A 144179-nucleotide genomic window follows, 5' to 3' on the forward strand; every position below is an offset into this window, starting at 1 on the left:
CCCCACGACCCTGTAGGATAATCAGTTTAGAAAATGAATGGATGGATATTAAAAATAGTTGCACTGTACTGTAGCTGGCCCTATTTTAGACCTGTTGTCAAGAGCTGAGACAAAAAAAAAATGACCAGCAGGAGGAGCTGATTCACCAAGAGTGTCTAACAGACATACTCAAACCTTTCACTTCTTAAGGTCAGCTTCCCCCTGCAAACCCAAACAAAAACAACATTGTTAATACTCAATCTAATCCAGTATACATACAGGTCAAGTCACCATATTTGCCCAGGGCTTTTACTGCCTAATATACCACATCATGTATGGTTGATTGCTTGAATGTGCATTACTTTTCGTATTTAACAGCACATGTTCCAACCGTAACATGCATAATAGGTTAATATCAATGCCCTCATTGTAATACCTTGTTGTGATTGTTTCTTCACTAACAGCTCATACACAGGGACGTTCCATCTAACTTAAGACTAATAATAAACAAATTTATTATTATTATTATTATTATTATTATTGTTTAACAAAATATAATCATAAATAAACAATAAATAATGAATAACACATAACAGATTGTGCGGTTATATGAAAAAAAAAAAAAAAAACTTAACACCCCCCCCCCCCCCGACCCCCCCCCTCCAAGGGTAAGTTTTTTTGTTTGTTTTTTTCATATAATCACTCAGTCTGTTATGTGTTATTCCTTATTTATTAATTGCCCAATACGTAATAATGAAATAAAATCTTATTAAATAAAGGTGCAGTACAGCACAACTGACAACCCTGAAGAAGAAGAACCAATAGTCTAGCTCTCTTACTGTATGTGCGTGTGTGTGTGTGTGTGTGTATGTGCAAGTCAGGGCAACACTGCAGTGCTGTCCTGTGTCTCACAGCTATGTGGTTTGAAACAAAACCCAGACTTCACCGGTCTGTGGTCCTTGCTACAGCACTCAGTTGCCTGTGAACCTCTTTTGTTTTTGTGCATGTTTTGTAATCATGTGTGCAATGTTTTTGGGCCTTTGTTAGGTTAGTTAGTTAAGTTAGATCGCTCCTTTTCATTGACTTCTAGTAGTCATTTGTATATTATATTATATTGACCTGAAGCCTTTATCAATTGCTTCTTCTTCCTTTCTGCCTTTTAATAACTTGTGTACGTCAAATTTTTGTGTTGGTGAATAAAGTACTAGAATAAAGGTCTCCACACCATTTTATGCTACGACAACAACGCTAGGCTGATTGATATTAACATTTGTTGCAAATGTGCATTGTGATATAGATTTTTCTCAGATCAGAGAGAACGCCGCATGCAGACTCGTGCTGCTTTGTTTAATGGATTCCATTTGTGGAATGTGGAGGCACCGTGGCTGTTAGCCATTCGCTTTGGAAAAAGACACGCATGTCTCTAATCGCTTGAGCTCCTATCTTCTAAACTGAGGTAACTCTAAAGGCTGTAGGTTCCCACTCTTTAATCCGGCGTCAGTTGGTCACATCGTCATTGTTTTGGCTTTCAGCTGGACAGATCGTTATGTCTTCACTAGGCAAATCAATTTTGGTGCACTTTTTCATCGTTCAAATCTGAGGACTGCCAGAAAGCACTTAAGCGAAACTCTTTAACCATAAACTGCTCAGGTTTGGAAGACAATAATACACCATTCCTTGTCAATGACGTGTTTAGACGTCTCTTAGTATAAGTATCTGCTCGGTATCGTTAAGGCAACCGGCAACAATTGTTCACTTGCTTAAAAGTGTATAGAGTTATAATACTGTTTGAACTATTTTAGTTCCGACAGTCTGACCGGAAGTTTAAACCTACGGCCTTCCAAGTGGTCCTAGGGGTTCTTTTAATAATATAATAGCGGTGCAAATTTCTACAATTGAATGGCTTTGATGCCAATCTCTGTAATGTTTGCCTTATAACAAGTCATTTCTTCATTTTAAGCTCACCGTTAACTTGAGAATAGCATCATGGTGCAGGGAGTAGTGCTGCCACACCAACACTCATGGGACCCTGGTGTTATCCTGAGCTTGGGTTACTGTCTATGCGGAGTTTCCATGCATGAGCTCCCCGTGTCTATGAGGGTTTACTCTGGGTTCTCTGGCTTCCTTCCAACTCAGAAAAACATGCCAGTAGGTGTGAATGAGTGTGTGAGTGGTGCGTCCCAGCCAGGGCGCACTCTGCCAAATGCCATTCCTGCCTCCTAAGTCACTGTTCCTGGGATAAGGTCCAGCTCCAGCCCAACCCTGACCTGAATAAAGCACTTACTAAAGATGAATGAATGAACGGAATCATAAAAGGGTGGATTTTTATTTTTGTTTTGTTTTGTTTTACACCAGAAATCGACCCTGACTACAAAAAAAAAAAAAAAGTTTGAAGTTGAGAAGCCCTTCGCTTAAAACAATGCTGCAATCAAAAGTGAAAGCGAATAGAGGAAACGAAGCCGCGGCACTTAATTGTGCAAGTCTAAAATTTCATCTAGGATGTGAAAATGCTGAAGTAGTTTGTTTTTTTTTTTTCTCCTGAGAGATGGCTTTATTTGAAGGTAACAGAGATGAGGGGAAAAAATCATTCATCTTTCCACACCCAAACCTCTAGTTTAAGAACCCTGATTTAAAAATTGACAAAATTAATAAATAAAAATTAAAACTAAACGATTTCGCCGCAAAAAAAATGATCACAACATATTTTACAATGCTTCCTACTACAGCTACCTCTGTCCTAGATTTATTACTACTGTGGTCATTATGTCATCTCTGAATTAACAATAATTGAAAACATGGAATATTTGAATGTGTGTGTGTGTGTGTGTGTGTGATTGTGCCCTGCAATGGGTCGGCACCCGTCCAGGGTGTCTTCTGCCTTGTGCCTCGAGCTCCTTGGGTTAGGCTCCATTCTCCCCGCGACCCTGTGTAGGATAAGCGGTACAGAAAATGGATGGATGTTTGAAATATTTGATAAGAGTACTAATTATAACGTGATGGCCACTATTTATTATGTATGGATGGTATGATGACTAGCCCTGTGATGGATTGGCACCCTGTCCAGGGTGTACCCCGCCTTGTGCGCCATGCTCCCTGGGATAGGCTCCAGGTTTCCCCGTGACCCTGAAAAAAAAAGGATAAGTAGATGGATGGCTGGATGGATGGGTATGATGACTATGCAACTTCCATCCATCCATCCATCCATCCATCTTCAACCGCTTTATCCTTTTCAGAGTCACGGGGAACCAGGAGCCTATCCCAGGGAGCATCGGGCACAAGGCGGGGTACACCCTGGACAGGGTCCCTTTCCAGAACCTTCACACTAACTGTTCCTCAGTGGTGGAATGAACTTCCAACCTCAATCCGGACTGCAGAATCTCTCACCATCTTCAAAAAACAGCTAAAGACCCACCTCTTCTATGAACACCTAACCAACTCATAATAAAAAATAAATAAATAAATAAATTTTAAAAATGCACTTACACCTCTACTCTGCACTTTGCTTCTTCTGGAATTCAATTAATGGATCTTGTACGGTAGCACTTCTTGTATTGTTCTCTGCTTGATATCGCTTTGCTTGTATCTTTCTCATTTGTAAGTCGCTTTGGACAAAAGCGTCTGCTAAGTGAATAAATGTAACGTAATGTAATGTAGAACCGCTAAAGTTAAAAAAGCACTATATAAGTGCAGACCATTTACCATCATTAAAATTTAGATTTTTATTCCACAAACCGCAATAATAAAATAAATTTGCCCAAAAGAACCAGTTCAAAAGTTTACATACGCTTGGTTCTGGGTACGAACGCATGAGCATCGGGTTTCGCACACACACAAGCCCATTACCCCTCACACACACTGAGCACTTTCTGCACATGCCACACGGCTTTGAAATTCCAAGAGAGTCTTAATGCGAAGCAGAGGCGTCATTTTTTTGCCCTGCCTCCTCGGCTCCGGCTGCAGAGCGAAGCCATGTTTTGAGTGACAGTGTGATAACACTTCTGAGAAATGCATCGTGTGGGGATAGTGTTGGTGGGGCTTGTCTTGTCGAGCTGCAGCACAGCGTTGTCAGCACGAACAGGCAAGACCAGACAGCGCTCAAAGACAAGGGATGAACTTGTGGGCCCCCGGGAACATGCTGGAGCAGGGGAAGCTGGAGTACGAGAACCCGGAGGATCTTCGGAGACTGACTTCTTGGCCGACTTTGCAGGGAAAAAGCGTTTATGGGTGATCACCGCCCCATCATACAGTGATAACTACTTACTCATGATGGAGAAACAGATCCAGGAATCTGAAGGGCTGAAGTGTCGATTAGCAGAGAGAGACACCCTCATTGTCACCATTATTCAGAATGCAATGATGGAAGGCAAAATCCAGCACACAACCATGGAGGGACAGGCCACCGAGCAAGCACTGGATTCAGACATGGTGACAAAACTGCTTCATTACCTGGAGCTGGAACACCAGACCTTCTCCATGTTGATCCTGAAGAAGAACCTGAAGGTTGGTGAGAGGTTTCCTTACCCAGTCCGTGTGGAGGCTGTTTTGGAGGTTATCGATAACCTCCCTGCACGCAAGCTGGAGAGAGTTGCAAGGAAAGGGTCACTTCAGAGATGCAAGATCACTAAGAAGAGGTTAGTAGCGAAACAGAACGGTGGTACGAAGAGACTCAGCACTCAGAAACAGAGAAACGTTACGTCCATCTTTCCTCCACAGCGACAAACTCTGGACCGAAAGACAGCCATCAAAAGCAAGATTCAGGATATTCTCCACGGACGATCCAGATTCGTCATCCGTAAAACCCAGGTGAGTCCGGGCCGTGGCAAGACGATCTCCACTCCCAAACCTGGGGCGAATAAAGTTTTGAAGCGCAAGCTTGACAGTCGAACAGAAAGCGCTGAGGATGCAGGAGAGAAAACAGCAGCGAAAGTGGAGAACCGATATGACGATAAAGGGAACGGGCGAACGAGTTCGATCACAGAGATTAAAGGAGAGCCAACGGACGACTCGTCCAAGCAGAAAGGCAAAGGAAAGAAGGATAAGGAGAAGAATAAGAAAAAGGGGAAAAGAGGAGGGAAGAAGTCACAACGAGAGGCGGACGGTAAAAAAAAAACAGCTCTCAAAGAGTTTATGGAGAAGCTCAAGGGCCAGAGAAGACTTCTTGTAAGTTCATCGCCGTGTGCGCTTGTTTAAAAGCATAGTTATCGCATCTGTTCGTAGGCTTTCGTTCATTCTGATTTACTGCTCGAATTGTTTTCATGTTTTCTTTTTAACAACTAGTCTGAACAAGTCATACTTCTGAACTAATCCACATGGGCAACCCCCCCCCCCCCCCCCCCCCAAAAAAAAAAAAAAAAAACAAAACTAGAATATACTGTAGCTCCAGCCATGCAGTTATAAACCAACAAAACTGACGCAGTGGTAACATTTGTTAACCTACGATACTTTTTGGATGTTTGCGACATTTGAATTTGGTCGCAAAGTCATGGCCTCGGATGCTGATAAAGTTGAGCACACCGCTGTCTGAACGGCCTCTAAGCACATCTATCAGCGGTGTCCTTCATCTCTCTACAACATGAACTCCTCCCAGTGCAGAATTTTGATAAACATTTGGATTGAAGAGTACTCGAAGAGGGAAAAATCCCTTTTAATGTGTTTAAACACATGACTCAAACACATGACACTTTCACAATCAGTTTTTAGACACTTTACATGTTGTGTTTCAGATATTTTATTTTTTTTGTGAATTATGTTCAGAATGTGTTTTTTTTCACGAGTGTCGTATGATTCATATGTCGATTTGTTCACGTGTAGTGCGTTATTTTGAGACGTGATATTTTTCACCTTATTAATTTACCTTCACATTAAGTGTAAATGGTCGGGGTTGGTTTTTTTTTTTTTTTTTCTTTCATTTTCAGATGCATTATTTTCACACGAATCCTTTTTTTCCCCACACGTTAATGTTTCACATGTACTGTAGTGCATGTGTTTTTATTTTCAGATGAGTTCGTGCCCCCCCCCCCCCCCCCCCCCCAAAATATGCGGATTTTACTTTCATATATCAATGTTTGACTTGTAGGGCATGTGGTTTCATTTTTCCTTCTGACATGTGTACAGTTTCAGGGCATAACGTTTTAAAATGCACTTTCACATATAATCACATATGAAATCGATGGGATTGTTCGATAACGGATAATCCACAACGAAATCTTTACGCGGGTAGCTAGCTCATTTGGTAATATTTCATTGCTTCGCCACATGCACATGTGGCTGTCCATTAAAATGTGACTGTGGACCACTCTTACATGCGATACACTAATATTCTTATCATCTATAACTTCCACACAGGTCATTTCTTCCCCCAGTGAGGTCTCGAGTCAGTATCTCCAACAGAGAGATGATAATGAGCTGCACAGTTGTGACTTGGCTTTACGGAAAATTACAGTGCTGTCCATCCTGGGCTCGGAGCAAAGCCCCAACCTGCGACTGCAACACTATCAACAAGGTAGCAGCGGTCTAATTCATTTCTATTCTTTGTAGCCGCACGCACTGTACGTCCATGTCACAACCTAAATAATGTGACAACAGCACTAGCCTTTCTTTTTGAACTTCCTCAAGGGGCGAATGTAGCACATTGCTGTGGTTAGGTAGTTCACTAACTTAGCTAATGTTAACTTTGCTAAATTATTTTATTGTATTAATACCACAGTGTTGTTGAATAAGTGGCAGTGGTGGCTTAGTGGTTAAGCTTACAATCGGGGTTACTGATCGGAAGGTCAGGGGTTCAAGGTCCTTGAGCAAGGCCCTTAACCCTCTTTGCTCCAGGGGTGCTGTATCATGGCTGACCCTGCACTCTGACCCCAACAAAGAAAAGAATTTCACTGTAATGTATATGTGGTCAATAATGAAGATTCTGATCAGTGATAGCTCTGTCTGTAATATAGCTGCAAATCACAGGTTTATATTAATCAGTCGCTTCAGGATTTCATGATTTTGCAAGCATTGAGAAAGGGCACAGACTTGTGTGAGGCAAGGACAATGCCCATCCTTAGCACTGAATGTCAGAAATGATACATTTTCAAACACGGATGTGTAACTTTTTAACAGATGGAGATTCTCGACTCGCCTTGCTGCCAGACAACATCAAAAATCCCGACCTGATCAGTCAAATCCGCAAAGAGTACGGACTTGTATCTAAGGATTTCTGCATGACGGTGACGGACTATGACCTGAGACCTAATGTAAGGGGAATTTCTATTATTTATCTTCATCAGGACTTGTGTTTCCAGAGGTATGAGATGGTGCTTTTGTGATTTCAGCTTGGAATGGTGTTCGATTCACCAACAGACCCATCCGCTATTATAAATTACATCGACACCTTCCAGTCTCGTTGGTTGGAGAAAGCAGAGGGGAAGGACACTCCCTCAGCCTGTTCTCCATCTGAGGCTAATAATCAGGCAGAGAACTCTTTGCTCAGGTAGACAAACAGGAACTGATGGTTTAATATGAATAGCATATGTTAATAGTTATCTTCAGATCTGAGACGGTTCACGTCCTTGTGTGTGTTTTGTGTCTCACGTGCATTTCAGGTTTATGTCCAATAGAAGACTTCTGATCATCTCTGCTCCCACTGAGGACGACTATTCCTTTCATCAGCAGATTCAAGCTCTTAACGGACAGGAGTGTAACATGGGTAGGAATCAGTGTTAGAATTACAGGGGGGTAATTCTAGGACACATAGCCTTGGGCTGGAGGTTCTCATCATTTCGTTAAGCTCAATACCAGGCGTCATTCAAATTTTTACTGTTATTTTACTGTAAACCTGCTCCACTGCTCCAACTGCCAAATCACTTAAAATATGTTTACAAAGTGTAAAATCTTGTAAATTTACAGCCATTTTTACAGTGTAATCAGATTGAGATTTTGGGAAAACAAAATGGGTCGATGTGAGTTTCGCCTGGATTCTCCAATTTGAGACTATGGAAAAGGACCCAAACCCAAACTATGGAAAAGGACCCAAATCCTTCCGTATTCTTACTCTGCAGGGATCCGTCACTTTGCTTTGCTGAAACTTGTAGGAAAAGGGCAAGAGGCTTCAGGGACTGTTGAGCTATTTCCACTGAATGGTAGGTTTCATAAATACATTTACCAGTGCTATAAGTGAATGTGATTGAATGATTGGGCAAAAATAAATAAATAAAAATCACCAGCCTGTCTCCCATCCTGCAGGCAAAAGTCAGACTGAAAAAGAGCTACTGTCACCAGAAGTTGTGAGGAATCTGAGAGACCAGCTGAAGATCACCACGGACTACTTCAGCATGCTGGTGGTGGGGAAGGACGGAGAGGTCAAAGCATGGTTTCCAACAGCAATGTGGTCTTTGTCGAATGTCTATGACTTGGTCGACTCCATGGAGTTACGTCAGCAGGAACAGAAGCTTCAGCAAACCCTTGGTATTCACTGTCCCGAAGACAGGGGTGGTACTTACCATGGATATACACGAGAGACAGAGGACAGCTATGTGTAACATCAATCAGAGGACTGACGGTACAAGCACATTCAAGAACCCGCGAATCAGAGACGTTCGCTGACATCATGAGGAAATGCTAGCTAGCAAGTAGAATATTAGGAAAGTCCATTTGATTTTTGTATGTACAGTACATATCCATTGCAACATTGAAAGTTATTGCTTATTTCCAATTTATTATAGGCTGAATTATTTGAAAAAGCCAGTATAAAAATCGTTTTTTTTATGTTTTTTTATCTCTAAAACTATTCTACCTGAAAATCATGTCAAGTAGAACTGTTATATGCTGCTATCACAATATATATTGTATGTGTACCAAACAACTACTGTGTTGGAAATTTGTATTTGGTCTCATCTCAGAAAACCACTTATAACATCCAGTTTGATGGTTCATATACAGTTCCCTCCACTAACAGTATCCGCCTCCATTGGCGCCATTGGTAAATATGAGCAAAGAAGGCTGTGAAAAATGGTCTTTAATGTTTAACCTTTTGATCTTTTGTTTAAAAAAAAATTCACAAGAATACTCTGTTCTCATGGATTTTTTTTTGGTACACCTGGGTGAATAGGAACAGGAAATTGTTCAACTATGACTTCCTGTTTCATAGGGGTATAAATATGAAGATAGCACATAGGCTAAATTCCATTAGTCATTCATAACAAAGTCACAAGAATATAGCTGTGATGTGCGACAAAATGTTGTTGAGCTTCACAAAATGGGGTGTGGCTATAAGAAAATAGCACAAGCATTGAAAATGCCCATTTCCACCACCAGGGCAATAATTAAGAAGTTCCAGTCAACTGGAAATGTTAAGAATGAACCTGGAATTGAACGTGTGTCTATATCGTCTCAACGCACTGCGAACAGGATGGTTCGAGGGGCCAAAAAATCTCCAAGGACCACAGCTGGAGAATTTCTGAATTAACTTTAATACACTGAAAAAGACACTCTATTAAAATCACGTATATATATATATGTATATATATATGTATATATGTATATATATGTATAATATATATAATATGTATAATATATGTATTATATATATATATATATATATATATATATATATATATATATATATATATATATATATATATATATATTCAATTGGTTTCACTCTGCCCATGTTTTACATTATCTCTTACATTCTTTTGAATGTCCATGGAATAAAATAAAACATCCGATGCCACGAGTGTACCTTCTGCCATCATTTACACATTTGAATGGCCATGTAATACGAAGCAGTGTGATAACATGAAATAAAAAATGACCTTATATGTCCATTGGCATTATTTCGACTCAGGACAGCTGGCATTTGCTGCTATTGTCAAGCAACTGTTTGACGTCATACACGACAGCGCTTCACCTTCATGCGAGAGGCAGGAATTCAGCCAAAAGTTGCTACAAGCCTTTTATAATCTTCCCAGTCACACAGACCTTATAGAGCACCACATCAAGACTCCTCCAGCTGTGGTGGCATGCAGCCATCCCTACCGGCTACCTGAACACAAAAAAATGTGCTTTGGAATGAACTCTACTGTAGGCAATGCTCGATGCTTGATCGGTTAGGCATGGCTTGCTTTATTTGCCACAGGATTTCACAAAGGAGCACTGACAGATTCCCTTGACTCCAATATCCTGAATAAAAGGTCTTTTCCACTCTGTTTGGCTTACACCAATTTGTCACTCTTCTGTTTGGTTTGTTTGGAGCCCTGCACAGGGAATATGCTGCTGCTTATTTAGACGGCATTATCATTTATAGTAATGAATGTCAGCACCATTTACAACATCCTTGAGATGGGCGGTACTCACGGCAAATACAAATAAGTCTGCAATTGGATGGGTGGAAGTTCGGTATCTGGGCATCCACTTGGGCCATGGGTAGGTGCTTCCCCAACCCGATACGACAACAGTGATTGGAGCCTGCCCAAGATCCAAGAACAAAAATGGGGAGAGGCAGTTCTTGGGGCTGGCTGGCAGGTTTATACCAAATTTTTCGGCCGTTACCAGCCTACTGACTGACCTCACTAAAAAAGATCTTGTCCAGTGAACGGACCCAAGTGAGCGTATTTTTTTTCCAGGTAAAAGCGGTTTAGTGTGGGTGCAAGCTGTAATGTGGGGGCCTTTCTGTCCCACATGGTGGAGGGGGAAGAGATCCTGTGCTGTACATCACCCGGAAGCACTCAGTGAAGAAGAGTAAGTACAGGAGTAGTGTAAAGAAGTAGTGTCTGGAATTGAGAGCAAAATCCTACTCAATCATGTGGAAATATTTGACATTTTGTGTTCAAATATGTATAGCTAACGTTGTAAGAACCTCAGAACCTCTTCAGACTTTTATTCCTCACTCTTACAAACACTTTCACTGATGTTGCTGAATGATTCATTGTAGTTACTGAATAATATGTTTTAAAACCATGGCTCTCAAAGTTGGGTATGGGTACTGCCAGGTGTCTGTGAAACGTATCCAGGGGTTCTGGGATTTTATGTGAATTTACTTCCAGTGATGGAAACCACTACCCACCATTATCAAAGTTATTATTCCTATAAGCAATGTAAACTGGAATCTAATGACAATATTATTCAAACTGAGTTCTATGGGTGGAAAGTTCAGAAATAATAATAAGAAGAAGAACAAAACACCTTATTATATAATGTGTCTAATATTTTGAATAGTTCGTTTGTAAAATAAATCTATACTGATTTCATTTTCTACATTTAAAAGTGATCCCTTGCTATAAAAAAAAAACAACAACAACAACAACAAACGTTTGAGAACTGGCCATTTTAAAGTGAATATGGAATAATAATGATAATGAGTCTTTATTGGTCACATGTACATTACAGCACAGTGAAATTCTTTTCTTCGCATACCCCAGCCTGTCAGGAAGCTGGGGTCAGTGCACAGGGTCAGCCATGATACAGCGCCCCCTGGAGTAGAGAGGGTTAAGGGCGTTGCTCAAGGGCCCAACAGTGGCAGCTTGGCAGTGCTGGGACTTGAACCCCCGACCTTCCGATCAGTAACCCAGAGCCTTAAATTCTAAGCCACCACTGCCCTAAATAAAGGGGTTAAAGGTGAAATATGGAGGAACTAACAAGCATTATAGCAGAATGTGGTCATTTTGATGAAGTACTTCTAAAATCAAGCTCAACAGCAAGATCTTCCGAGTGTTCATTAAAGATACTTAGAGGCATACTTCTACCTAAAATTATACACGTGTAATAGCAGAGAACAAGCAGACAAATGCATGGCCTGTATTTCTGTATTTGAATATAATAACTGTATTTTATGGCACTTTATATCATTTAATCGAGAACAATTACCTGTCATGTATTTGATCTGAACTCCCATCTTACAATGAGATTTTCAGCCTATTTTTTTTTAATGAACTTGTAAAATGAAAAGTGAAAAAAAATAATAAAAACCCCTCACTTTTAAAAGAAAATGAAAGGTTTTAGCAGTAGTTGTGGGTTAGCGTAAACAATTCTTCTCACCTGGGGGTAATGTGGTGCTATCTGTTGTGGAAACTTCCCCATATTCATTGTTTCTTTTACTGAAATGTGTGTACATTCGGGGAACTGGGACTTGTGTTTTGGTTTCATTGTAGAATCAGCATTATCAGCATTGTTCAACCAACTCCCAGAGAACACTTTTCTACCTCTTTGTGTGACATCTTTCTACCAAAATGCTTTTTCGAATGAATGAACGTGCAAAGATTTTCAGGAAGTTATGAATGCAGCATAGATAATTGTGCAAATGATATTGTAGTGGCATTACAGTCACAGATATGTAGCGCAATCGAATTCCTCTTAATCCACAGCAGATTGCCAACAGTTACAATTTTAAATTTATTAAACAGCGCTTATAGTTACGTTTAATATTGTGGAACGTCCGTGAGACAAATTAGTATCTGTTATCACTTATCTTATAGCAGCTATAAACATCCATACAGTCACCAAGCTCTCTTTTTCTTCCTCTGAAGTTAGTGAGCAACTGTAAAAGCTTAAACTCCTCTGTCCTGAAGACCTTCCCATGGGAGAACACTAAAAAGTACAGCTTTACCTCAGACTGTCACAAAGCACTGACACTGGAGACTCCTTCCTATGGTAAATAAACCTAACCTCACAGAAAACGTCACCATATCAACAGGTGTCATGGAAAAAAGAAAAAAAAAAAGTGCACCCTCCTTCAATTCTACATTTTTATTGATCAGGGCATAAATGACAGTTGTGTGGTCCTCAACATCTTCTATAAGCAAACAAATAACTTCAGATGACACAACAGATTTCAATATCTAGTCCTATTTTAACACAGAAAATAAACCAACATTCAGAAATCAGGTGTGAAAATATAAGTACACCCTATAATTTAGTAACATGTAGAACCACCTTCAGCAGTAATAGCTTGAAGAAAACATTTTGACATTTTGTCCTTTCTTCTTGACGTGATGTAAAGACACTCCAGAGACACCTGACTGCTCCAGAACACCAAACTACCAAAAGGTCTGCTTTTATAGTGGTAGTCACACTTCTTAATGGTTAAGTAATCTTGTGCATTTCAAATCGCAGCATCACCAAAACTTCCATGGTTGGGTCCTTGAGCAAGACCCTTAAACCTCAACTCAGTCGTATCCTGCATAGAGCAAATGCATTGGATAATGCTTTTTTTATATATATATATATATATATATATATATATATATATATATATATATATATATATATATATAGTAGGTACAATATCACAGTACTTTACTGTAAGTGTTACAGTACTTTACAGACAGCCCGGGTTTTTACAATATTTACAGTGTAGAAATCTAGAATCCAAAATCTTGAATACGGAATATTTTCTATGTTTAAGAAGGACCTGCCCCCAAGTGGCAGAGGCTGCACTTGCACACCAAAATGCTAAGTCAAATTAATATTCTTTTATTCTCATTTGTCAATAGGTAGCTCAGTAATTCATGCAGACAAAGTGCAAGAATAGAAATAAGTCCACCGATAATAAAATACATACATACAGCAACTAACTGAATCGTCTTTCGTGCCGCTTAATAGGATTTTATTAGGAAGTCAATATGTGGAATATAATTAGGATCAGTGTTCATGGCAATCAGGTTTAAGTACAACCAACATATGGACACATTGTTTAATATTCATATAATATGAACGTTTATTACCAAGTTTATACATATATTATATATATAATATGGTCTTTTACTAAAGAGCAGCAGAGCCAAGTAGGCAGGGAGACACATCCAGATTCTATCACAACTGGTACCTGATCCAAACAAAACCAGATTTATAAACATGGGATGGAACAGAATTATTGGCACCCATTTAGAAATGGGTAATAAATAAATAAATAAATAAATAAAGGATTATTAAGAACTATATTTGAGTTTAATTAGCTTAATAATAATAATAAAAGCCCCATATCAGAATATATCATTTTAACAACACCATGTGTGCAGCAATATGTTTTCTAGGCATTCCTAGAAATTCAAACAAACAAAAAGTCTGGTATCACAGTGAGGACCTGAACGCAACACATACAACAAGATTATACTTTTCATTGATAAACTTTCGAGACTCTTGAAACAAATCAGCACCGATTGTTAAATATAATATTAGATATTGTTCTTCGCCCTATAACAGTGTTCTGATGTCCATAGTGCACCTAGTTTCATGAAAATATTTACTTCTTCCTTTCTGCTACTTATATCTTGTAGCAGATACTGTAGTGAAGTTTGTTCACATTGCACAATTCTGTACTTTCTTTAAAAGAAGTAGAACTTATTATAGACCAGCGTTTCTTTACCCTGGACCTTTTCATTACTAAAAAAAAAAAAAAAAAAAAAAAAAAACCCACTAATGTTAACCCTTATTATTTGGACATGAGCAATACTGGATTATTGGATTATTTTGATCTAAAGGGATCGCCTTGGTAGAGTTCTGTGTAAAGGCTAGATGTTTCGTTTGTTGTTTCAGATGCTTCACATTGCCGTGTGCTTCACAATGCTTGCTCATAATCTATTCTGTGTTTTGAATGATATTTTCAGTGGACAATAAAGTAACACTAGAAATATTGGACTTGTTACTCTAGAAATATTGTTACCCTATGCTTGCACTTGTTGGTAGAACCATGCTGTTTGAACCAGAGGGTAGTAAGACTAATAAGATCTTTTATATAAAAAAAAAAGTATTGAAAATGTATAAGCAATGCCTTATAGCAGGACATCCAACTCTGTGGTCACAGATCCCAAATAAAACAGAAAGATTGGCTGGTTTAGGTCACTAGCTGTGTTAAATGATCGCTCTATTCATCGTTTGGATGAATCTTGGGAATTTTGAGTTCTTTCGGAGCTCCTTCGTTTTATGTTCCCATGCTTCAGTGCTCCTGTAACAACAACTTGCGATGTAAATCGAGATGTCATTTATGTAACATCCGTGATCAACGACTCTCCTCTTGTAAAGCTGATCGCCTACAGGAAAAACAAAAAACATCTCCTGTGGTGAAGCACGAGGAGTAATTCCATCCATCCATCCATCCATCCATCCATGTTCTGTACCGCTTATCCCACACAGGGTCGCAGTGAGCCTGGAGCCTATCCCAGGGAGCTCGGGGAACAAGGTGGGGGACACAGTGGTCGGGGTGCCAACCCATCGCAGGACACAATCACACACACACCCACCCATTATGTGGAGTAAATAAGTGACAGAAAAATGATGTAAACATCTTAAACAGATGCATGCAAAAGTATCATAGTTCTGAGGGCTGGTCGTTTAATTTATTTATGACAAGAGGCCTTGGTCATTTTCCCGAGGCTCCTTATAAAGCAAACCAGTCTGTGGATCATACTGCAGGATTGGGTGTTTTATGTAGAATTGCTGCCTCTGTTTAATTGACAGGATGTAGTTTCAGGGGACTTCTCTCTGTCCTAGTGATGGTTTGTGCATCTGTACTCTCAGTAATGCTAATATGGGCCATGACATCATCTATTTACAGTTATAAAATATAATCATACAGTTCCTCAATTTTCTGGAGAAGTCATCCTTTTCAATGCAAATGCGCTTAAATTGCATTAGCTGTGAATAAGGAGTGGGATTTTTGCAGATGGGTAGTGAGAGTCTGTAGGATTAAATGGATTAAAACAAGTATTAATGTTGTCAGCTTATATACCGTAATACAATTAGGATTACATACTGGTCCGACATGTACTGTAAAAAAGTCCAGTTCCAGGAAAACTCCCCGAAATACTCAAATAAATAAACACGAAGGCACATATTTACATACTGCAGTATGCCTAAATGTTATAGTAGTTAGGCTGTATTCAATGGAATTAAATAAATCTGTAAATTTGAATCAACACACATCTGATTTGTGTGTGTGTGTGTGTGTGTGTGTGTGTGTGTGTGTGTCTGGGGTCTTTATTATGCTTTACGAAAAAAAGACCGAGAGAATATAAAGGTGTTGCAGCTGAACAACAATCCTGTCTGCTGTCTGTCTTTGCAAAGAACAGAAGCTCAGTATGTAATACGCAAATGACAGAGATGGAGCAAGTGATAGGCTTTCATGTGAGCTGCAGTTCATCAGCTGGGAGGGGAAGTAGTAAGCAGTGCCGATTTGTGAGACGACAAACAGCCTCACACACACACACACACACACACACACACAAACACGCACGCAGTGGAGCTGGTGAAATCAGACATCAGACACAGCAGGAGCCCACGACCATCATGGTAAGTGAAGCTTTCTTCATGTTCTCTGATTTGTTTAGGAGCAGGTTCTCAGTGCTGGACTTTACGGCATCTGATTGAAGCTCAGTGTAGTCGTGTTCTTCTGGTCCTACTGTCTGTCATGACCTAAATTATAGGTGAATTTCCATGATGCCACTTTGCCTAATGGAAGTGTAGTCAAGTTACTATGAACATGAGAAATATGCATATAGTATGTTTTAACATTTATTGATGTTTTAACTAAGTGTTCCCGATGTGGCAAGTCGAAACCGGTTTGGAAGTTCTGGGGAGGTGTTTTTTTTTTTTTTTTTTTTTTTGCAATATCAAACATTATTGTGTAAGCCAGTAAAGTTTTTTTTTCTGCTTGCTTCATCAACAAGTGTTCCTCTTTACTCTTAACACTTTGCTTTTTTTTTAGTCTACGCATCTCATAGTCGTCCAGCTCTGTTCTCACAGCCAGTGTATGAACTCCACTGGCTGTGTTCTCATCTACACTAGTGCACTAGTTAGTTATTACGTCCACCGGGTCGACTGTAATCGTATACGTGTATTTGGACTTCGCGCTGATCTTCCCAGAATGTTTCAGCAAATTCCTCTTGGGTAAAATGTTAACATGGAAACATGGAAATAGTCTCAGGAGACTGGAATGCCCCCTTCTTTATTTCCTTAAAATGAAATTTGTTATGGGTTCGTGTGTAGAAAGGTGTAGAAAGGGACTGAGTTTAACTTGGTAGTACGTTACCAAAGTCTGTTAATGTTTTTTTGCTTATAGAAATTCTCTATAAGTAGTTTACTTGACTGGAAATAAGTGCGTTAAGTGGGTTTTCACTTGGGTGGGCATGACGGCTTAGTCGTTGGTTGGTGGTTCGATTCCTGCGTCGGAGCTTGCATGCTCTTCGCATACTTCGGAGGTTTCCTCTGGTTTCCTCCCCCAGTCCAAAGACAGCCACTGTAGGCTGAATGGGATTTCCAAATTGTCCGTAGTGTGTAAAGCATAACATGATTGTTTATATGATTAAGGTTTTCTGTGACCTTTGTTTATGGAAGGAGTCTCCAGTGTCAGCAGTTTGTAACAGTCAGCGGTAATGATGTAACTGAGTTTTCCACCACAGCCAAGTCTTTAGGACAAAAAAGTCCTGAAAAGACACAGTAACAGGGCAAGCTGCATATGAGGGTTTATGTGAATGAATATTTATAACTGCTATAACATATCGAGAATCATTGCTGTGGTATAGGAGGAACAAACACTTAATGGATATGCGGTTATCGGAAAAATATCAACTTCAGCATGGTAACTCTGCTTCCTCATATTTCCCCATTATTGATTATTATCCTACAACCCCAATTTTGAAAAAGTTGGGACAGTATGGAAAATGCTAATGAAAACAAAGAAGAGTGATTTGTAAATATACTAATCATCGCATATAATCGTCTAATCATAGTATATAAGGAGCCTCCAAAAAAGGCCTGGTCCTTCAAGAGCAAGGATGGGTCGAGGCTCGCCGATCTGCCAACAGATGCGTCAGTGAATAATCCAACACTTTGAGAAGAACATCCCCCAAAGACAATTCGGTAGGATTTTGGGCATTTCACCTTCTACAGTGCGCAATATAATTAAAATATTCAAGGAATCCGGTCAAATCTCGGTGCGTAAAGGGCGAGGCCGAAAACCACTTCTGAATGCGCGTGATCTCCGATCCCTCAGACGGCACTGTCTTAAAAACCGTCATGAGTCTGTAATGGAGATCCTGACATGGGCTCGGGAATACTTTGGTAAACCTTTGTCAGTCGACACCATTCGCCGCTGCATCCATAGATGCAAGTTAAGGCTTTACTATACAAAGCAGAAGCTGTACATCAACACTGTCCGGAAGCTCCGCCCACTTCTCTGGGCTCGGTCTCATCTGAGATGGACAGTGGCACAGTGGAATCGTGTTTTGTGGTCCGATGAGTCGACATTTCAAAAATTTGGGCAAAACAGCCGTCGTGTTCTCCGGGACAAAGAGGAAAAGGACCATCCAAGCTGTTATCAGCATCAGGTCCAAAAGCCAGCGTCCGTCATGGTACGGGGGCGTGCCAGTGCCCATGGTATGGGTAACATGCACATCTGTAAGGGCACCATTAATACACATTTTGGAGCAACATACGCTGCCATCCAGAGCAGGACAACGCCAAACCATTCTGCCAGGATTACAAGCTCATGGTTGCGTAAGCAGAGAGTGCGGGTGCTAGCACGGCCTGCCTGCAGTCCTGACCTGTCTCCTATTGAGAACGTGTGGCGCATTATGAAGCACAAAATAAGGCAATGAAGGCCTTGTACAATTGCACAGCTGAAGAAATGCATAATGGAAGAATGGGGGAAAATTCCGCTTGGCTAAACATAACCAGCTGGTAGCTCCACTCAACGCCCGAATGCTTAATAAGCGTTATTAAAAGAAAAGGTGATGTTACACAGTGGTAAACAATCGACTGTCACAACGTTTTTGGAGTTTTGTTGCACTCCAAAAATCAGATTTGAAATGAGTATATATTTTCAAAAATAAATGAAATTCACAATGTAAAAAAAAGAAAAAAAAAGAAAATGTGTTTTCAATATAGTACAAGGGTTATCAGAATTTTCAAATGACGTTTTGTTGTTCTTTTATTTTTCGGAATTGGAGTTGTACAGCACAACATAATTAATAACCTTTTTTTAGTTAGGATTATAAGTTGTATAATGTGTATTGTATAGACACATGAAACATAAACGCTGACGGAAAAAAGGATATTACACAAGCACAAGGAATAGATAGAAATAGACTCACACAGGGGTTTTTTTCTCTCTCTATAAGGGCTTTATAAAAAAAGGACTGCTGGTTTTGTCCTGTTGCTTTGCATCTTATAAGGCCCTTATAAAGAAAGATAAAAAAAAAAAAAAAAAAAACCACCTTGCATAAGTCTATTTCTGTCTATTTCTTGTGCCTGTTAAACATATAACACAAGTCAATGTTGCATCTGAAATGTGAGAATTCACTCTGTTTATGCATGTGGCTAACCACTGATACCAGCATGGCGGGCAGACCGAGGATAACACCCCATGCAGGACAAGGTCAGGTATTTACATAGAAAAGGTTCTATCTAAGAGGGAGCGTGTTCGTTTTACTATGCTGTGACTCAAACGTGTTTCGTCCAGGCTACAGGAAGTACACAACCCACTCTCATTACAGCAACAGCGATAGTGTAATTGATGTTGACTAACGTATGTCAAACACAAAACTTCTGCTTTCTCCTCAGCTCATTTCTCTGAGCATTAACAGTCCAGCTTGTAGTCAGCAGTGTAAATTTATCTGCACTTCCTGGTGTTAGGTCTGTTCCCAGTCCTGCAGCACTCATTACTCAGGGTGTGTCAGTGCACCTGTCCAGCCGCCAGACCAGACCTGATAACTGGCTCTCAGTGCCAACAAAAGAACAAAGTGGGGCTTTATGATCTGCTGCCAGGACATGGAGGGGTGCATTACCAGCAACGCCAACGAGCTTTTCGCATATTCCAGAATGTCATTTGCATGGTAACGTTAAAATAGAAGGACCTGACAAACTGGTTTTAGCGATGAAAATGTTTAGAGAACGGTAGCAGGTGCCATTCAGACCTGGCCACTTTGTCATGCTCTACTTTTGTCCAAATGTGTCTCTTTCTCAGTCCTGGCATTTACTGCCAGCTTGATGAATTGGTCAGTAGATGACTATTGGCGACTATTTAGACCCCTATTATTACTTGCATTAATGACTGCGCTGCACTCCACACGGCTCTCCAGTTCACATCACAACTGTCGGACAAGACAGCAGGTTCACTCGATTCACCACCAGTGTGTAAATCCTGACTGAGCTGCACTCGCAAGCCATGTTCCCAGCAACCATTCACTCAGTACGTTTACATGGACGACAATAATCCGATATTAACCCGATTAAGACGATACTCTGATTAAGAAACTAGCATGTAAACAGCGATTATTGATGACCTTAATCAGATTAAGTCATACTGGAAGTAAACACAAATGGAATTAAGACGTGTGGAGTATTCCTGTTTTAGTCGCATTATCGACGTGCGTTACAGACATGTACACAACTTAATCACACCATTAACATCGTGTGAGAGTTTTCACCGCATTTTGCGACAGGACACGATCACACACGGCAGCGCTCGAGCATTTGACGGCAAACGAGAGAGCACGGCTGTGTCCCAAACCGCGTACTTACCTACTGTATAGTAGGTGAAATACACGTATCTCTGCTGCTATATAGTAGGTAAGTACGCGGTTTGGGACGCAGCCCACGGCTTCAAGCAGTCGTCTATTTGCACGTACAGCATGACAAATAATTAACCGCACTTGAAGCGTTCGTAAAATTAAAAATAAAAACACCCAAAACTGTATACGGTTCCATAACGAAGACCAACTGTATGTCGATACGTGAAATTCTGCAGGGAACGTCAGACGGCGTGGTGTAGGGACGTAATGACGTTAATCGAACTATGTTCTATAACATGTAAAACGGGAACATGAAAGGAGTACTCTAAAAGCGACTCATGTAAACACCTTAATCAGAATATTGTCATTCAGAATTAGGTCAATAATTAGATTACTGCTGTCCATGTAAACGTAGTCACTGATCAATCATCTGTTTCCCAATGACCTTGTTCCATTCTTAGCCTTCTAGGTAATTAATCATAAATATAGTCACCAACATTGGTCAAATTAATCGTGGAGATACTGACTTATCATCCATAACAAATGCAGCACTCTCCTTCTCCCTTAAAGCGCCGGTGGTTCTGTCTGGCTTCTTCACATAGCCTAATTGTTCTTTGTTTGTTTGTTGAAATGTGTCTAATACAGAGGAAATTGTACAGTGCTAATACAGAGGAAATTGTACAGGGCTTTTTAAACCACAGTCTTCTTCACTAGAGAAATAAAGATACATTTTTTTTCCTTTAGTGCTTTTTTTTATTATTATTATTTTTTTTTTTTTTTACTTGGTTTAAAATCCTAACAGAATTTAAACCATTAAAAAAAACTGACCATAAGAATAGTTCCATTATTTGATAACCTTAGGGCTCTGCAAGGAAATGTCTTTCTTCCTGTTGCAAATGCACCGAAAGTAACAAGACACAGGATGAAGAACTATGTGATACCCCCCTCAGAGCAAGGTCATCTGCGAAAACCAGAGCAGGTTTCAGTACTACACAACTGTCACTGGCTGAGTACTGCACAGCTTCCTGCTATTGTAGTTTAATGTGTTTGATTTACATAGTCCCTGTATGATCACAGTCAGACTTGTAGTCAGGTGGAGCCAACACAGAGTCATTCATACAGGAGCCCTTCATACATCAGAAGAGCAGGTAAAAAAAAATAAATAATTACTTTTCATTACATGGGTGCTTATCTAGTTGTGTTCATGAGGGTAATATTTGCTTTCATTGTTTCATTAACATTTAGACTGCAGTGAGATCTGACAAAGCAGTTTGCCGTTGGTTGTCCAAGAAACATTAGCTACAGCAAAGTAAAACTACGAGCGTGGTGTAGAATAATATGTATATAGAACAAAGGCATATAGCAGAAATAAAAAATAATAATAATAATAATAAATACATTTCTAAGGGCAGAAATGAGTAGAGGAATGAGTCGAGGAAATCTCTATTTCATCTCTAAATCAGATGGTAAATATAATCTATACGCCAAGATATTTGATGATTGATGTTTACGCTCTAGTTTTGCACTGGAGATATGACACTAACGTTTAGTCTGTTACCCGGAATATTTATATATTAGAATATATCCTCCAGGTTTTATTTATTTATTTATTTATTTATTTATTTATTTATTTATTGAACTACTGCATTCATTTAGTGTGTAAATGCGTTAATGTATTAGTATTAAACAATTAAAGAAGTAAATATGTGATAAATAGACTTGTGAATGTCATATTTCTATTTCTAATCCTCTTACTCTTGCCTTGTGGTCTCCATTTCAGGACAACAAATCAGACGTGAGAGCCATTCGGGCTCGTTTCCAGACTGCAGGTGTCTCTATGGAAGGAAGTGGTGCAGCACGTCCAAAAACCACTGTCCACCCAACCCTATCAGGTCCCATGGTGCCGTCTAAAAAACCTGCGCTGGAGGTCAGCCTCTCAGGCAGTGCTGCTGCTGCTGCTGCTGCTGCTAACTCCACCAACCCTAGACCTAGCTACTTGAAGAACATAGTCTCCAACAACAGTGCGCCAGAGCCGTGGGAGTCTTCAAAGTCTAAAGCCCTCGTCAGCAAGTTTGAAAATGCAAACGCAAATGAGGATAGCAAACCCCCTTTTGCTAAACCCTTGAAACCGAAACCACCAGATTGGAACCAGAACAGTGAACAGAAGCCAAAGATTCCATTACAGAAGCCGCTGATAACAGAGGCCAAGAACGTGTTCCCCAAACCACCTGTGACAACCAAACCTTTCAAGAGCCCCAAACCTGAGAACAATGAAAGCACTGTGAACACCATCCCTACCCCTCCAAAAACGCCTGCAGCTCCCAAACCAAAGAGTAGCATCAACCTACTTTGGCAGCAGGCAGGAGAAGAGAAAGAGGAGGATAATACGGCAAAACCATTCTCGCGCGCAAATTTAAAGAATTCCAGCTTCCACACTGCCCACAATCGCTTCAACAAACCAGAAGAACCAGCAAAGGACGAGTCCAAATCGCAAAGCTCAAAAGAATCTCAAGTGCCAGGCCCCAGTGTCGCACAAAAAAAACCTAGCTACAAGACCAAACCCTCTGGACTTGATGCACAGACGGTGAAAGATCCTTTAGCCCCCAAAAAAAACCCATTAACTAACCTTCTTGCTCTCGGCAGTGCGCCAAGCAAACCTAACAGACCCCCCAAGGTCAACCTTGAGAAGTTCAAGAAGGCTGCAGAACCACCAAGTGAGGGTGAGTGTAGAATTGAGCTTTTCCTGTCAGTTGTCAGTCTGAAGTGTTAAACTAATCGCTACCTAAAGGACTGCCTTGATTAGGTAACGTTTGACCATACACAAGCAAAGTAAGACATAGTAGTAAGGTATATCCACAATCAAATATTTCCGACTTTAAACAGTCTGAGCTATGTGTACTGGTGCATCTTTATTCACTGAGATGAAACAGCATCAGGCCAGTGGACAGAATAGTTTCTGGTGTCAACTTCCTTTTTGCCCTTCAAGACAGGAGTGTACATCACATGGTATAGCGCGACATCCTCTAACGTTCACAGCTTCTTGGTAGGCGTTGACCTAGAAGGTTTGTGGTTAAAGATCTATCTGTTAATCTATTTACAGGCTCCTATCTCCATCAGCGCGACTCTAATTTATCATGTACACTCTCAAAAGTTGGCCTTCAGTCAAGATGTCTTCAACCATGATGAATTATTACTCGCTATTTTAGATGACATAAATTGCTATGCTTGTTTTATTACATTGCATAAAACAGTTCTGTGCACACGGCATAAACATGTAACTTCCTTTTTTATCGTCAGCTGAAGTACAAAAACTGGGAAGCACAAAATGGGAACAAAGTTGAGAAAGCTTTCATTTTTAGACCTTGCTGTAAAAGTTCAGTGTGTATACGGTCCAGCTTCAGTGTAAATTGCACTGTGAGAGTGCGCAGCTGGTTTGTGGTTGCCAGTGATAGCAAATTTCAGCCACACTGTCGGGAAAAACAGTTCACACTCTAGTTCTACTGGGCTGATACGAGACAACTGACGCTTTATCATACTCATAGTATGTTATTAATGGCTAACCTTCATCAGCTAAATACTAGCATTACATTAGCATGGCATTACTGCAACTAGCAAGCTGATTTTTTGAAGTTGAAGAAAGAAAGAAAAAAGAAAAAGATTAGATTTAGGTCTCACAATTAAACTCTTCCTAATTCAGATGACAAACTTACTAGCCTCTACCAATAGATTTACGTTTACCAAAGCCACGTGCCTTCGGAAATACTCACGCTTATATCATATGTCCTTGCATAAACACTCATTTATACACTATAAGACTCATTACATGTATCACCGTTCCAGTGTTGTTCCATGCTTGTGGTTGCTTTCTGAGTAAGATAGTTTCTGCACGGAACATGTGATTTTGTGTGTTGATTTGAAACTCGCTAACATTTCACAGGCGACGTTGTTGGCGGAGGCACGGGTTTGTCAGATGTGGCTCGGAGAGACGGATGCATTTACAGTTGTATAACCTGAATAATAGGCAAATGGAAAAGGGAAAAGCATTGGGTTTTTCCTGGTGCACCTCCCATGCAGGTCAAATTTGTGCAATCTCTTTCTGATTGTAGAAGCAGGCACTTTGACACCAACAGTTGCAAGACTTGCTAGCGGATGCTGTGATGAAATTTTGGGGTTCTTGGAGACTCGTTCTTGCATCAGACGGTCTGCTCTTGGGCTGAATTCGCTGGGACGGACAGTCCTGGACAAAATGGCAGTGGTTTGAAATCTGCAGATTATTTTATAATATGTAGATTATTTTCCTTACAGTGGAACGATGTGTTTCAAATAAATTGGAGATCTTTTTAAATCCCTTAACAGACTCATAGGCATTCACAACCTTTTTTTTTTTCTTCTGAAGGCCTTACAGAACTCTTTAGATCTTGGCATGATCACATCACACACCTCAATAGCAAAGGGAACACCAGACACTAGATATTAAAGGGGTGTAAATAAGACCGGTTCCACCTGCACTCCCTAAGCAGGTTCTAATCACTGGCACACAATCTTGATCACCTGGTTCTAATTTTATGAATTTGAAGATGTGATCAATGTACGGGTGTACTTACTTTTTCCATGTGAATGATCTGTTGTTGTTTTTTTGTTTATTTTTTGTTCATTTAAATTGTGAAAATTACTACAAAATGTCGATTTTACCTGTCATTTGATAGACTTTATTAATAGGCACTGTTTCAAAGACTATCAAATATTTGCTTGTCCAAATATGTCAAAAAAAACAACAATTTCCATGCGATGCACTTATCTGTTTACATGCCCAGCAGAAATAGGACTATAATATATAAGCTATAGATAAAATCTGGTGGCTTAATGTCTCATGAGAACTACGCATGGTGTGTGGTTAATCTGCATCAGTGTCAGCTGCTCTGAAGTAAGTACGTGGAAAGTAAGACATGCGTTGTAGGCTGATTGGCATTTCGAAAGCCATAGTGTATGTAAATCCAATGAGTGAGTGAATGTGTGTGCGCAATTGTGCTGCGATGGGTTGGCACCCCGTCCAGAGTGTCCCCCGCCTTGTGCCCCGAGCTCCCTGGGATAGGTTCCAGGCTCCTTGCGACCCTGTGTAGGAAGAGCGGTACAGTAAATGGATAGTTGGATGGAAATAGTAGGCTGTATTCTGCCACCGCATTATCATGACATGATTTTCACAACTGCAAACAAATAAATATATAAAAACCTTCCACAACTACTGAGCTTCCAACTTGAGAGGCATGTTTGGATGTCAATTTTATCTTGTAATTTGGCCGTCTGAAACGTCTCAGACGCCATTTTATGTGTTTTTGAGCATCATTATATCTGGACGCAGATATGTCCATAAAAATAAAAGTCGAAACGCACTTAGATGGAAAAGGTAAAAATCCGATCTCTCTAACCACTTTAAGAGGTCTGAGATGCCTATTATGCAGGCACGACATCCAAACCACGTCCGACAAACTAGAAGCTCCGCCGACAGGCAATGCACATGCTACAAGAATGCTGACGCCTGTAGAATGTTAGCGAGTTTCAAAACAACACACAAAATCACACGTTTTATGCAGCAACTATCTTACTCATAAAGCAAACACAAGCATGGAACAACACTGGAAGGGTGATACATGTAACGAGCTCGTTGTGTGCTGATTAGTTAATGAGCAGATTAACATGTAATACGGAAATTAAATGCACGTTTTCCAAATACAGTTTACAGTGTATCTCATAAGCTCAGACATATGTCAGATACATTTTCAATAGAGAGTGTGTTCAAATAGAAATATGGCGGTTCTAAGTTAGCTTTTTTTGTTTGTTTTTAGGACCGGAAATAAAGAAGGGAGGTCCTCTTCCTCCTCCTCCACCAGCGTCACACCCCAGCACCCAAGCAGCTCCAATTTTACCTCCGCGACCTCCAGGACCCAAGTCAGTACCATCCCAATGTCTAATGCTGAATTTAGTGTGATTTATCTCATACACATATAGACTATACATATAATAAACGGCGTTCACGGTGGCTTAATGATTAACACGTTTGCCTCACATCTTCAGGGCTGGGGGTTCGATTCCCACCTAGACCCTGTGTGTGCGGAGCTTGCATGCTGTCCCTATGCTTCAGGGGTTCCCTCTGTGTACTCCGGTTTCCTCCCTCAGTCCAAAGACATGCACTGTAGGCTGATTGGCATGTCTAAATTGTCCGTACTGTCTGAATATGCGAATGTATATCATATCCATTGTTGTGAACGTGTGGAGGTTTACCATCGACTCCACTGTCTTCACTATACAGTAAACGACTGCCCGTGTTTTATGTACACGTATGTGGCGCATCCACCATGCAAGTGAGCTCATTATGAGTGCATTAATATGCGTGTGAGCTGCGCTACTGTCAGAACTGTGTTATAGAACGTTCAATCAACACCTTCTAACCAATCAGAATCCAGAATTGAACAACACTGTGATATAAAGACTAATAGCATCATTGTGATTATTATTATACATGGTTTGTTTGTTTTTTTTAACACAGAATGGAGACAGAAGAGGAATACGATGATGTCGGTGACTTGCATGACTCATCGTTTGGTGAGCTAACAGGGTGTCTTACATTTTTTTTAAACCGGAGGCTTTAATAATGTTTTAATCGATGCCGCGCACACCGGAATGTATAATATAATACACGACAGGTTCACTTATAGTAGTGCGGCTAGATTGCAGCAATAGCCACCTGCTGTTAAGCTAGAACACATAGCAGCATGCTAATTCAAGGTCATCTTCATTTAATGAAATGAAAGTGTTTGCATGTCACCGCGAATATTTTTACACACACCAGACGTATGACTTCTTCTTTGATATCGTTTTTCTTTCATTTACACATAAAGATACGACTCTGTTACATGAACTTGTTGTTTTTCTATTTGCAAATTAGGCCTCAGATTACAGTACATGTGAAGTCGCGTTACAAGCCTACAAAGTATTTATAACTTGCTTATTTTCGTAGACGCCCTCATAGAGTTCGGCATCACCAAGTGCAACTATTTTACTTCCAGCAGCCGTGAATGAATGAAGACTTTGACTGTTTCCTTAAGTTCATGAGCATTTAAATGTCACATTTTGTCTTTACAGGAAACTCAGGGCGAGGAGATGAGGTAAGAACAGTTGTATAACTGCTGTATAACTGAATTACTGTTTGTCTGTGACGGTTGGTCCTCACATACTTTCATCTGCACAGGGAAGTGGAAGCGACGGGGAGACATATGAGGAACTTGATGGATGGTAGGCTTGTTTTTTTTTTTCCCCTGACCACATATAGTTCTGTTTCTACCACTGAAATGCAGATGCTGATTAGCTTAGCATGTTGGTTTCGCTGCCCTTATAGCACAGATGTGTCTTGTATAAAAAGCATGCTGCGCTTTTTAACCACAGTTCACTCCAAATCTCCACTCCACTCCATATCTGTGTCTGCGTTGGTGGTAAATTTCAGGTCCACGCCAGAGGTGAAGGAACAAGAAAAGAAACGGGAAAAGGAAGAGAAAAGGCGCGCAGAGCAAGAAAAGAAAGACCAGAAGGAACGTGAAAAAAAAGAACAAGAGGCCAGAAAGAAATTCAAAGTGAGGCCATGTCGGTCATCGCAATATTATTCAAAATGTATATAAATGACCATCATATGAAATGTTATGTTATGTTTGGTTCATAACATTGCAGCTGTCTGGACCTCTCCAAGTCATCCATAAAGTAAAAGCGAGAGTGGACTGCAAAGGTGGCAGGAATGACCTCAGCTTTAAACAGGGCGACTCTATTGACATCCTCCGGATTACAGACAACCCTGAGGGCCGATGGCTGGCCAGGACTCAAGACGGGTCGTGTGAGTGTCAAAAAATCACATTTCTTTACTGAAATCAGAGACCTGGGTATAGGCTGATACCTGATGCTAATTCGATAAGCGTTGCGCTAATGGAGCTTGTTCACAAACTTGTGACATCACCACATCAGAATTCTGGCCAGATTAACAATTTAACATCAGTTATACCACAGCGCTGCAGAATTCTTGATTCTAAATAGTCAAAGTGTGTTGATTGCTTGGTGAAAGCCAAAGCACAGGTTTATATCAATGTGCTCTATAGTAACAGTTCATTTACAAGGGCGTTGTTTCGTGTGATGGACGTTCCACATGATTTAATCCGAATTCATTTCCTGTTGCAGATTTTCTCTTACAAGCGAGAAAGCGACAGTTTTTCTTTAACATGAGACAGAACGAGAGAATCCAGCTGCTATAAAGTGACGTGATAACAGGAACCCATTTTGCTTAAATGACGTTCCACAACATTAAATGTAACTATATATAACAGGATACAGATACGGTAATACTAGGATGCAATATGTCACGTCGTGCAATGTAATTCATGTTTAAAAATGGTATTTTGTGTAAAATGGTGTAATCCAGATTTCCGAAACATTGTTTTCAGGTGGCTACGTAAAGACCGAATCGGTCCAGATCGACTTTGATACTCTGAAAAATCAGACCAGACCTCTGCCTGAGAATGACGGAGATGTGTATGATGATGTGGGGTCTCAGGAGGACAACAGTAGGTACCGTATCCGCTCTTTGTCTCAATCCGTATTAACAGAACCGAGGCACAGGTAAAACATGCAAACGATCTATTAACTTATTCAATGTCGCCTAGTTAATTCATATAATAAATATTTCATTTCAGGAGCAACAGCGGGCCAGGAGGTGAGTCTGAAATGCCTTGTTCAGTATCATCCAAACTGTGGTGTTTACTCAAATATCGTCACTCAGACAAGACGTTTCCTGTGTCCGACTTCACCTACGAAACTAACGGAACGAATTACGGACGTCCGTCTCACCTAAAACCACGTCCAGTTCCGGTTAAATGTGGTTTCGGGCACAGTGGCACATATTCCTATTCCTAATCATCTTTATCTATCCAGCACTTTTTCATTTGGATTCAGTACGTAAAGTGTTTAGAAGGTCAAAACAAACGTATTCAAAAGTCACTAACGAATGAGCTCGAAATTTATGAGGCTCGAAAAACATATAAAAATCCAGTAAAATTCCCAGGGAACTAAGAATAGTGCTATTTAAACAGGTCGTTATTGTGGGTTTAAGAACATGGCTGACAATGCCCTCGGTTTTTTCACAGTCGTTCTGCCTCCACCTCCAGAAGGACCCGATGATATATACGATGATCTGGATGATTCCAGCCTTAATGTCAGGTGAGTGAATTGAGAGGATGTGGAAGCGTGTTTAGAGCTGTCAAATACCTTTAAAAAAAAATGCAATCGAATTTCAGTTTAGTATTCAAATGTATTTGAAGGTTAATTAGATATGAAATGTGCGTGATTTGTATATTGACATCAGACAAACATTCACAGCCGTATTGGGTGAATGTTTATATAACGAAGTACCGTTTCCACATAGGGCTTTTCAGGTTTTATTTAAAAGAACTGATTTATTATTTCATTTGTGAGGAATAACATACGTCAGGCCACACGGTCATACGAAAATAAGCCATAAAACATGGTATTTAAAACTCGAAATTAGAATGTGGATTTTTAAATGTGTACATATTATATACGACCCCGATTCCGAAAAAGTTGGGACAGTAGGGGAAATGCCAAAAAACAAACAAACAAACAAAAAGAGTCATTTGAAAATTCAGTTCACCCTGTACTATATCGGAAAGACATTATTAACACGTTATTTGATGTTTTACTTTGTGAATGTAATTTATTTTTGAAAATACACTCATTTCAAATCTGATGACTGCAACACACTCCAAAAAAGTTGGGACAGTCGACTGTTGAGCACTGTGTAACGTCACCTTTTCTTTTAATAACGCTTATCAAGTGTTTGGGCGCTGAGTGAAGACATCAGTTGGTTAAGTTTAGCGTGCAGAATTTTCCCCCATTCATCCATTATGCACTTCTTCAGCTGCACAACTGTACAAGGCCTTCGTTGCCTTATTTTGCGATTCATAATGCGTCACCATGGGCACTGGCACGCCCCCATACCATGACGGACGCTGGCTTTTAGACCTGATGCTGATAACAGCTTGGATGGTCCTTTTCCTCTTTGGCCCGGAGAACACGACGGCTGTTTTGTCCGAAAACTATTCGAAATGTCGATTCGTCGGACCAGAAAACACGATTCAACTGTGCCACTGTCCATCTCAGATGAGACCGAGCCCAGATAAGTGGGCGGAGCTTCTGGACAGGGTTGATGTGTGGCTTATGCTTTGCATAATAAAGCCTTAACTTGCATCTATGGATGCAGCGGCGAATAGTGTCGCCTGACAAAGGTTTACCAAAGTATTCCCGAGCCCATGTCAGGATCTCCATTACAGACTCATGACGGTTTTTAAGACAGTGCCGTCTGAGGGATCGGAGATCACGCGCATTCAGAAGTGGTTTTCGCCCTTGCCCTTTACATATTGAGATTTGACCGGATTCCTTGAATCTTTTAATTATATTGTGCACTGTAGAAGGTGAAACGCCCAAAATCCACCAATTTATCTTTGGGGAATGTTCTTCTCAAAGTGTTATTATTCGTTTGTTATTATTCGTGAGGATTATTCGTTGACGCATCTGTTGGCCTAACCTGTTTCACATAACCTTCTTATTCCAACTTGTCACATCGCTTATTAGTCCTAAATTTCCCCTGTCCCAACTTTTCTGGAACGTGCTGCATGCATCAATTCCAAAATAAACCTTTATCTTCCAAAAATGATGTAGTTGATTAGGTCCAACATCAAATACCTTGCCTTCATTCGTTTTTTGTTTAAATACAAGTACATTTACACATCACGCCTCTTTTGTTTTTATTAGCATTTTCCGTGAAATTAGTTTTGACAGCTGTTGGTCTTTAAGAACAATTACTAGGTTGTGTGAGAGTGTGTGTGTGAGTGTGTATATTGTACATCATAATACATGATCCATGTCATGTCCCTACATCAGCAGCCCGGAGCCCAGGTCTCTACCCAAAGCACGCAGCTTCATTCGGATGCTAACCCCCAGTGACTGGAGAAAAAGCCCTGTCCACATTAACGTGTAATTTCTCCATTAGTAAGATGAAGCCAGACAATGTTCTTTTTTTAATCATAACCCCCTCGATTATTTTTTTTTTTACTACTACTAAATGAATTACTGTGATGATTCTCAAGGGGCTCGTAGCGACTTCATGCACAAAATCACAAAACTCACTCTCTAATCTGCACACAAATCCCTCCTCCAATGACTCTTTAACGCTTTCATTTCCCTCGATTCCTTACTTTATTACTGACCATCAGTTATTGTACCACACTTCTTGTCGCTTTTTCTGTTTCCCTTTCTGCTCAGAACACTTGCTGTCGATTCAAAAAGATACTTCTGCAGATAAAAGTGAAAAAGTTCTGAGTGCACTACCAACAATTACATTCTGTTCGATATAAACCATGATTTTAAAGAAAGAAGATTTCTCATATTACTGAGAAAAACAGTATAATTATTGGCTGGAAGCTGTAGAAAGATAATATATACTGTATACTGAGGAATAAAATACTTCATGAGTGAATGGGAGTTATTATTTTCCTATAACAGGACGTCCTGAAGTGTTCCGTTCCTCTCATACCACACACGTTGTACTTTTTATCAATTTACAGTTACATTTAATGTCGTGGAATGTCATTGAATCAAGTTAGTTGCTGTTATACGTTATAGCAGGTGTAAACCATCAGTCCCTCACCAGCCTCTCATTGTTCCCTCTTGAAGTTAAATAAAAACGCTGAAAAATGAAACGTTTCATGTTACTGAGAGAATGCCGAAGGATAAACAACGAACTTGAACTTATTTATAGTTACAGCTTTAACTCTGACCTTTACAACGCACTGACCCTGGAGACTCCTTCCATAAACGTTAAACAAACATCTCCTTACAGAAACCTCACCATGTCCATATAAATGGTTTTCCTTGTTAAATAACAACATGTTTTGGAATCTGTTTATGCGTTACGTTCACCATACAAGTCCCCGTGAATGAGCTGTTACTACAGAAACGCTAGTGTATTAGAACAACTCTTTCTGACCAATCAGATGAGAGAATTCAACGGCGCTGTGGTTGTAATAAGAACTCTACAACAGCGGGGTTGAATTCTCAAATCTGATTGGTCAGAAAGTATGCATTATGCATTTTTTGTTCTTTAACTGCATGGCTCGGACTGTAACGTAGCTGTAACATGAACGACAGATTAATATTATTGCTCTTCTTTTAATACCTTATTGTTTCCATAGTAACAGCTTATACAGCTTATATAAGATAATCTTGGACCAATAATAAACAGATTTTTATATATAATTTTTTTTTTTTTAAACGTGTTGTTTAACAAAGAAAAATATATCGGTGGTCATGCAATGAGGTTTTTTTGTTAGGAGATGTATACAGTATGTAACACTTATGGAGACAGTCTCAGCTCTCAGCACTCTGTAACGTTTCCTTGGACATTTTCAGGACAGAAGTTTTTTTTGTTTGTTTGTTTGTTTTTTTAAAATAAGGACGTGAAGGAGAGGCTGAAGAGGGAACGCAAGTGATAACAGGAACTAACTTGTCTCTCAGATGTTCCACGACATTAAATCCAACTGTAAACTGTTAAAAAAAAAAAGTGGTATATGTCATTCATTAATACATTTAACATTGTAATAGTTGGCAAATCGCTGTGGTATAAACGGCACAGCACTGTTTATAAAAAAATAATACACTTCGGGGTGGTATGCTGTGTGTGTGTGTATGTGTGTGTGTGTGTGTTTTAAAAAATAAAAATTCATATAAAATCTCAACGTGCACTCAGACTTTTGAACCTGCCTGTATATTGCCCTCGGCGTGGCCGTAAAATGAACGTTTGTGTATTTTCAGGGTTCCTCCTCCTCCACAGTTCAGTCCAGAGAGTAATCCAGGTAAAGATCACGCACTGGACCTACAGGGTTCAACCACACATCCAGACCACTGACCATCCGCCTGTGTAACGCTACGTTCATAATACACATTCCAGTTAAAACTTAACGCGAAGTATTTCATATTAAAGCTACGCAAGATTTGCTGAGCCTCATTAGATACAAAGGCACAAAGCCACTGACGATTCTCCCGAGAAACGTCACATTTGCATATTTAAAACGTGATAGGCTGTGATTTTATGATGCAACAAGACTTCCATATTGGTTTCATGTTGTGACTACTGAATATTATAGTGACATTGAACTTACCGGTACTTCCACACTGACGTCACTAATTAATGACCTGGTAATTATGGTAATCATCTAGATGCTCCATCGTGCTCCCTGAAAGGAAGGATTGAGGACACTTCATGGCCTTTCTCATGGTCACGTGGTCATTTGTCTTACTCTGCTTGTCCTCACACACAACACAATATACCTCTATATAGATCGATATCATAATTAAGAGATCTTTGGCAAAAAAAAAAATCTGTTTAAAGGGTATGAATGAATTTAGATGTCTTTGTCAAATGTTAATGGCACGACTAGACTGGAAATGGAGAGAACTCTTTTGGGGATGTAGAAAAGCAGAAACAGAAATATTTTTAAGACGTATTTAAGGATGAGATATTTGGACCGATTGTTTTTTTTTTTTTAAAGACAAATTAAGCCATGAAGTTGACACATGACACAATGCCTGGTAGGGAACGCTGAAAATGAAGCTTAATTGTGTGTTTTATCTTGAGGCGCTGAGGAAATTTATGATGACGTGGACACACCACAACCTCCCAGCAGGTACACTGTCACACCAACACACCCACACACACACCTCCACAAATTCCGACAGGAAATGCTTAATACCAGCTTTATACCAGCTAATATGATATTGATGATTATTTTTCAGCCTGCCTCCTTCCAAATCGAAGCCGGCGAAACCCGAAGCTAAGACGGATGATCCGAAGAAGCAAAAGAAATTTGAAAAAGAGGAGAAGGAGTTCAGAAAGAAGTTTAAGGTACTGTGTACATTGTGTTTGAAAACACCAAACTATCAGACTGTACTGATCAGAATAGTAATCACGCTGCACTCCGCTGTTTGTTGTTTGGGACTCGGCACGTACGTATCGTTACGCTCTGCAGTACTTTTAAAACCTCGGGTCGATTGACTCAAACGATTCCACGGACCTACAGTATGGTTCAAGCGTTCTGACATGTCTTCAGATCCCCACACTCAATTATAGCTCCTACCTGCACTTCTACACAGACACAAGACAAGTTAGTTCCTGTTAGTCATTTCCTCACCAGCCCCTCTTTTATCTCCCTCTTGAAGATTAATAGACAGAGAAACCACAAAGCATACAGAGAAACCTGCCACAGAGAGACAGAAAAGCATACACTCCTCCGTCCTGAAGACCTATCTGCATTCCTGCTACAAAGTTGTGTGAATAAACATATATTATTATTAGGCATGTTTTTGTTTTTTGTTTTTTTAATTGACTGCTGTACAAGTCCCCATGCAAGTAAATGAGCTGTTACTATAGAAACGACAACATATTAGAACGAGTGCATTAATATAAACCTTTGATTTGCAGCTGCACTTCTGTCAGAGCTGCAGGTAGAGAAAATTAATCAACCACTACCGATGGGGTGGGGGGTGGGGGGGGGGCAACTCATTGCAGGGCACAACCACACACACATTCTTTTACAATTTGGAGATATTGGATCATTAGACTGGGGGAGGAAACCTCTCTACCTGGAGGGAGGAAACCCCCGATGCACATGCAAGCTCTGTACACCGGGGGGGTGAAACGGGATTCACTTCAAACCCCCAACCTCAGAAGTGCGAGGCAAGCGTGCTAACCGCTAATCCTCCGTCACCCCCTATGAGTCAGCTTGACTTATCTGAATGTGATTTGAATGTCAATTTAATTTCATAAGTACGTTTAAGAACAAGTTCTAACTTTCTGTTGTAAGGAGCTGTTGTAATTTTTGCAGTTCGACGGCGAGATAAAGGTTCTGTATCAAGCGACCGTAATCAGTAATAAGAAAGGCAGTGGGAAGGATCTGGCAGTGCAGGCCGGTGACATCCTGGACGTCATCAGCAACTTGGACAACGACAAACTCATCTGCAGGAACAAGGAGGGAAAATGTGAGTGATCTCCACCTCTCGATCCCCACATCCGAACACATGAATGGATGAAATAAACTAACTGTACACCGTTCTGTTTTCAGTCGGATATGTCTTAAACAGTAACCTCCAGTCTGAGTGAGTTCTGCTCATGAAGTTTTTATCTTTAAAAAAAACAATGTGTTGCTGTCAATGCACGGAATACAAAAACTAAAAATGAAACGTTTTTTTCTGTTCCAACAGTGATAACGACATCTACGATGACGTCGGGGATGGTAGGGGTCCTGGATTATTTTTTTTTCTCTCTCACTGTTTGACATAAAAAGCTACATTATCATGTCCTCAACATAATAATCCACACCACAATAGGTTGCTTTCAGACTTAGTGTTCTTCTTTTTTTTTTTTTAAAGAAAATTTGCTGACCTGAGTGCTTTTTATGCTGATATGAAGCGAAGGCTCATGTGATGTGCACACAGTAACCATAATGACTAAACATTAGTATAGGCAAACTATGTACACTAGCTTATTGGATGTCATTTCTTATTATGGTCAAAAGTATATAGACAACTGACCATCACACCCATATGTGGGGCTTCCCCAAAATGCAAAAAGCACAGAATTATCTAGAATGCCTTTGCGTGCTGTAGCGTTACAATTTCCCTTCACTGGAACTAAGAGGCCATAACGGCTGTCACTGTGGTTCTTTGGAGTCCCAGAGCCTTTGAAACAGCTTTGTAACCCTTCCCAGACTGATGTATTTCAATCACCTTCTTCCTCATCACTTCTGGAATTTCTTTCAATTGTGGTATAGTGTGTTACTGGGTAAGATCTTTTAACCGACTTCATTCTGTTGAGAAAGTTCTATTGAAGTGTTGATTTGATTGAACAGGGTTTGCAATAATCAGGCCTGGTTGTGTCTAGTCCAGCTGAACCCCATTATGAATGCAGTTTCATAGATTTGGGGTATTAGGAACTATGGGGGCAAATACATTTTCACACAGGATGAGAGAGAGATTTGCAGTGGTTGCTTAGCGGTTAAGGCTCATGGTTACTGATCGGAACGTCGGGGGTTCAAGAAGCCCCAGCACTGCCAAGCTGCCACTGTTGGGTCCTTGAGCAAGGCCCTTAACCCTCTCTACTCCAGGGGGCGCTGTATCATGGTTGACCCATGATCATGATAACATGCTGCGGTATGCGAAGAAAACAATTTCACCGTGCATATGTATATGTGACCAATAAAGACTCATTATCATTTATAGTTGTAGTTTAAACTGAGTTAAATTCTGATCTTCAGATCTTAACTGTTGAAGCTGCTGATGTCATTTTTGTTTAAGATGACATTGCAAATTTGAAACTTCCAATAAATACCAATATTACATGCAAAAATGATTTGGTTTTAAATTTAAATTGCAGCATCTTCTTAGGAAATTTCTTTCAGTGCAGAAACTATACTTGACCTTTTGTGTTTGAAAACTTTGGTGTGTGTGTGGGTGTGTGTGTGTGTGTGTGTTCACATGTTGACCTATCAGGCCACACGGAGTGAAGTCAGATACATGATCTTCAAACGACTCACTCGTTATCTCACTTTACCTTTCCAGATTGCATCTACGACAACGACAACTGATCGTGAGCGTGCCAGCGTCTTCATGCAGCCGTGGACCTCAGGCCTGTTTTAATGCCCCGTCTGACATTTTATATTGGGATTATTTACTCTACATGTGGTGGGATGCAACGTGTGTGTGTGTGTGTGGATCGAGTCAGTCCGGTCATGTGACTCAAACCCAGCAGGAGTTCACTTTCAGCAGTTGGACAAATGTACACAATGTCCCTTTTCAGAAACGTAGCTGCTCAGCTGAGACATGTTTGATGTCCTCTCAGAGGGACTACATTTGGGGAAATGGGACAGTGTGTACAATTCATTTGCCTTATTTTCTCCTTTAGGACTTTTTTTTTTTAAACAGCTTTGTTTTTGTTGATGTTAAAGTATTTACAGATTTTTTTTTCTTTGGTCGTGTATATGCAGATCGCCTATATGGAGTTGTATAACATTTCTAACACCTTATTTATGTACGAGGCAGTATTTTGTTTTGTTCCCGCATGTTATATTGTCACATTGTTATGTAGTCTACAGTTTAATAAAGAAGATTCCATTACAGGTTATTGTTGCCGTGTGCATGTTAATAAAACGTGTTAGCAGCTGTTACCTGTGCGGCAATACGTTTACGTGATCTGTGTAATTAGGAAATGGGATTTTTCTCACACGCTCATCGTTAGCGCCATCATTTCTCAATACAAATAACTGACTTTGTGTATACGTTTATGGCCAAAACCTAGCTAAAAATGATTTACAAAGGTTTTACTCACGTGAGCACAGCGATAAATGCCAGTCAGATTCTGCTGATTCACATTTAGTGACTAAACACCAAGTAACTCATACCATTTGAGGCTGATCAGTTGAGGCTGACATTACTGAGTTCAGTTATATGTAAGCAGGCTCAGGGAGTAAGTTGCAGTTAGATTTATACAGCGCTTTACATTGTATGGGGGGTGGGGCGGGGGGGTCTCCTGAACCACCACTAGTGTGTAGCATCCACCTGGATGATGCGACGGCAGCCATAGTGCGCCAGAACGCCCAGCACACACCGGCTATTAGTGGAGAGGAGAGTGATGTAGCCAATTCAGAGATGGGGATTATTAAGGGACCATGATAGAGAAGGGCCAGTGGAGAAATGTAGGGTTATACCCCTACACTTTTACCATAAGTGTCCTGGGATTTTTAATGACTACAGAGATTCAGGACCTCGGTTTAAGGTCTCATCCGAAAGTATTTTTGTCCCCTTTACTATACTGGGGCATTAGGCCCCACACGGACCACACATGGTGAGCGCCCCCTGCTGGCATCACTAATACCACTATGGGCGGCTGTGGCTCAGGTGGTAGAGCGGGTTGTCGGTTCGAGTCCCGGACCACATACCGAAGTGTCCTTGGGCAAGACACTGAACCCCAAGTTGCTCCCGATGGCAAGTTAGCGCCCTGCATGGCTCTGCTACCATTGGTGTGTGAATGGGTGAATGAGACAGTGTAAAGCGCTTTGGATAAAAGCCCTATATAATTATATATATATATATAAATAAGTGCAGACCATTTACCACTTCCAGCAGGAACCTTAGATGTCTCCCATCCAGGTACTGGCCAAGCTCAACCCCGCTTAGCTTCAGTGGGACACCACCCAAAAACTACAGGGAGACATGGCTCTGGAGTAATTGAATAATTCAGGATACAAAAATCTGGGAACTGTAATCCGTTACGGTTACGTCAAAAAACAAAGTAATCAGATTACAGGTACATTTTGTCCATCAAGATTACATTTTTTTTACATTTAAAACCAAAGAAATGTATCTTTTGACATAACACAATACAGACAGCTGCTTGATTAGCGTTCTGGTTCTCTCTCGCCGGTCGTGACTCACACGAGCAACCTCCTGGTGCATGCGCTAATACATTTCATGCAAATGAAACCAAGACAAATTGTTCTCTGAAATGCTTTCGTGATGTAACGTTACCCTCATCGAGGAAGTATCTTAGATCACGTTGCATTTCTCTGGACTTTATTTACATACCTGAACTTGAAGAAATCCTAAAACAATCCCGATTACATTACTTTCATATTGTGATGCTTGGGATTACGTTACTGATGACTTTTTTTTTTTTTATGAAGTCATTTGTAACTGTAACTGAATAAATTGTTCCAGTAACCCTCCCGACCCTGAATGTAAGTTTACTCAAACTCAAGCATGGAACTTCAGGAACTTTCATGAACACCATATTTCTTGTGTAAATGCTGCTGAGAACGACTGATGAATAAACGTGTTTCTTTCCAGCTTGTTTAATGAGGCCCAATAAGAACAGGACGGACCTTTTTACCCTTTAAGAACAGACTTGACAGTGGAGGACACCATGACAGAGGACACCACTGTATAAGTTTGTAACGTGCTGTATACTAGCAATGTCTAGTTTGTGTAAAGTTACAACAGAAGACTATAGCCAAAAAAAAGGGGGGGGGGGGGGGGGGTGTTAAAGGGACACACACAATATTCCAAACCAGACATATTTAGTGTCTGGCTATTGCTTCAAGCTAACATGTAATGAAAACCTGTCTCACCCAAACTCTTCTTCAATTAAAATACACACGCAAATCTTTAGCCAACTTGAGTTATGTTCAGGCCCATAAAAGCCAAACTGTAATCTAACCAGCGAGGTGTTAAGTTTTAATGGCATTTTGAAAGTGGGTCGAAAATGCAACCGATAACTTCATGGCATTTGACCTACGAGCAGAAAGTGGCCCACGTGAGAGCTCGGCTCTGAGGTTTGGTCTTATTGTGGCCGAGCTGTGGTCGTGTGGTGGAAGTCAGATTCTGGGGAGTTCATCACCAGCATTCCACACTGGTACTGTATGTGGGCAATCACTGGGACATTTCTCATTTGCTATTGGAAATACTTGTTTATCTTGCTTAAAAAAAACAACACCATTACGCTTGTACCTTTATAAAATAAGACAAATATTCAATCTGTTAAGTTCAAGGCGGAACCTATAAACACCTTGAGGTTTCAAGGTGAAACTTTCAGAGGTGACCATAAAAGAACTTCTACATGTCTGAGATGTCTGCCTCTATAACGTTCCACCATGCTGAAGTTTACTTCACGTTTCTAGTTGGCAGGAAGTCCCACTGTGCCCAAAACCCCATTAGAAATTGGATGAGATGGACTTCTATTGCTACATTAGCCTTGTAGCGCCAGTCCAAAACATGAGCAGACACCAAACATGGCTATAAGAGGTGTAGGCAGGACATCATGGATGCACCGTACTGAACGTATGAACTCGTTTCATTTAAACCAAGCTGACTCCCTTAATATGGAGAATGTTATCGTAATGTACGCTATGGTAATTATATTACTACAGGAAACATCTGTTTTGTCTGTAAATATGGACAATCTTTAATAATTTAAAAAACACTGAGGCAGTTTTCCCCCCCTCCCCCAGTGTCATTTCCAGTATATAAAAAAAAACGACCTAGAGGCTGTAAAGCATATAAAAAGCATGAACACTCTGGAAGAAGAACAAGAAGAAGTTGTTTCATGAGCCGTATGAAAACAAATATTTGCATTCGGTGCTTCGGACAGCTTGACGGGCTCGTAAGTCACGGGAGTCTCTACGCTGAGCACACAGTAGCCATGCACGATGTGCAGCAAACCATACGAGTTCGGTGACAGCATACAAAAATAAAATTATTATGTACAAAAACGTGTCATCAACTGCCTTCATAAACAATATACATATCATAGGATCTGTCCTTTTCCAGAAGAACGACGACGCGATATTTAAAACGGGCGTGTATAAACAGGTTTTCTTTTTTTCCTTCTCCACACCAGCAAATTTACACCTCTGTCTATTATGATATGTACAACATGTCCTGGCCTGGCTCGCAAGACAGCGAGTGGTGATGTGTTACACGTGTATAAACCAACGATAAACCTTTAGCTCAGGCTACGGGCAGCAATCCATGGCTTCTTTACATTCCTGTTTTACAGTTACAGGGGGTTTATTTTTCAGTGGCTAAAGACTGGAACCTCATAGCTGTGTGTTTGCGAAGGGAAGGGGGAAATGTGAGGACGTGGCGCAAGACAAGAAACGCCTCGTGAGTGTCTTTTAAAAAATAATAATAATAATAATAATAATAATAATAATTTCATCTTACCGTATTTTCTGACCTATATGACGCTTTTTATTCCCCCCTTCTTATATCAGGTGCTGGGACTTCTAGAACAAAGCGATTTCCCGAATTCTCCAATAGCTAAGCACTTTTAGGCACGTGTGTTGAACTGAACACGACATTTACACAATATTAAGTCTAATAAAATGCCCGGCACATGAAGGACACTTGAACATCACAGCAAAGTAAGGGTGGAAAAATCTTAGGCACGTGTAGAGAACCGATTTAAATTACGGTGTGAAGTTTCTAAATGGAGAAAAAATATATATATAACTGTCGTAAAACAGTACAGAAGAGAGCACGTTTGCCTCGCACTTCCAGGGTTAGGGGTTCGATTCCCACCTCCACCCTGTGCGCATGGAGTTTGCATGTTCTTCCCGTGATTCAGGGGTTTCTCCGGGTACTCCGGTTTCCTTCCCCAGTCTAAAAAGACATGCATTGTAGGCTTCTCTAAGCTGTCTCTAGTGTCCGAATGCGCATGTGAGTGTGTGCGGATAGACTGGCACTCCGTCCAGGGAGTCCCCATAGTTCCTAGGGATAGGCTCCACGCTCGCTGTGACCGTGTCGGAAAAGCCGTACAGAAAACGGACGGATAGACGCATATACACGTACAAGATCACACAATTTAATCTGAAAAGTGCTTTATTTAACATGGTGACGAAAAGAATTTTGTAAACCAGAAATTTTCTTCTGACATTAATGCAGAGGACATAAACGTCTAATATTTTTTTAAAAGGCTAAACGAACTCTACAGTGCCTGAGACTTTTGCACAGTGCTGTTTATTAACCCCCCCCACACACACACTAAGCAGACAGAATTTGAGTATGGAGCAACTTATATTCCAGAAAATACGGTACTGTCCAAAATGGTGTTCGGCGTCAGTGACGGTGAGCGCGCGGCCTGTGTAAACATTTAAAGCCACAAACGTACTACAGAGAATCTGCTGTCTGTAGATTTTATCAGGCCGTTGTTTCGGTGTCTAAATGTAAAGCCTAGTGCACTCGTGAAGAGAATGTACGCTCGATCACACCACAGAAATAAAACTACTCCGAGCCTGTGGAGTTCGGTATAGTGTCCTGCTTTGGTCCTGGTTTCAGTTGAACCTGGATATCAGAACAGAAGAAAGATACGCAGATATGTTAAAACTGATTTCATTCATCTCAAAACGTCCGTGAAAGAACTCTCACGAGCTACTCCACTACCAGCAGCCACTTTTTCTACAGGACCAATGATTATTTATTTATTTATTTATTTATTTATTTATTTATTTATTTGAACAACAGATTATCCCAATCCTCCATCGACTCCGTCCACGTTTTAATAACACCGTGACCTCTTCTTTCGACGTTCGGCATCCGAGGCGCATAACCTTCTTCCTGCACCCAGTATATGACGTCCGCACAGAGCCTGTCCTCGTGTTTTCCTCCGGATTCCTCCCCGTTTAGCAAAGCGAGCGGATTAAACGATAAGCTTCCCGTAGAGACGTCCCATCCTGGGACCTGAGACCTCAGCTCCATGGTTTCTAACACTGTTCTTTATTTGACAACCAGCAGCACGAGCTCATCGACCTGTGAAGGAGACAGTGAGAAAGCAAGGACAGCGGGAAGATATTCAGTGGAAGACGTGGACAAAAATACGACATATTTAACTGACATGAAGTCAGAAGTCATGTAAAACACATATATCCGTGTGCCTGAATGGGATATTTGTGTGTTATTTTATTTTATTTCTATGTCCCAGTAATACTGGAGATGTTGCTACGCAGCAATGTTTAGCTCATGCTTTTTAACCCACTCACTTTTTAAGCAGCTTTTGCTCGAATTAGTTCCGAGATCTTAGATAATGTTCGTTTCTGCTAGCGCTCCACTGTATTTTGAAAGCTAATGCGTGTTAGGGCTGGGCAATATGACAATATAATGCTGATAATCCTGATAAATGTTATAACAATACACTTTCTGGGATATTATACGCGTTATACCGGACACGCACGTCAGATATAGAAGATGTATATTATACTGTGTTTGTGTATAGTGTTGTGAAAAAGTATTTGCCCCCCCCCCCATCCTGATTTCTTCTGTTTTTGTGTATAGCTCGTACTAAATTATTTCATAAATTAAAAAAAAAAAAAAATCTAAGATCAAACAAAGGCGACCCGAGTAAACACAAAATACAGTTTGTTTGTTTTTTTAATGCTAATGCTATGTATTGAAGCAAAAAAAAAAAAAAAGTTATCCAATACCAACTGGTCCTGTGTGAAAATGTATTTGCCCCCATAATTACTAATTCCCCAGATTTATTAAACTGCATTCATAATGGGGTTCAGCCGGACCAGGTCTGCTATGAAGTGTGTTTGATACCGAAGGAAAACTTCTGTTTTGTTTATTTTGTTTTTTCCTTTTAATTATTATTATTATTATAACAATTACATATTTAAAATGATAAAATGTAAAAGTCCCTTCCTTTTCTGTGCTCCTTATAATCAACCTCTTTTTTTTTTTTTTTTTTTTAAACCTTTTTTTAATTTTATATGCTAAAGTTTTGCTGGGAGTTTGTTAGCAAACCTGTATATCGTGATACATACTGTGTATTATCTTCATGTATTGTGACAGATTTTTGTTGACCCGGCCCTCTGGGTTCTGTTTTAATATGTTGCTTCACTGCGCAAGTCACAGTTGTCGCTCTAGAGTAATATAATACTATAATATATAATAAATAATACTCCAGAAATACATTTCCCATGCTACTTACTGCAGTGTGTGGGATTCTTCATGTCTTCATGTGTACACATGGCGGAGAGTGTGTATCCACACTGGCTCATCCGATCAAACCGCTGCCTTCTGGGCACACATGAAGAGGAGAGAGGACACAGGACACACACACACACACAAACACACACACATACAAACAGATGTAGCTCCATCTAGTGTTCTGTGTGTGTGTGTTAAAGGGAAGACAGAGGTGCGGCAGGGTGTGTGAGGGCGTTTACAGTCACTGTGCTGTGCTGGAAGGGAGGTTTGTGTCATTTGGGACTGGGACTGATCAGAGTGGGAGAGGGAGGGTAGACGAGGGCCACGTTGACGCGCTCCGAGCCGTTCTTAGGACAAATGATCTCGGTCAAGCCCTCGGGTCGAGGCTGGCTCAGCAACTCACCTGCGACAAAGAAACACGTTACACATCATTTAGTGATATCACAAATATAGCTGTGCTACATACAATGTATTACCAAAAGTTTATGGACACCTGTTCATAACCTCCACTCTTCTGGGAAGCTTTATCCATTCGGATTTTATAACATGACTGTAGGGAGTTGCTCATTTGGCCCCAAGAGCATTAGTGAGGTCAGGCACTGGTGTGGGCTGAGAAGGCCTGGAGCACAGTCAGCGTTACAGTTCATCCCAAAGGTGCTCAGTGGGGTTGAGGTTAGGTGCTCTGTGCAACCACTCGAATTCTTCAACTCTAGCCGTGGCAAATCATGTCTTCATGGAGCTCGCTTTGTGCACAGGGACAGGGGCATGGTCATGCTGGAACATGTTTGGGCCCTTTAGTTCCAGCGAAGGGAAATTGTAATGCTACAGCATACAGAAGACATTCTAGACAATTCTGTGCTTCCAACTTTGTGGCAAACAACCCAGGACAGGTGTCCACATACTTTTGGTCGTGGTGGAAATAGCTGGCGCTTTTTTTTGTACCTACATAAGGGGCGGGGTTATACCTTCCGCTTCATGTACATCATGCACACAAAACCACCATTTTGTTTTTGTTGAGAAATTTAATTTGAGCTAATGATTGACTTAATTCCGTTATACAGTTGCTGAAATGATCCCTCGGTCCTTTTTACCATCTCTCAAGTCTATAGAAAATGAACCAGAACCTCAAGTTGTTGTTTTTTTGTTTTTTTTTACACCATAATACAGAAGATCTTGTTTCTGTTCAGACGTTATATGTGTTCACTAGAGGGCAGCAGAATCCCGTCCTAGTGCTGGGGGAGGCTCCTAAATGATGGAGCTCTGTGGATTACTGAAGAGAGCAAAAATACTATGGGTCACATTACAGGTCATGAAATGAAATGGTCACTCCAAGTTTCATCATCATCATCATCATCAGTAAAGCCCCGAACAGGGCCATGTGCATCCCTCTACACCTGTATTTCATTCTTCACCTTTACTGCACGTTTTATACCTACAAAAACACAATATCTGTCCAACACAGGAGACGTCACCGACACTACATGATACTTGAGTCTTCCACGTCGTCGCCGTGTTCATATGGGAATGACATCATTTTCAACCCCTGTGTGTCTGAGCTACAAAATGGGGGGGCGGACTCGAGAGCGGATAAACATCTCCATGTAAAACTCCATGTAATTCAGTGATGAGTGATTTCATCTTTACAAAAGCACTCGGTATCGCAGTTAATCTCACTTAAGGAATCCTAAAATCTGTGAAACAAAGAGCACTGTGTGTGTTGGGGGGCACGCAGCCTTGTCAAGACTAGCTCGGTATTTATTAAAGAAAACAGCTAAACCTTTCCCACACTGAAGCGGATGTGAGTCACTCTAAATAACAGAAGCTGCACGAGTGCTCTGGGTCTTGGTGGCGTTCACTCTCCACTCCGCACGTTTTTCCTCCCGATAATCAGTTCAGTGCAGCACTTAAGCCATTAGTCTTATTGATTTTCAGCTCTCTTGATAATAGAAGGGTGGAGCTGGCCTGGGTCAATACATCTGAGCTAACACACACGGATACACACGTTCACACACGTTATCTCGGCTCAGGGTTCGAGGCCATCTTGGTGGGGACCAAATATCAAGAAGGAGGCGAGGGCTTTGTGTCTCAACACTTATGAAGCGGGTGTGGCCTTTGTGTCTCAACACTTATGAAGCAGGCGTGGCCTTTGTGTCTCAACACTTATGAAGCAGGCGTGGCCTTTGTGTCTCAACACTTATGAAGCAGGCGTGGCCTTTGTGTCTCAACACTTATGAAGCGGGTGAGGCCTTTGTGTCTCAACACTTATGAAGCAGGCGTGGCCTTTGTGTCTCAACACTTATGAAGCAGGCGTGGCCTTTGTGTCTCAACACTTATGAAGCGGGTGAGGCCTTTGTGTCTCAGCCCTTATGAAGCGGGTGTGGCCTGTGTCTCAACACTTATGAAGCGGGTGAGGCCTTTGTGTCTCAGCCCTTATGAAGCGGGTGTGGCCTGTGTCTCAACACTTATGAAGCAGGCGTGGCCTTTGTGTCTCAACCCTTATAAAGGGGGTGTGGCCTTTGTGTCTCAACACTTATGAAGCAGGCGTGGCCTTTGTGTCTCAACACTTATGAAGGGGGCATGGCCTTTGTGTCTGTTAGTCCTAACAACAAAGGCGTGGCCGCTGTGTCTGTCAATCCCAGTGAATAGGGTTTGAACTTCGGCCTGTCAGTCCCAGATAATGGGCCATGTCTTGTCAGTATCAGTGAAAGAGCTGTGGCATTTGTACCTGCCAGTAATAGTAAATAGGCAAAATGTCCTCTCCCTCTCAGTCCAGTGAAGGAGGCGTTGCCTTTCTGTCTGGTAGTCCCAGTAAAAAGGATGTGGCCACTATGCCCGTAATTTTGACTGACTGAGGCATGACCTCAGTGCTGAACATTACCAGTAGAAAAGGCGTGGCCTAAATGCCTGCCCATAAAAGTCAATGAAGCATGGCCTTATTGATTTTCTGCTCAAGTTAAACAGAGGCATCGCTGCAGTGCCTGACCATTCCACTCAAGGAGGCATGACCTCAGCTCCTATCAGTCCTAGTGAAGGGGGCAGGGCCTCAGTGCCTGCCAGTCTCAATGTAAAAAGCCTACACTCCTTACCTGTCAATATAAATAAAGGAGACGTGTTTTCTGTGCCTATCAGGAGCACTGAATTGGATAAAACAGGCGTAGATTTCATGCCTATCCATCCCAGATGAAGAAAGTGTGGTCTCCCTCAACTCAAAGCTCACTTTCTGCCAAACAAAACTACAATCCAAAAAATCACACTAACAAATATGAACATCCCTGAATTGAATAATAATTATGGGTGGGTCATGGGCACTTGTACTAATGCTGTTTTCTGATGATTCAGGTCGGACCGAGTCATGCAATGGATCATCTCCCTGAGCGAGTGACCTCAGCACTGCAGCACTCCATCCTGCCTCCCTCTGCTCTCGCCTCAGGAGTCACAGCACAGGAATGTGCCATTCATTCTCTCTCTCAATAACGTTTCCAGGTACAACAAACGCTCACATTCCTGTGCCGCGGTTCTCTCAGGCCTGTCTGTTCCTCTGCCAGGTTCTCCAGCTCACTTCTTTATTTCCCCCCACTCGCTCTCATAGGAGCAGTTTAAGAGCCTTAAAAGGAAACCTTCTGTTTCTCTTCAGTCTGCTGGAAAACGTTTCTTTTCCTGTTTCACAGAATTTCCTCCCTAACAAAAAAAAAAAAACACCCAGGCCTGGCTGAGCGGTTGCTGTCTGTGCACTATAGAGGGGAGAGGGAGAGAGAGAGAGAGAGAGAGAGAGAGAGAGAGAGAGAGAGAGGTCTCCTCTTCTAACGAATAGAATAACAAAATGCACCGAACAGAGGAAGATCTCACATGTAGTGTCGATTTGAAGAGGCTGGTTCTAGTGGACAAAAACTCTCCAAGGATCACAGCTGGAGAATTGCAGAATCGGGGTCAGAAAGTCTCCAAAACTCCAATCCGAAGTCTCCGACATCACCACAAGTTGTTTGGAAGAGTTTCAAGCAAAAAAGCCTCTACTCTCATCCAAAAACAAACTCGAGCGTCTTCAGTTTGCAGACACTACTGGAACTTCAAATGGGATCGGGTTCTATGCTCAGATGAAACCAATGTAGAGCTTTTTGGGAATAAACACCAGAGGAGGTTTTGGAGCACACAGAGAGGTAGCCATATGGAAAAGTACCTCATGCCCACGGATAAATATGGTGGCGGCTCTTTAATGCTTTGGGGATGTTTTTCTGCCAGAGGACCGGGACGTTTTGTTAGGATACATGGCATCACGGACTCTATCAAATATCAACAGATATTAAATGAAAACCTGACTGTCTCTGCCAGAAAGCCTCAAATGGGCCGTGGTTGGATCTTCCAGCAGAACAATGATCCAAAACATACATCAAAATCAACACTAAAATGGTTCACTGACCACAAAATCAAGGTCCTTCCATGGCCATCCCAGTCCCCTGACTTGAACCCCATAGAAAACCTGTGAGGTGAACTGAAGAGGAGAGTCCACCAGCGTGGACCTCGATATTTGAAGGATCTGGAGAGATTCTGTATGGAGGAACAGTCTCAGATCCCTCGCCATGTATTCTCCTGTTATCTTGGCAAAGGGATGTAGCACAAAATTATTGACTAAACGGGTGCCAATAATTACTGCGCACACATATTTAACAAAGAGATATTTTTTGGTAAACCTGTGTTGTGTTTGCGATTGTTTGATATCCATGACTGCAGAGTATTTTTGTGAATTTTTTGAACAAAAGATCAAAAGGTTAAACAATAAAGACAATTTCTCACAGCCTTCTTTGCTCATATATACCAAGGGTGCCAATATTAACGGAGGGCACTGCATGCTTTCTATCCTTCTTTTGATGGTATTCTCAAACAGTTTGGATATTTTAGCACACCGGAAGGGATGCCTGAACCGAATTTGTGAGGTCACAAACTGAGCTCATACAGAACACTCACCGAATCAGCTTTCTACATGAACTCTGAGCAAATGATCTCCGTTTGGAATGGAAACATGTCGGTTTAGTGCTGTGCGAATTCATCTGACGTCATCGTACGAGACGTTTAAGAAGACTCCGTGTGTACTTTACGTAATATCTGTTCATTCATAAACAGATGAGTTGTATGCAGTGCAGATGTAGACACATCTGGCTGACTATTATGAGCAGAGACAGGAAGACAGGAAGTTGAGCATACTGGAAGTTAAATTCGCCAAATACATGCTGAGTGACAGGGCCATGGCTCGATGCCAACGTCGGGCCTGTCGCTTGGAACCGCTCGCTCGTCCTGTCGTCCATATTAACGAGAGGGAGACAGACAGAGAGAGAGAGAGAGAGAGAGAGAGAGAGAGAGAGACTGGCTTTGACTTCTCCTATCACTGTATTCACTGGCCTGATCACAGCTTCAACAGTGGCATGGCCTCAACCTCGAACCAGCACTGCAAGTGTGTGTGTGTGTGTGTGTGTGTGGATTCTTAGTCACCTCTCAGCTGCTTAGGATTTGCCCAAACATGGTCCAACACTGACACACGCCAAACTCAGCATCTAGTCCACAATGCGTTCTGTCTAAGACCTTGATCTAATCTGGCTTCCAGAGATAACGGACTTGTTCGGCTCCACCGTTCCCCTCATACGTTCCCCGTTATCTCCAGATTTCAGAGCGAAGCGCTATGCACAAGCTTTACGTGACGCGTATCCTTAACCACGCAGTCTGAAACTCCGTCCCGCTTACATCCATCCTCTAAAATGGCAGCACGAAGAGACGCCGACGGCTAAAGAATGACGCTACACAACAGCCACATCACATTAATGTACAGACACACACACGTCTTTTTGGCCCAAAATAGAATTGACACGTTTCACCTTTGAACTATTTTACAAGTTTTAACCTACATTAGCCTCATCGTAAAGAGTTTCAGAAGTACCGATACTTTCGATCCTAATCTCAATGGATTCGTTTCATGTATAGTTCTTGACATCCATATGAGCAAATTCTGGCTGTAGAAATTACTCGTTCGAAATATCTGAAAGTATCAGTGTTGGGATACTAGTCAGTCTTGGTATGACCTGGTAATTCAGTGCTATCGTCCGTCCTTAACGGTCTATCAACATGTTAATGATCAGCCCTGTAGTGATGTTCCAGCACCTGTGCGAGAGATCCACGGCACACGCGTCAGTCATACGGCGAAACCTCAGTGCGCGCGTATCCAAGAGCTGGTAAACCTCTCCGGAAGCTGCAGCGCTTTTCTTCTCCTGAAGAAAACCTGCATCGCTCTCCCCGGCTAATGCGCTCGTAATAAAAGTCAGTGTAAACATTTTTGCTAATGGTACATTAAAAGCGTCTGGAGCAGCTCTTTATTTCTCCTTCCTGTGTCTGTCGCACGCATTAATAAGAATCTAAAAATAGAGCTCGGTGGAAAATAACGTGCAACCGAGCACTTAAAGCTTTGCGTCGTCGTCGTCGTGATAAATGAAGAGGTACAAACAGTTCGAACGCAAATCAGAGCGTTTGCTAGCAAACCAAGAGCAGAGTCATGGGAGATACTGACGGCAAGTTGAAATACAGATCGCGTTCATTCTCTCCCTCTCTCACACCTACACAAAGACCTAGCTACGTGCTAGTTCTGTCCAGCTGAATTTAGGATTGCAGGACTGCTGGAATGCGTCACCTCCTGTTTTAAGGGGTCAGAGGATGTGGATTGAGAAAACCATCCAAGACAAACATCCTCCCGAGCTAAAAATGAGCCACGGGATCAGAATGTGTTCCTCGACTTAAGACTTCGCACACACCTCGATGTAACCTAGATGAATACTTCTAGTCCTTTGAATCATGGGGGTCAGCTACATTAACTAAAAAGGGATCCAGCTGTTATCCCCCAAAAAAATAATTTCTTTGCTTTAACAAGATCATATAGCTCCATAGTATTGTCCGGGGCATGCTATTAAAGGAAATGAATCAATGACGGACTGGTGTGATGTGACCCGAAGGGCAGCGGAGTTACTGTTCCCACCACAAAGGTGATTATTTTCTTATAACTAGTGTTTTTATTATTCCTCTTATTCCACTGCAATTCGTCGATTTTAAAAATAATAATCATTTTATTTTTTATCCGTTTAGAGTTACATTTTACGTTGTGGAACAAGACAAGTTAGTCCCTGCTTTTGTTTCTCGGCCTTGAAGTTAATAATACGAAAACAAACACCGCAAAACGTCTTGAAGACGCCTCAATGAAGGACAACTTAAATTACATACTTCATACACTCCTCCTATAAATGTTTCTACAGTTCCATGGCTGTATCCTTACAGAAAACGTAACCATAACAATTATACGTCTTTGTAGAATTTGTATGAACAATTTTTTTTTATATTCAAAAAAAAAGAAAGAAGAAAAAAGGAGAGTCTACAACCCCAAGTACAAAAAAGTTGGGACGCTGTGTGAAATGCAAATAAAAACAGAATGCAACGATTTGCAAATCTCATAAAAACCCTGTGTGTTTTTCACAGTAGAGCATAGAAAACATGTCAAGTGGTTAAAGTGAGGAAATAAATACGGTCATTTTGAATTTGATGGCTAGAAAACAAACGGCTGGAAAAGTAAGTGTTGGTAAAAAAAAAAGAAACAGCTGGAGGTTAATTGGGTCAGTAACATGAATGGGTTTAAGAAGAGTATCTTAGAGAGGTAGAATCTGTCAGAAGTTCACCAATCTGTGAAAAACTGCGTCTACAATTTGTGGAACGATTTCAGAATAATGTTGCTCAATGAAAAATTGCGAAGACTCATCATCTATAGTACATATCATCATCGACTGCACCACAGGCCTCCTCACGTGACATCAGTCAGTGCGTTTACACGGACAACAATAATCCACTATTAACCCGATTAAGACGATACTCTGATTAAGAAACTAGCATGTAAACAGCAATGTTTAATTACCTTAATCTGATTAAAGTCATACTCGAAGTAAACACTAATCGAATTAAGACGTGTGGAGTACTCCCGTTTTAGTCGCATTATCGACGTGTATTACAGACATGTAAACCCCTTAATCACACCATTAACGTCATGTGAAAGTTTTCGACAGGACGCGTACACACACGGCAGTGCTCAACATTTTACGGCGAACAAGAAAGCACGGCTGTGTCCTGAACCGCATACTTGCCTACTATAGGCCTGTAGTGGGGAAAAATTCATGTATCTCGGCTACTATATAGACGGCAAGTATGCGGTTTGGGACGCAGCCCACGGCTTCAAGCAGCTGTCTATCAGCACGTATAGCATGACAAATAATTAACCGCACTTGACGCGTCCGTAAAAATTTAAAATAAAAACACCCAAAAGTGTATACAGTACCACAATGCAGACGGACTGTATGTCGATACGTGAAATTCTGGAGGGACGTCGGACGGCGTGGCGCGGTGACGTAATGACGTGTGCCGTTAATCTAATTATGTTCTATAACATGTAAAATGGGAACATGAAAGGAGTACTCTAAAAGCGACTCATGTAAACACCTTAATCACAATATTGTCTTACTCAGAGTAAGGTCAATCATTAGATTACCGCTGTCCATATAAAGGGAGTCAGTGCCTGACCTCACGAATGCTCCTATGGCTGAAAGAGCAGATCCCCACAGCCACGTGATAAAATCTTGTGCAAAGCCTTCCCGAAAGAGTGGAGGTTATTATAACAGCAAAAGGTGGACCAACTACAAATTACTTCATGCCCATGGTTTTAGAAAAGGCAAATATGGGTATGGTGGTCAGGTATGCACATACTTTTGGTCATACAGTGAATTTTTTTTTAACAGCAGTTAATAAATAACAGTTAATACATTTGTATGGGTTTTTTGTTTGTTTTTTTCAAACAAGACCACTGGTTTCCATGTTTCCAGACCACTGGGACCCTAAATGACACCCCAACTTCCTGTGATCCTTTACATCTTGCTACTGAGGATGCAATGGTCCACTGAAAACACTTTCTAATCTGAAAACCAAACAAACAAAAAACAGTTTCTATGGTTGCTAATCTAAGCGGTTACATTTCATTCGCACTCTGAGAGAACATTCCTCGGCCATCCACAAAGCCTCCGTTATCAGCCAGCAGCAGGAGGACGAGTACAAACACCGCATATTTCTGCAGAACAGTCTGGGTGGTAAAGCAAACAGTGACACTGCAGTTAAACAAGCTCCATGACACCGAGTTTAACACCTTCTATTCCTTACATGAGAGGATACAGTGAGATAAAGAGGTCATTGACAGCGGAGTGAACGGAAGAATGAATGATACCGCAATCCGCTGTGTCCGGAACTCCGGGAAAAAAACAACAACAACAAAAAACCCCTAACCTCAGACACTGAAAAGTGCAATGAACGATCATTCAACTCAGAAATCCCAGTTGGGAACTCGGGGAACATCCATCTTGCACACCCATACACAATGTCACAACTAGTAAAAATATATAAATAAATCAGTTTGAAGGAAGGAAGTGATCTGACTATCAGCCATCTCGCAACAGAGCTGAGCAAATGCACAGGCGGTGATCGGCCAACCGCACGCAGTGTACCGATCCCTTCCTTTCATTTTTATTTTCAATACAGTACCTAGGCTGGACAGATCATAAATGTATTCGCCAGCCCACCAGGTGAGTAAAAGCTCCAGGGGGTTGGCACGTAAACCAGATTGATAACTGGTAGCTAACGTAATGTAATAAATGTATGGTGAGCTAGTTAGCTAGTTAAGTGCATTAATACGGAGAAGGGAAAGGAATGAATATATGATCGTGTAATAGCACATCGCAAGTCTTCGGCCCAAATTTCAGCTATGAGATGTGATGTTTTGGCAAGATATGACGGCAAGACGTCATACTTAATGAAGCCCAAACGATGATATGTATGGAGGGCCCGAATTCTCAACCTCAGAGTCGTAAAATAACACGGATTCACACGATGATTTTTACAAACTGTCACGTTCAGTTACCCCTGCTGAAAACAACAATAGAAAACCATCACAGAACTTCGAATGGTTTCCACTTACAAACCATCAGCCAACCATTAAAACTATTAGTCTTAGCATTATTGGTCCATAATGCTATCCACTAGACATAACATGCCACCAATAGAAGGCAACAAATTACCAGTGGAGATCCACAGGAACCATTACAGTTTCCATTATAACCATTACAAATACTATGAGGGTCTTTATTGTTGTTTTTTCTCCCCCAACAGGGACATAGTGACAAACTGCTCCAACTGGATAAAAAAATTAATAAATCTTCCGGGCTACAGCCGTGAATGCCGTGGCCAGGTTACGCACCTGATTATAACTATTTATTTATTAAAATTCCAGCTTCTCCTACCCCATTTTCCTGCAGCACCACCATGTCCAACTCACCCCCGTGTTAATTAAACTGGCCCTGTAGGATGGACATGTGCATTTGGCGCCAAACGGCAGAGTATTTTACACCGGAGTACCAATTTTGAACTAGAAACGTGACATCATATTCTGAATTAGAAACGCAAACTACATGATGCGAAGATGTACGGTATAAGCCTCCCTTACTTGTTAACAACGTTGGCCGCATTAACTCCCGTACAATTGTAAAATACAGATAATAAACATGTCTCAGCTGATTATTTTGGGGGAAATGAAAGCAATAAAAGCTGGAATAGACATAAACATTGTATCAAATTCAATCTGAACAGAATTTCAGAGGCTGGCGAGTCCTATTGAGAATCTGGAGAGATGATTCTGGCATATCGGGAGGCTTTTTGGTGCCAGACGCATCTGCAGACGTAAGATGTCTGGTGTCCCGCTGAGAAGCGGCTGAGAGTCTACATTTGCAGCTCGGAGCACACCTTTCAAGAGTAGCTCTGATCAGAGTCTGCCAGGCGCTTAAGTTTCCTCCCGATTATTAAACCCTGAGGATGACCGAGCATTCCTCTTCCAGCTCTCTAATCCTCTGGCCCGGGTGAAAAGCCGAGCCAGAGCTCAGCGCAGACTCTGTATGAGGGAGGAACGTGCTGTGAAAGAGTAGCGCTGTGTTTCTGGGTCTGAGGCACAGCTGTTAACATCTGCCGCATTAATGAGCACAGTGCGCACGGCTCGCTAGCCATCCGTGCAATTAGGGACGTCGACTCGCATCAGTCCACACAGGGTCTGTCCTTGATTTCACTCTGTGATCATACAGCAGGGTCTTCACTCTGTCACTCCAACCCTAAACACCCCGCTGGAAGCTGTACTTAAACCCGACAAGCACTGTAATTAGTGATCTAATTGTACAAAAAAAAAAAAAAAACATTCTAAAAGACACGGTAGATTCCAACGACGACTACACGACCGATCATAAGTTTGTACACCTCTGCTCATAGAATGTCTCCAGTTTTACGATTTGAGAATAATAAAGACGACACTAAGAAATAAGACGTGGATAAACAGCGAATTAAGTGTCTGCCGAATCAAAACTATTTCATATTTTAAATCTTCCTAATAAATATTCATATTAAATATTCTTAACAGTATTCCTGATGAAGCTTTGCATACTCTCCATCTTCTCGACCAGGAGCTTCATGAGGGAGCTTCAAATAGGTCAAGCACCATCTGCTACATTCAAAATAAATATACTCCTTTAGGGAAGCAATCAAGCTGTAAAAATGTCCTTTATCGAAATAATAAAAAGTCAAAATCGTACTTATTTTAAGTACAAAATTAGTTATTGAAACCAAGTTTCATTCAGACATAGATGTACACATGGCCATTAACGTCGTTTTTTTTCGTCTTAAAACAATTGTAGACAATTACAGCAGCTCTTTAAGGTTATTACGTGTCACAATGCATGAGAGCTCAATAAAATTTTGGCTGAATGCCATTACAGACTATGTGGTAACATGTTCTCCATGTCAGATTACATGATAAACTCCTATAATGACAGATACGCGTTCTGATTGACGTGATCCGTGCAACATTCTTCACTGTGAGCTTGATTTTATAAGCACATTACAGCCAACATGATAGATCAGTCGGGTTCTTCAAATCTGGTCCTCGGGGTCCATTGTCCTCCCATCTTAAACTCTCAATTTTTTTACAGCAGAATTCTACTATAGACGACTTATTTCTGTGAAAATTTCAGGTTCGTATCTGGTCCCCTACCAGAGATAATCAACCAGAAACTGAGGGAATTTTTTTTTAAAATTGCACCTTCACACCTCCACAAAAAACAAAAACAAAAGAGAAGTCTCGAACCTGAAACGTTCTGTATGCACACTATACTTTCCTAGGTACCCCCTAAAAAAATTAAGACTGAGACTCGAACATTCCCCGATATAAACTGACCCTAAACGTGGAACTGTGAGCAACCTTGAGATTTACATTTGGACACAAGTTCAAATCGAAGTCTAAGGAACACTAATGTGCCAAATGTCTATTAAAATGTCCATGTACCTTATAATGTGTTCTAAAGATCAGTTTTTGCCGCAAGAAGCTAAGACCATCCTGAGCCGAGATATTGAGGTCTCCGTAAACAGCTGTAGAACCAAAATTTGTTGTGCGACATATGATGCAAAAACGGCCGTCGTAGTTAAGCCAAGTAAAATAAAAATATATATATTTTCTTTTTAAATGATGGTATTGCAATGCCAATACGTAGACGCAATCACTCAAAAAGAAAAACGAATCAAACAATCAACTTTGCAATTCTCGGACCACTTAATCACACGTACCCTTTATTAATTAACGTGAGCAACGAAATGATCCCTTACTCAAACTAGCACTTCATTTCGAGTCCGGCGTATTCCTATGCCGTCCTCCTATTGGTGGCTCACGGCACACTGAGTCTCATTTGTCTCCATCGAGACCTCTCTAGCACTTTCACAGACCTTGTGTTTCAGGTTGCGAATACGTGTGGGTGACTGTGGCGCTTTGTGTCGCCGTGCCTTCGACCGTGTGCACTCTGGATAAGAGCATCTGCTAAATGACTGAATGTAAACGATAAGTCACTGGAAGATTTATGACCGGTAGCCGAGCTGTACAGAAGGAAAAAGGTCACGACTGGGGCAAACTTGGAAACTCCTAACAAGGGGATAGAGCACATATAGCACAGAGTCAAATATAAAGATAGAGGGGCAGAATTAGCAGCCTGGTCATATGAGCATTCAAAACGAGCACGGTCATTCCGAGCGGCTCCAAACGAGCAGGGTACGGGTCACTTCACGTGAATAAGGAACTTATCGATCAAGCTTGGATTAAATAAAGCAGCGCTCCTTGCAACACACTGAAGGGTATTCAGTCCTACTGAAGGTGGCTTTAGCTCTGACATGGTGCACTTGGATTATTTATTCATGTGTGCATTGACCTGAAGGGAAATTCTGCAAACAAAGAGGTGTTGAAGTGAGATATAGCTCGGGATTGGACGTGTCCCGTAAAGCCAGTATGCAACATGCCATGGGGATTAAAACAAAACAAAACAAAACAAACCTTGGAAGAAGTGAGGGCTGTGTGTAATTTCCTGCCTTTAAATTCCAAACATTATGGTTAAAAAGTTACCTGGTTACTAAAGATCCATAGTGTGCATTAGGGCTGGGCATCATGATACGTCACTAATGCAATAAACTGAGACATGATACGTTTTTTTTGTTTGTTTTTTTGTTTTTTAACATTTCCGTTGTATACAATTTATTCCACCACAGGAAAGTATCAGAGTTTTAAAATATGTCCCGTCCTGTAGCCTAGAGACAAAACGATCTGAAGGAACACCAAGGAAATGGAAAACTGCACACAGATGAAAGGTAATCCCAGACATCCCAGAGTCTCAGGACAGGAAAGTCCTCATTAAATCAAACCAATCTCACATGGAAGAAGCTCGAGACATCTGATAACGGCACAGGGCCGAGGACAAGTAGTGCACTGTTTCAAGCTTCGATCTGCAACCCTTCAGATCCAGGACAGGTTAAAAATGAATTATGTGATAGTGCAGACATTACCTAACGACGTGACATAACAGGACTGACCTCGTCTCCTAGGGATTTACCGAGCGTACACACTGGATGACATCATCTCGTGTATACAGAACATTAATATAAAGACCTCACATGGCCAAGCAGAACACCGGATCATGTCACGATTTTACATCAAATGAACCGACTTCGATAAAATCAGCAGCAGTTTTTAAATAATTTACTAATCGAGACGTTTCTTATCCGTATTAAAGATACGAGACTAGATTGGGCGGCCAACGAGCTCCATGATATCCTCGTTTCAGAGCTTGTACGTTTGTCGTTAATGAAGAGTAAATAGAGAGAGATCTCTGCCTTTCACGCACACGACAGATACACCTGGCATTGTAAGCAAATCTGAATAGTTTTCAGTGTGCATGGGGTCACGTAATAATGTTAGCTTTATGCATTAGCTATGAAAACAGCCCAGGCTGGTGATTATTACAGTGAAACGTTGCGTCCTTTCAAAATAAGGTCAAAATCAAAAGGGCTGTGTGGGGGATTTTTACAACGAAAGGCCAGAGGTGCAAGCGCTAAACATCACATGCTCACATCTGGTACATCACAACGTGGCGTAAACAAGAAAAAAAGGCACGATTTAAACGTAGGGGATGAAATCTTTTTGTTTTCTTTCTGCGTTTGGTTCGATTCATACCGTTTCTATGGCGCCCAAAGCCACAAAATCAATCAATCAATCAATCAATCAATCAATAAAATGTGAAAATATTTAAATGATAAAAGGTATTGTACAAAACAGAGCTAAGCAATATGATAATGATTAGCATGATGTATACATTTTTTGTGTCACAATCAACATATTTCATTCAGTCCGTACAGGATTGCACAGATCTTTTTTTTTTTCTCCCAGAAAACTACTTGAATCGGCATAACTGCAATTGCACGGTCTTTCGCAGTGATGTTTGTTGGTAAATGAGACCTTTGAGCTGTACTCATGTTCGACGCACGTGAATTGAAGAGTGCGTTGGGTGAACGCGTGTTGTGATGAGGTCACATGACGTGTCTTGGCCCAAATCTGTGGAAAATCTGCAGCTTGCTGGATTTTGCGTGAATTTCTGCGAGTGCAAAATCAGGAACTCCTGGTTCTGCGACTGTTGGTTTTTTTTATTTATTTATTTTTTTTTTTTTAAAATGATACACTCTTGATTGGTAGCAGATGATTTCACATTAAACGTTTTTACTGAAATCTTGACGATTCCAACATTTAAAATTGAACCCTTATCCTTCAGTGGCTCCAGTGACGACGCACTGAGGTTGACACTGCATTCTCATCCTTCCAGGCCGGTTTGTGCAAAGACAGGGATTTCGTTGTACTGTGCAAATACATAATCACAGTGAAGGAGCGGTTTTAGGAGGGGTTTTATTTTGGTGCACATCTTCCAAAAAAAAAAAAAAAAAAAAAAAAAAAAAGGCATTCCGAGTCAGAAAGGGTACGGAGTATCACACCCGAATAAGCCCTCTGCACTTTAAAGTTAGGACATGTTTACTGCACGGAAGCAGTGATGAAAATAATATCGCTTGAAGTGAGTCAGTATCACTTTCCCTTCCCAGCTTGAGGGTTTGCCAGGAAAATCAGACATCTCGTGAGATCTAATATCATGGAAACACCCAATGAGTTTCCTGTTCCACTCTCCTGTACTGTAGCAATCTTTCCTGCACACAGAAGCGTAACCTGATTAAGTGACGATACCGTATTTCTCGATTTTACGGCGTTTTACGGCAGTTGTCGTACACTCCGCTTCAGAAGCAAACTTAAAGAAAACAACTTGAATATTTTATAGACAATTAAATGACAGGAATAAGTCATTTTGAACGCCGTAACGGTAAAGGGCTTTCCACAGCATGATATACACTACCAAAAGTTTAGACACACTCATTTTTTATTTTGATCTTTTCCCACATTGTAGAATAATAATAAAAGTCTGGAAAACTCTGGAGTAACAGAAATGGAACTATGGGAATTATGTTGTGATAAAAAGAAAATCCAAAATAAATCGAAATAATTTAGGATTTTAGCATCTTCAAAGTAGACGCGCTTTTTTTGTCTAGAATTTCCAGAAGTGTACTCTTGGCGTTTTCTCGATCGATTTCTTGAGGAATTTCCCGGAGATGCTTTTTAAACAGTATTAAAAGGAGTTCACGCCGACGCCGGACTCCTATCGGCTGCTTTTCGGAATATTTCGCTCCGAGTCGTACCGTTTAAAAAAATAGTTTTTTGTGAATAAAATGTTAGTTTTCTAATGAAAGAAATGAATATGTCGGCAAATAAACCCATCAGTGAACGACCGTCAGCTCAGCTAACGTGATATTTGTGAATGAACGTGAATAACCAAATTGATTAATTTTAAAACATCTCATTTGAATATATTTTGATACGTCTAACAAAAATATATAAAATAATATTTAAACATTTTTAAAACTTTCCGACGGACCCCCTGCAATTACACCACTGACCACTAGGGGTCCGGGGAAACACTGCACTAGATGGTAGAGTACATAATGCATAGTGTAAGTGTTTAGTACATCATTTGCGAGACGACTTTAGTATTTACTCTCTGAAAACGTGTTTTCGGAAGAGAAGTAACGCAGTGAGTAAATGTACCAGCTAATCGATAATGAGATTCGTTGGCAACAACTTTCATTATCGATTATTATCGATTAATTGTTGCAGCTCTAGTCTTCAGCATTTGCAAAAGTCTCCGTTTTCGGCCGGAGTAGTGTAGACGACAGGCGTAACCGTAGCAACAATTATGCGTTTTAAAACGAAAACGCACTGGTGCAAACAGGGCCTCAGTTGTCATTTTGTCCTTATCAGCACTCTGTGAGCTGTCATTTTCGTGTAAATCGGCCATGCTGTGGACGCGCTCGGTACTTTGCGGCCGAGTGGGATCCATCATCGTACACACGAGTACAAAGAAAATCGTCGTGCGTGTCCAAGCCGCACTACAGTAAACGTGAACCAGTCGGGATTTTGAAATCTGCTTTACTTTTTATCTTTCACAGAAACCTGAACGCCTTGGAATCCACCCACCAACACGCACAAACCCCAAAAAAAGAACCTTAACAACCGCTGCCCAAAATATCCAGTGCTTCCTCTGTGCAGGATCAAGTCCTGTTGTGGCTTTCTTGTTTGTGTTTGACTTTGCATAGAGGTGGCAATCAATGTGTTTCCACTGAGGCTGGATAACGATCAAGGAAACTAGAAGAAAAGCTGCACTGGACTGTGGAGCTGCTGCAGTCACGAAGCTCTTTTCACAAACATTTCCCAGAATTGCCAAGAGGATTAAAAAAAAAATTAAAAAAAAAAAAAAAAAACAGCACTTTTAGGGGTGGCAAAATAACCATACTGAAAAATTGAGAGGCATTTTTAGAAATGTACCGATCTATTTTTTTAATTTAAATCCCTGTTGTTTATTCAATGTGTTGTTTTTTTTTTTTATTCAGTGCGATATGATGATTTTAAATATTTTCCTTCAACGTGTAACGTATCTGTTTAAGATCTGCAAAGTTACATAGCTCATAGGGTGGGTTGCACCAATAAGGATTAATCTTAAATCTAGATTAAATCAAGGCTTGTCTAATAATTCTGTCGCACCGAATTTAAAACCTTGTTTAATAATAAGCAGGCTTACATATAAACCATCACTTTAATCCTGGATTTAATTTCACAATAAACCTGGATGAACTACAATCGCGTTGCTCCATCACTTTAGACTCGAGATTTAAATTCCAGTTAGGGATTCAATTTAAAACTTGCGATTGAGCAGGTTTAAATTGTCAAAATGCCGGCACTTATTTGGCGGATTGGAGAAAATGAAAGGAGTTCCTTTCACTCCGTTTCAGTAAGAGTGATTTCCTGGTCAGGGTGGCGGTGGAACTCTGGGGGTGTTAAGTAGGGATAAACCTGGAATGGGACACCAGTCCATCACAAGGCAATATCCACGGTCATATTCGCACCTAGGGACAATTTAGTGTCGCCAATCCATGAACCAAGCTTTTAGGAGGCGAGAGGAAACCAGCGAACATGGAAAAAGACCAACATGGAGAATCCGTGAAACTTCGCACAGACAGTAACCCAAGCTCCAGGGATCTTGGAAATGTAGAAGCAAAGCTACTCACTGAACTTGCTCTAGGTTCCCAGCCACTGATCCAAAGAAATAAGGACCCGTGATGAGCTTAAACTCTGACGGACGTCACATCCAGGAAGTGGCTGGAATGAGAGTGTAACAAATAAAGGTCCATCTCAGGGCTGGAGTGGGACCCGTTTTCATCGCGGGATTTTAATGCCCAAGGCCAGCCCATTTTTTTTCCGTTTTGGAGGAACTGGGAGAAATGCTTTGACAGTTCAGTGGTGTCCACTCCGTCTACCGTCCGTCTAAAAAACGATACACGTATCCATGTTCACGCATCGCATCGATACATCGGGTTAGTGGTTATTTGTCGATACATCTCGATGGGTCGTTACACGCTGACCAGATCGAGCGAATAAATACAAGAAACAAGCTGCCTTAAAGCATCTCTACAAACTTCTCCTCTCATCAAGTATCGCAATATCAACATCAGAGTGACAGGAACCAGAGGAACAGCTGTAGAGCAAATATAGGAATTATCACTTGCAGCTACACCATTACATCTGAATCACATAATCTCTAGATCACTCATTACAGCAGGATATAAATCTTACGATATGGCATTTATAATACATGGCAGCATGAGTTTTTTTTTTTCTAATGACACGTGGCTGCAGGGTCTGCCACGCCCTTAATCACAAAAAACAGGCATGCCCGAGAGACATTTCTGAAAACCTGTCTAACCTTTCCTCTTAATTACTTAAACCTTATCCATTCACATGGCCCTGGGGAATTAACGTACTGGGTTTTGTGGGTTGAGTTGTTTTGGGGTTGTTGTTTTTTTTTTTTTTGTTTTGTTTTGTTTTTTTTACAAGGAAATGAATCATCCCAAAAAAAAAAAAAAAAAAAAAAAAAAAAAAAAGAGAAGAAGTCATGATGTGAATGATTTATGCATGAAAACTACACACGGTTGCGAATAGATTATAAAATGGCATCTGGATGACTTAGAAATGCGACTGAGTCACTTGGGTTTCAAATATGCTTCCTGTTACAAAAAGTTGACTTCTACATCCTGACACACCCAACCTGCTGTCAGACAACTTCCACAAAATTTCACAAACCTCTGCTCACCTGCGGTTTGCTGTATTTTTGCAGCAAAATACTGAGTCACTGGCTCCGTCTTTCCATGATTATTAGTTTGGGGGGGGGGGGGGGGGGGGGGGGCTTGGGGACACACAATTGCACCATATGGTTAGACAGAAGAATTTAACCGGACTCGTTTAGCTTTGTTGCTTTTCCGCGTCGTAACGCACAGAAAATGACTACTGGACTGTTGCGTATTTAAATTTACTACAGAAAACTTTGCACTGGCTTGACAGAGAGTCCTGTTCACACTCGCACTAATCCAATTAAATCCATTAACGGGATTACAAGAGGGCATGTCGCTCAGTAAAAATGAGTGCCGTCCATAAACAATCTCACACACAGGGAAAGAACTGCAGGGACCTTTTAACAATGCAGCACATCCTATCAGAAATTACTTCCTGCTCTAAAAGCCATGTCTAATAGCCATGTACTTGTGCTATACACGCGGCTATAACATAACCTCGGAGGAAGCTGTACCGTTACGGCTGGATTACAGAACTATGAATTATATTTTGGCTTGTGTGCTGTAAGCATAACTTTTATACAACGTTCTTACAATATATAATCGGCAGTCTTTTGAACACTTGCCCCATGGTCAAATCTTGACATTTTCTGCAATATAATAAAAGTTCTAGCATTTTAAAAACTGATTACGACGGAAAGTAAAACGGGAGAAAATTGTATTTAGGGATTTCATTCCGAATGCAGCTCGTTAGGAAGCTGGGGTCGGAGCACAGGGTCAGCCATGATACAGCGCCCCCTGGAGCAGATATGGGTAAGGCCCTTGGCAGTGCTGGAGCTTGAACCCCCGACCTTCTGATCAGTAACCCAGAGCCTTAACGGTCCCTGACGAGCTAAACCAATTAAGCTCATGTCTGTTCCACTATGGCACGTAGCTATTGAACATCTTGATCGAAGCATGGCATTCACTGTGTGAGAAAATCACACTGGTTTAACACTACTTACACGACAGGATCTTCGCAGGAAAATCGCATAGGAAAGAGTATCCTATATATGTAGTATATACAAAATATGCTGTAAACCTTACACCAGATACTGAAAGAAACGGTTCACATACTTTTGCAACTCACAGATATGTAGAATTGGATCATCCTACCCCCCCCCCCCCCCCAAATAAATAAATGACCACGTGTAATTTTTTTGGCTCGATTGTTTAACTGGGTTCTCATTATCTACTTTTAGGACTTGGATGAAAATCGAATGATGTTTTAGGTCATATTTATGCAGATATAGATATATATATATATATATATACATATATATAAACTTCTAAAGCACCACTGTAGGTTATCCGCTGCATACTCAGAACTGGAAACGGACATAATCTACTAGCTAAAACTGTACACATCTCATACTTGTGTAATCCACCTGTAACAGTGTACGCGTCCTCAGTAGCTGCATTATAGTTGCACGTATAGTTTCTGCAGAACCACCACAAAAGCTGGAGACACTTAATATAAAGTGAAACAGTTGCCCATTCTTCGCGAAAATAATCGCCATTCGGCGTTGTGCATGGTCTTGCTGGAAAAATGTCGGGTGTGAAATCCGTTCAGGACATATGGACATCGGGACTATGCAGTGAAGTGGCACCATGTATGTTATTTAAAACCGTTAACATTCAAAACATTCGGTGCTTTGTAGAAAAAGACCATCATGATGCAGCCATGTGTGCTTAGAAAAGTGCTATATAAACATGTGGTTCAAATAGTTTCTAGTCCTGGGCGTAGGACAACCAGCTAAAATTGGACAACTTGTGCACTTTGGACAGCTACGTTATAGCAGAGTACAGAGCATTTCCTTATGTTTTCTAAAGAAGATCACAGCACAGACTAAGAAAGAAATGGGAGTTAATGTTACTACCCCGAAGTTTGACTCAGTATGAGTGTTATATTGTCTATACAATCCGTTATTAATTAAAGTATGACCCATCATACTTATTATCCATTTACAGTTACATGTAATGCTTTAGAACATCCATGAAACGAGCTGGTTCCACGTTCTAACAGCTATAAACAGTTGGTCTTTCAGCAGTCTCTCTTTTTCTCGAGCTTTATTACGGAGAAATCGCAACGTGTAAACTCCTCTATATTCAAAAAACTAACAGTTATCTTTGACTTATTAGCTCTGACTGTAATGAAGCGCCGACACTAAACGCTAAAACGTCTCAACTGGCGTCCCTCGAATCCACATGAATGAGCTGTTACCATAGAAACAACCTATTAGAATAAGCACGTTGATGTAAACCTGCGATTTTCACAAACCAGCGACACACCACATCACAAATGCCCAATCTGCTCAAAGTCAAACCGGTTTGAAGTAGACAAACTTGCAGGTCGCTGACCCAGCGTGTGAGTTCAGGTCTGCTTTCAGGGTTCTGAGACCTGTCTCTTATTTCTCTCACATCTCTAGCCAAGAAACAAGCGGCAACAAGTCGGGCGTCCAAGTTGGCGCCAACACGGAGACATCTTCCCTACACCCGATCCCTTCTTCTTCACCAAACACATCTACATGGGTGTAGCTAAAATTCTGCGTATTCTCACTAATACCGATAGGACTGCTGCCATGATGACGGGTGTGTGAATAAGAAAACCCGGCAGCTTATAACGAGCTTCTGAAAGCCAACCGGAGAAATCTCAGAGGCCCGAGACTGCAGACGTTTCAAAGAGAGAGTGGCTGAATTTGAGGAATGTAAAAGACAAAAATAAACCATCTCCCCAATAAGCGCCTTCGTGACCCGAGGGCAGGTTACACATTCAAAATAGGTTACGGTTTAGTTTAGCACTACACAGAATTCTCTACTCTGATTGGTCAGAAGATATTGATCCACCTTTTGAAAATAGCAGCTCTAGCATTAACAGTAGTATCAGCTACAAAAGCACAGGTTTATATTAATACACACAAGTGTATAATCATGGATATGCTGAAGTTTCCTGCAAGGAGACATTTATTTTACGTTTATGGAAGGAGTCTCCAGTGTCAACGCTTAGTAGTCAGGACCTCTCTCTCAACAACAAGAAGCATCTGCCCAGAGAACTGTAGCTCACCGGAACTTTTTTTTTTTTTATTGCACACCATACATTGTAAACTCTAGACTGTTGTGTGTGAAAATCCCAAGAAAAAAAACACTCAAACTAGCCCGTCTGGCATCGACAACCCGCTGAGACATTTTATTCCCCCATTCTGATGTTTGGTGTGAATATTAACTGAAGCTCTTGACTGTATCTGCATGATTTAAATGCACTGTACCGCTAAACGATTAGCTACTGAATAACTGCATGAGTGTGAAGGTGCACAGATGTTCCTATTAAAGTGACCAGTGGTTGTAGTTTGAATAGAGAAAGTAAAGTTGGTTGGGGCCCTTTTAAATTGTTCTCACGTTTCCCACTACAATGGCTTTTCCAGTCAAACATTTCCACTGTGATTTTTTTCCAAACGAACCAGGTTGTTGATACTTGCATTACCCAGCAAAAAAATCTCCGCAAAGACCTCAAACATATTTAATAATGGATCGATTGTGCTTCTGGATCGTGTGATGGGAAAGCCACGGTTCTGCATTTCCTCTGGGTTTAGTCTGTAAGAACTGAGGAGCTCTGAGACAGAATCAACATGCATGTGGGCCAAAAACATCAGTCCCTAATATGGTGTGATGGAAAAACTGTGGCTGAAATCTGTTGTTCTGTCTAGTCCAAGAAAGTGTGCATATGGCAACAACAACAACAAAACACCCAGAGCTCGTATTTGACCAATAAACAGCATGTAATCATTAAAACTGACCAGTTTAATGAGATAAAAGCACCGTGTTAACGTTTACATACATATAAAGACATCCTGACGGACTCGCAAGTACAACTCTCATTAAAACACTTAAAAAATATTCTGATAACAGGACGTCTGGGTAAATTCGTCGGGGAGATACAAAAGCCCAGCTCAGCATATGTATAGAACAGCACTATAAAACTGGAACCGCAAAGGGATCAGGGATGTTGTAGTAAAATAAACGTCGAGTAGCTCTAGAGCGGCGCAACATGAAACAATGGGTCTATCTTCAAGAAATCGCAAGTTCGAATCTTTATGGATGCCGGGAGTCCAACAGAGCGTCATTAGCTGTGGGATAGATGGCATTCTGGTCTCTTCGGTCGGTTAATGTTCTCCTCAGCTGCTCTGTGACATAACGTGAGCATCTGATGGAAGAGATCTAGAAGCTTCACACGTCAGACATGTCTGGAAGAAAGCACATGCTAGACTTTACCCTCTCTGGTCTCATTTTAGGAGAGAGCTTGTAAGTGGGTAGGAGTTGGCAAAATAAAAAAATAAAAAAAGGGGGGGGGCTGGTTGGTGAGTAAACCTTTCATTTCTGTGCTCATGTATATATTTACATCAACTCATGGCAGAAGAGCACTCAAATATATTTATTTATTTATCCTAGACTAAGATTAACAATGATGTGGGCGGAGCTGCCGGTCATGCAAATGAGAAGCTAAGCAACACAACATTAAGAGAGGTCATGTATACAGTGGGGTCAAAAGCTAACGATCCATTTTAGATCAAAATCTTTCAGCGCGTCGTCTGAACACGTGCTTCGATAAAGAAGATCCGGTATGAGGAAAATCTGACCTTTCGTACGACACTCTTAACTCGATCGATAATCGCACACTTGCTTACATTTATTTAAATATGGACCTAGAACGAGTGTAAAATCCTGAATATGAAATATTCACGATATCTGATATAACGTTTACTTTGTTCGAAAAATTTCAAAACTCTAAAATCCTTCGGATTATTTCCCATTTTAAATTAAATGTTAAAAAAAAAAAAAAAAAAAAAAAATCAATGTGTTCTCAGACTTTTTGACCCCACTGTATATTTTAAAAAAGTACATAGTCCGTGTTTACGTGTGTATATTCATCACATGACAGTGGTAGAAGATGAAAGGAGGTGGAAGAACAACCACAAAAACAACTACATTTTCATCCGCCACAAAACCACAGCAATGTGCACATTTACCCTGTTCTCTAGAAACTCCCAGCTTGCCATAAACTGCCCGTGGAGCTGTTATGTAAATCTTCTGCTTGGGGTTTTAGATCAGGACCGGAAAGTTTTCCTCTCTGAGCTGAGTCGCTGGTGAATTACGCCACATCAAGCTCTCTCGATATTGATTTAGGACTGATCTTTGGTCTGTAGCCTTTTAAGGCATCACGGTTTTGTTCCACGGGTTTGAGTGACACGCCAAATAAGAGCGTTCTGCGGAGAACGGCACGGTGTGAAACGACTGGAAGAGCTATAACCACAGACGTGAACTAATCCACTGCGGCGGATTAAACAGGGCAACCGAAGGCTACGAGGAAGAGAAATCCGACAGAAGCGTGACGTCTGCACGTCACCTCACAGTAACTCTGCATGAGGAACATGAACAACATGGCTGTCATGTGACATGCAGTCTTTGCTTCACGAGCGCACTTGGCAGAAATCAGGACCGTTTTTTGCATCTCGTACTCGGTTACCATGGCAATCCTCGCATCTTTGGCTCGACAGAACGGTGCTGGTTAATTTATGTTTCTAGGCGGGGCTGGAAACCCACCGAGGCATCCCTGTCCTGTCACTAGCACCCACCTAGTGTGCTTTTGTTTAGGCTCCATCATCTCAGTGCTGTCCACTCAGACGTGTCACGTTTACCTGACAATAAATTCCATCATGAGCTCACATGGTAACGGCGCTGTTATGCCTGCCTGTCTTTATGCGAGTTCGTATAGATAACGTTTGAGAGCTAGTGTTATCTTTTCAAAGACAAGGCTTTTGTTCATTAACCAGAACTTGATTTGATTAAGCTCTCATGCTCCATTACATCTTATCCAGAAGATAAATCGAAACACTTCCAAATTCTATAGCTCTTTAGAGTTTTAGAGATTAGTTTTTCGATGACCAGCCAGAGGAGTCGTATTAATAAATGGTCACAAAGCAAACAATAGTCCACTCACCTGGAAAGGAATGTGGGTTGGGTGACCCTCGCTTCAGGCACTTGGAACACAGGATATGTACAGAATAATGGAGACCAGGCCATTCCTGCAGAAGGACATTCAGCTCCTCTACAAGTGGGGTAATCGCCTGCCAAGCTGTCCAGATATTTGGCAAAGATGCATGACTAGAAATGGCAAGAGTCTCCGGGTGCAGTCTGTTTCGAGACGGCCGGTGGTTCACCATCACAGGCACTTTACCCCGGTAGGCAAAGATGTAATCCTTTCCGTCGGTGCGTTGCACCACGTGGCTGTTGATTTGCACGCTGAACCGTGCAAAAAGTCCAGGAGGAATGAGAAACGGAAAGCTATACTCGATCTGCAAGTGTTCCACCGAGAAGAACTGACCAGGAGCTGATGAGCCACCATTGTGCCAGGGTTCAGTGCTGGGCTCCTGACTGCTGACCAGACTGGGGAACTTGTAAACTACAGGCGCACCGTTCAGCGGTCTGCTCCGAGGTTTGTTGATGCAATAGCAAACCCCCATCTTTTCAAGCAGCTCCATGATAAGGTGCAAGTCCTGCTGTGTCTGCACAAGAGGTTTGAGGAGCTGGCGGATGACGTTGGAAGGCAGCAGACCATGCAGCAGAAAACTTTCCACGTGGTGCTGGATTTGGGATGGAGCGACGTTCTTGTCAGTGTCTCTCTCGGAGTTTAATTTTTCCAGCATGGCAGTACGGTCCTTCTGAAAGAAGACGTTCAAGACGGCGATGAACCGGGGCAGATTATGGAAGACGAATTCTTTTAGTGTTTTGCTGTCCTCGAAGTACAGCAGTTTCCCGCTCTCGTGTAGGTAGGACAGCGCGCTTTGCAGACGGTCTTCCGTCAGTCCCGCTTGCAGGCCCAGGCGAGCAGAGTCCCACCACGACAGCCACAGGTCCTGCGGCTTGAAATGGAGCTCCTCCAGCATCTGCCACGATTTCGGCAGCACTCTGTGAAGGTTAGGAAAGATATCGCGGTGATCGGCGACGGACATGAGTTTCTCCTTTAACCGTTGGATATTTCGCATCTCCATGCAACTCACACAAAACACCGGAGACAGGACCTGCAGTCGGTTGTTCAGCATGTACTGCAGCTGGGCTTTTTTACGTCTCAGGTTCCTGTCCGAGACTCCGTAAAAAAGTACATGTGGGCTTGACGACCTGACGTCATAATCCTGTTCCAAGGCTTCGTCCACCTGCTTAGCAAGCGTCCGCAGACTCTCCGTGTCTCTCTTCTCCTGCAGAGAGATCTGTCTGTGGATATCCAAGCACTTTTCCTCCAATTCTGCCTCAGCACAGAGGTCAATGTGTGTTCCCACTATACACACCACTGCATGGGGCACCTTAGCGCCGAGCAGGTGGAGGAAATATCCTACGCTGGAGTAGAAAGTCTTACACGTGTACGACTTTAAATTCACTACCACTATGTACAGAGCGCATGGCGAGAGGAAAAACGGTTTAATGAGTTCGTAATTCTGCTTCCCTGATAGATCATACACGATGAAGGTAAGACTGCGGTGAGCATCTGCTACCCAGTTCGTCACGTCGATCCCTCTACCACCGGTTATCGTCTTAGCGTCTAACGGTTTGCTTACAATGCACTGCCTGAGCTTAGTTTTCCCTCCATTTGTCTGGCCCATCAAAACAAGTTTGAGTCTCGGTTTCACAGCAGTCTGGGCGTGGGCGAGCTCCTTCTGATAGGCAGCGATATACGGGATGCCCTTCATGCACACCTCATACGGAGGTTGTATGAGAGGATTGTCCTTGACTTTCCAAATGTTAACTTTGGCGAGCTTTCCGAAATTGTCTGGCAGGATGGCAATTTGGTTGCCCTGTAAAACCAGCTCCTCCAGTTTTTCCAGCTCCACTATGGAGTCTGGGAGAAACGTTATTCTATTGTTGTCCAACCACAAATTGGCGAGATTAGACAGCCGGCCCACTTCGTGTGGGAGGAAAGACAACCGATTTCTACTCAAATACAGCTCCTCCAAACTAGCGATTGTGAGAATGACCTGAGGAAAATCTTCAAAGGAGTTGGACGACAGATTGAGCATTTTCAGCGTTTGCATTTTTCCGAACGACCGTGGCAGCGCCGCAAGGGAATTGTTATCGAGCATCAAGCTTTCCAGGTTCTGCAGATCGCAGAAGGTCTCAGGTAAACACGAGATACGCGTGGAGCTGAGCCACAAAATTTTGAGAGACTGCAGCATCGTGATATTGCCTGGCAGGCCCTCTAGTTTATTCCCTGAGCAATCGAGTTCCTCCAGATCGCCGAGGGCGAGAAGCTCCGGTGGGAAATTTTCGAGCTTGTTATGGTCAACGTCCAGCGTCCTGAGCTTCTTGAGCTGCGTGAAGGACCTGGGGAAATCACGGAGCTCGTTGAAGCTCACGTCGACCTCCTCCAGGGCCTGCAACGTCCCTATTTGGGACGGCAGGTACCGGATCTTGTTGTGGCTCACACCGAGCTTTTTCAGCCTCTTCAAATGCTCGATGTCCTCCGAGAGATGGCTGAGGCAGTTGTGACTAAGATCCAGCTCAGTCAAGTGACTCAGCTGGAATATTGGAGAGGGCACATGGGTGAACTTGTTCCTGCGCAGGATGAGGATGCGAAGCTTGGTCAGAGTGGATCCCAGACCCTCAGGAAGCTCTTGGAGAGAATTATTGCCCAGGTTGAGGACTTCGATCTCCTTGATGTCGTCGGGGAAGATGATTTTCTGGTTGTTATTGGTGCTCAGAGTGAGCTGGCGCAGGTTGCTCCTCAGTTTCCTGGAGCGTAATGCTGCGTCTCGCCATATCCTGGCCGTCCTCAGATTAGTCTCATTCTCAGCCATTGCGTTGCCTTCAAATCGCGTTACAATTTGACCCCGGCAGCATGGCGGCCCTTTTGTTTACCCTTCTCTGTCCAGCACTCCACACGTTCAGAAGCACAGCTGTAAGGTTTGCTCCACCTGGGGACAAAAACCGCTCAGTCGCTCCCGAACGCCTCGGCGGTGTTTCCCACATCCTCTTTATCTGCGCCATCGGAAAACACCAACAATTAAACCTGATGGTGAGATGTTTGTCGTTTCAGTCCGGACTGTTCTCCTGGCAGCGCCAGCGGCTTCCCCGGAACCGCAGCATCAACACGGATCCAAACAGAAAGCAAGCGGATTAAAAATAACAGCACTACGGCGTGTTCGCTCCGCTCCTCTCTTCTCCACTCCCTCCTCACGTCTCCGCCCGCAATCCGCAGGGCTTGGAAAGCAGGGTTGCCAGATTGTGTTTATTACATCCCAACTGTGGATCAGTAATGAAAGCAGTTATTGATGTTTTAACATATTCAGTGAAAATTAATTTACTGGAAAACAATTAACTGAAGAAGTGACTTAGGTGTAGGATTTATTTTAACAATCTGCCTACTTCATTTGGAAGAAAAAACAACAAGTTTTCATGTAAATAGCCTACATCCTTTCTGTATGTTTATATATCACTTATAATGACTGATTTAAAAATAATAATAATAAAAACAAAATCTACAATTTTTTTTCACTTTAGGTTTTAAGCAACTTATAATTTGTCTTACTTTTACGTTTATTTTATTCTAATTATTGTACTCATTCTAATTTTTACAAATTTTGTTATTTATTTGACATTGTTTATTATTCTGCTATATTATTTTTGACTACGCTTTTAGGTTTCTTCATTTTTTGCTTTCACGTCACGATGTAAATCACGTTGAGCTGCTTTATAATAACGGAGATGCTTTATAAAGAATATTTATTATTATAATTGTTATTAATATTATTAATAATAATAATAATAATTAAAACAGCACAAATTCTCTGAGGGTTTCTATTGGGGTTTTCTTTTCAGCAGGGTACTACTCCTTTGACATGTGACTGTACCTTAAAACCCCACTTTAGTAAAAATAATAATAATAATAATAATAATAATAATAATAATAATAATAAATACATAAATAAATAGAGAGTAACCTATATTTCAGTCAGTAATGCCAGTGGGGTTTCTAATGGTATTTCTGACTGTGCTTATATGACCTGTTTATATTCTGCTTTTCAAAAATGTTGAATATTGTAGCTTTAAATAGCTCACATTATATTTGAACTGTCGTTCAGTATAAAAAAAAAAACAATTAAACTACTACTAATAATAATAATAATTCTTACAAGCTTCTTAGAGGGTCAGTTTTAACAATCTGGCAACCGTGCTGGCAAACAGCGCAATGGCAACGAACGTCACGTGCTCAGCTTCCCAGAGTAACGTGACGTCATCATACTGGAAATGTGTACTTTATTGCTTTATTGTACTATATTATATAAATAATAATAATAATAATTATTATTATTATTCTGATCGACAGTTCAAATATAATGTGAGCTACTTAAAGCTACAATATTCAGCATTTTTGAAAAGCAGAATATAAACAGTTCCTATAAGCACAGTCAGAAATACCATTAGAAACCCCACATGGCATTACTGACTGGAATACAGGTTACTCTCAAAAATATTTTTTATTAAATTGGGGTTTTAAGGTACAGTCACACGTCACCCTGCTGAAAAACAACAATAGAACCCCTCAGGGAATTTGTAATGGATTTAATGGTTATATTGAGAATTGTTTTGGTTTTAATGGAAACTGTAATGGTCTCCGTGGGTCTCTACTGGTAATTTGTTTACTTCTACTGGTGACATGTTATGGCTAGTGGATACCATTAAGGACCAATAATGGTAATAGTTTTAATGGTTAGCTGATGGTTATTTGTAGTGGAAACCATTAGAATTTCTGTGATGGTTTCTATTGTTTTCATGTTTTCAACATGGTACCCTTTAAAAGTCGTATATATTTAGTTTGATGAACATATAGTTAGAGCTTACAGGACCATTATTGTATATGTATGGAACTGAAATTGTACCTACATTCCACCTAGTCATTTTTTCCTGACAGAGTACAGCATGTAGGCTGGTTTTGGGTTTTTGTTCTCAGTTCCCAGCAAAAATAGATACGTACCAAAGCAGGTTCACAGGAATCTGGATGTAGGTTTAGATCTGCAATGAGCAAGCCAGAGGTGACAGTGAGGGGGACGGGGGATCTCCATGAGGAAGAAACCTTAAGAGGAACCAGAAACAAAAGGGAACACATCCTCTTCTGGGCGACATCAGACGGTGCAGTGATAATTGATCACAGTACACAGGTGTTGAAGAGTAAAGACAAGAAGTGCTAAGTGAATGGGATGAAACGTAGCTCAGTGTGAGCAGATCCGGGACGAGCACAGGACCATCCATTCCAGTGCTGAGAGAGCTAGACAAGAAAATATGATGAAAAATATGAACATTATCTAATATGATGTGTAAAGTTCTCTCATGTCTGCAGCTGAAGCTGTGATGTGAGAAAAGTTTATTTGAGCTCTGTTCTAAGCTGTGCACCACCTGTCAGCTCTCTGAAGGACAACTTCTTCGGTGCAGCAGGCTCCATCTAGTGGCTACGAGTGGACATGAATAAAAAAAATTACCGAATTGAATAAGCAGTTTATATTATCCTAGTCATCCATTATTATTATTATTATTATTATTATTATTATTATTATTATTATTATTATCAAAGTAAAAAGAATAAGACAGATCTTATCGCATTATATGCTTCCTAGTGTAAATGGTGTTTCCTAATAAATTAATGTCAAGTTAGCATGTGTTATGATGATGCACAAAACTACAAGAAGGACAATAGTTTAAATTAAATGACCAGCTAACACTACCCATAATGGCTGAACTACAGTTTGCTTTTTTATGATTAACCTTTACACCAGAGTTGCAAAGCTAACATGTAGTAACGTCTAGCTGCCAGTTTACAAACTGCACATCTAAAATCATCCCACACACACACGTTGTTTTGGTTTGGAAGAGGTTTGGCTCAGTAACACCCTTCCTACAGGTCAGTTTAATCAGACGCATCCGAATTCCATATTACGATTCACCGTTTAAATGTGAACCTTATTTGAGAGTTATAAAAAATTATAAAAAATGGAACTTCAGGCCACACCCACTATTTGAATATGATGCGACTCTAAAGTCGCACAAAGTGTTTTTATCTCTGTGACTCTGCCTTTTGCCCGCGTTTATAGCCATCAGTGTGTCATAAAGAGACCTAGCCACATCAGCAAGTCTGTTCGAGATGCTGAACAACTCCACAAAATCATCCACATGCAGTCTGCACAACGCTAATCTGGAGGCTATAAGATTCCATGAGTTGGTAGCTATATTAGATTTGTTTCTTCAGTGCAAAACTTACATATACATACATATATATATATATATATATATATATATATATATATATATATATATATATATATATATATATATATATATATATATATAAGCAAACTTCAGACTTCATGTTTTAACTATAAAAGTTTAGACATACAAATTCTTTATTTTTTCCCCACATTTTAGAATATTAATGAAGTCTGGATTGGCACCCTGTCCAGGGTGTACCCCGCCTTGTGCCCGATGCTCCCTGGGATAGGCTCCAGGTTCCCCCGTGACCCTGAAAAGGATAAAGCGGTACAGAAGATGGATGGATGGATGGAATAAAGTCTGGAAAACTCTGGAGTAACACAAATGAATTATGGGAATTATGTTGTGCTAAAAAAAAATCCAAAATAAATCAAAATAATTTAGCATCTTCAAAGTAGACGCCCTTTTCGCCTAGAATTTCCAGAAATGTATTCTTGGCGTTTTCTCGACCGATTTCTTGAGGAATTTCCCTGACATGCTTTTTAAACAGTATTAAAGGAGTTCCCACCGACGCCGGACGCTTATAAACTGCTTTTCCGAATATCTCGCTCCGAGTCGTCCGTTTAACAAATTATTTTTTGTAAATAGAATGTTAGTTTTCTAAAAAAAAAAGAAACGAATACGTCGGCACGATTATATTTCTGTCTACGACACCGATTTCAAACATTTAATCACACACCTTCAGGTCAAAAGGCTTTTAAGCTCATGAGAAACATTTCAGTCGGGTGTCCACAAACTTTTGACCGGTAATGTATCTTCAAGAACGATTCAAGACAGAGCTTAAAACTGGAATGGCACTTTATTGTTATGTTAAAAAAAAAAATACGGGTGCAGATTCAGGATGATTGCTGCTAAAGAGTAAAGAATGAATTTGGAGATGTAAAATCCAAAATAAAAGACTTCTTTGTGAAATGTGCTTGTGAGAAATGATGCATAGTATAAAAACACAGACAGGAGATTTGGTCCGGTCGTTATTATTAATCTTACGAACTGGCAGTAAACAAAGCACGCTTTTTGTCAAATCAAATTCCCCACACTCATTTCCACTCCTGCTCACTTACTGCCTGCTTACCAAATACTCTACTGAATCAGTCTCTGCTTTTGGGGTACTGAGGAGGCGGAGCTCCTTCCAACACCACTGTGCTGGACACGTTCTGCAGCTCGCCTTCGTACAGACGCTCGTTCGCGCGCAGCCGACAGCCGTCCTTCAGCATGCGGATGGCGACACGGGCGATGTTGCGTGAGTCGTCCAGGCCGCAGTGCGGTCGGCCCTCGTACCGCATGCCGAGATTCTCCAACATGCAGTTCAGCCTCGTCTGGGTCCGAGCCACCTAAATAACCCGATACGAGACCCTCACTATAGTGATATTAACTGAAGAACCCCAACAACACGTTTTTGTTTTCCTCTTGGGATTTAAAATTCTGACAGCTCATTTACACAAAGTCGGTTCATAAGAACGCGTCAAAAGACCCGTCGATTAAAAACCGCAACGTGCGCGATTCGCTCGCGCGAGTATAAATATCAGACAGTACCTTATAATAGTTTCCATAAGACTTTCTGATGTTGATCCAATTTCTTGCAAACTGAGGATATCGGAGTCGACTCAGTCGGCATTGCGTGTGAAGGAATTTACTCATATCCCAAGATCTGTGGAAGGAAAACAAATGACTTTCATTCAGATATAATGAGATAATGGTCAAAATCGGTAGCATCGGTGATGGCCGTGGACTTCTCAGAGCCCAAACCTTCTGCCTGCATCATACACACCATCTCAACTACAACAACAGATATGAATTTGTCTTTTTTTCACACCTCTCTCTCTCTCTCTCTCTCCCTCTCTCTCTCTCTCATCACAGTCTGCTGTGGTGTAGCGAAAACGCCAGATCTGAATGTGGCAGAGTTGATGCTGTGAAAGCGGAACCGAAGTGCTCCTTCTCAAAACTGCTAAAGCACATATGAAGTGACACCAAAAGTTACTTCTGCAACTCTATGTTTATCGCCTCAGACAGAAAGAAAGAAAGAAAGATAGAAAGCCTACGACGGGTTTAGACGAACAACAAGCCAAGACTCTGGGACTGATCTGATATATACACCATAGTTCTAATAACTACAGCTTATTTACAATTGGGGAGCTTAAAAACCCGCCGGTAGTGTAAGCCTCGTACCCCTTCCGCTCACTGACTAAAACATGATCGGAGCAGAATAAAGTGTGATTTATAAATAACAGTTCTAGGTGTTCACCTGCTGTTTGACTTCAGTACCGTAACCTCGCACCTTTGTGTTTTCTGTTCTGTCTGACAACAACATGCATTTAAGCAAAAATACATCGGGATTGTGGTGTTCAACGTGTTTATCGTACAACGCCAGTTCCAAAAAAAGTCGGGACGCTGTGTAAAATGTAAATAAAAACAGGGCTTGGTGGATTAGTGCCTATGGAACGGACCGCTAGCGTGCACATCTGGAAAAGCACCATCAATGCTGAAAGGTATACAGTACACAGGTTTTAAAGCGACATACGCCTCCGATCAAGTTTCCATCCCGTATCTTTACTTCTGACAGACTCCGCCTCTCTAATATACTCTTTTTTTTTTATACCCAATCACATTACTGACATGTTGCCAATGAACCTAATTAGTCGCAAAATGTTCCTCCAGCTGTTTCTTTTCAGTACCGCGTACCATCCCAGCCTTTTATTGTCCCCGTCCCAACTTTTTTGAGACGTACCGCGGCCATCAAATTCAAAATCACCTTGTTTTTCTTCCCCCCCCCCTTTAAACGATACACTTGCTCAGTTTTGATATGTTTTCCATGTTCTATTGTGAATAACGTTATGAGATTTAAAGGCAAGTCGTCGCATTGTGTTTCCGTTTACATTTTACACAGCGTCCCAACTTTTGTGGAATCGGGGTTGTATTAGATAGACTCTGATACAGGGATACATATGGGCACACGTGTTATACGTGATAAAGGAGCATGTAGTTTAGGTCACGTGGCCGGAAATTATTATACTGCCTACGTGCTGCATTAACATACAGTTGAGGTCATAAATTTACATAAATATACTTTACAGAATCGGCAAAATCATCTTTTTTTTTTAATTAGTAGTAGTAGTAGAGAAACTAATACATAATACATGATACACAGTACTAATACGAAGAGATATACTTGAATATTTGAGACTTACGTCCGCCTTACAAAATGTAAGCCTTTGCTTAGTTAAGCAATAAAAGAAACATATAGGTATTATTATTATTATTATTATTATTATTATTATCACAATGTGGAAAGAACCAGCAGTTAAGAGTGTACCGTTATTGATCGACCTCTGTCTGTGAAACGAATTCCAATAATAAACAGCGCAAGGTTGTGTCTTTACCCGTCTGTTAGCAGAGTGTATTTGTACTTGGTGCCCAGCTCTTTCTCCTGCAGCCAGTCCACCACTCGGCGAAGAACGCGAGGGAACGGATCCGCCTCGTCCACCATTTTCTGGAGTAGAAATAAAAACAGGCGTGCGTCGGGAATCTAGTGCGGGGTTTTAGTACCGTGCCGTGCTGTGCTGAGCAAGATTTCCCACTCACGTACCTGTGTTATTCCTGTTAGCTCCACGCAGAAATCCGAGAGCTTCGGGTTCAACTGGGGCTTCACGTATTCCTGAAACGAATCGACCTGCAAGCCGACGGAAAACGCGACGTCAAAATATGCTCCGTATAATGAGTCTTTATCGATCGCATAGACGTATGCACAGTGAAATTGTTTTCTTCGCATACCCCAGCTTGTTAGTCGGTTGGGGTCAGAGCGCAGGGATACAGCGCCCCCTGGAGTAGAGAGGGTTAAGGGCCTTGCTCAAGGCCCAACAGTGGCAGCTTGGCCGTGCTGGGGCTTGAACCCCCGACCTTCCGATCAGTAACCCCGAGCCTTAACCGCCAAGCCACCACTGCCCCCTCCACCTGGTATACCAGTTACCCAAGTGCAGCAGTTTGTGTTTCCAACGTGTGCTAGTCCTGCAGCGTTATTATGATGTTTATGTAATAACATAAATATACAGGGAAGCATTCAAGTCACAGCTGAATTTTTGGGAATGTACACTACCGGTCAAAAGTTTCAGACACACGGATCACACATGGAACTATGGGAATTATGTTGTGATAAAAAAAAATCCAAAATAAATCAAAATAATTTAGTATTTTAGCATCTTCAAAGTAGACGCCCTTTTCGTCTAGAATTTCCAGAAATGTATTCTGGGCGTTTTCTCGACCGATTTCTTGAGGAATTTCCCCGAGATGCTTTTTAAACAGTATTAAAGGAGTTCACACCGACGCCGGACGCTTATCGGCTGCTTTTCCGAATATTTCGCTCCGAGTCGTCCGCTCAACAAACGATTTTTTTGTAAATAAAATGTTGGTTTTCCAATGAAAGAAATGAATACATCTGCACGATTATATTTTTATCTACGACACCGATTTCACACATTTAATCCTACACCTTCAGATCAAAAGGTTTAAGATTATGAGAAACATTTCAGTCAAGCGTCCACAAACTTTTGACCTTCTTACTGTTATTCCACAGAGTTTTACATCGTCCCTCACCAACTCACAATCTCCAAAGTGTGCATGTCGATGAGGACCATGGGGAACTCGATGATTTCGTGGATAAAGTTCCGCGGGTTATTCTCTTCACACGTCGCCTCGAAGTCCACCACGCAGATGTAGTCGTAATACGAGCCGTCGGAGCCGGCCGTCGCCGACTGCTTCAGCTTCTGCTTCTTATAGTAGTTCTTAAGACGCTTCTTCAGCACGTCTTTCACACCTCTAACAAAACCCACACACAAACACGTACACGCATTTAAAGCCGTGTGATGTTTCAGGCAAAGGAATAAAACGTTCCGTGTTCAGCGGTTTTAGGAAAATAATCAAAGTCAGGGTGGTTTAATGAAGCGAAGTGGAGTTACTGTAAACGAATTTCCCACAACACCACGTCCAGAAGTGTTTTACTCCTCTTTCTTTCGCACATTACACGTTTTTAATCCGCTTATGTGAAGCGTCTACTACACAAGTCCCTGTGGATCAGCTGTTACTATAGTAGCGATAACGTATTAGAACAAGCGCATTGATATAAACCTGTGACATGCAGTTGCACTAGGATCGGACCCGCTGTTAATCAACATCTTACGATTGATCAGAATCCAGAATTCAACAGCGCTGCGGGACAAGTTTTCGTACACGGTTTTTCAGTAGGTGTACGATTTAGAGATCGACCGATAATCGGTTTTACCGATATTTAAGCACGTTTCCACAATGGGATGTCGGTTTTGTAATATCAGATCTGCCGATAAATGGCCCCATCTTGTGGGCGTTTTGAGAATTGCGCGCAGGACCGATATTGCAGCACTGTATCTGTTTGGGGATTTTTTTTGTTTATTTGTTAAGAATTATTTTTGTGCTTTATTTGTTTACCTCATCGAAGCTGGTATTTAGTAAAAGCGCACTTTAGTTTTTATTTTTTTGCACTCTTTCAGACCCCTCTATTTATCGGTGTATAAATAAGAGTTGTTTTGAATGCAAGGTGGAAGGAAAAAAAATAGAAAATTGTTATAAATAAAACGGTTTGTTCAGTTCAGTGGTGGTGTTATCATTGTGTCAAAAACAGAAGCAAAACAATAAATAAATAAATATCAGTTATCGGGCACATGAACATGCAAATAATCCGTATCGGTCGATCTCTAGTATGATTACTGACTGAATTAATGCTGTGCAGAATTCAGTGCATGCACTGTCTCTATATAACCTGTCCCCGAATGGACGGAGACCTAAAAACGTACTTAATCCACTTTACCACTGGATTCAATCGTGTTAAAATACTGATCCTACCTGGTGTCCAGCTTGAGCTCAGCACATTTAGCACGCAGTTCATCTCTGTTCATGCGGTTAATGGTGCCGTTGGCCAGAGAGAGCTCTTTATACACCGGATCACTGAAATCCGCAGGTGCCGTTTCTTTACACGAGCCGTTTTCCTGTTCGGACTAAACGGAGGAAAAAGAAGCATTAGAGTCAGCTATGCAGGAAGTCTAGTCACATGCATTCTTTATTTTTATTCCCACAATTTACAATAATAATAAAGTCATCAAAACTCTTGAATAACACAAAATGAACTATGGGAATTATGCTGTGATTAAAAAAAATCCAAAATAAATCAAAATTATTTAGTATTTTAGCATCTTCAAAGTAGACGCGCTTTTTGTCTAGAATTTCCAGAAATGTATTCTTGCCATTTTCTCGACCGATTTTCTGAGGAATTTCCCTGAGATGCTTTTTAAACAGTATTAAAGGAGTTCCTACCGACGCTGGACTCTTATCGGCTGCTTTTTTCAAAATATTTCGCTACCTAGGAGTTAGTACAGATGTGAGTTTGACATCTGGGAGTTAGTACAGATGTGATTTTAACATCTGCGAGTTAGTAGAGAGGTGATATTAACATCTGGGAGTTAGTACAGATGTGCGTTTAACATCTGGGAGTTAGTACAGATGTGAGTTTGACATCTGGGAGTTAGTACAGATGTGCGTTTAACATCTGGGAGTTAGTACAGGTGTGATTTTAACATCTGTGAGTTAGTACAGATGTGAGTTTGACATCTGGGAGTTAGTACAGATGTGAGTTTGACATCTGGGAGTTAGTATAGATGTGAGTTTGACATCTGGGAGTTAGTACAGATGTGATTTTAACATCTGCGACAGTACAGATGTGATTTTAACATCTGCGAGTTAGTACAGATGTGATTTTAACATCTGGGAGTTAGTACAGATGTGATTTTAACATCTGGGAGTTAGTACAGATGTGATTTTGACCTCTGGGAGTTAGTACAGATGTGATTTTGACCTCTGGGACTTAGTACAGATGTGATTTTGACCTCTGGGACTTAGTACAGATGTGATCTTAACATCTGGGAGTTAGTACAGATGTGATTTTGACCTCTGGGAGTTAGTACAGATGTGATTTTGACCTCTGGGACTTAGTACAGATGTGATTTTGACCTCTGGGAGTTAGTACAGATGTGATTTTGACCTCTGGGAGTTAGTACAGATGTGATTTTGACCTCTGGGAGTTAGTACAGATGTGATTTTGACCTCTGGGAGTTAGTACAGATGTGTCAGGAAGAATGTAGGTATAAAGGTTATTAGAGAACAATCATCATCTGCAGAAAGATTCATGTAAACTTTGAAAAAGAACAGATTTGAACAGGTCCTCACTTTAGACTCGCCGCTGTTCCTCTGCTCGCTCCCACATTCCGTCATTTCGGATTTAAAAAGGACTTTTTTACTCTGTTCCTCCATTACAGCTTTACTTCCTCAGCGCGCCGCCATGGCTCCGTTTCGCGCCTTCTCCTGACAACACACGTTATAACACCCTCCATATCACTCTTTATAACACATACACATGGAATTCAACATTAACAAAACTTTATTTCTTTATTTCTGCTGTCACTGTACCTGAATAAAAATAACTGGAAAGCAGGAGAGAGCAAAAAGACGCCAAAGCTTCCGACAGAGAGCTCCCGGTAGAGGAGATATTCATAACCGGAAGTGCTGTTTTATTTTCAAAATATAAGTCCTAAATAACGTTTAACACAAGGTAGAGTAATAATACTAATAATACTAATACTAATAATTGTTGTTATTATTATTATTATTACAATTAGTAGTCGTCGTCGTAGTAAAGAATCTGAATATAATTTTGAATGCTTAACAATGTTTCCAATATGTACGCAGTGAATGCAAATGTCCAAAGTGTGCGTAGTGTATGAATGTGTATGTGATGCGATGTATTGGCACCCTGTAGGATAAGCCGGATAGATGGATGGACGGATAAAAAAATATAATAAAATAAATAGATGCCTTGCTTGAGGGGAGCCATTACTAACCAGAAGTGGTTTCTTTTCGGGAAAAAAGGCTACAGTAGATTGCAAAAATAATAATATAGAGACAACAACAACAACAATGATAATAATAATAATAAATGTGGCATGGTGGCTTAGTGGTTAGCACGTTCGCCTCACACCTCCAGGGTTGGGGATTCGATTCACACCGTGTCCCTGTGTGTGCGGGGTTTGCATGTTCTCCCCGTGCTGCAGGGGTTTCCTCCGGGTACTCCGGTTTCCTCCCCCAGTCCAAAGAAATGCATGGTAGGCTGATTGGCATGTCTAAAGTGTGTGTATGTGATTGTGCCTTGTGATGGATTGGCACCCTGTCCAGGGTGTACCCCGCCTTGTGCCCGATGCTCCCTGGGATAGGCTCTAGGTTCCCCGTGACCCTGAAAAGGATTAAGCAGTATAGAAGATGGATGGATGGATGGATAATAATAAATCTCTATATTATTCGTACTTTTATTTTGAAAAGGACAGGCTATTATACAGTTATTATTGTTGTACATTTTGTTATAGAATCTGTACAGAATTTTGTATTGAACATAGTATTTTGACTACTTGCCGATTATACAGCTCTGACCGAGCGATCTTTTTCTCAGCAGTAAACTGAAGGTGCCCTTTAGAGTTTAGGCTGAGGTCTAATCAAACATATTTAAATACATTTAATTCTGAAATATCTTCAGGATCGTGGAGAATCTGGAGCTCTGGAGTGCCAATCCATCGCAGGGCACAATCATACACATTCCCACACCCATTCATACACTACTGACACTTTGGACATGCCAATCAGCCTACCATGCATGTCTTTGGACTGGGGGAGGAAACCGGAGTACCCGGAGGAAACCCCCGCAGCACGGTGGGAATCGAACCTCCAACCCTGGAGGTGTGATGCGAACGTGCTAACCACTAAGCCACCGTGCGCCATAATATTGAAATATAATGAACATGTTTAAAAGTTAATCTACACTTCAGCAGCAACCGTGGTTAATAATAATGATCTCATCTTTAAACAAGTGTACACAGTTTTCCTGCTGTCTTAAATGTATTCAATCAGACAAGAAGTTTGCATCTTTAGCTTGACGCTGAATCTTAAGGAAGCCCGTCATTTAAAAAGCGGTAAATGGTAAACTTATATCGTGCTTTCATCCAAAGCGCTTTACACTGGGTCTCATTCACCCATTCACACAGGCGCTAACTTGCCGCTGGGAGCAACTTTGGGGTTCAGTGGGCCGGGAATCGAACCGCCAACGCTACGATTAGTGGACAACCCGCTCTACCACCTGATCCACAGCCGCCCAGCAAAAATATTTTGCGTAATCTCCTTCAAACCAAATAAGTGACCCCATCGCATCAACTCATGCAGAGTATCCTCCAAAAACTTTAACCCCTTCAGCTCTGATGGTTTTGTGTGTGGTAAAGAAAACGTCCTCTGCTTTTTCCTTCTTTTTTTTTTTATTTTTTTATTTTTAAATACACTCAAAAGGTGGAAATGAATGGCGTTTCATGTCCAGTGCTTGTAACATGGTTGACGGTCTTAATTTTGTAAAGAAAATATATATAAGTATCTATATCCATATGATATATGATATCCATATTATGGATATAAATATCCATAAATATCTGGACAGTCCAACGACATGTTCGTCTGGACAAAATCAACTATACTTATGGATCATGTTTAACTGTTTTGCATTAAATATCCTTTAAAATTACTTCATGAGCACTTAATTATTGTAGAAACACAATCCTTTATTCAACAGCAGTGAATTAAAACAATTTAAAAAAAAAAAGAAAAGCATTAACGGAACATCCCAAAACCATTTACAAAAACAAATTTCACAACGTGAGGTGCTCAAAAAATAAAAATGAGGGGGGAAAAAAATTAATAAAAATCAAACGAATATTCACCCAAATAAAGGGACAAAAACCTGATTAAAATACAAACCTGTGGTGTAAAAACACTGCTTCCGAGATCCCAGTAAAAGTGAAATATTTTCTTGAAAGGGATGATGCTGTAGGTTAATGCTTAAAATCAGATTTTGCACTTAAAGATGACTGGCTTTCTTTTGAATTAAATAAACACGTTACACAACACAGACCCAAGAGTCCATTTCCATTACATAACATAACATAACATAACATAACACTTTGTATAAGAAGTCAGTAACATCTGTATTCCTGCTCTGTTAAGAAACCGAATCGATTACACAAACGAACATAGAAACATGGCGTTCTTTCCAATTACGGACACTTTGAACATTACAACCTTATCGATCGTATCTTTACATTCGGACGGTTCTGATCTTTGGTTGAAGATAAAAGCTGGTGTTTACTGACAGGTCGGGATTTACAAAACATCTTCCGGTGTGAGAAACTAATGCGTTCAATTCATTATCCCGTGCGTGCGCTGTTCTGTTAGAGAGCGGTGCACACGTGGACCCACGTTCCAGCGGACGCGTGACTGAACGGTCCGCCTTGTTGTTCAAGCGCTCGTTAAAGGCAGCAGCAAACTAAACTCCGTCCCATTCGAAATCACAGACACGTTTCAAGTCGAACACGGAAGAATTCGTTTATCCAGATGTTACAGATCGCTATTGCACCGGTTGGTGTAAACAAAATAAACTATTATATTTTTCCCCTGAAATGATCGGGGATCGGTTGAGACATGTTCGGCGTTTGCGTTTATGAGGTCAGTGTAGATAAGAGTAAAGGGAAGCTTATGGATAACGGTTTAGCGGTGTGCAAAGTGCGTGTCTTCTGTCTAAGGACAGGTTCATAAAATAAAAACATGTGGCATGCAGTCAGAAATAATGCAGTAGAGGCGTGTAGGTGTCGTGATGCTAAACAAGTGGCCATTTGCTTCCATTTTTTTTTTTGTTTTTTTTTAAATCTCATAGTTCCGGTTCAAAACTACAGACGCAAACTTACAGCAAACAGGAAACACATCCTCACTGACTGACTACATTAGGAAGGAAAAAAAAAAAAAAGAAACACTGTGTAGATTGAATATTTTGGACAAAATATTCCTTTAATGTAAAAGCTCATGTCCTGGTTTCGTATTCCTCACAGATCTAGGCTAGATGGGATGTCACATGACCCATGAGTCAGTAATACGGGCCGAGGTCCTCGTACCCGGTGTAGCTCGGCCACTCGGGGAAAATGCCGTTCGAGCACCTTGGGCTGCCGAATCGGTCAAAGTAAGCGTACCGGTCACCGCCGTGCTGATGTCCAATGCTCGCGTCGTGTCCCGTGCTCTTCTTCTTCAGAGCAGAGTGGGTGATTTTATAGTTCTGGCCCTGGTTGCTGTCCCAGTACGTGTTCCCATCGGCCACGTAAAACACAGCGAACTCGACACGCTCGTGTGGCTCCACCCAGGCTGGTAAATTCACCTCGAACGAAAAGGTGTCCCATTCAGAGCCCAGGTACGTGTCCCTGACATACTGGCAGTCGACGTCGGTGTGGCCCTTCCACGTGTCGAACGTGATGCGCACCTTCACTGCTTTTTCGTAGGACAGGTTTTTGACCTTGACGGTCCCCGCAATGGCTCTGTCCTTCAGGACACAGTGCTCGAGGCAGACCGAGTCTCGCTCTAGCCGCTGACGAAACTGCAGGTAATCCGCGCTCGGCTGCTTGAAGTCCAGCACCAGCTTGTCGTCCTCCTCGGAGACCTCGAGCGCCGAAGTGAAAAGCTGCCGGATGCTGAGCGGGATATCGATGGGGTCATCGAACTCGGAGAAAATCTTCACCACGGCGAGGGCCAGGCCCTTGTGGTCGGCGAAGGACACCTGCTTTTTGGCCTTGCCATGTTCCCGCTCCAGAGACTCAGGCTGCTGCAGAGGAGAGCGGAAGCCGAACTGAGTGACCGTACGCGTGTGCAGACATGGACGCAGAGGTGTCTTACACTTCCCAGACATCCTGCTCTGGAAGTCATCACTCAACAGATAAAGCGGCATCGCCAGGTCGACCGGCATGACGGAACCGTCCTAAACACTGTTTGGAAGACAAGAAATTACAAAAAGGAATCATGAATATGAAGAAGAAAAAAAAAAAGACTGTAAAAATGAAGTAAATATATACTATGAAAATATTATCTTTGATATTCCTGAATACAATCATCATCATTTTAATAACATACAAAAATTCACTTATTATGCAAAAAAGGAATTAATTAATACATTTACAATAAATGTAATTAATTTAATTATTCAAAAATATATACATTTAAACTTTTTGAATACCAAAATCTGTAAAAACCGTGTAACGATGTGGATTCTTTAATATAATATTCAAAAGAATACGGTTTTATTTGAATATCATGAACTATACAATATTTTACACTGCACGACAACACAAACCCTTTTGCCTTTTACCGTACAAACTAAACTGCTCACAATCCCAAATTCGGTTGAGTGCAAAAGTTTGCACACCCTTAGTATTAGGCAAAGAAAAAAATTCTATTTTAAAAATAAAAAAAAAAAAAAAAAAAAAAAAAAGCTTTCATTTTAACCATCTGAACTGAGGAATGTTATTTATGTTAAAAACCTAAAACTTTCTGAATCGGACATAAAGAAAATACGTTGTAAAGACTTGTACGTCCACCCTTTGGATCCTCCCTATAAATGTCCTGCTCTAAACATATGTTCTAAATACTCTGCTGTTGATTTTGCTTTACAGTTTGGATTGTTCCAAGATACACACGTATTATATCTTTTTGTAGGTTATTTTTGTATATAAATTCAGAAACAGGGGTACACTTTCCTTCTCACAGAAACCATGAGGGTAAATCAGCTTGAAGCATACACACACTGCAAAAACCTGACGCTCTGAGGCCTGATATCGATCAAATGCAGACAATAAGTTACCCATTAAATCAGCCAAGAGGTTCAAACGAGTCCAGCACGAAGGCACCGTGTGGTGAGGCTGAAATAAACACAACACAGAAAGCAGGCCAAAGATAAACGACTAGACCGGGGTGTCGAATCTTATCTGTAAAGGTCCAGTGATTGCAGGTTTTTGCTCCAATCAATCACGAACCACGTGTGATTCCACGTGTTAAATCAGTTCTGCTATCTTTCTTCTGCTTCTGACCTTTCGGCACATTTATTTATTTATTTTTCAACAGGGGGCGGGTCTTAGAAGGTGCTCGACTTAAATATGGATTGATCTATTGATATTGGGGGGGGGGGGGGGGGTGCTCTGAATGTTAACCACGCCCACTCCATTAATCTGGTGGAACGGACGGAGCCGAGTGCAGCAGGGAAACTATATCGTAATCGTAATCGCATTAAAAAAATAAATAAATAAATAAATAAAAAACGCTGGCAGGAATAACATGGAGTAGCTACTGAACTGTTTGCAGATGCGTTCACACTTTTCTTTATCATACAAATGTCTTCATTCCTTCCATTAATAAGCAGTTTAAACAGATAACGAGGCGGAAGCTGGCTTTCTATTCATTATCTTCTTAGTTTCCACTTTCTGCCTAATTCCAATACCATTATCTCCTAGTTAGGAAAGTGTCTCAAAAAAAAATCTGACAACTCTGCATGAAGCGAAATATACTTTCAAAATATTCTGTATGAAATAACTCATTACTGTGGATTTTTTTTTTTTATAATGGCTCTGTGAACTTGGCATTTGAGGCATCAGTTAAATATCAGTGTAATTATTTGTGTATCATAATAATAATAAGATAACAATGCATGAATGAGGTAGAAAGTATAATTAGTATTATTATTTTTTTTAAATCCTTCAGTTACATTTCTTCATACTGAGCATTTCTACAATACGTTACACTTATTTTCATATGAAGGAGTCAGATTTTTTTTGGGACATTTTTTTTGCGAATCAATAAAAAAATTTAATTGTGAACATTATATCCCAGAATTGTGACTTTTTTTTTTTCTTTCTTTATTACTCGCAATTCAGACATCCACTTGACGCAGTACCTGAAACGTGACTAACTTGAGGTAACGAGCGCCCACTAGCCTCTAGCTTTCCTTGTCTTGACTAGCTGATGAGTTTTGTTCTTACTGTATAGGACCTCTTTATAGAGAATGACTGATGCTTTGTAATTCACTAAATGCCAAGTGGACGTCTTTAAATAAATAAATAAATAAATAAATAAATAAATAAAGTTAAAAATCTGAATTGTGAGATCTAAGCTCGCAACTGCGAGAAATAAAGTCGCAATTGTGAAAAAAAGGCAGAATTGTGAGGTTAAAAAAAAAAAAAAAAAAAAAAAAAAAAGAGAGAGGCCAGGATTTTTTAAAAATAAATTATTGTTCGATTCTCATTACTTTATAAAATAAAATTAAATTTTGATAAGTATTATTTTGCTTGATGTTATTAGTTTATTTGAAACTTTTGGCACAAAGTGAATTGCATATGTTTATATCAGTATTGCATCTAGATCGGTTAATATACAGACAGTCCTGGGTTAGAAACAATTATATAAACACACACACACACACACACATACATATATATATATATAAATTAAATACTGGCCCATACAAAACACTGCTTTGAGATGGTAATCATTAACATGAGAGTTAACATAAGATCAACTTTATTGATCCCACACTGGGGAAATTCCCTCGTTACAGCAGATATATTATATTATATTATATTATATTATATTATATTATATATATATATATATATATATATATATATATATATATATATATATATATATAAAATAGGAATATAAAAATAAGAATATCACTAATGTTAGCCAGCTAGCTTGTTTCTAAACTCCTCATTATTGTCTGCGGTTTGTTGCTGTGCTGTGATTTGATTTCAGTCTTGCATGCATGTGTAAGATTCACTATAGTAGAATAACCCCCACCCAGGCTGCGGTTAAAGGAGCTCATTATGGGTTTTATGTGCTCTGACAGAGCAAACAAAAACCATGCGTTCATGGAGGTGTCCATGTTTTTCCCCCACGTCACACGCTGAGCGACCCGAGGTGTGAAGACATCATTACAGCCTGCAAATGACCACATACACAACTTACAGCTTCCCCTGTAACAAAAGCACGGACACTGGAGACTCCTTCCATCAATGTTACATTTACATCTCCTTACAGAAAACTGTACACATTCTTACACATTCACAATTATTACAGGTTACATAGCGTCCACCATACAGGTCCATGCGAAATAACTTGTTACCATAGCAACGATGATGTATTTAGAACTAGTATATATATCTCTGCAGCTGCACCATTTTCAGAGCTGCTGTCATAGAAAACTAATCAACTCCTGACTCGAGAATTCAACAGTGCTGTGTTAGAAATTTAAAACAAAACCAGGCTCTTTAAAAGAGAAAAAAGGTCTCAAATGAGGCTGAAGACGCACATGTCTATACAACTCTTACTAAAAAGGTCAGAAACACCATAAATCTCTTGTCAGGGTCGTAGGTTGTGATTAAAGACCAGGCAAAAAACACACAAAAACAAACCTTGCGCTGTTCATACTGTTCAACAGGTTGAAATGACAGAATTAAATATCTGATGTATACTAATAAATCATAAGCTTGTATAAACTAGTTGGGATTGTTTAGATATTTAGCTTTATGTCACTTATGTTAAAAAAAAAAAAGGCAGTAGGATGAGAAAGCCTAAGTCAAATTTGTGTTATACATACATACATACATACATACATACATACACACTTTATATACATGTATGTATATATAAATGCACAGAGCCCTTATAAACATACAAACAAGTTTGTTTGTTTTTTTGTTAAAGAAAGATTACATTAACTCTAAATAAATTCCACTTAGTGCAGTTCACAATGTTGCCCTATGACCTTGGTGCTAATTATCAAGTCCATGTTAAGGTCAGTTCCTGAAGGTAACACTGGACAAAGACAGACTTTATAACCACAAGCCTAATAACCTACACCAGAAGGTTTAATACAGACTAAACAAACAAAAAACAAACAAACAAACAAACTAATGCACCGCTAATACGATTATGTGGTTTAAAAAAATTAATAAAAATAAAAAACTGAAACAATAGTTAAAGAAATTAAGCTTGAATTTTATCCTTTAGCTTCACTCAAACAGCATGTAGTTTTGAGATCAAGACAAAGCTAAACTGTCTGCAAAATTAAAGATAAAAGTTTTCATCACTTTCAAATGTGACGACTTTTGTCATCAACATAGTGAAATGAAAACCGGAAGTTCGGTTTGTTCTTTTGTAGATTTGTTTCTTCAAACTAAATAAAGAAATAAATAAACAAATCAATAAACTAATAAATAAACAAATAAATAAATACATAAATAACTTAACTAAGTAAAATTTTAACGAAATATTGTTTACTATTATTAAAAACATTTCATCAGTGAACACTACAGATGGTGCTCACTGATCATGCCTCATATCCGTCAAGACTTTTATTTGTTTGTTGAATTAAAAACTAAGCAGGAAGTGGCTCTTGCTTACCTTGTTCGGAACATTTAAAAAGCGGAATAAAATGGAGCACCTGAGCGACCATCAGCTAAAGTATTTAATTAAACGTGTTACTTTATTTCGCAGCGAGGTAAACCAGCGCTGTTCTCCGTGCAGAGGCTTTAATGACAAGGACCTGGCGCTGACAGTAGTCGGCTTTCCCTATGGGAAGAATGAATATCACTCAGTGTTCACGTGGACGCGCTACATTAACCAATCAGAGCGCAGGACAGCCGCATGGGAAAACGATGGGAGAGAGAGGGGGGGGAGAGAGGGGGAGAGGTGGGGGAGCATGATCACGTGACATCGAAACGCAACAACTACCTTTGGCTACGTCCGAAATCACATCATCTGCATGTTCATTATTTACAACCAAACAGCACATTTACACACAGACTGTGAACACTTATAAATTACACAAAGCAAACAATAAATCACCTATCAATTAACACAAATAAGACTAGCTATTAAAAATGAATAATACCCTATACAAGCAGGAAGAGTTAGTGTGTGACTGTGGTAGCTGACAAGCTACAGTGGCTGAGCTGCATTACTGGTAGGGTTTACACCACACTGCTTTTAGGAGGTTCTCTTTCACATTTTATCGTAATTTTAATATTTTCATCTCTTTATGAGTTTTTTTTAATCAAGTTTTTTTTTTTTTTTTTTTTTTTGGGGGGGGGGGGGGGTCACTAAATGTAAATCAGCCGTGTAGTGAACGCGTTTCATGTACCCGTTATTAGCATTTACAGCACACCGCTAGTAGGAAGAAAATCAGAGTTGCATAAACTTTTCTAAAATTGGTGTGAATTTGCCTTGGTTTGGCTTATGAAAAGGTTGACACGTTACAAAAATATTTTTTAAATGAACTTAAACGAATAACAATGTTGAAAGTAACTGGCTTGAGGGTTTTTTTTTTAAATAAATGAAAAATAGAATTAGCATGTAAACAAAATATGGTTAACTAGCATCCATCAGTTAATGTATTTATTTTAATAATAATTTGCTTTCCGGTCAAGTGACCTTGTCGGTCAGTATCACAATATGACTGAAAATAAAGAAAAAAGACGGAGAGAACTTTAATTTTCTGCGTCCCACGATCTTTAAGAAATTCAGATGATGTGTAGTTATAGTACTGAGGAGGAAAAAATAAAGCTGTTTTTATCTCTGCGGAAATGTACTTTTGCCCATGTTTGTGTATATATTATATTATATATATATATATATATATATATATATATATATATATATATATATATATATATGTGTGTGTGTGTGTGTGTGTGTGTGTGTGTGTGTCAGATATATACAAACTATACAGTGTCAGAAACCACATCAGCACATCTGTTTGAGACCCTGAAGAACTCCACAAATTATCACACTTGTTCATCTCGATTTAGATGCTAAGCTAGCAAACAGTACAAAAATAACGCTAGTGCAAAATTAAAGAAGCAGACTTCAGCCACCAATCATGTCTTGGCCCGTCAGCCACATTTAGATAAGGGGTGGGGGATGGGGTTGGGGGATGGGGTTGGTGGTATTGGTTGTAGTATACATTTTATTTTTGGTCAAATCACCCATGTGCGAATGCAAAAGTCCCCAGACAAAAGTGCTGCTCGTGTAATATCATATGAGGAGAGCGTGCTACATGCTAACTTATCTTTTCTTATGAATGGCTATTGTCTGTCTGATTGACAGTGGGCAGAGAAAAGCTGTATTTCCCACCCACAGAGCAGGACATCTATACTCTGCTGGATTTCTGACCCCCTCTGACATCGTCGGGATTTGTTTTAACCACCACTGAGCAAGCCAGAGGTGACAGAGGAGAGGAGAAGATAAAGATAAGGAGGATTGAACCTTTGGAGGAACCAAGAAAGCTACGTTTGTAACTCTGAACCCAGACTAGGGAAAAAAAACAGGGAAATAAGGGGGGAAATCAATAATATATGATAAAATATTTATTAAAGGAAACATTTCATTTCAGTCAACATACCACAAACATATCAAATTACACAATAAGAAGTTGATAATCAGAACAACAGGAACAGAATGAGTGGGTCACAAGACAAAAGTACATTATATGGGTTATCTAATTAAAATATCAGGCTAGATATTAAAGATTAGGCAAATGCAGCGTTTGACTAGGAAAATTCAAAGAAAACCCTGAAATTCTTTTTAAAATTCTTACTCGGGAATTCCTATTCGGTCTCCTCAACTCCGAGTTCAGCAAGTGACATCAAATCAAAATGGCTGCTCACAGCCCCAACAGTAAACAAGTAGAACTACTTACCTTTAAATAAGGTATGCTATATAGTCAAGTATTTGCTTTAGATACGTGTATCAACATACAGATATATTCACTTGTTAAATCTAAAACTGACTATACAGTTCATTGTTTTGAGGAGGAAAATATACAGTGGTGCTTGAAAGTTTGTGAACCCTTTAGAAAAAAATATACTTGGTCATTTATCTGTTGAGGAAAATGATCCAATATTACATATCTGTGAGTGGTAAAAGTATGTGAACCTTTGCATACAGTATCTGGTGTGACCCCCTTATGCAGCAATAACTGCAACTAAACGCTTGCGGTAACTTGATCGGTCCTGCACATCGGCTAGGAGGAATTTTAGCCCGTTCCTCAGTACATAACAGCTTCAACTCTGGGATGTTGGTGGGTTTCCTCACATGAACTGCTCGCTTCAGGTCTTTCCACAACATTTCCTCTGGATTAAGGTCAGGATTTGACTTGGCCATTCCAAAACATTAGCTTTATTCTTCTTTAACCATTCTTTGGTGGAACGACTTGTGTGCTTACCGTCGTTGTCTTGCTGCATGACCCACTTTCTCTTGAGATTCAGTTCATGAACAGATGTCCTGAAGTTTTCCTTTAGAATTCACTGGTATACTTCAGAATTCATTGTACCATCAATGGTGGCAAGTAAAAGCAGCAAAAACAGGACCAAAATGGTGCAGCAAAACAGGACCAAACCATGATACTACAACCACCATGTTTCACAGATGGGATAAGGTTCTTATGCTGGAATGCAGTGTTTTCCTTTCTCCAAACACAACGCTTCTCATTTACACCAAAAATTCTATTTTGGTCTCATCTGTCCACAAAACATTTTTCCATTAGCCTTCTGGCTTGTCCACGTGATCTTTAGTAAACTGCAGAAGGGCAGCAATGTTCTTTTTGGAGAGCAGTGACTTTCTCCTTGCAACCCTGCCATGCACACCATTGTTATTCAGTGTTCTCCTGCTGGTGGACTCATGAAAATTAGCATTAGCCAATGTGAAAGAGGCCTTTAGTTGCTTAGAATTTACCCTGGGTTCCTTTGTGACCTCACAGACTAGTAAATATCTTGCTCTTGGCATTATCTTTGTTGGTCAACCACTCATGGGGAGGGTAACAATGGCCTTTTCCATTCCATTCCAAATTTTCCTCCATTTATATACAATTAATGGAAATGGAAATCTTTCTAGAACTTATTAAACTGCTCACTTGCAGATTCTAATGCGACTCTAAATGAAGGCTTTATCAAAGGCAGGTGCACATGGAAGGTAAAGCCGTTACACATATAGATAAAGGACTCATAGATAGCCCTAATATTAACTTTAAAACCTAAATATGTGTTTGTGAATAGAGAGCTTAATTAGAGCGATAAATATTTTGGCCTTTTCACGTTATATTAGATCGAGATTGTTTTAATAAAATGAAGTCGTTTCTAACATTTCTTAATTCACTAAACATTTAATGATAAACATTTCTCCATTCACTTATACTTATTCCTTAGTCAGAGGTTAACATTTCGAATATTTGAAATTAGGTCATTTAAGCTAAGCGTTAGGAAGGTGTTGAAAAATCTTTGACTGGCAGTAGACATTGCCATGAATCTGTGTCTAATAATACATCAGAGTACCTGAAACTGAATGGAAGTTTCTTATTAAGATAAAGGCCTGGACTCTGACTTTTAACTTTCTAAGTGACCTCGCGGTTTTTGTTTATCACTTAAAATACCCGATGTATGGCCATAGGCATGTGGTATGGAGGGTATGGGTTAGGCAGTAGTCGAGTCTGGTTTCAAAGACTCATATTTAGGCATGACTGATAAGAAATGGAAACACAAGTGGACCTGTCACCTGTCAGAACTTTATATATTACCATTGCTAAAAATAGGACTTCCCTATAGGCCTGTATAGGTTTATATACATACACCGAGAGCTGGAAATTCTACTCTGTGTGATAAATGAGTGGAGAAAAACTCATAGCAATGTCCTGGTTTTGTAGGTTTTGTGACTTGGGCACAACCGTAATTCAACAAATTAGTGGAAAGTTATCAGAGAGTCATGCATCCATGCAGGATTTGGATAAAGGTCAGGTTTCTGTCTCTCAACATGCCTTCCACATGTTACATACCAAATAACAGATACGAGATAAATATGAAAAAACAGATACATCTAATCATTCATAATAATTCATTCATCTAATCATTCAATCATGTGGCGGCAGCACAGAAAATCATGCAGATACAGGTCAAGAGTTTCAGTTAATGTTCACATCAAACATCAAAATGGGGGGGGGGGGGGGGGTGATCTTTGTGACTATAACCATTGTTGGTGCCAGATGGGCTGGTTTGAGTATTTCAGAAACTGCTGATCTCCTGGGATTTTCACACACAACAGTTTGTAGAGTTTACACAGAAGGGTGCAAAAAAAAAAAAACAACAAAAAAAAAACCATCCTGTGAGTAGAAGGTCTGCAGGCTGAAACACCCTGTCGATGAGAGAGATCAGACCAGAGAAGAATGACCAGACTGGTTCAAGCTGGCAGGAAGTCTATAGTAACTCAAATAATCACTCTTTACAACTGTGTTGAGCAGAAAAGCATCTTAGCATGCACAAAACATCAAACCTTGAGGTGGATGAGCTACAGCAGTAGAAGACAACATCCGGTTCCACTCCTGTCAGCTAAGAACAGGAATCTGAGGCTGTCATGGGTACAGACTCACCGAAACTGGACAGCTGAAGAGTGAAAAAAAGACCAGGTGAATTTTTTTTTTTCTAATCTTCAACTTCTCAATTTCCTCATGAGCTTTAGCAAGCTATTCTGTAAAGCTCCACATGAAAGTAAAACCTCATGACTTTTTTTTGCTTTGTACTACAGGATTCCAGCCTGTGAAGCTAGCATGGAAACTGTTGTTGTTGTTGTTTTTCTGACATATTTGAACAAGCAAACATTTGATTCTCTCTGAAACAGTGCCTATTAATATAGTTGATACATTCTATCAAATCACACATACAATTGACATTTTGTAGTAATTTTCACAGTTTAAATTGACTAAAAAATAGATCAGTCACATGGAAAAAGTATGTACACCCCTACATTCACACCTTCAAATCCATAAAATTAGAATCAGATGTTCAAGATTGTGTCCCAGTGATTAGGACCTGCTTAGGGAGTGCAGGTGGAGCCTGTCTTATTTACACCCCTCTCATATCTAGTGTCTGGTGTTCCCTTTGTTATTGAGGTGTGTGGTGTCATCATGCCAAGATCTAAAGAGTTCTGTAATACCTTCTGAAAAAAAAGGTTGTGGATGCCTATGGGTCTGGCAAGTGATTTAAAAAGATCTGCAAATGATTTGAAATGCATCATTTGAAATGACTGCCAATGTGTCCAGGACTGGTCATCTCAGCAAATTCAGCCCAAGAGCAGACCGTCTGATGCAAAAAGAAGTCTCCGGGAACCCTAAAATTCCATCACAGCATCCGCTAGTAAGTCTTGCAACTGTTGGTGTCAAAGTGCACGCTTCTACAATCAGAAAGAGATTGCACAGATTTGACCTGCATGGGAGGCGTGCCAGGAAAAAGCCTTTGTAAGACTACAGTTTGCCAATGAGCATACAGGCAAAGACCAGGCCTTTTGGAATATTGTGCTCTGGATATATCAGTGTTTATTGAAAGTGAATGAGTGAAAGGACATACTGTGTGTGTGTGTGTGTGTGTGTGTGTGTGTGTGTGTGTGTGTGTTTGTGTGTCCTGTGATACACAGTGGCTTACATAAGTAGTCACCCTTTGAACGTTTCCACATTTCAGTCTCACAACCTGGAGTTGAAATGGACTTCATTGGGATTATACCGTAGATCATGGATCTACACAAACTGGACCATAATACTGAAGTGCTAGGAAAAATCTATATAATTGCAAAATTACTTACCTTAAATGTTATAGCAGTCCTGCTGCTGTGAACCCCCTCAATTAGTTATGGTGCAACCAGTTGCCTTCAGAAGTCACAATTATTTGAATGTTACCGTTCCACATAACGCTACCAGCTTTCTGTTAAAGCTATAAGCATTCAGTCTGTCCAACATGGCCATCCCATAATGCTCCAGTATTCAGTGAAGTTGTGTTCATATTTATAGACGGTATATAACAGGTAGTACCACTGTGTCCTAAATCACATCAGTACGTCTGTGTGACATCGCTGAAGAGCTAGATGTGGTTTGAGGCGGAGGTTTACAGATTGATTTCCAGTGACACATTCCATTACTTGCGACCTACATTCGCCTTGTAGCTCTAGTGCAAGAAGAAAAAAAACGATGTTTCTTTCTTTTAAACATCATTGAATTTGATTGATTTACACAAGTCAAGTTCCTCATAAAAATCTCACTTAAAATAAATAATTCAAGTGAAACTGAATTGAATCTGAAATTGGCAAATCCTTTCAGGCTGATGTTTGCATGGAGTGTGTATTCAGTAACCAACAACCAACCAAATCTCTGGTGGGATTTAGAAGACAGCGGTTGCAGCACGCAAACACAAGAATATTACTCCACTGGAGGCCATTGATCATGAGTAATGGGCTAAGATTCCTCAGGAACGCTACCAGAAGCTGGTGTCTGGCTATCCATCTCGTTTGCAGCAGGTCATAACAGCAAAAGGGCGCTCTACTAAAGTACTAAAGATGCTTGCCATGAAGGGGTTGAATAATTTTAAGACTGGAGAAATCATTATAAGTTGCATTTTCAGTTGAATTTGGAGAAACTACTTGAAACATTCGTTGTGTTGGACTATTTCAGCTGCTTTAGGGTGATTTGTTCACTGCAAACAGATGAAAGTCTGGAAATTTTGACAATCAACCTGATTTCCAATGGGGGTTGAATAATTTTGATTGCAACTATAAATGTCATGTCGATACAGCTGTTATGTAATGATGTGGTCACATTTGGAGTGTAATCAAGCAGACGAATTAGGATAACCATTCACTCTGGCTCACATCCGAGCAGGAGGGCAAACATTTAGCAAAGCATTTTTTTAGCCAACAGGTCTGGATATTACTGCATATTTCATCATCTATCGGAGCACACTGCTGCCTTGCTGCACTGGTCAGTATTTGGTCAGGGATGGATAGTTTGCTTAATGAAGTTCAAGGACACAAGTAATGTTGTTTTACAAATAGCTGCTAGCCAGAAACAACCAAAGACTTTGAACCATGCCTCTGCATGTGCTCCTAATAATAGAAAGCCTTTGTGGCAAAGGTCTTCCAAAACATGCTTAGCTAATCAACTGGGGTGACTGTTTGCAAGAAAACAACGCTTGATTAAAGAGTAAAGAAACGTAGTGTGGGTTTTAGTTCAAGTTCCATAGCTACATATAAGATTACTACAAAATTACCATAAGACAAAAGTATACTGAGGTGACTGTAATTACAAACTGTAAATATGATATGATATTTACTAATGAGTGAAAGAGCAGCTTTCTGATAAGATTGCTCATGACAGGTTGGTTCAATCCAAATACGACAAGTTGCCCTGCCTTTTCGTTTGTTTGTTTGTTTTGTTTTGTTTTCTCATGATGATGGGACAGGGTACTGCCAAACATGTTCAGCACACTTCATTTCCTCGGCTAATATAGTACACCGTTGGGGTTTTGTTTTGTATTGAATTCTATTTGTGTACTCAATGTGAACACACTAGACAGCCTAGAGTAGTACAGAAGGGTACTGTTTGAGAGACCATTTTCCATTTTTTTGTTGCAGTATAGCAAATGATATTGCTTGTATATGGTAATCATTGCAGTTACAGAGGAACCTGTTGAGATCGGTATATATAAATCTAAAAGACCAGATCACTCTCCAAGTTTTGTTTTCCACATTCATTTCTCCTTTAAGACACTTCTACGCTCATACCAACATACAAAACTGACAAAACTTGGCTGTAGTAAGGTATATTATGACATAAAGAGAAATATGGGAAATGCTTATTAAAATGGAACCCTTTTTAGAACACAAAAGGATCCTCAGAGTAGAATTCACAATGGGAGATCAACCAGAAGAGGAGGGCTGTAGGACCCTGTGCTTTCCTTTGCGACCCCTTCTATCTGACACATAAACTGCATGACACCGAATACAATCTCGGATGTTTTTAGACCCAGAGTGCATCATGACTCACAAATATTTTCTACTTCAGGACAATGTAGCCAAGACCATTTTTAGCTGCATGTGATGTAAGCAGTCATCTAGGACCCCGAGCCACCAGGGGGCCCCCCATAGAAATGCAGTGTTATATGAGGTTATTATTTTCCTATTACACCACATCCCAAAGTGTTTTTTTCCCTTCATATACTGTAGCAATTTGCCAATGCTACCACTTTTTTAAATTTTTATTTTTATTAAACGTGTATTTTTTCATCAGTCCATAGTTACATCAGGGGCGCTGTATCATGGCTGACCCTGTGCTCTGACCCCAGCTTCCTGACATGCTGGGGTATGCAAAGAAAAGAATTTCACCATGCATATGTATATCTGACCAATAAAGACTCAGTATTTAATGTTGTGGCATGTCTGTGAATTACTTCCTGTCATCACTTTTGCTACAGCAGCTACAAAAATAGTTGTTCCCACACCAGTCTTTGTCTTGAATTTAATAAGACGAAAAAAAAAAGAAAAAAAAAAAACAGCTTCTCATGCCACGTCTTTATTCTGTGTCAGATAATGTAAAGTTACAGCTTGACTGCTGACTGTTACGAAGCACTGACACTGGAGATTGCTCCCATGAATAAATAAACGCCTCTTCAGAGAACTCTATAGCATATCAATGATTATAATTTTTTTTTTAAAAACTTCCATCATACGAAACCCAGTGAATGAGCTGTTACTACAGAAACAATTTCATACTAGAAGGAGCACATTAATATAAAACTGTGATTCGCAGTTGCACTAAGAACACCAATTACTACTGGGTAGGAAGCCCCTTTGTTACCAGAACAGCCTTAATTCTTCATGGCATGGACTCCACAAGGTATTGGAAACATTTCTCTGAGATTCTGGTCCATGTTGACATCACATAATTGCTGCAAATTTGTCAGCTCCACATTTATGTTGCAAATCTCCTGTACTATCGTATCCCAAATGTGCTGTATAGTTCAGATCTCACTGTCATGTTCATGGAACCAGTTTGCGATGACTTGTGATATGTAGCGTGAAGCGGTACCAATTGGAAGTACCCATTAGAAGATGGGTAAATCGTGACCATAATAGGATGCACATGGTCGGCAACAATACTCAGACAGCTCTGATGTGCTGTGGCATTCAAACATTGCTTGATTTGTAATAAGAGAACATTCCCCACACCATTACACCACCACTATGGGTCCATGGGTTCATGCTATTGATGCTACATTCTGACTATGCCATCTGCATGTTGCAGCAGAAATCAAGATTCATCAGACCAGGCAACATTTTTTCCAATTTTCAGCTGTCCAGTTTCAGTGAGACTGTGCCCATTGTAGCCTCCGATTCCTGTTCTTCTTCACCTCATGTAGTCTTCTTCTGTTGTATCCCGCTCACCTTGATGTGTTGTGTGTCCTGAGATGCCTTTCTGCTCATCATGACTGAAAAATGTGGTTATCTGTGTTACTGCAGCCTTCCTTGTCAACTTGATTAAGTCTGCCCTCTCTCTCTCATCAACAAGACATTTCCACTCACAGAACTCCTGCTCACTGGATGCTTTTTGGTTTTTCGCTGCATTCTGTGTAAACTCTAGAAACTGTTGTTTGTGAAAATCCCGGAAGATCAGCAGTCTCTGAAATACTCAAACCAGCCCATCTGACACCAACAAACACGCCATGGTCAAAGTCACGGCGATCACTGCGAATTTCCCGACATTCTGATGTTTGATGTGAAGATTAAATGAAGCTGTTAACCTGTATCCGTATGATTCTATGCATTGCGCTGCTGCCACATGATAGGCTGATTGCATAATTGCACTAATGAACTGTTTCTAATAAAACGGCCGGTGCCGCAATATCAACTCTCTATTTCTCCACTAAACTGTGTGATATTTATCGCGTTTCTCATATGCAGTGCCTTCTTGTGCACTATTAAAGCTTTTTCTTTGATCTTCTGTCTATAAATCTGTATTCGACTAAGAACCGTTTAAGAATTCCAGTGCACCTGTGCTGTAAAGGACAATAAAGGCATATTAAATCTCAAACTCAATATAACATATTTATTGGTGCTGTACTTTTTTATGACATTCATAAAAAAAAAAAAGTAGACCTCCCCCCACTCTGCTCGGTCTCGATTTGACCTCTGGTTTTAGCGCAAAAGCGACTGAAATGATCATTTCGGGTTGGGACACTTCATTTATTCATTCGTTAATCTTTAGTAAGGGTTTTATCCTGGCCTTGCCTGTGATGGACCCAGAGTCTACCGCAGAAACGCTCTGTACAATGCAGGGATACACCCTGGAGGTGACACCGGTTTACTGCATTTATTTACCTTTATTTATTTATTAAATTCACATTTATTTATTTGGCTAATGCTTTCATTCAAATTGATTTACATTTGAACATTTGAAGGTTAATGGTCTTCCTCCAAGCACCCAACAGTGGCTGTTGTAGGATTTGAACTCACAACCTTCTGATCAGTAGCTCATAAGCGTTAATTAACCATTAATTAATTAACCATTGTTCTTTGGAACAATGTTGATTAATGATTAGACATTGGGAGCGATGGTGGTCAGTAATTGGTTCTTTGGAACAATGTTGATTAATGATTGGACATTGGGAGCGATGATGGTCAGTGATTGTTCTTTGGAACAATGTTGATTAATGATTGGACATTGGGAGCGATGATGGTCAGTGATTGTTCTTTGGAACAATGGTGATTAATTATTAGAACAATGAAGTGAGTGGTGAACAAACAATGGTGGTGATCAGTGGTTAATTATAAAATACCTTTATTAATCTATAAAGCACTAAACGGTCTCGCACCACAGTATCTAAGCGACCTTTTGGTTTTCTATGATCTGCCACGCCTACTTAGATCAAAAGATGCGGGCGATTTGATGGTACCTCGAATAGTGAAGGCTACAGCAGGTAGGAGAGCTTTCACTTATAGAGCCCCACTGTTATGGAACAGTCTTCCAATTAGTGTTCAGGACTCAGACACAGTCTCAGTGTTTAAGTCTAGGCTTAAAACGTGTTTGTTTACTCAAGCCTACCCTGACTAGACTTTTTATTATGCTAATTCCCAGTCCTAATAATCTTTTCTCTCCCTCTCTCCTTCTGCCAAGCCACACACGATTTTATGGAGATATTAGAGATCCTGATCCTTTCTGATCTCCGGACCTGCCTGATCCGTTTTCCTATGTCCTGCCTCTGGATGGAGCTCTAATCTACTCCAATTCCAGACTGCTGCTTCTAAGGCCAAACAGACTTCATATAAGTCAATAATGAACTTTTTCACAATATCTGTTGTTACCCAGATGAGGATGGGTTCCCTTCTGAGTCTGGTTCCTCTCAAGGTTTCTTCCTCTTAAAACATCTTAGGGAGTGATGGTCAGTGATTGTTCTTTGGAACAATGTTGATTAATGATTGGACATTGGGAGCGATGATGGTCAGTGATTGTTCTTGGGAACAGTGGTGATTAATGATTGGACATTTGGAGCGATGGTGGTCAATGATTGGCCGTTGAGAACATAGGGTCAAACAAGTGCAAATCCGTCATCAAGAGATATAAATAAATAACTCATAAATAAAGTTGATAAAGCTGTCTAAAAAGTCTGCAACACTTGGCATCCCTGCAAACCAATACAAGGTTCTTTGTTCAAAGAAACATGTCTCTCCTGCTGGGAATAATGCTTTGATAAGGATGAAAATGAGGTAAAACCCCAGCTGAACATTGAAATATTTTGGAGATTTTGAAAATTGTACAGAGTGGACAGTTGTGCATAGCAACAGACGGTTACAGTCAGCAAATGTACCACATAAAGTGCACCTATATGGTAGGTGCATGTCACTCTGTTGTGGTTTCTTTCTAATGATGGCCTAACGGGAATTCAAAGGATGAAGGCAAGGGATTTGGACACCTTGGAGATTTTGCTCCACAGCGACCCCTCTTGGCCAGATGAGCATTCAACAAAATTCTGTACACTGAGCAAATCTATTCTCAAAGGGTCTCATTTTCACCTACTAAAAATGTAATTTTATTACATCTGAACCCTAGACAGCCCTATAATTATATATTATAGTGCACCTATAATTGAAGTGTGTTTTAATACAACGAGACAGGGTTTGCTTAATGCTTTAGTGACCAGTGGATCAGTACAACAAAACAGACTTCATAGAATATGAATGAATGAACTTCCCTTTACTTTCACACTATCCGTTATTGCCCAGATGAGGATGGGTTCCCTTTTGAGTCTGGATCCTTTCAAGGTTTCTTCCTCATATCTTCTTAGGGAGTTTTTCCTTGCCACCGTCGCCACAGGCTCGCTCAATAGGGATAAATTCACAATTACTGACCACCATCGCTCCCAATGTCTAATCATTAATCAACATTGTTCCAAAGAACCAATTACTGACTACCATCGCTCCCAATATCCAATCATTAATCACCATTGTTCTCAAGAACCAATCACTAAAAACCATTGCACCCAATGTCCAATCATTAATCACTGTTGTTCCAAAGAACCAATCACTGACCACCATCGCTCCCAATATCCAACCACTGATCACCACCATTGTTCACCCCTCACTTCATTGCTATTTGTTTTAAACTCTCTTCTTGGCACTATGTACAGTAATAAAAGTGAGTTATTACAGCCAGAACTGTTTCCACTGCTTAATTTTATCTGTTGAAATAAAATAAATTGTAAATAGAGTTAGTTTACAATGCTGTGTCCAAAGAGCTCTTTCTATGCTCTATTCAATTCAATTCTATTCTAAGTGTCTTCTGAAAACCTTTCTTCATTTGCATATGCAAATAATCATTGAATTCATTAAAATGGAAATCAATCTATGACGTCATCTGGTGACTTAGCGACTTGAGCATGCATTAGTTATTTGCCCCTGAAAACAGTTGACTTGGCAACCTCTAAATGGAGCCAAACTGTGTCACAGCATGACAGAGAGGTCGTTAATTTGTCGTTATTAATTTGTCTATATTTGTTATTGCATGCCGCCAAAATGTAATTTGAAACCGGAAGTTCCTCCCGACACTTCCCGGAAGTTCCCCTCTGAGCTTGTTGTTTTTGTTTGCTAGTAGAGGGATTGTGGTGGAAAAAAATGGCGACGTCTCGTCGCGCTTCCCAGCAGCAACACCAGAACTTATCTTCGCCTCCGCGCGTTGCCACGAGTTCTCTCACTCCGCCTGGATCTCCTCCGGGTGCCGGCGTCCCGAACATATCACCTCCGGCCGGTGGTGAACAGGACGGGGCCGGAGATGCTGACCCGAGCGCGGCCTCCTCCCCCGCTCCGCTCCGCAGTGCTAGCAGCACTAGCAGCAGTAGCACCAGCACTAGCAGTGCTAGCTCCCCGAGCACCACAGGAGGCTCGAGCCCGGATTCAGCCAGCACGAGTCCGTCTGGCGGCTGCGCGAGTAGCGGCGCTTTCCGGGAGCTGTTCGAGGCCTGCCGAAATGGAGACGTGTCTCGGGTGAAACGGCTGGTGGATTCGGTTAACGTTAACTCTAAGGACATGGCCGGGCGCAAATCCACTCCACTCCACTTTGCTGCAGGTAAATAACGTCGTTACCCGTACTTTATTGCTAGGCTCTCCGCTAGTTAGCTAGCTAACGCTAGATAGCCAACTACCAAAACAGCTGAGATTTCAAAAGCAGTATTAGCATATTAGCTAGCATGCTAACTTTCCCTGGTATGTTGACTATACAAATCGTATTATTGCTCGGTTAAACGAAGTTCAGTATCAGGTCAGCGATATAAAAAATACATCGTGTTATTTTATAATTGTCCGTTTATTCTAAGGGGCGTGGCCACATGGTGGCAGCTGCCACCCTTGAAATAAGTTTTGCCACCCCAGCGCTAACTTTTACTTCTGTGCAGTTCGCACTGATTTTATTAATCATATCTCACTCGTATCACTTCAAATCATAATTTCAAGGTGGTTCCACTAAACTGCGACAGTATTGGGAGCAGTTGTTTAGTGGCTAATTCTGCCCACTGTTGCCACCCCAAGTCTAAGCCCCCTGTCCCTGTATATTCCTAAATAACTGGTCTAGTCGGGTTTCTTGACAGGAACCAAGTTGTCTTCATACTGGGTTCGTGTGTGTGCGCAGGAGTACTGAGTCGTTCCGGGTTAGTGCGTGTGCTGGGGTACCGAGTCGTACCGGGTTAGTGTGTGTGTTCAGGGGTACCGAGTCGTTCCGGGTTAGTGTGTGTGTTCAGGGGTACCGAGTCGTACCGGGTTAGTGTGTGTGTTCAGGGGTACCGAGTCGTTCCGGGTTAGTGTGTGTGTTCAGGGGTACCGAGTCGTTCCGGGTTAGTGCATGTGCACTGGTACTGGGTGTTACTGGGTGAGGTGTTCGGCTAGCCCAGGTGAGCATTGGGAGGCAGCAGGGTGTTGAGTCATCTGACTTCCTAGGTGAAGAAGCTGTTTCGGAGACTCTGGTGGTGGTGCGGATGCTCCTGTACCTTCTGCCAGAATGCAGGAGGGTGAAGAGTTCATGAAAAGGACTGTTGTTACTAGGCTTGTGTTGATAACTGAATAAAAGTTGGTTAACCGTGTAGAAAATAACCATGCTAAACTGCATGAGGAGTTTGACAGTCTTTAACAAGGATGAAGGCCACTTTATTTATTTATTTATTTATGTATTTATTAAAAAAATTTTTTTAAAAACCCTTCCATAAAGTGTGTCTCAGTGCTCGCAGAACTGAAGTGCTCTCATATGTGACGTTTTCTCTGCAGGCTCATTTTGTCATGACCACAATCGCTGATGCTGCTCTGATCAACAACTGAACATTTTTTTTAAGCAGTAAACTGATATTTATAGTTGCTGTATGGGCTGTTCCCATGGTAACCCAGTTAACCATTACCAGGCAATGCGGCGGTAGCGCCCTGGGAAACTAACATCGTTGTAATCGGGCTTATGCGCAATTAGTTTGGCCGTGTAATCTTAACGTAGGTTAATCCTCTTACGTACAGTTTTAAACGCACTTCTTGTCCTCCAGGTTTTGGGAGGAAGGACGTAGTGGAGCATCTTCTGCAGACAGGAGCAAACGTGCACGCTCGCGACGACGGCGGTCTGATCCCCCTTCACAACGCCTGCTCGTTCGGCCACGCCGAGGTGGTGAGCTTGCTGCTGTGCCAGGGAGCCGACCCCAACGCCAGAGACAACTGGAACTACACGCCACTCCACGAAGCCGCCATCAAGGGCAAAATCGACGTGTGTATAGGTAAGAGACTCCGTTACTGACTCGAGTGCAAGCGTGATGTGGAGAATACCCTCAAATGTAGTTCATCAGCCAAGACGGGTTTGGTGTTTGGTTTGCATTCAAAGTATTGTGCTGGAGCTACGAGGATAAAATAGCGAACAAGCAAGAGAAGCTCGTAGCTTTTAGCTTCGCAATGTCCAAACTGCATGTCTGAAACATGCAGGGGAAAACACGGTGCATGTTTTGTTTAAGGGATGGTACGTTTTATTTTATACATTGCAATGTAAATAACAATAATCGCGTGTGTGTGTGTGTGTTCTTGGGTCCCGCTTCCAACGTAGCCGCATGCTGCCACTCCTCTTCACTAGCGTTACACCGACCTTTATTTCATCTGCATGACTGATAATAATAAATCTAATCTAGAGAACAGACTAGGCTGGTTAGGTTACTTCTCCGATATTAGCTAGGACCGAAAAGTGTTGTCGTGGCTACAGTGTGCATGTCACGTGAGGAGAATTTATTTATTTTTTTCCATATGAGCACAAAAAGTACAACATGCCAGCGGGTGTTCTGTAGGAAGACGAAAACACTCACTTTAAAAAATTTCTTCTTCTGAAGATGTACATTATTATCAGGATATTTAAAGAAAATTATGATTTCTGTTTGCGACATTCCGAACTCATGTAACAGAATTTGAACTGAGCTCATGGGTAATATCTGATTTTAGCAGCTTTCAAGAACACGCCGTATTTTCCAGACAATAAGAGATGCCAGATTTCAGTATTTTTGTTTGTCCCTGATATTAATATGCACATTCGATGACATCCTGCTCCTGAAGCGGTGGACTGTACACTGCTTTTAGCGGCGTGCTAAAATAACATCGAAGATCCTATTGATCGACTAAATGAAAATTTGTATTATGATGTAGAGGTCGACCGATTGATTGATTGATGTTGCCGATTAATCACATCGATGACTGGAACTCTCGGTGATCGGCAAAAATCCACATCGATAGTTTTTCCCGGTTGTGTCTTTAGCGGAGTCGCTGTGGAGGAGAGTCCACAGCGTTATACGTTATACGGTACGAGAGCGGCCTCTCGAGGTGAAAGAAAAACGATCGCTGACCAATTTTGTTGTGTTATTTGAAGTGTTTTTTGATTCATTGTTATCTGGAGAGTTACTTTTTGGTTCATTTTAGATGTATATAAACTATTTCCTTTAACATTTGTTAGTCGTTCCTCTATATATATATATATATAATTTGCTCATTTTCAAAAAGTACAGTACATTTTCATGGTGTAGTCAGTACTGTTTATTTTTGTAATAGAGTCCAACTATAGAGAATTAAAATCAGAACTCTTATCAGAAGAGAACAGTGCTGAACTACAGCAACGCCACAAGGACAACCCTATATTACACTACACCACCGCTTGGGGTGTGGAAGTCATTTTGGAGCCAGTGCAAACATTTTCCAGTGTAATTAATGCAGCATACACGACAAAGTAACTATATATTGATTTTTTCAAAAGTTTTTTTTTTAACAGGCGGAATTTAATGCGTGTGGGCGGCTTATAGTCCAGATAATACGGTACTTAACGAAACTGTCTCGGTACGTACAGGAGATATATGGCTTTAATTTTTCGCCGTTTTGCTTGAGGAGTAGTTTTCAATAAGGGTTAACCATGTGTCATTTTTCTTGATTAGCACTGCTCGCTGTGTTACACACTGCTCTGAGAATTAATCAGTTCTTTACTGCTCTGTGTGTTTTTCTTATTTTTTATTATTAATGGTTTCTGTAGGTCACAGGAGTCCAGTCCTCGTTTCATCCTTAGTAAAACGTTGCGTTTTGAGTCAGCCCATGCCCTGTTTTTATTGTGTATGTGTGTGTGTGTGTGTGTGCACGCTTGCATGATTTTTTTTTTTTTTTTCCATCAGATTTATAGAGCTTTAAGGATTTTTATTATTATTTTTTTAATAGATGAAAAAAGGTACTTAAAGTTTGGGGAGTTTTCCAATCGAGGGGGAGGAAAAAACATCCGATTAATCGATTTATGAAAATAATCACCAGCCCTAAAACACACAGTCGTTACAATCCGAATGCTTACTCGTTTCCCTTTTTATTAAAAACTTAGGGTGTGTCTCAGTCAGCTCCCTAGTCCGGTAGTCAGGACTCCGATCAGGGAGTCGGACATTTTAAGGGCTGTCTACATCGCAAAATCCTTTCGGTACGCTGGAATGTTCACTCTCTAAAAAAAAAAATCCCACAATGCACTGCGAAAACCAGGGAGCGTCAATGCTCACTGTTTTCCCTTACTGGAAATGACGCCATGTTTTCTGAAGAAAACAAAATGGCGGGGGGTCTACAAATATAAGTAGCTTGTTTTCGTTGTTGTAGTTCTCAAATGATTACTTACGTTAGCAATTTTTAACTTTATTTGATGCTTTATAAGCAGTTTGTTTGAGTCTTTAGTGTTTAACGATGGAAAAAAAAAAAACGCAATCCACTAGCCAGCATACGATCCTGCTTGAAGTACCACGATAGAAACGCGTGTGATTAAGCTAACACATTTGTGACGTACAACGTCAGAAAGATATCGGTCCTGCCTGCTATTGATAAACGCCAGGGTGACGGTTTACAACGCGAGTACGTAGTCATGTCGTGGGTGTCCTTACCACTGCCCCGACTCGTGTACACGATGCACCGATTCACACCCTAGCGAGCTGTTTGAGACGCACCCTTTGGTTATCTAACACTTGTCGCTTGGTTAAAAAGCTTTCCGGGTAAACAAAACACCAGACGGGGCACACTGGCGCTTGTGCTTGTCTAATGGATTAGCTAGTGTATTTCTGATTCGTCCGTATTTGAAGGTAATCACCCGAGATTCCGTGCACAAACACGTTACTTCCTGTAAGATTAACAACCGCAGCTAATCGCAATATCATGTGATGATAAATTAATTTACTGAGAGATCACAGGTCTGTTATAATTGTAGACTAATTAAATCTTCGGGATTTCATTCTTTTGTAATTGTTTTTTTTTTTTTTTCCTCTTTTTTTCTTTTTTCTTCTTCCCCCATATTGAGTTTTATTACGGCTCCCGTATTAGAATAATTGAAATAAGTCTCCTGAAATGAAGAGAGATTAGTCAGACTCCACAGCTCATGGGTTTAGAGATGAATTTTCCATCACACGCTGCGTCCTGTAGAGTGACAGAGAGGGGGAGAGAGAGAAAGAGAGAGAGTGGGAGAGAGAAAGAGAGAGAGTGGGAGAGAGAAAGAGAGAGAGAGTGGTTGGTGGGTGGGTGGGTGGTGGGGGGAGGTAGTGAAACAAGATATTTCAAATCTGAATATATGCACCGGTAGAAACATTAGAAGGTTTTTTTTTTTTTTTCTATCAGGACGTGCTCTGTTTTCCAACGTTGACTCAACGTCATTCTGTTCCTCTCTACAAAATCTGATTTAGCACTCCGGTTCATAGACCGCTGTCAGCGGAGGAGCTCGTTCACGTTAACCTTGTTTCTTTATGAGTCGGGTGAGCGGGGTGAGGTGGGGCAGCTGGCTAACGCTCTGACGGTACAATTCAAACTTACCGTCCCTGTACACGTCATTAGTAAAACCAGAAAAGTGCGCTATGCAGAGCAATCGCTATGGTGTTGCAGGTGGTTTCTGTGGTATCTTGGTTATGGTGCTGCATGGCAGTTGCTGTGGCGTGCCAGGAGCTTGCAGTGGTATACCAGATGGTTGTTAGAAGATTGCTAGGTATTGCTGTTGTATCTCAGGTGGTTTGCTAGGGTGTTGCTTTGTGCTTGCTGTGGTTTCTCAGGTGGTTACTAGGGGATTGCTTGGTATTGCTGTGGTTACTAGGGGATTGCTAGGTATTGCTGTGGTTACTAGGGGATTGCTAGGTATTGCTGTGGTTACTAGGGGATTGCTCGGTATTGCTGTGGTTACTAGGGGATTGCTAGGTATTGCTGTGGTGTCTTAGGTGGTTACCAGGGGATTGCTCGGTATTGCTGTGGTATCTCAGGTGGTTACTAGGGGGTTGCTCGGTATTGCTGTGGTTACTAGGGGATTGATGGGTATTGCTGTGGTATCTCAGGTGGTTACAAGGGGATTGCTAGTTATTGCTGTGGTATCTCAGGTGGTTACTAGGGGATTGCTAGTTATTGCTGTGGTATCTCAGGTGGTTACAAGGGGATTGCTAGGTATTGCTGTGGTTACTAGGGGATTGCCAGTTATTGCTGTGGCGTCTCAGGTGGTTACCAGGGGAATGCTTGGCAGTTGTAGTGGCGGACCAGGTGGTTGCTTTGGTGCCTTACTTGGCAGTTAGAGTGTTGCAAGGCGGCTCAGGTTGTTGCTGTGGTGCAGTTGGTGGTGGCTAGGGTGTTGCTAGGTAGGTGCGACCAATTTGGTGATTCGATTCCTATTTATATGGTTTCGATTCAGTATCGATTAGTTCTCAATATTTCATTTAAAATGTTAGTTTTGCAGACATGGAATCCACGTTTTAATATAAATGCTGGTAACTGGAACCCTCCTACTTAGCTTTATTACTGAAATACACATTAAATTTAACAATACAACACGCAGTTGTGTTTAATTACTTTTTACTTTTACTTTGAGTGACAAACATTGTAAGAAGAAATTCGTAGATATGTGCACACAAGGTAAGCACAAACTGCACATTACTGTAAATAAAAGAAATAAAAACATTGTAAACGTGCGACCGTGAAATTCATTAACGACCCCAAACACGTTTAAGAAATGAAACCAATGAATAAAAAAAAAAAAGTTTTCAAATTTCAAAACATGAAAGATGGCGACATCTTCAGGACGAGAGATGAACTACAGATAATTTTCACGTCCTCTCTATTAAAGCACACGCATTAAGAAACGATTCAAGGATTTCCCGATCGAGTATTGTTTCATTAAATGATAGAGCGATTAAAATCGGAGAATCTATGTTTTTTTTTTTTTTTTTTTTTACCCAGCCCTAGTTGCTATGGTATACCTGGTGGTTGCTAGGGTGTTGCTATGAGGGAATGCTAACTCTACGTTCACACGCACACACGGTACGGCGCACGGCCGCTACGTTTCCACAGGAATAAAGGAAATACAGCATCGAACAAATGATCTTTCAGCATGGTTCAGTTTATGTTGCATGAAATCCGTCACTCTGTCAGACCGGGTGCTTCACCCACCTCTGCTCTTTGACGGTAATAAATAAATCATGTCCTCATTAGCGTCGCCTCCGGTCTCCAGTCTGGAAACTCCAGTCTCGTCGACCGCGAGCTGCTGGAGGGGATTTAATAATCGGAAGTTGTTTAATGTCGGTCTTGAGTTGAAGGATGGATGAGGGTGGTGGAGGCCATGGTACTGTTTCTCTGGAAGGACGTGTCAGGGTTTTTACTGCCTGCGTGATAAACGATTACAGCAGCGTCGGCCCCGACACTAAACCCGGTGACGCAGGACGTGATGCAGCGACGCTGATGCTCTTCCAGCGCTGAGCGAGAGGACAAAGCAAACCAGAAAACTGGATTCAGATCGCTCGATTGTGTTTGTACGGTTTGAAATTTCATCGCGTTTTCGTCCAAACGTCATGTAACGTATACTAAACACCTGGGGGGGGGCGGCGGGGGTGAACGGACAGCGCTTTATTCCAATCCACTTCCTGCGCTCGGGGTCAATTCTCATCCCAGACCACACGCACTGGGGAACGCACCAGGGTTCGACTCGAACGGACTAAACCTTGCACAGGGTTCCGGACAGTTTTTTTTTTTTGTGATCGTTGTGGACAAAAACGCTCGATTCTTTTATTTTGCGGCATGTTTGTTTGTTTTGTTGAGGAAAACGACACGAATCGGCGAAATCGCAATCGTCCGAAATCGTACGTCTTTCGCTGCGTTGTTTGATGGAAAACGTTTTAGCCATATCCCTGTGCGACGCACGTGAATCAAAAACTGGGCTTTGGTTGAATGAATGCACGACGTGATGATGTCACGTGACGCGTCTTGGCCCGAATCTGTGGAAAATCTGCGGTGAGTTTGAAAGATCGCAGGCTCCTTTCGAATATTGTGGAGTTTGTGTGATTTTGCGTTGGTCTCTGCGATCGCTAAATCTCGACATCCCGGAGGAGCTGATTTCTTGGGAAAATAATGAGTGGTGTGATGGAGCTGTGTATGAAGTGGGTTGAGTTTGTGTGCTGCGCTACTACTGACTGACCTGCTTCTGTATTCCTTCCGTGCGTGTGTGTGTGTGTGTGTGTGTGTGTGTGTGTGTGTGTGTGTGTGGTTCGAGGGCGGAGGTTAGCACGATGCTCCAGAGTCTCCACCTAACACCACAGCTGATGGATAGCCGGGCTGTTGGAGACACGCCTGCGCATTTTAATCGTCCCGTCTCTGTCGTCCTGATCATTCCACTCGACAGCGCTTTCGGGACAGTCGTGTACGCAGACGCGGTGTTCACACTGGCCCCTGTTTTCCCCCGTGAGCGCATTCGTTCGTGTCCCTTTGACCGATGTCCTGCGGCATGCCTTCCACCTCCGGCCCAGCTCGAATTTCTTTCTCCTGTCTTTAAAGCCATGTATCCTGCTTCGTGAAGGTGTCGTACGTATCTCACAGCACCAGCGGGCGGGCAGTTCGGCTTTTTGATGAGTGACGGATGACTTACGATGATTTGGAGAGCTGTTTTGAGTCAAAAACAACAATGATATCGAGTGTTTGTTGTTTTTTTTTGTTTTGTTTTGTTTTTTGTGAAAGGTCTCGCCAGTCGCAGGAGATGAAAAGAGTCTCGGTTGCAGAAGTATGCCGTGTTGATAGGATTTGACTGGAAGCCTGGTGCGTTTTCCTCTTCAGTGAGGTTCATTTAGAGAGGCGAGGACACAACACTCGGGTGCAGATTAAAACCAGGGATCTGTGATATTATAGTGAGAGAGTGACTGCAGGAAGTGAATCAGCCATGCAACCAAGCTACAAAGCTGTAGTGCTGCTAATAATCGAAGCGTTTATCGAGCGCTCGCCGTGTGTTGCCCGTGCTCGGGGGATTTTAGTCATTTCCGTGTGCACCCGGTGACGTTTCGTGTAGCCAACAGACGAAAGAGATTTACGAGCGCGTTATCAGCCGTACATGCCCCTCAGAGCTGCCCCCCCCCCGCTTTGCGGTTCGTGTAATTATGTGCGGTGTGAAGGAAAACCAAATCGCAAACGCACCCAAAAGAATGAACCGTACCAATAGATGCACAGGTGCGAAAGTGCTTTTAAGATGTGCGCACACTACGCGAGCTTGAAAACCGCTAAGCCTTTCGCACTAAACAACTTCAATCGCTTGCGGTCGGTGTTGCTCACAGACAAGGCACACACACACACACACTTGGAGAGATCCCTGCTGATACCCTAATCTTGCTTTGTCACAAAAATAAGTGCGTCACTGTTGTGCAAAGAGAACTGGAGATATAGTGTAACTGTATCTCATTTTATAGTGTGTGACAGGACTCATGTCTTGTTTATGTATGTGTATATCCTCTCACGTTCAACCGCTTTTATTTCCAAACATTCAACAACTGAACAAGTTTCCCAGACGCTTTAAATCGAACAGAAATGGAATAATGAGTCCCTGAACAAAGTGGGGGTCAATATTAAAAGGAACAGTATCTGCTTTAAGTACTACAGTGCATCTCATCCTCACGGACTGCACAATATTAGTCAGTTCTTACTGTGAGATGTTACTCCACTCTTCCAACAAGGCATCTGCAAGCTCTTGATCACATCTGTGGGGACACGTACTTTTCCACTGCAAGGACGATCAGCTGTCCTTCCTGTCTCCCTGTAGCACCGTCTTAAGCGTCTTACATTACAGACATTGCAGTTTATTGCTCTGGACACATCTGCAGTCCTCATGCCTCCCTGCAGCAGGTCTATGGCATGTTCACGCAGGTGAGCAGGAACCCTAGGCGTCTTTCTTCTGGTGTTTTTCAGAGTCAGTAGAAAGGTCTCTTCAGTGTCCTAACTTATTGTAACTGTGACCTTAATCGCCTAGCGCCTTTAAACTGTTAGTGTTTTAAGGACTGTTCCACAGGTACGTGTGCAGTAATTGTTTACGGTTCATTGAACAAGCACGAAAAACCTCGTTTAAACCCTTTCCAATAAAGATCTGTAAAGCTTATTTGGATTTTGCAAAATTCTCTTTAAAATACAGTCTCCTGGGGGGGGGGGGAAAGGGGTGTGTTTTTTTTTGTTTTTTTGTTTTTTTTTGCTGAGTTTATATAATATATATAAAATATATAAGGGATGGGCTTGAGTACTCGGAAGAGACATGAATGACTGATCATTAAAACGACGATCGTGCATTTTTTTTTTTTTCTATCTCCATTTTTCCACTTTTACACGTTTCCGTCAGCCACGCAAACGCAAAGCACGTGCATACTACTATAATCCCGGTGACCGGGCGGAAAAAAGCAGAGAGACACGCGAGAAATCCTCTGCAATAACTGATTGATTTTGGCCATAGTGGATTTTAACTTCCGTTGGACTGTTATTTTCTATCCGAGTCCCTGCGGGAGCCCTTATTAAAACTGGTTAAAGCGAGCGCGGCTGATTTACTTAAACAGGAGCGTCGCGAGTGTTAATAAGAATAAACATGAGCTCAGGGTCAGGCTGTGCTGTCGTCGGCTTCCACAACTGCAGTTTTTACCGCCTGTTTTTATCGCTGTGCAGGTAATTATATGCTTCCGTGCTCGTGTAATATCCGAGTTCTTCGCCATCGACGCCTTCCGTGAGAACGAAGTAGTTAATTAGATCGATGTAGCTAACCTCGGGCCATAGCTTCATGTCGTTAAACTTTGACGGGCGAGGCACCGTCAAAAGGCGGTCTCGGAGCGCTACTCCGTTCATCACCGCGAGTGAGGAGCAACACGGCCTCGTTACTAATAGATCGCTCCCGTTGTAATAAACAACAGAATTGACACCGCAAGCGCGCGGTTACAGCACATAACGACCTCGACCTCTAAAGTAATTCACACCAGTTTCTCCAACCCTCGCACACAGTGGAGCGTTTTGGATGTGGACACGAGTTTGTGCTCGTACATCACCGTCGTGCTTCCGTGCTACACAAGCTGCGCTTTCTAAAGTTCTCAGGTTGCAGTCTTCTGCAGTGTTTAATAGAAAAGGCGCCCTGCTTTAGAGGTCGTGTCGGGAACGAAAGGTAACGAAATGCCTCTGGGTATAGCCGCGTCGCATCACGTGCGTCTGACGTCGTGTGCCATCGTCCGGGAGACGGCTTCCGGTTAGTTTAAAAAGCGCTCGTGTTCCGTTTCCGATCTTACCTTTCTAAAATTCATACACTAGACTGTAGTGCATAGTGTAAGTGTATAGGACGGCATTTGGGACACAACTATAGTATTTCCTCTCCGACGCATGATTTCGGAAGAGAAGAAACGTAACGAGTGAACATGCCCCGTGCCACGCAGAACAACGAACCGGTAACGATTATTATCGATTATACACACACACACACACACACACACTCTTAGTCGCACACTCTCATATCTAATATACTCTTATACCACATTTCTTCCTCCCTAGTTGACAGTTCCTCACTCTCCCCGACTCTCCTCACTCTCCTTCCAGTTTTTAATAATGCTTTGGACAGTTCTTAACCCAGTTCCAGAGATTTCAGCAATCTCCTTAGTCGTTTTCTCTGCTCGATCCAGGCCAGCAGTTTTCCCCTTCTGAAACACAGGAACGTCTCTTCCACAACCGCAGGATGCGTCGAAACACGAGATGAGACGCTCCACACTGCATCAGTCAGGGTTTAAAAAGATTGTGGCCAGCTGAAATAAATGAATCACTGGGTTTACTTAAGAGCCTGTGTCTGGATCGTTATTGCAAACAGCAACCTTTTTTTTTTTTGGCCCCTCTGTGTGTGTGTGTGTGAAAAGTAATGGCGCCCTGTAAGAGGCACAACAGTGACGACGTGTTTCCGAATCGATTTGTGTATTTACATACGCAAATTTCTTGGTTTTTTTTTTAATCGTGCGACGTAGAAACGATGTTGACGAGACAACGTCTCTTGAGGCGAGTGTGCGTCTTGGCTGACGCAGTACATTTTGGGGTGAAAGGGAACATTGTGTACAGTTGATATTTTCTTTAACTAGCTGTGATGGTGAGGAGGCTGGAGGTGTGTGAGCGAGCGAGCGAGTGTGTTGTTTTTCGAGAGAGAGAGTGAGTGAGAGTGTGTGTGCGTGCGCGCAGGCAGTTGGCGACTCTGGAGGCTGTTTGTGTTGAGCTGTTCACTTGGCAGCGGGAGATTAAAAATCTGAGCGCGGTGAATCAGCTCGCTTTGTCTTCTTCTCCAGCTCGCTCTCTCTTTCTTGCTCGCTCGCTCGCTCTCTAACTCTCTCTCTCTCTCTCTCTCTCTCTCGCACGCGCGCGCGCTCTCATCCCCGCCATCTCGTATATTGGTGCTCTAGTATCATGGGCTTTTTTGCCGGCCCTCAGCGTAGCGCGTGGTGTGTCGCTTTGTCCGTTGCGCGCGTGCCGTGCGATGTGTGTGAGCGTGATGTCGAGGAGAGCGCTGGGCTCGAGCCTGTGCCTGCCTGAGTTACGCTACTGTCTGTGTTTCCCCTGCACAGTACTGCTCCAGCACGGCGGAGACGCCAACATCCGCAACACCGACGGCAAATCAGCGCTGGACCTGGCCGAGCCGTCCGCCAAAGCCGTACTCACTGGTGAGTCAACACCGCCAACTGCTCTCTTTCTTCATCTGTCCATCTCTCTCTCTCTCTCTCTCTCTCTCTCCTCTGGCTGGGTTTCTCTCAATCTGTCACTGATTGCTGCTCACTGGCTTTCAAATGTTCACCGATTGTTTTGTGTGTGTGTGTGTGCGTGTGCGCGCGCGTGTATTTGTGCTTGTGTATCTTTCCAATTCTTCTCTCTCTCTCTCTCTCTCTCTCCCTCTTTGTAATGATGGTCATTGATGTTTTTGTGGATGCATGCAGCAGGAGTCTGATCTCTCTCTCTCGCACGCTCCACTGATTGCACTGATGCTCAGTGTTGTTTTTGTTGATGCACACAGCAGGAGTCGTCCCCCACCCCACCCCTGTTTGCATCGGGTCCCTCCTCATCCACGTTCTCCCCACGTTTACTCCGAGTTGCATCACATCTCGGGTGTTGGCGTTGGGCAGTAACAGAGCAGTCGTGTGTAGAATGTGTGTAATTCACTGTCAAGATTAGTCGGCGTCTTGCATCGTTAAGTAGCCGCATCATATGGGAGGCTGTATAGGGCAAAACACACTGTTACAGGAGGGCAGAGTGTCTGTAATCGACCGGTTTGTAGTTTTTAAAATCGCTCTTGAATGAAAACGTAACACAAGTTTATTACAGAAATAAACAGTGCTGACCGTACCATGAAAATGTACTGTACTTTTTAAAACGAACTAAGTATTAATATATATTAACTCATAATAAATATTAAGGTAAATAAAATGTATACATCCAAACCGAATCAAAAAACAACACTCCAAATAAATATAAATCCAGACATCCAAAATTAATAAAACACTTCAAATAACACAACAAAATTCGTCAGCGATTAGTTTTTATTTCACCTCTAGAGGCCGCTCTCGTACCGTATAACGATGCAACCCGGGGAAAACAATCGGCGTGGATTTTTACAGGTAAACGAGAGTTCCAGCAATCTCTTATCGATGCCGGCGAAACCGATCAATCGGCCGTCCTCTAGAACAAAACAATCCTTCCTGTTCATTTGCATTGCCTTTTTCTCATTTGTTCTGTCGTTATGGATTACTGATGCTAACGATGCATTGAATGCATGCAAGAATTGTTGGTAGAAATATACGAAAATCATCTTCGGGGTCTTCGGACTGGAGAAATGAGAATTAGCCGCTGATATAATGACGTCGTTCTAGCCGCATGTTCCCACGCCTCAGAGCCGCGTAGTGAAGTCCAGTCGCCCTGCGATCGTGTCGTGCTCTAGTTCTCCAAACGATCTCTTTAATGGACGTGAAAATCAATCATCAAAACATGGTCACTACGCCATGATTAACCCCGCCCACTCGACACTGGAGAAGAAGTGCCTGGAGACATCAGATTGCCGCTAATTATTCACGAAACAAGTTCAGCGTGAAGCAAATTAGAAAGCGAACGAACATCCCTGTGGTTTTAACCGAAATGATAACTCCGAGCTAATAAACGCCGCAAAGCGATTTAGCGAAGATTTACCTGAGACGAGCTTGCAGTCGAACGGATTAGCGCGCGCTTAAGCCTTTTAAAAAAAAAAACAAAAAAACAAAACCAAACTAGTCTGTAAATGCGCTTTCGTTCGTGAAACTCCGGCGTCTGACAGTTCACATTACTCTCACCTGCTGTGCAGTTCAGCCTGACGAACATCTGAAACGAAACGAAATGGATATTAGATGCTTCTTCCCCACCGAGAACGCGCGAGCGTGATAACCCTGCGCGGTAAGATCTTCGCCGAGTTGAAACGTAAAAGCCGACGGTGAGCGTGACCTCCTGATGGGGAGCGAAGTTCCTGCTGTGTAGCGCAGAGCTTTCCCTTGACATTAGCAAGGGGATGTTATGGATGTTTTGGCAAACATCTCCTGGATAAAATATTGGCGGAAAATCCCATTTTAGTGTATAAGAAGAAAAGTCTAGTCCTAGAGGAGTGAGTCGGTGATGTCTTCTTTATGAATACGTTTGCTGATGGTTTCAGACCTCCGACATGACTAACAGGGGCGGTGGTGGCTTGGTGGTTACGGCTCGGGGTTACTGATCAGAAGGTCCGGGGTTCAAGCTTCGTCTCTCTCTGTGTCTCTCTCTGTATCTCTCTCTCGCGCTCTCTCTCTCTCTCTCTCTCTCTCTCTCTCTCTCTGTGTCTCACTCTCTCTCTCTATGTGTCTCTCTCTCTCTCTCGCTCTCTGTGTCTCTCGCTCTGTGTCTCAAGCCCCAGCGCTGCCACTGTTGGGCCCTTGAGCAAGGCCATTAACCATCTCTACTCCAGGGGGCGCCGTATCACGGCCGACCCTGCGCTCCGACCCCAGCTTCCTGGGGAAATATCCGAAGAAAAATATTTCACTGTGCCGTGAATACACTACAAAGACTCATTATCATTAACTTAATCGTTAATGCTGCGTTCAGCTCGCGGCACCTTCCCGTTACGCCATCTTCGACCTCTGTGTTTGAGGTACAAAGTGGGGAGGGGGAATCGTGGACGCCTCAGTGTTCATGTTTTGTTAGCAGCATGCTAGTTATCCAACTGTGATGAGTGAAGTATGTTTTCCGTCTTCAAACCGTGATCTGTGTAGTCAGTGTTGCGGATTTAATGAGCGAATAAGTCTGTGTATTTATATCTGTTATCCGTGTAAATGAGTAACTCGCTCGGCGGAAGATTTCCTGCGTCCACATCCATCAGCTGTGGATAATACTGCCGCATTATTAACTGGTCGGTAGTTAATTATTGTAATATTTATTATCATTATTATTGTGTTGGTTTTTTTTTTTGTCGTGTTTTTTTTTTTTAACGTTTTGTGTAATAAATATGCACGTGCGTGAGTTCCAGAGGAAAGCAACCGATACGAACCAAGTTCCTGACCACTCGCACGTGCAAACGGTTTATTGTTCTACCCAACGCGATGAACCGACAAAACACTAATAATAATAATAATAATAAATGTAAAAAATAATTCGAAATGCATGGTCTGGTGCAGACTTGGCTGAACAAGCTCCTCGGTGTCTCAGCCTGGTGTTTTTCTGCACATTTCATATTTTCTCTGTTAACGACCTTTAAAACGACACAAAAGCCCCTAACTAGAATATCTGAAAGGTGTAAAGAAAATCTATATCTGAAGTCTTGAAAAGGCTCGGGTCCTTTCTTTATGTATTTCTTTTGACATTCTCTTTGAGGCGAGCTGAAATGTTCAGCTGTCTCGCGTGTCTGAAATAAAGCCACTATTTATTGATTCTCTTTAGGATTTTCATGAAACATCCAGACCAGTAGACACAACCTTGATCTCTCCGTCGCTCTCTCACTCTCTGTCGCTCTCTCACTCTCCGTCGCTCTCTCTCACTCTCCGTCGCTCTCTCTCTCACTCTCCGTCGCTCTCTCTTACTCTCTCTCTCTCTCTCACTCTCTGTCGCTCTCTCTCACTCTCCGTCGCTCTCTCTCACTCTCCGTCGCTCTCTCTCACTCTCCGTCGCTCTCTCTCACTCTCCGTCGCTCTCTCTCACTCTCCGTCGCTCTCTCTCGCTCTCCGTCGCTCTCTGTCGCTCTCTCTCGCTCTCTGTCGCTCTCTCTCACTCTCCGTCGCTCTCTCTCGCTCTCTGTCGCTCTCTCTCGCTCTCTGTCGCTCTCTCTCACTCTCCGTCGCTCTCTCACTCTCTGTCGCTCTCTCTCACTCGCTGTCGCTCTCTCACTCTCTGTCGCGCTCTCTCACTCTCTGTCGCGCTCTCTCACTCTCTGTCGCGCTCTCTCACTCTCTGTCGCGCTCTCTCACTCTCTGTCGCTCTCTCTCACTCTCTGTCGCTCTCTCTCACTCTCCGTCGCTCTCTCTCACTCTCCGTCGCTCTCTCTCACTCTCCGTCGCTCTCTCTCACTCTCCGTCGCTCTCTCTCGCACTCCGTCGCTCTCTCTCGCTCTCCGTCGCTCTCTCTCGCTCTCCGTCGCTCTCTCTCGCTCTCCGTCGCTCTCTCTCGCTCTCTCTCGCTCTCCGTCGCTCTCTCTCGCTCTCCGTCGCTCTCTCTCGCTCTCCGTCGCTCTCTCTCGCTCTCCGTCGCTCTCTCTCGCTCTCCGTCGCTCTCTCTCGCTCTCCGTCGCTCTCTCTCGCTCTCCGTCGCTCTCTCTCGCTCTCTCTCGCTCTCTCTCGCTCTCCGTCGCTCTCTCTCGCTCTCCGTCGCTCTCTCTCGCTCTCCGTCGCTCTCTCTCGCTCTCCGTCGCTCTCTCTCGCTCTCCGTCGCTCTCTCTCGCTCTCTGTCGCTCTCTCTCGCTCTCCGTCGCTCTCTGTCGCTCTCTCTCGCTCTCTGTCGCTCTCTCTCGCTCTCCGTCGCTCTCTCTCGCTCTCCGTCGCTCTCTCTCACTCTCCGTCGCTCTCTCTCACTCTCCGTCGCTCTCTCACTCTCCGTCGCTCTCTCTCACTCTCCGTCGCTCTCTCTCACTCTCCGTCGCTCTCTCACTCTCCGTCGCTCTCTCACTCTCCGTCTCTCTCTCACTCTCCGTCTCTCTCTCACTCTCCGTCTCTCTCTCACTCTCTCTCACTTTGTCGCTCTCTCTCACTCTGTCGCTCTCTCACTCTCTGTCGCTCTGTCTCTGTCGCTCTCTCTCACTCTCTGTCGCTCTCTGTCGCTCTCTGTCGCTCTCTGTCGCTCTCTCTCACTCTCTGTCGCTCTCTCTGTCTCTCTCACTCTCCGTCCCTGTCGCTCTCTCTGTCTCTCTCTCTGTCCCTGTCTCTCTCTCTGTTCCTGTCTCTCTCTCGCTCCGTCTGTTTCGCTCCCTGTCTCGCTCTCTGTGTCTCGCTCTCTGTGTCTCTCTCTCTGTGTCTCTCTCTCTGTCTCGCTCTCTCTCTCTGTCTCGCTCTCTCTCTCTGTCTCTCTCTCTCTCTCTGTCTCGCTCTCTCTCTCTCTGTCTCGCTCTCTCTCTCGCTCGCTCGCTCTCTCTCTCGCTCGCTCGCTCTCTCTCTCGCTCGCTCGCTCTCTGTCTCGCTCGCTCGCTCTCTGTCTCGCTCGCTCGCTGTGTCTCTCTCTTGCTCTCTCTGTCTCTCTCTTGCTCTCTGTCTCTCTCTTGCTCTCTGTCTCTCTCTTGCTCTCTGTCTCTCTCTCGCTCTCTCTGTGTGTGTCTCTCTGTGTGTGTCTCTCTCTCTCTGTGTCTCTCTCTCTCTCGCTCTCTCTGTGTCTCTCGCTCTCTCTGTGTCTCTCGCTCTCTGTGTCTCGCTCTCTCTGTGTCTCGCTCTCTCTGTGTCTCGCTCTCTCTGTGTCTCTCGCTCTCTGTGTCTCGCTCTCTGTGTCTCGCTCTCGCTCTCTCTGTGTCTCGCTCTCGCTCTCTCTGTGTCTCGCTCTCTGTGTCTCTCTCTCGCTCTCTGTGTCTCTCTCTCGCTCTCTGTGTCTCTCGCTCGCTCTCTGTGTCTCTCGCTCTGTGTGTCGCTCTCGCTCTCTGTGTGTCGCTCTCGCTCTCTGTGTGTCACTCTCGCTCTCTGTGTCTCGCTCTCGCTCTCTGTGTCTCTCTCTCTCTCTCTGTGTCTCTCTCTCGCTCTCTGTCTCTCGCTCTCTCTGTGTCTCTCGCTCTCTCTGTGTCTCTCGCTCTCTCTGTGTCTCGCTCTCTCTGTGTCTCGCTCTCTCTGTGTCTCGCTCTCTCTGTCTCGCTCTCTGTGTCTCGCTCTCGCTCTCTGTGTCTCGCTCTCGCTCTCTGTGTCTCGCTCTCGCTCTCTGTGTCTCGCTCTCGCTCTCTGTGTCTCGCTCTCGCGCTCTCTGTGTCTCGCTCTCGCGCTCTCTGTGTCTCGCTCTCGCGCTCTCTGTGTCTCGCTCTCTGTGTCTCGCTCTCTCGCTCTCTGTGTCTCGCTCTCTCGCTCTCTGTGTCTCGCTCTCGCTCTCTCTGTGTCTCGCTCTCTCTGTGTCTCGCTCTCTCTGTGTCTCGCTCTCTCTGTGTCTCGCTCTCTGTGTCTCTCTCTCGCTCTCTGTGTCTCTCTCTCGCTCTCTGTGTCTCTCTCTCGCTCTCTGTGTCTCGCTCTCTGTGTCTCGCTCTCTGTGTCTCGCTCTCTGTGTCTCGCTCTCTGTGTCTCGCTCTCTGTGTGTCTCTCGCTCTCTCTGTGTGTCTCTCGCTCTCTCTGTGTGTCTCTCGCTCTCTCTGTGTGTCTCTCGCTCTCTCTGTGTGTCTCTCGCTCTCTCTGTGTGTCTCTCTCTCTCTCTGTGTGTGTCTCTCTCTCTCTCGCTCTCTCTGTGTCTCTCGCTCTCTGTGTCTCGCTCTCTCTGTGTGTGTGTCTCTCTCTCTCTGTGTCTCTCTCTCTCGCTCTCTCTGTGTGTGTGTCTCTCTCTCTCGCTCTCTCTGTGTCTCTCGCTCTCTGTGTCTCTCGCTCTCTGTGTCTCTCGCTCTCTGTGTCTCGCTCTCTCTGTGTCTCGCTCTCTCTGTGTCTCGCTCTCTCTGTGTCTCGCTCTCTGTGTCTCTCTCTCGCTCTCTGTGTCTCTCTCTCGCTCTCTGTGTCTCGCTCTCGCTCTCTGTGTCTCGCTCTCTGTGTCTCGCTCTCTGTGTCTCGCTCTCTGTGTCTCGCTCTCTGTGTCTCGCTCTCTGTGTGTCTCTCGCTCTCTCTCTGTGTCTCTCGCTCTCTGTGTCTCTCGCTCTCTCTGTGTCTCGCTCTCTCTGTGTCTCGCTCTCTCTGTGTCTCGCTCTCTGTGTCTCGCTCTCTGTGTCTCTCTCTCGCTCTCTGTGTCTCTCTCTCGCTCTCTGTGTCTCGCTCTCGCTCTCTGTGTCTCGCTCTCTGTGTCTCGCTCTCTGTGTCTCGCTCTCTGTGTCTCGCTCTCTGTGTGTCTCTCGCTCTCTCTGTGTGTCTCTCGCTCTCTCTGTGTGTCTCTCGCTCTCTCTGTGTGTCTCTCGCTCTCTCTGTGTGTCTCTCTCTCTCTCTGTGTGTGTCTCTCTCTCTCTCGCTCTCTCTGTGTCTCTCGCTCTCTGTGTCTCGCTCTCTCTGTGTGTGTGTCTCTCTCTCTCTGTGTCTCTCTCTCTCGCTCTCTCTGTGTGTGTGTCTCTCTCTCTCGCTCTCTCTGTGTCTCTCGCTCTCTGTGTCTCTCGCTCTCTGTGTCTCGCTCTCTCTGTGTCTCGCTCTCTCTGTGTGTCTCGCTCTCGCTCTCTCTGTGTCTCGCTCTCTCTGTGTGTCTCGCTCTCGCTCACTCTCTGTGTCTCGCTCTCGCTCGCTCTCTCTGTGTCTCTCGCTCGCTCTCTCTGTGTCTCTCGCTCGCTCTCTCTGTGTCTCTCGCTCGCTCTCTCTGTGTCTCTCGCTCGCTCTCTCTGTGTCTCTCGCTCGCTCTCTCTGTGTCTCTCGCTCGCTCTCTCTGTGTCTCTCGCTCGCTCTCTCTGTGTCTCTCGCTCGCTCTCTCTGTGTCTCTCGCTCGCTCTCTCTGTGTCTCTCGCTCGCTCTCTCTGTGTCTCTCGCTCGCTCTCTCTGTGTCTCTCGCTCGCTCTCTCTGTGTCTCTCGCTCGCTCTCTCTGTGTCTCTCGCTCGCTCTCTCTGTGTCTCTCGCTCGCTCTCTCTGTGTCTCTCGCTCGCTCTCTCTGTGTCTCTCGCTCGCTCTCTGTCTCTGTGTGTGTCTCTCGCTCTCTGTCTCTGTGTGTGTCTCTCTCTGTGTGTGTCTCTCTCTGTGTGTGTCTCTCTCTGTGCCTCTCTGGCGCTCTCTCTGTGTCTCTCGCTCGCTCTCTGTCTCTGTGTGTCTCTCTCTGTGTGTGTCTCTCTCTGTGCCTCTCTGGCACTCTCTCTGTGTCTCTCTCGAGCTCTCTCTTGGTCTCTCTCTCTGTGTCTGTGTCTCTCTCGCTCTCTCTGTGTGTGTCTCTGTCTCTCTCGCTCACTCTCTGTGTCTCTCTCGCTAAGAGTGTTATTTATTTATTTGTTTGTTTGTTTATTTATTTATTTATTAGAACCTGTTCATGCAGTTATTATTTATGTCTGTACCTGCCCACGATATTTTCTTACAAATTTAGTTGGTTTTGCGTTGCCTGATTTAAACCACTGCGATGACCAAACATGATGTTAATGCAGTGCACGTCAGCGCACACTCATAATTAATCTGACCGCTCGCTCATTAATGCATGAAAGCTAAAACCTCTCCTGTGCATAACTCTTTTTTTCTTTTGTGTGTGTGTGTGTGTGTGTGTGTGTGTGTGTGTGTGTGTGTGTGTATTCCGAGCGACCGCTGGATCAAATCTAAAATGGAATGGGTTTGCCTGCTGGTTACCGAGATAATTCCTCATCAATCCTCCGAACATTCAACCGCTTCGTTTCTCGAGCGCTCACGCTAGCGGACGGCCGGGCGACCCGAAAACACGACGCCTCCACCGCTCGGTTAATCTCGACCGAGGTCTGATACAGATCTACAGTTATTTTTATAGACGTTTACGTATATATCGTGGCGGGCCGGATTTAAAAAAAAAAACAAAAAAAACAACAACCTCCCAGAAAATCTGTAACCTCCACCACTCGTCGACGCTCGACACTTTAATTCTGCGTCGAAGATGATCGAGGCGTAATTTGTTCCAAATTGCAGCGCGCGAGCTCACATGAATAAATAAAGATCATTACTTCTGTCTCGTATCAAGCAGAAGGTGCTCGAGGGTCGAGGCAGTGCATCGCTCGCCACGATGGAAAAAATCAACTCTGAGCTCCACAGGAGTAGTAAATGCATTTAGAGCTGCCTTCATTCAATAAAAGAGTCTGCCTTGAGCCCTGATAACAAACCGCTATTGAGAGACTCGCTTTCACATTTTGGCGATAATGGCACATGAGATGCCCTCGCCATATTGTGTGCGTGTGTGTGTGTGTGTGTGTGTGTGTGTGTGTAAAAATAGCCCAAGCCGTCCCTTGCCAGCTACTCAAGTACTTCTCATCATTGTTAAAGATCCTCTTTCTCTTTTCCCTGCAGTTTTTGAAGGCAGTAAAGTGCTCTGTCGCTTGCTCTTGCAGCATTGAAGCGAGATGAGTGTAATAGGCTCTGGCTGCCCTTCATCTCCGTCATCCTCTTGGTCTTCGTCTTCATCACCACCTCGCTCTTTCCTCGGTCACGTTTCTGAGACGCGCGAGACGTGAGCGGTAAACCGTGCTGCTGCGGTAAACTCTGATGACGGTCCCAGCTCTGGAAACTCTGACTGGTTACACGTGCATGACTGTAGCGTGGTGGGAAAACCAGTCCTAAAAGCCCCGGAATGACTTGGCGCTTTATTTATTTCCTCTTGCACTTGCGGTTTCATCCTCCCAAAATCACCGGGGGTTTCGAAAGGGTTTCGAGTCAAATGCCTGAAATCAGGTCTGTGTTTAACACAGTGTGGAGATATGTTCATGCTTTATTCTACAACATGAAATACATCAGTAATACCGCACTCGCTATCGCCCTCTGTCTGTCTCTTTCACTTGCTCTGTCTTGCTGGCTCTCTCACTGTCTGTCTCTCTCGTTCTCTTTTGTCTCTTTCTCGCTCTCTTTTTCTCTCTCTCGCTCTGTCTCTTTCGCTGTCTCTGTCTCTCTCGCTTGCTTTGTCTCGCTCTCTCTGTCTTTCTTGCCGTCTCGCTCTCTCTCTCGCTCTCAGACTCTCTCTCGCTCTCTTTGTCTCTGTGTCTCTCGCGCTCTGTCTTGTGCTCTCTGTCTTTTTTTTGTCTCTCTTGAACTCACTCTCTCGGTCTGTCTCTTTCGCTCGCTTTGTCTGGCGCTCTCTCTCTGTCTTTCTTGCTGTCTCTGTCTGTCACTCTCTCGGTCTCTCTCTCTCGCTCTCTGTCTCACTCTCTCTCTTTCATGCTCTCACGCTCACTCTCTCTCGCTCTGTCTCTCTCACTCGCTCTGTCTTTCCTGCTGTATTTCTGTCTTTCTCGCTCTCTCCGTCTCTGTCTCGCTCTCCCTCTGTCTTTCTTGCTGTCTCTTTGTGTCTCTCTCGCTCCCATCGTCCCAAAGTCAACGGGGATTTTTTTTTGAAAGGGTTTTTAGTTAAATGCCTGAAATCAGGTCTGTGTTTAACGCGATGTCGAGATATTTTCACGCTTTATTCTACGACATAAAACACATCAGTAATACCGCACTCGGGATTTTTATTTTTAAAAGCTTTTCACGCCCGAGCGGGGAAAACTCCTCTACTACAGCCTCTTATTGTTTTTATACTCGCGCTCTTGCAAACTCCTCCAACTCCCAACTTTCCAGTCTGTAGATTGGATGGGAGCATATCGGAAGCGACGTGGTGCTCGCACGCGGTGCTCATGTTCTTACTTCCTGTAACATTTGTGCAGTCTTTGTAGTAGGGGTTTGCAGTAAGGGTCTCGTGCATTTATTGAATTTTTTTTTTTTTTTTTTCTTCATTTTTCCCCCCTCCGCTCGATTTACCATTTCAAAAAATCACAGTAAAGGATTTATTCATTCGGAATGGTTAAAAAAAAAAAAGACAGGTGCTCCCACCACTTCAGGATTAAGGAGAGTACCGGGAGGGTGTAATAACATGACCAGCTGTGCAGTTGGGACCTGCTTGCCAGTGTTGTGCTGACTCCAAAAATCTACCTCCACTCTGAATACAAAGTACGTTACGGTGTAGACGTGCTGATGTCGCCTAATTCCAGAGCTCCTGTTTCTGTTCATTCGGGGGGGGGGGGGCAGAGCACGGTTTGTATGACAAACCGGTGACGTGAACGCCGTCATGCGGCCCGGTCGCAGCGCCGAACCTGAGCCCACCTGTAGGAACTGGTCCGAGTTCGGCTGCACCGAAACGCGACTCGTACTCGGGTCCGCGCTCGTGCAGGAAGTAAAGTAACCCGCGTGTACCAGTAATAAAACCAAACGTCTACGATGGCGTAAGATGAACGCGAACGCATCGGGGTTCGATAGGATCGAGCGAGTCCGATACCAGGAACGATCGCACTCGGATTCGGACCGCTGCAAACGTGCCCAGGATAGGCTTCCGTGCTGCGCGTGCCTGAAAAGAGGAGTCGGCTTCTGCCCGGTGGAGTGGGCGGGGCTTCCAGGTATTGTTAATATCAGAAACACTCATCATTCCAGATTTATATATCGATTCGCTCATCTGCCTTTTTTATTTCGGAGAAAGACTGCCGTTTTGGCATATTTTTGAGTCGTGACTCGTAGCAACTCGGCAACGTACTCCGACGGCAAATCGTGACGCTTGTATAGGTTGGCAGGTCTGATCGTATAATATAATATCATATAATATAAAGGGGAGTAAATGTCACTGGGTGTTGAGTCAGTGTGGTATTGTATAAAGACGTATATCATATAAGCTTGATCTGCAGTATGGCAACAGTGTCATATACCTAACAGTGTTTCCTTCAGGTTGAGAATTTATTGGTGGAGGTGGAGGTTGGCGCGGCGTGTGTTCAGTAATAAACTAGTCAAACAAAGGTTTATGAATAAACTTTTCATTGCACACGAATAACTACTCGAAATAAATAACTATCTACACGTCAACATAAATAACGATTAGGGAAGAAATAACTGTATATTAAAATATATTTTCCATTTTCAAAATGTATTCAAGAACAAAACACAGACGCATTTTCGACGCACATGCCAAAAATAAAGAACGATTTCCGTTACCGAGTACCTTTTCAAACGTGCCTAGTTACACAGTCGCCGGAACGTTTCGTTTTCCTCGGCTCGGGAAAAATCCCGAGGCGAACGCGCTACCCGCTCGGCCGCCGTGCGCTCCAATCACATTTCCTCGTTTCAATCATTTATTCAGTCCAGAATTTGTGGATCAGTTCTCCTCGTCGTAATCTAAACGAGCGACGTGGCGTTAGACTCGGTCGGACTCGGTTCGCGTTCTCGTTCTCGTTCGTTCATCTGCAGGGAGTGCTTCATCTCGGTCAGGGTCACAGTGGATTCGGAGCTTATCCTGGGAGCGCCGGATTAGAGGTCGACCGATTAGTTCTCCGTAAAATGCACTGTCGGGCGGTACGTACCCGCCGATGACCGGTTTATGAACCGATATTTTCAAACTGAATGAAAACGTAGCGCTCAAAGTAAAATATTGCCGAACTGCAAAAATAAACAGTACTGGCTGTACGGTGAAAAGGTGCTACACGTGCTTTAAATGAAATAAATATTAATATTCATGAGCTGTTCGTGAATATTAAAGTAAATAATAGATATACATCCAAAATGAATGCAAAAAACACTTCAAATAACACAACAAAATTGGTCGGTGATGTTTTTTTTTTTTTCGCCTCTAGACTCCGCTCTCGTACCGTGTGACGACGGCTGAGCCTTCTCCTCAGCCGCTCAGCTACGGACGCGACCGGGAAAGACTATCGGTGTGGATTTTAACTTCAATCGGTTATCAGTGCCGATTAATCAGCAACGGTCGACCTCTACACTGGTGAGGGGCGGGGGACATCATACACATCGATTCACAAACGTGCGCACGCACTCACACGCAGTTTAGAGCCGCCAGTTCACCCACTACGTGTTTTTACGAGGTGGGAGGAGACCGGCGAACCCTGAGGGAACCCACACAGACACGGGCGGAACACGTGGAACTCGCCACGAGAGCGAGCTCAGGGTCGAAGCAGGAACTCTGGGAGTAGCCGTGAGGCAGCGACGCTACCTGCTCCGCCGTCATGTCCTCACGTGTTCACTAAAAACGAAAAAGCGACGTTTAAACGCCTTATTCGTTTCTATTTGCGCTAATTGGAGTGAAAACAGCCTCATGCACGTCACGTCAGTCGTTTTTCTGACTTAATCGATTTAATTACGTTGACTAATTGTTGCAGCCCCACTGAAATGTGTAACCAACACACACACACGAGCAGCCTTAAGTGAAAAACCACTCAAGTGCGCTTTTAAGAGGAGTAAAAACATCTGAAAACGAGAGAAGCGTGCGACGTTAATGTGCGTCGTGTGACCCGACGGCTCCGTACTGATTTATGTTCTGTAAGCGGACACAAATAAGGGTCGTAATCATTTCCCGTTCGTTCCCGTTTCCTGACACTTCATGCATCATGTGTATCTGTGTTCCTGGTGTTTGAGAGAACACGCTTTATTCCGAGTGCCGTTATTTGTCTTTCCTGCCCAGCCACACGCTTTTACGATAAGCTTTTGTGCTCACAGGTTACAATTCGACCTATAAATAACGGCACCCCGCTGCGGACGGAAACCCGGCGGTCTGTCGTGTTCCTCCGGATCTGGAGTGGAAACACAGTGAAAGGACCGGCTGAAACGTTCTTCAGAAACACTAGAATACGAGGCATCATTTCGGAAAAATCCGACCGGCGTTCAGTCCGGAACGCAGACGTCCGCCGACATTTCACGTCTTGCCCGAGCGCTTCGAGTGGACGGTAAAGACGATGGCGTCTGGCCGTGAATCCCCTCACTCGGTCCACCTCTTCTTTTTATTTGATTTATTCATTCATGACGATTATATTCGGTTTGGACGACTGTGCATGACGTCTTGGAACCATTTAGCTTTGCCGTTTGCGTAGCTGCGTCATGTGAAATGGATCGGATTCAAACTGTAGTTGCATTCACAAATACAACACACCGGTGTTTTTTATTTTTTATTTTTTAAATTTTTTTATGAAATAACAGCATGGGTAACCGGCAAGTTTGCTCCAGCTAGCTAATGTTATCTAGTTAGCTACAGCTAGCTACATCTACGTTAGCATCCTCCCCGATCCTCTTAACACATGACTTTCTTCGGCAAATGTACGCACCCTTTTGCTGCGGTTTAAAAAAAAAGAAAAAAAAAAGACCCGAGTCTCCAAGCAACCCGACGTTCCTTGGTCGTAATCTGACCGAAGAATCGATCAAGGATTATTTACTTGGAGATGAAATTGACGCTAGCTAGAATGTTATCCACTTATTATTATGGACTACCACTAAAAGACGAGGAGTGCTATTCAGGGAAACTTAACACCTTCAAACCGTGTAACTCTAGAAGATCTTGATTGCTCGCCATCCTGTCAGCGGCTAAACGATGCTAAGTGATGACCTAGCCTGCGGTCGCCAGACATATGCAGTGCCGTCTATTAATATCGGCACCCTTTGGTAAATACGCGCAAAGAAGGCTGTGAGAAATTGTCTTTATTGTTGAAGCTTTTGATCTATTTTTGTGAATTTTTTTTTTTAAAACAAACGATTGAAAACACAACACAGGTTTATCCAAAAAAAAACAAAAAAACCCTTTGTTAAATATGGGTGAGCAACAATTATTGGCACTCTTAGGAATTCATATAGACTTTTTTTTTTTTTTTTTTTTTTAAAGTACACCTGGGTGACTAGGAACAGGAACTTATTCAAGCATGACTTCCTGTTTTACAGGGGTGTAAATATGAGAATACGTAGGCCACCAGCGTGGACCTCGAAATGCGAAGGATCTGGAGAGATTCTGTACGGAGGAACGGTCTCAGATCCATCGCCATGTATTCCCCAACCTCATCAGGCGTTATAGGAGAAGACTCAGAGCTGTTATCTTGGCAAAGTGAGGTAGCATAAAATATTGACTAAAAGGGTGCTAATAATTGTTGCACACCTATATTTAACAACGATATATTTTTGATAAACCTGTGTTTTCGTTTGATATCTGTGCAAGCAGAGTATTGCGCAATTTTTGAGCAAAAGGTTAAAGAATAAAGACAGTTTGTCACAGCTTTCTTTGCTCATATTTACCAAGAGTGCCAAAGAAGTCGTTTGTAAGCGGAGCGAATCTGGCTATCTAGAACGTGACCTAGCGTACTAGTCTTCTCGATGTAGATTTCAGGCTAGCGTATTAGGTTTGTTAAAGCCATATATACATCAGGCATTTCTGCGTTACACCCGTTAAATTTTTAGTTAGCATGCCAACTGATCCGATGCGCTGCTCAGCTTCTTAGCCGGGGTGAAATCCGGAGCTAACCGCGTTAACCACGATCAGCCAAAAGCGCCTCGCTGCACCGCGCAAGCTTAGTATGCGTTCGGCGTCACGCCGCATGCATGGCCTTGATGTGAAACCTGCGCAGTGTGACAGCAGAGATTCACTGCTTTCTCACCTGCTAATAAAGCCTCTGGAGGTTACTGGAGCTGTTCTGTTTGTGTTTTCATTTTTTTTGGCTTGGAAGTCTGAGCTCCAGCGCCGACGGACACATGACCCACGGCTCGACCCAGCTGTCCGAGCTGCTCGTTCTCGCAGTTGCGCTCGGAGCACTGAAGGCTTTTATTCGGCTCTACCTGTACTATTCTGTTTGAGTATGAATAACGTATGCTTGGCTTTTAAAGGGTCTTATGCACTATGTATGTGCGCGTAACGCACGGATCGTCCCGAAAGCCGCGCCGGCAGCTGTACCTGTAAACGTGCCGTAGCGTCTGTGCTTCATCACCCGGACGTTGATTGTTTTCCTGTAACGGCACTTCCCGAAGTGTTTTATTCCTCTTCTACAGCTGCAACTTTACCAGTGATGGCATGTTTCTTTTTACATTTAAATCGATTTTTTTTTTATCCATTTATATCTACATTTAATGCTGTGAAACATGCTTTAATCACTTACATTATAGTATGATATAAACAGTCGTTTCCTCACCAGCCTCTCCTTTCTCTCTCTCTCTTTCTCTCTCTCTCTCTCTCTCTCTCTCTTTCTCTCTCTCTCTCTCTCTCTCATGGAAACACTCCAAAGCCCTGTTCAGATGGGATTAGTTTTCAGGATATATGGCTGTAAAGTAACTGTTACTACGGACATCCGTGGTAAGAGATGGGTGTAGAAATTGCCGAGGTGGGTGTGTCTTCGTCGTTTACGTGCCGACGGCCAATCGTAGCAGCCCCGTGCGTCATACGTAACATGGTGCTGCGCTGCAGCGTTTAATAATACAACACGCCCCCGACGTGCCGGAAGAAACCGGACGAGAGCTGTAACGGTGTTTAGTTTCAGTCTGGGGAGAACGGCGTTAGAACAAACGGTACATAATCGTTACGTCTGGGGGGAGATTTTCCGGGACGTTTGCGATAAAAGTCTCTCAAACGTCAAAGTGGCATTTGGTGACTGGACTTGCATGTGAAACAAGTCGAGTAGCTAAAAAATAAATACCGAGTGCGTATTTGCATGGGATTAGTTTAACCTGGGGTTATTTTTGAAAATGTATTTATAGTTTTATAGAAGACAAAAGACGCTGTAATCTACACTGACGTGGGATCAGTCAATGATTCTGGGAAAAATCCAGAAAAATAACCGACATGACCGGTTTAAAATATAAGAGACGTTCTGGCAAATCTTACACTGCCGACTTTAAGCCTTGAATCATCCAGTGTATATTAGACAAATGGCAAGCGTGGTGGTGGTGGTGAAGGGGGGTTGGGGGGGTAGAAATAACCAATTATTTGAAATAACCCTGTAGTTGGAAAAAGATGCACCTACCCTTTAAAACTAGACATGGTGTAGCTCACACCAGACTGACCCATGGGTATTTACTGAAGGGCGAAGAACCAGCACATTTATTGAAGAACCACCGAAATGCCAATATTGTAACACTCGCTTGACTGTGAAGCCCCTTTTTTTTTTTTTTTTTTTTTTTTTTTTTTTTTTTGGTCATGAGGCCACACCTTTTATCAGGCCAAACTATAAAAAAAAAAAAGCCTGGTTTTGTGAAATGGACCCAGGAGAACGATTCCAGTTTCATTACAAGTAGATTTACAAATCTTTCAAAGCGTCATGTCGTACAGAGATGTCTGACTTTTAAAGCTGAATTTTCTCGAATTTTTGCCGTGAAATAGCAATCGAAGCCGGTGTGCCAATAAACTCGAATACAGACCAACAAAGTCCCTGTAAATGAGCCGTTACTATAGAAACGGTAATATATTTCCAACAAGCGCATTAACATAAACCTGTGATTTGCGGCTGTACTACGGTCATAGCTGCCGTTTATAGATAATAAATCAGAGGCTCCCGACCAATCAGATTTGAGAATTTTACAGGGCTGGGTAATATGGAATACTAACTAGCTTTTTCTTTAGATTTTTTATATATATATATATATATATATACACGCACGCATGCATGCATGTGAAGAAAGTGGAGTTAGTCGTGAAGCTTTGAATGAGCTCCAACGCTATTGAACCTTGGTCTAATACATTTTTTTTTTTGCCCAAGATTGTAGAGTGTTTACTTTAACATGAAGTGAAATAAAACTAATTGATTAGATTATTATATTGGCTGAATAATTGGTGCATAAACAGTTGAGTAATATTCCAGCTCTTATCATGCAGCCCAAGGCCATGTGAAGTAATCTCGTGAAATAAAAACCCAGCTGAAAGCAGTTCAGCAAAAAAAAAAAAAAAAAAAAAAAAACTCTGGAGGAAAACGAGCACAGATAACAGAAGCTAATTCGAGTCTCAACGAGACCAAGCACAACAGAGCAAAACCGAAATAAAGAACGGAAACGCTCTGATTAGAAGAGAGAGCACGCGTTCCCGATGTTCTCTTAAGGAAGCTCATTTATTTTTGCCGATGAAGCACTCAGTGGAGCTTTTTAGCGCGCGAGAGGCCCGTCTTAATCGGCGTTCATTTCAGTTAAGTGCTTTTGTTTAATGGTATCGAGAGGTCGCGTTCGACAGGAGCCGTGCAGATCAATCCTGTTTTCCTGGATGGAAATTTACTCGTTACTCAGCCTCTCTGTGGCACAGGGGTGTGAAACGCCGTTTATAAACTATTCAATTATGACCCGAATTATAGTGAAAAGCTAAGAATTACTGCCGGACACGATCGAGGGAGGGGTGAGTCGTTTCGTTTTCCCTCGGGCTGCAGGAAATATCGCATTGGAATCACGACCAAGAGTCTCTCCTCAAGGCAAATAAATCAGTGCACCACTATTCCTCTTTATTCACTGTATACCACATGCACGTCTCACTCACACACACACACACACACACACACACACACCTGAACAACATGGGAAATACATGCGGGAGTTTCACAATGACCTGAGGCTGTCCTCCAATCTGACACCTGTGTAGGGAGCCTTTAAAGGGGGAAATGCTGCATTATTATTATTATTATTATTATTATTATTATTATTATTATTTCAAACTGATTTGATTAAAAGAAGTCTTCACTTTGAAGTGTCCTTCACAAACAGTCCGATTTGGTCGTTCAGCTTTCTGGGATTAGCTTTTTGTCTTGTTTCTCAGCTTTTCACTAAAGGAATCAGAGCTGGCTGTGCTGCTGCTGTTTTTGTGGAGTGTATGTTGGGGTCACAGCGCCCCCCGGTGGGCCCGACCCACCCTGACCATGCGGATCTCTCTGAACAAACGTCCTGCTGATTGTTTCTGCCTGTTTGTAGTTGTTTAAGTGTTTAAGAAAGAAAACATCAATAGAGAGACAAAGATATCTCATTATGTCAGTCTCTCTTTGTCGCTCTCTTGCGCTCTCTCTCTCTCACACACACACACACAGGCTTGTGTTCAAAGCATGTGTCATTAAGGCCACTGGTTTTGAGGTGTGTGTGTGAAATGAGTGTGTCCTCACGAGGTGTCTGTGCCGTTATGATTCAGTTCCACTGGTCGGTGCTGCATCAGATGAGACTTATTTATATTTATTAATACTAACTGTGTATATGCATCCATACTTCGAGGAATGATGGATGTGATTACGTCTGGGAAATGTAGCATTAATTACTTACAATTAATTACAGATCATTTGACATTACTGCATTGGGATTACTTTGCCTTCTCCCGAAAGTAGGTGGATTCGCGCTGCTCAATTGTGAGGCACAGTGGCTTAGAGGTTAGCGCGTTTACCTTGGGGTTCAATCCCATCTTCCGCAGAGTCTGCATGTTCTTCCCGGGCTTTTGTGGTTTCCTCCGGGTACCCCAGGTTCCTCTGCCAGGCTGTGTAGGCTGCGTGGTCGTCTATAACGAGCCTTATAGTTTGTATAATCTTACACTCGCTGTCCGTCAAAACCGGACAGGCGTTTTCCAGTCTTCAGCCGTCCGGTTTAGTCGAGTCCGTGCCCGTTATCGCTTCAGATTCACGTTCTTGGCCGACCGGTGTGTCTGCTGTCGTAGCGCATCCACCTCAAGGTTCGACGTTTTCCATTTTCAGACCGCTCCTACCGTCAAGGCGTTTACTTTTCACCATTAGAATATCGCTCACCATGTTTTGTTTTACGCACCATTCTGTGTAAACTTTAGAGACGTGTGTGTGTGTGTGTGTGAAAATCCCAGGAGATCAGCAGTTTCTGAAATACTCAAACCAGCCCATCTGGCGCCAACAACCATGCCACAGTCACAGAGATCCTAAATGAGCAGGCGTACCTATTAAAATGGAAGGCGAGCACCATAGGTCGTGTAGTTTTATGTAGTGAGTTGTGTAGGTCCTGCACGTGTAAGTTTTTCTTCCATTTTTTATATATCGGGGAGTAAATGTGTACTTTGCAGGTAGGGACTAGAATTGTCCGTGTGGAACTGAAGAAACCACACGCTCCGTCGGTCTGGCTCATACGCCGTGCGTCATACGTGATATGCAAAGAATTGAGGAGATTCTCCATGAAACCGATATTTCACTGGGCTGAAAGAGTGTGTGAGATCTTAGCCTAGTCAGTCAGTATTCTGTTCAGCCATCACACTGGACCCGTGGTGTGTTTGAGGGTGCGCGACACGTCCCGATCGCTCTGGGAAAGCTGCCTGGATCCGGCCAGGTGCCGCCGCCGCGCTCATCGCCGTCGGCTCTGCAGAGAGAAAACGAGCGGCTCGCCGAGAGGCACGGAGCGGCTCACATCCCCCCCCTCCCCCCCGCCCCGGCTTATATGCCGAGTTTCCTCAAAGCCAGCAACTTTTTAAATGGGTCCTCTGTGCCGCCGGATCAGGATGCAGCCCTCTGAGAGCCGTCCTCTGTAAACAGTTTAAAGCCGGCGTGAGGGTACTGGGGACCTGCGAGGAGAGGAACTCCGATATGAGGAGGGATCCGAATCAATAAACGGATTTGCAGCCGGCTTCAGGCTTAGTATCTTTTACATACGGTCATCGGATTTTGCACCCGGGAGCTTATCCTTGGAAATGAGCGAGAAAATGAAATATAGACAGACATACAGACAGACCGAGAGAGAAGGCCGATGCGAGCTGCTTAATTTTTTTACGAGCTACAGATTTCCCGCTCGTATTAATCCGCTAAATCTTCTGGCCGGTGTAAAGAGGAGGAACCTTGTTACAACAGGAAACCCCCCCCCCCCCTTTTCTTTTTTTTTTTTTTAAACCGAGCCAACTGGAACACTGTTCAGAACCCTGGCAAAATCTTCCACGTGATCTTCCACTATTCATTCAAAAACAACCGACCGCGACGACTTCGCGAACGTTAAATAGTGATTTCTATTCACCTTGTTGCATAAAGTCACAAGCTCTTCGATGTTTCTAGTACAGTGCAGTCTAACTGATCATTTCTAGAACAGGAGTGCAGCTGCAAAATGACAGGTTTATACGAATTGTAATGTGTTATTGTTTCTATAGTAACAGCTCAGTCACGGGGACGGGGACGTTCATATAAACCGTTTGAAAATAGCGAGTAATCCTCGGTGTGGCGATTTTCTCTGCGAGGACACGTTTAACGTATATGGAAGGAGTCTCCGGCGTCCGTGCTTTGTCTAACGGTCAGAGGTGAAGCTGTAACTCGACGTTTTCTGACAAGGGCGAAGGAGCGACTGTTTATAGCTGCTGTAACATACGCGATAACAGGAACTAACTCGTCTCCTGGACATTAATCGTAACTTTTTAAACCGATGAAAAGTATTTGTAATTGTTGGCCAAAAAAAGAAAAAAGAGGCTATTACATAATCCTCTAATTGTAGCTAACCGGTCGCAATTCATCGTTCAGTTCCATGATAATATTGTATGTCTATAATAATCCTATTACATGTATACATATTATATACATCTATATAAATGTATGAAGTGTTGAGAAGTTTTTCAGTTAATCATATCCGATTGTTGCATATTTTAATTATTTTAAAGGCATTGGTTTATTTTGTTGTGAGCGTCTGAATAGTACGTTATTTACTGACCTCGTTTTAGCTTTAGCGACTTTGTTTATTTCCGTACTCGGTTTAATACGCGTATTAGAGGTCGACCGAGTGACCGGTTTCGTCGATCGATCGGCACCGGTAACCGATCGCTGGAATGTCTGTAATCGGCACAGATCCACGCCGGTAGTTTTACCCGCTCGCGACCGTAGCTGAGCGGCTGAGAAGAGTTCACCGTCGTCATACGGTACGAGAGCGGCCTCTAGAGGCGCTGACCAATTCTGTTGTGTTATTTGAAGTGTTTTTGATACGTTTTGATGTATATCTTTTATTTACTGTAATATTTATTAACAGTTAATATATTCATATTTGTCTATTTACATTTTTAAAAAACTACAGTACATTTTGATGGTACGTCAGTACTCTTTATTTTTGTAATATAGTTACAGTGTTATGTTCAGTCATTTCTGCTTTTTATTATGATCAGAAAGCACAAATTATTATTATTATTATTATTATTATTATTATTATTATTATTATTATATATCTTCAGCCAAAACCTGGTCATTGTGACAGGACTGCTTAGATTGAATTTCAGTCGTATCTTCTATCATAAGACGTTCCAGCAACTAAAAAAAAGAGAATAGCGAGTTGATGGTTTTATCGGAGACCCTTTAGCTGGTGTTGGGAAGTAACGATGCTGTGTGAGGGAGAAGGTTTGGCTTGTGGCTGAATCAGTCTGCGCTGAGTGACGTGCCTGTTCTTCATGCCTGTCAGCCCCTCGGCTTCCCGAGACCACCACCATCACCACCCACCCATCCATCTTACTCAGCGTTGCCATGAGAACATGTCGATCCACTAGCCCGGCTCTGTTTCCCTCCTCCGTGTTTTCTGCGTAACACCATTTCTGGATGGGGAAGGAAAAAAAAAAACGTCTTAACCTCATTTGCCTGAATCGACAGATGATTTGTTTCATAACCTGCGCTAAAAAAACCCCCCAACAACCCCGCGGCGTGTTCAGGTACAGGCGAACTGCCAATTGGCCTTTTAATGTCTTCTAGCACCTTGATGGGAAGTGATTAATCTCCCCATACTCGCGCGCAGCTGGAACCGTGCTGTTTTTCACATGGCCGAGCAGCTGCGCTCTCACTGGCTGGACAACACGGGTTCTCCTGATGGAAATAATGAGATGATGCGCAGGCTCTTTCGTTCTGAACAAAGAGACTGACGCATACTGTACGACTCCATTTACCTGTGCGCTTCGAAAATCAGTTTTATAACCGTGTTCTAGCCAGAGCTGAGACATGGACCAGCCGCCGGGCGTCGGCCGCTACTGTTCTCACTGAAACACGCCTTAAATATCGTGTGAAAAGCGTTTTTGATTGACAGGTCACGCGCTAAGCTTTGTATTAGTTAACCGTACTTGCTACATACTGTATACGCTCTACTTCCTTTACTATAGTGTGTCCCAAAAGTTTCCATACATAGGGGAAATGAACACTTTTTTTAGCAAATAAAAAAAAATATATATATATTTAAAGTTATTATTGTTGTTGTTGTTGTTGTTCAGCGCAACCTCGCGACAGCCATCGTTGTTCAGAATCTCAAGTAGGCCGACTCCACAATTCCTTTCCCCTTGTTTTGGTCTTGTCAGTTCCCGAGTACTGGCTAACTCTTCCCTAACGCACAGCGTCTACCATCCGGAGGAGGAGGAGGAGGAGGAGGAGGAGGCGGCGGCGGCGCGCGTTCTTCCTCAGAGCCACGAGAATCCAATCTCAGATTCTTTTCCAACCTCTCCTGTAGCGTGGCGTGTCGGGTGATTTAGAGCGTGCAGAAGGATAAGGCTGCGGATTTTTTAGGGCGTCAAGGCCGGACGTAAAAGGAACGAGGCGAGTGAAGAAAAACTTTTATTGGGTAAAAAAAAAATAAAAATAGACAGAAAAAGATGGAAATGCTTTTAACTCAGTAAATACGTTTACACGGACAACAATAATCCAATATTAATCCGATTAAGACGATACTCTGATTGAGAAACTGCCATGTAAACAGGAGCTTATTCCCTTAATCCGATTAAAGTCATACTCGAAGTAAACACAAATGGAGTATTCCCGTTTCAGTCGCATTATCGACGTGCGTTACAGACATGTACACACCTTAATCACACTATTAACGTCGTGTGAGAGTTTTCACCGCATTTTGCGACTGGACACGTACACACACGGCAGCGCTCAACCGTCTGACGGCTAACGAGAGCACGGCTGCGTCCCAAACCGCGTACTTGCCTACTGTATAGTAGGAGAAATACACGTATCTAGTAGGCGAATACACATCTCTGCTGCTATATAGTAGGTAAGTACGAGGTTTGGGACGCAGCCCACGGCTTCAAGCAGTCGTCTGTTTGCATGTACAGCGTGACAAATAATTAACCGCACTTGAAGCGTTCTTACTCAAAACTGTATACGGTACCATAACGAAGACCAACTGTATGTCGATACGTGAAATTCTGGAGGGACGTCGGACGGCGTGGCGCGGGGACGTAATGACGTGTGCCGTTAATCGAACTATGTTCTATAACGTGAAACGGGAACATGAAAGGAGTACTCTAAAAGCGACTCGTGTAAACACCTTAATCACAGTATTGTCTTATTCGGAATAAAGTCAATAGTTAGATTACTGCTGTCCATGTAAACGTAGTCAGTGTATTGGGGGAAAAAGTCAGCAGTGAGGTAACGTTCTAATCCTACACCATGACTAACTGTGAGCGTGTCACAACCCTAGTGCATGGATGACCGGGTTTTCCCGAAGCTTTCAGAGGGCTCGGGTGCCGTCTCCCTTTTATATAATAATAATAATAATAATAATAATAATAATAATAATAATAATAATAATTTTTCATCAACAGTACTTGAGTATGCTAACACATGGCTTCAGTGATCGATGCTCCTCCCTGGTGCTGTCCTTCCTCACGCCGTGCTTTACCGTGAAAGATTTTGCCCAAACTGATTGACGGCTGATTGACGGCTGAGCTCTCCAGGTGAAGCCGGACTGACAGCCCGCTCAGCTGGGTGCTCCTCACCGGCTAAACTTTCAATCCCTGACCGTCTGCTAACCAGGAGGGATCCACTAATCCATCGCTAAACTGTGATCCTTCCACGTCCAGCTTCCCAGCCTTTTCCTGAGGTTTTTTTTTTTTTTTTTTTTTTTGGACACCACAGCTGTGTTAGATTTCTACACAGCAGTCGTCCGAGCGTCATCCGTTTCTTCTTTTCCTTTTCTCCTCTGCCGTGTTGGACCGTTCATCTCCGCGAGGATTCTCGTGCTCCCGAAGATGAGCTAAATTAACCGAAATGACCCCTGCCGCTCCGCTCACACTGACCTCCTCCTTCAGCAGTCCCTGGCAATAAACCAACGATTTTCCGGAAAATGAAAGAACCGAGTGTTGGTGGGGGGGGTGGATTTAAAATCCTTTAAATTCACGCCGGCTGCCAAGGTTCCAGCTGTTATCTTCGCTTAGAGCAGAGCTGCTCATGAAACATTTTCATCACTGGCTTAAAGCACTGCTCTGCTATCACAAGAAGAGAAGCCTGTAGTCATATCTTAAGCATCCGTCTGTTCCCCTCCACAGGGGCTTACTTAAAAGAGTTACCTTTTTATTTTTATTTTATTTTCTGCGTATATTAAACGAGCCAAGATAAATAACTGCCACTGAAGTGATCGTTCAAAAAAAAAAAAAAAGACCTTAATAATGATAATACTGTACTTAAAGACCGCGTTTAAATTCCAGTACAGAATCTCCAAGCGCTTCACGTGTTAGCGATTAGCATCGCAGTCCGTGTTGTGCTGTTATTGAAAACGTACAAGATTTACCACCCTAGAGTTTATTTCCTTATAACGGCGTACATTAACTTATTATTCCACGTATAGAGCTCCTATCCATTTATCTTTATCGTTCCGCTTCGTGTTGTGGAACGGCCGGGAAAGACGTCGGTTCCTGTTCTCGCTTACGTTACAGCAGCTGTAAACAGTCGTCCCCTCGTCCTTTCTCCGTCTCGAAGTTAACGAGTTTATTTATTTATTTATTTATTTTTTTTAATCGGCTCGATTAAGGTTTGCTTAAAAAGGTAACGGCGCTCGCGGCGTCTTTTAGGTATTCGTTTACTATTTCTTGCGGTTAGATTTCAGCTCTCTGTTTTGTTTGTTTTGTTTATTTTCCACCAGATTTGACCTGGAACTTTGTTTTAAACGCTGTCAGCTTGTTACCGGAGAGAAAGTGGGTTATTCGCTGGCAGGATTGGCCGGTGAGGGAGACGGAACGAGCGTGTCAGGCTTGACGGTGTTGCATCTTGCTTCAGTCTCTCTATACGGCGCTCGATCGGACGCGTTCGGGCGCGGTGTGAAACGGACAGGCCGTGAAGCGTTCTTCCGCTAAATGATAATATTCAGCAGGCTGTAGTCAGACGAAGCAGCGTCCAGGCTGTCAAACAGAGCGCAACACTATTATTCTGCCGAGTCGCAAACAGTCATTCATCTTCCAAGTCCATTCGAGCTTAATAAGTCCGTTTCCCTGTGGATTTTCCTCATCGGAGGAAGCCATCGATTGTTCAGCTCTTCTACCGGCGGTCTAATAGGGTTAATAATGAAATGCGCACTTTATTCAGCGTAATTACGCACCAGGGACTGCACGCGCCAACACGGAGAGTTAGACGCCAGGTGTGTCGTAAATCTCCGTAAGTCCAGAAGTGTTGCACGTGTTACACATACACCAGGATTGTACAGTGTTGATACATGTGTCCCCACATGATGGTAAACTGACACGATATCCAGTGACGTTTA

General features: G+C 42.2%; 6 protein-coding genes and 1 long non-coding RNA gene across 15 annotated transcripts in view; 3 read left to right on the plus strand and 4 right to left on the minus strand.

Annotated features, from left to right (window-relative positions):
- The first annotated feature begins 3848 nt into the window (after positions 1 to 3848).
- Positions 3849 to 9448, plus strand: ccdc80l2 (coiled-coil domain containing 80 like 2). The gene is made up of 7 exons (XM_017491871.3): positions 3849 to 5139; positions 6325 to 6481; positions 7084 to 7217; positions 7296 to 7453; positions 7566 to 7669; positions 8022 to 8102; positions 8206 to 9448. Exons 1-7 carry the CDS (start codon positions 3985 to 3987, stop codon positions 8499 to 8501), a joined length of 2085 nt encoding a protein of 694 aa, XP_017347360.1. The 5' UTR covers positions 3849 to 3984; the 3' UTR covers positions 8502 to 9448.
- Positions 9449 to 16038: 6590 nt separating this feature from the next.
- fybb (FYN binding protein b) lies at positions 16039 to 37747 on the plus strand. Of its 6 annotated transcripts, none has more exons than XM_017492481.3 (19): positions 16047 to 16245; positions 22246 to 23185; positions 26309 to 26411; positions 27010 to 27065; positions 27606 to 27628; positions 27712 to 27755; positions 27964 to 28090; positions 28185 to 28344; positions 28946 to 29069; positions 29195 to 29214; positions 29645 to 29717; positions 31458 to 31550; positions 33387 to 33427; positions 34210 to 34258; positions 34368 to 34476; positions 35456 to 35609; positions 35693 to 35726; positions 35832 to 35863; positions 37188 to 37747. In XM_017492481.3, the coding sequence occupies exons 1-19, from the start codon at positions 16048 to 16050 to the stop codon at positions 37211 to 37213; spliced, it is 2406 nt and encodes an 801-aa protein (XP_017347970.2). In that variant the 5' UTR covers position 16047; the 3' UTR covers positions 37214 to 37747. The 6 variants fall into 6 exon arrangements, 4 of the variants coding, with proteins under 4 accessions (XP_017347970.2, XP_017347971.2, XP_017347972.2 ...); XM_017492482.3 differs by having other exon boundaries at positions 31461 to 31550; XM_017492484.3 differs by lacking the exon at positions 16047 to 16245 and adding an exon at positions 21358 to 21613.
- On the minus strand, positions 37225 to 74591 carry mfhas1 (multifunctional ROCO family signaling regulator 1). 4 transcript variants are annotated; one of them, XM_047161956.2, is made up of 5 exons: positions 74350 to 74589; positions 69325 to 72617; positions 44348 to 44511; positions 44110 to 44198; positions 37225 to 42929 (listed from the first exon to the last, which is right to left on the minus strand). In XM_047161956.2, exons 2-3 carry the CDS (start codon positions 72170 to 72172, stop codon positions 44381 to 44383), a joined length of 2979 nt encoding a protein of 992 aa, XP_047017912.1. In that variant the 5' UTR covers positions 72173 to 72617; positions 74350 to 74589; the 3' UTR covers positions 37225 to 42929; positions 44110 to 44198; positions 44348 to 44380. The 4 variants fall into 4 exon arrangements, with proteins under 4 accessions (XP_047017912.1, XP_017347967.1, XP_017347968.1 ...); XM_017492478.3 differs by having other exon boundaries at positions 44110 to 44511; XM_017492479.3 differs by lacking the exon at positions 74350 to 74589 and having other exon boundaries at positions 44110 to 44511; positions 69325 to 72784.
- Positions 74592 to 76415: 1824 nt separating this feature from the next.
- On the minus strand, positions 76416 to 83242 carry eri1 (exoribonuclease 1). Its single transcript, XM_017493465.3, has 8 exons — positions 83121 to 83242; positions 82881 to 83015; positions 81504 to 81655; positions 80231 to 80444; positions 79219 to 79302; positions 79013 to 79122; positions 77169 to 77283; positions 76416 to 76966 (listed from the first exon to the last, which is right to left on the minus strand). Exons 2-8 carry the CDS (start codon positions 82962 to 82964, stop codon positions 76724 to 76726), a joined length of 1002 nt encoding a protein of 333 aa, XP_017348954.1. The 5' UTR covers positions 82965 to 83015; positions 83121 to 83242; the 3' UTR covers positions 76416 to 76723.
- A 2040-nt stretch (positions 83243 to 85282) lies between these two features.
- ppp1r3b (protein phosphatase 1, regulatory subunit 3B) lies at positions 85283 to 92177 on the minus strand. Its single transcript, XM_017493507.3, has 2 exons — positions 92013 to 92177; positions 85283 to 87544 (listed from the first exon to the last, which is right to left on the minus strand). Exon 2 carries the CDS (start codon positions 87523 to 87525, stop codon positions 86659 to 86661), a length of 867 nt encoding a protein of 288 aa, XP_017348996.1. The 5' UTR covers positions 87526 to 87544; positions 92013 to 92177; the 3' UTR covers positions 85283 to 86658.
- Positions 92178 to 96152: 3975 nt separating this feature from the next.
- On the minus strand, positions 96153 to 105403 carry LOC128635367 (uncharacterized). Its single transcript, XR_008398342.1, has 2 exons — positions 98232 to 105403; positions 96153 to 97039 (listed from the first exon to the last, which is right to left on the minus strand). It is a non-coding gene; the product is annotated as an uncharacterized LOC128635367 (long non-coding RNA).
- Positions 105404 to 105507: 104 nt separating this feature from the next.
- Positions 105508 to 144179, plus strand: part of tnksa (tankyrase, TRF1-interacting ankyrin-related ADP-ribose polymerase a) — a 106922-nt gene continuing 68250 nt past the window's right edge. Inside the window, exons 1-3 of the mRNA XM_053688032.1 lie at positions 105508 to 106035; positions 107486 to 107710; positions 118316 to 118411. Of these exons, the coding sequence (XP_053544007.1) occupies positions 105585 to 106035; positions 107486 to 107710; positions 118316 to 118411 (772 nt within the window). The 5' untranslated portion in view covers positions 105508 to 105584. The remainder of the gene's footprint in view (positions 106036 to 107485; positions 107711 to 118315; positions 118412 to 144179) is intronic.

This window comes from Ictalurus punctatus, chromosome 18, assembly GCF_001660625.3.
Source record: "Ictalurus punctatus breed USDA103 chromosome 18, Coco_2.0, whole genome shotgun sequence".
In the NCBI taxonomy this organism is placed as follows: Eukaryota; Metazoa; Chordata; class Actinopteri; order Siluriformes; family Ictaluridae; genus Ictalurus; species Ictalurus punctatus.

Coding starts and splice junctions, on each gene's coding strand:
- ccdc80l2 (XM_017491871.3), top strand. CDS start 3,985: ATGCATCGTGTGGGGATAGTGTTGGTGGGGCTTGTCTTGTCGAGCTGC. Junction 7,218..7,295: donor ACTATGACCTGAGACCTAAT/GTAAGGGGAATT, acceptor TTGTGATTTCAG/CTTGGAATGGTGTTCGATTC. Junction 7,454..7,565: donor GCAGAGAACTCTTTGCTCAG/GTAGACAAACAG, acceptor CGTGCATTTCAG/GTTTATGTCCAATAGAAGAC.
- fybb (XM_017492481.3), top strand. CDS start 16,048: ATGACAGAGATGGAGCAAGTGATAGGCTTTCATGTGAGCTGCAGTTCA. Junction 26,412..27,009: donor CCGCGACCTCCAGGACCCAA/GTCAGTACCATC, acceptor TTTTTAACACAG/AATGGAGACAGAAGAGGAAT. Junction 33,428..34,209: donor CAGTCCAGAGAGTAATCCAG/GTAAAGATCACG, acceptor TTTTATCTTGAG/GCGCTGAGGAAATTTATGAT.
- mfhas1 (XM_047161956.2), bottom strand. CDS start 72,172: ATGGCTGAGAATGAGACTAATCTGAGGACGGCCAGGATATGGCGAGAC. Junction 44,512..69,324: donor CAACCCACATTCCTTTCCAG/GTGAGTGGACTA, acceptor TCTTTGTCGCAG/GTGAGTTGCTGAGCCAGCCT.
- eri1 (XM_017493465.3), bottom strand. CDS start 82,964: ATGGAGGAACAGAGTAAAAAAGTCCTTTTTAAATCCGAAATGACGGAA. Junction 79,303..80,230: donor ACATGCACACTTTGGAGATT/GTGAGTTGGTGA, acceptor GTCGGCTTGCAG/GTCGATTCGTTTCAGGAATA. Junction 76,967..77,168: donor CTTATGGAAACTATTATAAG/GTACTGTCTGAT, acceptor CGGGTTATTTAG/GTGGCTCGGACCCAGACGAG.
- ppp1r3b (XM_017493507.3), bottom strand. CDS start 87,525: ATGCCGGTCGACCTGGCGATGCCGCTTTATCTGTTGAGTGATGACTTC.